At 40.9% G+C, this 121314-nt stretch overlaps 6 protein-coding genes across 7 annotated transcripts; 2 read left to right on the plus strand and 4 right to left on the minus strand.

Annotated features, from left to right (window-relative positions):
• Positions 1 to 27357: 27357 nt before the first annotated feature.
• ddx21 (DEAD (Asp-Glu-Ala-Asp) box helicase 21) lies at positions 27358 to 35890 on the minus strand. The gene is made up of 16 exons (XM_041935045.1): positions 35748 to 35890; positions 34288 to 34512; positions 34022 to 34156; positions 33752 to 33827; positions 33355 to 33533; positions 33123 to 33240; positions 32667 to 32852; positions 31856 to 32001; positions 31358 to 31507; positions 30996 to 31157; positions 30554 to 30673; positions 30240 to 30313; positions 29766 to 29925; positions 29242 to 29376; positions 28635 to 28679; positions 27358 to 28465 (listed from the first exon to the last, which is right to left on the minus strand). The coding sequence occupies exons 1-16, from the start codon at positions 35829 to 35831 to the stop codon at positions 28205 to 28207; spliced, it is 2256 nt and encodes a 751-aa protein (XP_041790979.1). The 5' UTR covers positions 35832 to 35890; the 3' UTR covers positions 27358 to 28204.
• Positions 35891 to 36815: 925 nt separating this feature from the next.
• On the minus strand, positions 36816 to 58279 carry cnsta (consortin, connexin sorting protein a). The gene is made up of 13 exons (XM_041941644.1): positions 58205 to 58279; positions 55101 to 55178; positions 54388 to 54771; positions 52415 to 53142; positions 50102 to 50132; positions 48624 to 48710; positions 46973 to 47054; positions 46160 to 46181; positions 45921 to 45987; positions 44027 to 44577; positions 43189 to 43383; positions 41568 to 41721; positions 36816 to 41344 (listed from the first exon to the last, which is right to left on the minus strand). Exons 2-13 carry the CDS (start codon positions 55111 to 55113, stop codon positions 41136 to 41138), a joined length of 2523 nt encoding a protein of 840 aa, XP_041797578.1. The 5' UTR covers positions 55114 to 55178; positions 58205 to 58279; the 3' UTR covers positions 36816 to 41135.
• A 377-nt stretch (positions 58280 to 58656) lies between these two features.
• On the minus strand, positions 58657 to 64121 carry tfb2m (transcription factor B2, mitochondrial). The gene is made up of 10 exons (XM_041940373.1): positions 63984 to 64121; positions 63065 to 63429; positions 62476 to 62650; positions 62146 to 62237; positions 61828 to 61981; positions 61231 to 61379; positions 60831 to 60920; positions 60616 to 60675; positions 60370 to 60518; positions 58657 to 60011 (listed from the first exon to the last, which is right to left on the minus strand). Exons 2-10 carry the CDS (start codon positions 63350 to 63352, stop codon positions 59822 to 59824), a joined length of 1347 nt encoding a protein of 448 aa, XP_041796307.1. The 5' UTR covers positions 63353 to 63429; positions 63984 to 64121; the 3' UTR covers positions 58657 to 59821.
• Positions 64122 to 64283: 162 nt separating this feature from the next.
• On the plus strand, positions 64284 to 72466 carry LOC121606491 (saccharopine dehydrogenase-like oxidoreductase). Its single transcript, XM_041936833.1, has 12 exons — positions 64284 to 64679; positions 65918 to 66030; positions 66813 to 66893; positions 67478 to 67607; positions 67797 to 67846; positions 68107 to 68237; positions 68968 to 69085; positions 69330 to 69449; positions 69626 to 69682; positions 69801 to 69912; positions 70836 to 70917; positions 71391 to 72466. Exons 1-12 carry the CDS (start codon positions 64481 to 64483, stop codon positions 71479 to 71481), a joined length of 1284 nt encoding a protein of 427 aa, XP_041792767.1. The 5' UTR covers positions 64284 to 64480; the 3' UTR covers positions 71482 to 72466.
• Positions 72467 to 74436: 1970 nt separating this feature from the next.
• gcfc2 (GC-rich sequence DNA-binding factor 2) lies at positions 74437 to 82840 on the minus strand. 2 transcript variants are annotated; one of them, XM_041942365.1, is made up of 18 exons: positions 82061 to 82840; positions 81437 to 81538; positions 80626 to 80817; positions 80150 to 80389; positions 79949 to 80049; positions 79554 to 79714; positions 79176 to 79359; positions 78577 to 78700; positions 78398 to 78449; positions 78078 to 78175; positions 77722 to 77921; positions 77500 to 77644; positions 76800 to 76921; positions 76282 to 76358; positions 75929 to 75995; positions 75652 to 75798; positions 75400 to 75536; positions 74437 to 74968 (listed from the first exon to the last, which is right to left on the minus strand). In XM_041942365.1, the coding sequence occupies exons 1-18, from the start codon at positions 82368 to 82370 to the stop codon at positions 74836 to 74838; spliced, it is 2592 nt and encodes an 863-aa protein (XP_041798299.1). In that variant the 5' UTR covers positions 82371 to 82840; the 3' UTR covers positions 74437 to 74835. The 2 variants fall into 2 exon arrangements, with proteins under 2 accessions (XP_041798299.1, XP_041798291.1); XM_041942357.1 differs by having other exon boundaries at positions 80150 to 80392; positions 82061 to 82839.
• Positions 82841 to 83031: 191 nt separating this feature from the next.
• On the plus strand, positions 83032 to 117552 carry itsn2b (intersectin 2b). Its single transcript, XM_041939946.1, has 41 exons — positions 83032 to 83238; positions 91131 to 91191; positions 92060 to 92152; positions 92302 to 92365; positions 92503 to 92690; positions 92956 to 93216; positions 93802 to 93907; positions 94066 to 94202; positions 96238 to 96301; positions 96946 to 97083; positions 97479 to 97567; positions 97830 to 98092; positions 98205 to 98354; positions 98498 to 98638; positions 98790 to 98877; positions 99113 to 99252; positions 100685 to 100842; positions 101013 to 101286; positions 101368 to 101824; positions 101909 to 102030; positions 102184 to 102456; positions 102596 to 102792; positions 103654 to 103709; positions 103978 to 104144; positions 104316 to 104346; positions 104457 to 104578; positions 106246 to 106342; positions 106429 to 106623; positions 109672 to 109793; positions 109963 to 110069; positions 110196 to 110379; positions 110899 to 110997; positions 111141 to 111224; positions 111353 to 111436; positions 111595 to 111657; positions 112193 to 112342; positions 112505 to 112623; positions 112710 to 112792; positions 112887 to 112970; positions 113454 to 113627; positions 114935 to 117552. The coding sequence occupies exons 2-41, from the start codon at positions 91185 to 91187 to the stop codon at positions 115081 to 115083; spliced, it is 5580 nt and encodes a 1859-aa protein (XP_041795880.1). The 5' UTR covers positions 83032 to 83238; positions 91131 to 91184; the 3' UTR covers positions 115084 to 117552.
• Positions 117553 to 121314: the final 3762 nt, after the last annotated feature.

Here is a 121314-nt window from a genome sequence, read left to right on the forward strand (position 1 = left end):
TTAGTAGTATAGACCACATGTGCACTTTAAGAAACTAGAAAATCAAGCTCTCAAGAAGATTTGAATTTCCCAAAACCAGTTGGCACTCAGTGAATCTAGAGATTTTGGGGTGAGTAGGGGTCTGGTTCCCAGGGGCAGTTGTTGGCTTTGCCAAGTTGGTAACCCACCCTATAAGAGATGCTGCCATGTCTGTCGCTTGTAAGTTACAGTAACACCTACATACACACACTCATCACATCCTCACCCTTTTTCTTCTTTTTATGTGCTCTCACACATACACACACACAAACAGAATATAAATTCTCACAAAATGCTCTGCTCTTGTACTATTTGTGTGTCTGGTTATCCTTTCACAGTTTCAAACATATGTAATGGATGTACATGCTGCAAAAATGACGTCAGGTCAAATGAATGTTGACCACAGGGTACACACAGCAGATCATTATATAGCTTCATAGCAGCATGAAATAAAAAAAACAACCAAAAACTAAAAATATGGATGGGCAAAACACAGCAGTACTTCACAGGAAAAATGCCAGAAAATGTCTGAAGCAAATCAAGCAGTTTTAACGGAGTATACAGACGCCTTGAAGCCATTCTCAGATAGACAACAGCACTGCATGAAAAAAGAAGCCTCCTCACCCACTTCTGTGGGACTACTTTGACCGGGCAGGGGAGGCAGCACAGAGAGCTCCAAGGAAGAACAAGGTGTCCAGTAAAAAAAACTGGCTCAACTTTTGCTGCAACACAATGCAGCAGCATCTGGCAACGTACTATGGTAGCAAATCAAATACATGCAAGCACAGATACTAATTCCATAGTCAACACTACATTACGCAGTTTATCTCACAATCTGTGCAACAGAGAATAATTGGAGTGTCACCTTGATCCAGAGTTTCTAGAGTTAAAGTAAAATCCCACTTGATATAATCATAAGCCACTGCACAAAGTTTTGTTTTTCTAATAAGCTTTCAGAGCTAATGACTTAAACTGGACTTCCTGGATCCTAGGGGTATGCCTTATTATATTGTTCACAATAATACTAGTGTAATAAGATCAGATGATAAGATGATAGATAATAAGATGATGGCAATATTCTGATTTGTTGACATAATGACCTCATACACTTGCACACAGCAACAACAAGCATGGCTGAGAGCGAAAGTAACATTGGCTCCAGCTCCACATTGGAGGACTTAGTTCCAAAGAGGGGATCGACTTTAGTAGTGTGGAAGTGGTTTGGTTACAAAAGATCAAATGGGAGTGTTTTTAGCCGCTGAGAGTATGAGGTTGGGTCCTGGGGTTTGCAAATTTGTGACAGGCACTGAGGTTATGGTGACAGATACGCCGAGATCCAAAGATGCGTTTGGTGCATTTATTGTGAGAAAAAAAAACAGCACAAAGCTATCAGAGCACATCAAGGATGATTAAATGAAAATGAAAACCAGCGGATTAAACAGATTACAACAAATGATGAATGAATGAGTGAATGATGAATGAGTAGCCCGGTCAACAAAAATTACGGCTACTACCCAACCGTGACGCTCTCATCTGTGTCACCAGTGAGTGCACACCTTTACACACACACACACACACACTTCCGTCCAATCACACGCCTGCTCCCATGTGAATCACCACCCCCGCAGCACACACACATCCAGGCGAACCGTGAACCTCATCTCCAACCTGTATGTCTCCTACAGGGAGAAAGCAGAGAGAGAGCGAGAGGTGCACAGCTGCAAAAATCATAATTAATCAACAAATCAATATGCAGGAAATCTTGAAGAAGTAACAACAAAAGGGGGTAATACAACAAACTAATTTCACCACCTAAAGCAGAAGCACCCGGCTGAGTACGAGGAGAGTTCAACAGTTAGATATTTGAAGACATGTAAAAACACAATTGTATGTTCTTGAAATTAATAAGAAAATATCTTTCAGCATTTGTCTTATCGTCAAGAATATCATTATCACAGAAATACTCTGAAATATCATGAAATTATTTTAGAGCTGTATTGCCCACCACACGTCCACATCTCACCAGTACCTTAAACAACACGCCTTCACCTGCACAACCCCTTATTGTCCTTGTTGTCCGTTGTTGTTTTAATATATAGCGTTTTTCAGTGTGAACACCCACTAATCCACCAGGACACCACAGAAAGACTGTTTGAAGAAGCAGAAATGGAAAAGGTAGGTACACCGTAATCATTCCTTACTATGGGATGTCCAATTATCGGCAGTTTTGAAAATGAACCTTTCCTTCAATTTTGAATCCACCAGCCGAAGTGGCTGATTCTAAATTCAAGCCAAACCAAAACCGTTTTCATTACTGCTCATCTTTAGAAAACCCTGATTAACCTGAACTGGTGTCACTAGGCTCCATGGGCTGCTCCCTCTGCTCTCTCCTCTCTCTGTTGCCGGTGAGTTCAGGCTCACTAGAGATCACTCAGATGATTGACTGTTAACAGCGGTAAAGGTGTTGTCAAACCGGCCCAAAGAGAGACGGACCCACCGGGATTCATCCCAGTGCTCCTGAAGGCCAGTCCGTCTACACACCTGTTGATTGAGATGACTTTTTGACGGAAGGATTCAGTTGTTTGTCAAATGCCCCCTCAGAGTGCTAATTTCCAACCCTGATTATCGGCCAGGCCAATGATCACAAGTCATATGGTTCATTGGTCTGATTGGTTCAAGTTACCCTATAATTGACTGTGATACACAAATGGTGCATCCAATCACCTGCCAAGTATTTTTTTTTATAATGCCTACCCTTTTATAAACAGTTTCCATTAACAATTTCCCAGATGGCTCTGTGTGAAAACCCATCTGGCATATCAGGTTAATTCCTGACTGGACATATAGTAAATGCCCTTGCCGTCTTAATGTAGCTGGTCTGGGTCTCTAAAATTATTGAAATTGCAGCAAAATTATCTTATTATCAAATCTATCATTGAGAAACCCTCCTATTGTGCAATCATTTCTGAGCTTTCTCAATGTCCTCTCAAAGCATCACTGTCTCCAATCTGTTCTGAAGGTGCATGCTGTAAGAACAGAATGACCAGGAGATTGTACTACCAGCCTGCTCAGAGTCATGCAACCTAAAGCACAGCTGTGGTTTGTGGCCTGGCTGTGGCAAAAGCACCCACTATCACCTCACAAAAAATCACCTATGTATGATTTATATATGTTACACTTTAACACCGGTTTAAGTTTGATCATGAATTCTTAAGGAAAAGTGAATTCTACTAAAAAAGACATTCTTCCTCATGGTGGGATAGTGCACTGCTTTAAAAGAAGTGAGAGGAGATGTATGAATGGCAGTCTCTACAGTTACACACCAACTGACAAAAGTTATTCTTGAAAAATGCCACCTAGTTTCTAACTGCATCGCAGGGCTCTGGCCTCAGAAATACCAGACACTGACACCATGCCCTGTGTGATCTCTGCGGTTGACTGCACTTAGCACCTGTGCCATTGCCTCCCAAAAATACCACAAAAGACCTTGACCGAACTTTCCCTTAAGCCATGTTTCATCCCTCTGTCATCTGTATCATCTAGTCATCGTCATTGTTCATAGTGTCTTCATCACATCATTCGTCTTCATAAAGACTTCTTATCTTGGACAGCAAGAAAGAAAGAAAAACAGGGATGAAGTCTGTTGTAGAGTGGCTGCTCACTGTTAGCGGTGGAGTACTTTACACATAGGGCTGGGTGTTGGGGCAAAAAGTCAATACTGTTACCAAATCTGATACCATGACTTTGATACCAGTTCCTGAACAACACATTTTTCAAAAGCAATTTTAGAAAATCCATTTTAACAAAAAGAAAATGTATGTTACATATTGAAGTACAGCTACTCTGTTCAAATGAAGAAGCCTGGGAGAAGCATAGAAACTATTGTAACTTAATTTTAACACTTTACTCAACCTGGATAACTGAACTAAAACAAAGAAACAGATGGAGCATTTGTACAGTATTAGACTGTATAAAACATATAAATAACTGATAAAAGTATTAATACTGGTACTGGGAAATCATGGCAGAGTGAGACCTCTTACTTTCTCTGTGCTAAAGAGCAGCTAGACCAGGTCTGACAATCATCCACTGTGTCAAGTTTAGGACAGTTCTCTCCTTTTACCTGTTGGTTTGCCATCAGAACCTCTCGCCAGCTGAGTTCCATATATTTATACAGGAACTCGACAAAAACAGGAAGGTTTTTACATAAGCAGTATTAAAAATATACAGTATTCTCCATATTCTTTAGTATCTGGACTAAACTATAGGGCACAAACTGTCTGTGTAATGTTTGCTGCTTATACAAAGAGTATGGGTCAAATGAATAAACAATTTACCTTATTAGCATCCCAACTTATTGTTTTTGTACATGAATTACTATCTTAATAACCCGAACCCTTAAGAATCCTAAACCCCAGAATAATGCATTAACAAGTGCTTTATAATGACTACTAAATATGCCAATATGCCAATATACTACTTAAATGCATGCTAATAAGCAACAACTTAATGGTGAATATGTGAACCTTAATATCATGTGTTACCCAAATTGGATATATGTTACAATATTACACTGTGAAACACCTATTGTAAATCTGGTTCCCATCACTTCCATCTGGTTTCTTTGTGAGCTCTCATTGCTTAAATAAATTGGATCATAAGTCTAAAAACTATCATCATACATCTAACCTCACAGATGTTTTGCTGTGCTCAAGAAACAATACTCTGGAGTGGTCATCTGTGCCTTTGCACAGTGAATGGTCTCCTGTCTCAGCATCAGCTACAAACCCCTATTGTGTGGTTGCTGTGTCTGGCAGGAAGGCCAGCCTTTGTATAGTGGACCTGTGCCCTATCCTATACATCATTCTCTGACAACTCATTGTGCGTTTCTGTGAGAATCATTATGACAGATGAGATCATTTGCAAATAAAAGTGCCATATCAGGTGACTGCAAGTGGTCATAAATGAATTATGTGATAGAGGTCCTGAAATAATAAAAGCTGCAACAACAGAAGACAAACCTCCCCTACATTCAGTCCTTCCACATACATTTCATCATCTGACTACTGGTGCAGATACTGTGCTCTAACAGCACAAGGACATTTGCAATTGACTTGATTTCTATGCAAATATTCCATCCAAATATACTTGTTTTTTGTCAGTAAAGAATATATAAACATATACTTAAAATTTAGGCCAAGTATTATGTGGATTTGGATGCACTCAGGTCAAGTACAAGGTAGAACGGCATGAACATATGGTATGGAGCCTTTGTTCCCGTATCACTGCCTAATGAAAAACACACACACACATACAAGACATGGTTATCTGAAGCCAGAAGCTTGTAAACTGTGATTCAACTTTCAGCCTGGATGAACAAGAGAGGCCTTTCCATCTGATTTCACTCTTTCATTCTGTCACTCTTTCAGCCTCCCATTCCTTTTTGTCCTCCACTCTTAATTTGTTTTGCTACCCTATCTCCCTCTTGCACAGTCTCTTTGTCTCTCAAACACCTTTTCCACTAACCCAAGTCCATATTTTTCTCCCTCACTTGCTTTCAATTAGTCCTCTTGTCCATTTCTTATCACCTGCCCTTAATTCCTTCATCCTTTCAATTCTTGCTTCCTTTTTAATTTTCCCCATTTGATTTTCCCTGTTTGCTGGTACAACTCCTTTCTCTCATCTCTCTTGCTTTGCCTCATTATTTCTTTCTCTCCTTCTCATCTGTCAGTCTATCTCCCTACCCTCTCCCTCTGTTTTCCATTCCTCTCTTCTTTTGTCCACCTTCCTGTCTTGATTTACTATGTGCACATCATTGCTCTGTCATCCATGCACACATTTCTCCATTCCTTCTTTTGTTAATTCTCTGCTGAGTAAGTTCGGTTTTCTAAAATAAGGCAAACCCCAAGTGGAATTTTAAAAAAATTGAAGACCTTTTTTTAATCTAATATTGCCGCCAGCTAGGACAGTGGTGATGATTATCACTGTCACCTGACTCACCTCAAAGCAGGAGGGTCCAGGGACCTTTTTTTTTTTTTTTTTTTTTTTTGGAGTTTCCACGTTCTCTGCATGAGATTTGATGCAGGTGGTCAACTTTCTTTCAAGAGTCTAAGAACATGGAGCATACTGTGGGTAAACAGCACACTCCACATTGTGTGAATGTGGTTATAATCTAAATATATGTGTGACACAGTAGTGACCAGTCCACTATCACTTACCCAATACACGTTTGCATTGGCGTTGCTTACTTGGCTAATTCACCAAGTGCAGGCTTTGTGGTTACATGCATTACTTCAAATCATTTGATTATACAGGTGTACCTATAAAGAATGTGGTAATTCAGTGTATGCCATGTTGTGTGATGGGATGAACCATCTTGTGTGAAAAGTCTACGAGACCTTTCCTATAATTTGCTATAGAAAAAAACCATCAAGTTGGCACAGAAACCACAGGAGGTCCAGCAGCTGAATGCGACAGGTGGGGGTGAACACAGTAAATCCCATCTGAAATTTGACAGGCGTTTTCCCTGAATATTGCAAGCATTTCCGGCAGTCGTGGATTTCTCCAAGCGGAATAATCTTGTACTTAGTACAAGTCATCAGAGATCAGCTGTGTAATTTGTGCACTGTCTGTAACATTCTAGATCCTGTTATGTTGTTTCCTGTTTTATTTTACCTCTTGTGTCATTTCAGTTTCCTGTGTTTTCCCGCCACTCATCAACCCCACCTGAGGCCACTTACTCACCTGCCCCTGATTACCCTCCTTCCCTTCCCTGTGTGTATATACCCCCACCAGCTCCACATGTCTCTGCCAGATTGTCTTTGTTCCCAGTGATTTCACCTCGTGCTTTTGCTGCGTTTGGCTCCCAGGGTTGGTTGTACTTTCCCTGTTAATGATTTTGAAGAGTTCTGCCTTTTTCCTGTCTGTTTTGTTTGCCTTTGTGGACTCCTTGCATTTGCTTTTTTTTTTTTGGATCATAGTAAAAACAGTGATTTTTGTTTGAACCTCACTCTGCCTCCTGTGTTTTTCTCTGCACCTGAGTCTGAGCTCACCAGGGCCGTTACACTGTCATGTCAATGTCAGCTGACTGGGACAAAAAATATCTTGCGGTGTCAGTGGCACAGCCATTTTGGAATTTGGACAATTTTGAAGTCTGCACTTGGCACTACTGTAGCTGGCTTTATAGGTTAGAATTACTGCTTTCATCTGTCAGTGTCTCTGGTCTCTGTTTTATAGCACAGCGTCATTCAGTTCAAATAAAACCACAAGTAAAAAAGCTAAAGACAGCTAGGAATGCTGAGGCAAAAAAATATTGTTCTGAAAGGACAAGAAATGAAACTCTTTGTCGTTTTGAAGTTAAATTCTGCACGACACTGAACGACAACAATAAAACTACATCCTACAGTCAGCACTTCCAAGTTGTGTTTTTGGGGTTTTTTTTATGTGACTACAGCAGGTAACTGGTGTAGTGATGAAAGTCAGAGTTTGATTGTTTGTTTATGAAAATACATACAAGAACAAAGAGAACTAACTTAAGCAAGCGGTCAAAGACGAGAAAAGGAAAAGGATACGCAAAACGGTGTTCTTGGAGTATTTCTGTCACTTCAATGAAATGACAGCATGTATACAGTAGGCCATGACTGAACCAATGCATTTACAGTTCAATGAAAACTGACGTGACATTTCTTTTCTCTGGTAATCATTCTGTATTGTCACATACTGTGAAATTAAGATCTATTGACCTCTATAACATGACATGCTGACTATCTGCAGTCTCATAATGCATCTAGTGATTGTAACATATAATTCTTCATTTTCTGGAAGTTGGGAGTGTGAAAATTCACAGTCAGGATGAAACAACTAATTTTCTTCCCCCACAGTGTACCTATCTCCTATTATTACTGATAGAGACATAATTTGTTGAAAATGTTTCATTATTTCATGGAATTTCATTTTTCTCTGTGAAAATAAATGTTCTGACTCTAGCCATGACTGATTTGATCTTAATTTGAGTGACATCGAAGTAATGAAATCTTTATGGGAAACAGTTTTGGGTTTTTCTGCAATAAAATGTACCCACCTCCTAAATTTAAATGAAAATGAATTTACCCAAAACCTTGCTGCTGATTTGTCACAAAGACAGGGGAGAGAAAGAGATAAAGAGAAATACAGGAAGATACCAAGAACGTGACTGACAAGATCAGGATGTGCAACATGAATATCCTATTTGTGTACATCACAAGTCTGATGATATCATTCATTCTTCTAAAACAGCAAACATCCATCCATCCATTATCTTCCGCTTATCCGGGGCCGGGTCGCGGGGGCAGCAGTCTAAGCAGGGATGCCCAGACTTCCCTCTCCCCAGACACGTCCTCCAGCTCTTCCGGGAGGACCCTGAGGCGTTCCCAGGCCAGCCGAGTGACATAGTCCCTCCAGCGTGTCCTGGGTCTTCCCCGGGGCCTCTTCCCAGCAAGCCACCCTTTTCCGGTCGAGAACCAAGGCCTCGGACTTGGAGGTGCTGATTCTCATCCCAGCCGCTTCGCACTCGGCTGCAAACCGCCCCAACACATGCTGGAGGTCTTGGTTCGAAGAAGCCAACAGGACAACATCATCCGCAAAAAGCAGAGATGAAATCCTGTGGTCCCCAAACCAGACTCCCTCCGGCCCTTGGCTGCGCCTAGAAATTCTGTCCATAAAAGTAATGAACAGAACCGGTGACAAAGGGCAGCCCTGCCGGAGTCCAACATGCACTGGGAACAGGTCTGACTTACTGCCGGCAATGCGAACCAAGCTCCTGCTCCGGTCATACAGAGACCGGACTGCCCGTAGTAGAGGGCCCCGGACTCCATACTCCCGAAGCACCCCCCACAGAATGCCACGAGGGACAAGGTCGAATGCCTTCTCCAAATCCACAAAACACATGTGGACTGGTTGGGCAAACTCCCATGAACCCACGAGCACCCAGCGGAGGGTGTAGAGCTGGTCCAGTGTTCCACAACCAGGACGAAAACCGCATTGTTCCTCCTGAATCCGAGGTTCGACTATCGGCCGAATTCTCCTCTCCAGTACCCTGGAATAGACCAGGGAGGCTGAGGAGTGTGATCCCCCTATAGTTGGAGCACACCCTCCGGTCCCCCTTCTTAAATAGAGGGACCACCACCCCGGCAGACCAGCAAACAACTTCATTTCAATATATACTGGAAACAGAAACCTGATTTCAACCTCAAAGTCATGAAAAGAGAAGGAAAGACGGACAGACAGAGAGTTGAAAGAACAAGAAAACAAAGCAGAACAAAGAAGCTGATGCCATCTGGCATGTTGTTCTTCATTACAGCTGTTACAAACACAAGCACAACCTCTGAGCACACCCTCACCTCCAGCATCTCTCACTGCAGGACACCAACAATATTAATGTGATTCTGCCCTGAGGTGAACAGAAAGTGGAATGTGTCACTTTGGGATTTGATAGAATTGCAAATGAAAGTCAGAATAGACAGAAAAAGGCCAGAGCTTGTTCAGGACTTGATCAGTCGAGTTCACCAACTGTACACACAGCGCCATATTGCAGGGCCTTTGTATGTAGAGCACATGTCCTCTGTTCGAACTGGCCAAGCCACACTTTAAACTGTTATACCTAACAAACAAGCACCTCCCATATTGATTTAAGAAATATCACTGGCACTTCACAGTCACCCCTGGTTGCAGTTCTGGGTTAAGAAATGTTGAGGAAGAAGAACATGTGACTCCAGCCAGGCAAAACATTTGCCTTTATCATTTTCGTTTATCATTTAAAAAGTTACTTGAAGAGCGATATTGTTTGGCGGAAGAGTTGCAATGGAATAATATATAACTATTTGTTGACTAAAATTGTGAAATAAACATTTACATAGTTTCAAATGGTATGTTGAGTCCGTTTACAATACATTTAGTGGAACCTCTTCTGATGCTAAAAGAAAAGAAAAGAAAAGAAAAGAAAAGAAAAGAAAAGAAAAGAAGCTATAGTTCCCTGTGTGCTCCTTTAATATCATTATTTCTTTTAGAGGCTCAATCGCAATATAACAACTAACATAACCGACACACACACAACTACTGTTCTACTTTTAGAAACCATGGGGTGCATAACTGTTTTATCGTACCTCAGTATAAAAAGTAAAGAACAAAGTAAATCTCAGTGTTATGCAATACTACTGCCGTCCATCCTTCGACGAAGGACGCACATAGTTTCCATCTTTCTATCAGTTTATCCTTATTTCAGTACATCTCCTCCCATCTTTTCCATCTGCAGTCCTTCATTTAATGTGAAATATTTTTTTTCCTGTGCAAGCTCCCCGGCCGCTTTGGTGACTCTAGATAACCTCGAGCCGATCGCTGGCCCTCCGTGGCGGCGACGTCTCATTCGAATGTCTGCCCTATCAACTTTCGAAGCTTAATGAATAACATGCTCTTAAGTAGGCTTTTGACTGTATGTTCCTCTTTTAGTTTTTATAGAAGGTTGTAACAAAATGTTTTTCAGTCACACGGGGGGGAAACTGTTGTCCGGTCATGTGAAAAGCATATTTCATTGCTTTGATCTTATCATTTATCTTACAAACATTTCCTACTTCTTGTACACTACATCTTAGTCTGCTCGACATAACCGCTGTGCTCGCTGGCTAGTTTCTACACAAACATCTCCGCCCTCTCCCTCCGGACACGTTACCCACTACACAAAGTTGCATACTCGCTCCCAAAAGCATCATTCGCTCCTCGCAGCAGTTCCTCAGTCCTTTCACCGTCGCTGTTCGATCAGCAAGAAAAAATCTGTTACATAGTATATGATGGCAATCCCACAATTTACCTGCAGCAGGTCTGCCCTTAATCCATGCCATTACATTACATTACATTTTAGTGGCAAAAAAGAGGTGCAAATGTATAGAAACGCAACATACAGTAGAAGACTAACATGCTGATTTGAGCTGAAACCAACCAGATCCTTCCTTATTATAATCTTGTTACATTATGTCTTGGTTGCTTACAGTGCCGATGGTTAAACCACTAATATCATCGGTATTGGTAGGGAACAGACTTCAGAAAAAAAAGTTGACCACTGTGGTCATAACATTCCAGGTTTCACAGGTGCAAAGCTATCCTGTTCTATAACCTATGACACAATTTCAAACAAATACCATCCGTTAAAGAAACAGAATTGCACTGAACATACATACGGTGACTTGACAGTGAAATATTTTGGACTTATTTAAATGTCTGAGTCTGTGTGTGAGTTGCACATTAAACCTACAGCATGTGTGGGACTTTCATACCAGTCACCACCTCAAGAGTGCATTTCTCTTGTAAAAAAAAGCTAATACTGTACCATTGATCTGCTCATTTGGAGCAGATTCAGGTACAGTGTCTTCAAGCTCAAGGATACCCTGACACGTAGTCAGGAGTCAGAGATTAAAGCAACTAACTTGCAATTATTGAATAACCCACTGCACCACCTGACCTTGTCGTCTGTACAATATAGTGGGAAGTGAGGGGAAGTGAGACTAGAATGGTGTTACCCAGGATGGGAAAAATCCCATAAATCCAATTAACTTTTTGCAATAGCACAGTACGTTCAACCAATGTTTCCCCACAATTCAGTACACAGATGGATCTAATCCATATTGCAAACTATTATGAAATTCTTTAGATTAATATAGAAGATCAACATGTCTCTGCTTATCTCTACTCAATAGTCAGATGGTATTTTATTATAATTTTAGTCTGCCTTGTAGAATGATAACAGTGTCTAGTATTTGTGAGGGGAATAAACTGGACAGTTTCCTGCTTTGGTTAAGAGACTACTTTGTGATTAATGCCTTATTTATGGCCTAATCCGTCCACAGAAATATAAACACCTGGCAAAGTACTCAAAACCACTTCTGTGGTAGTTCCCACTACAGTAGATGTTACCAGGATCAAATTTTGCCATGATGACACACACACGCATGCACACACATACACACACAGAGACTCACAAGGTGAAAACCATTTCAGCCATGCTGTCACGAACTTGGTAGGATGTATTGCAGAGCTCTTTGTAAAATATATTGCATTATATTGTACAGGGTATTTCATCACTGAGTGTAACACGTGGTTCCCATTTGGCCGACTGAACTTTTTGCTTTTTCTTTATTCTTATTATGTCACAGGAATTCTTTTGTGGTAACATTTTCAACACACACGTACATCATGTGCATACCAGAAATTTCTCTCATCAGACTCATCTTGTGGACTAGGTTAAGAAGTGTTGTGCCGATCCTTGTATGAAAATCATTCTTCATTTGTGGTGATCTCTTTGCATGAAATTTTACTCCCAAGCCTCCAACCTATATCAAATACACTGCACAGAAAATATTCTGCATTCTGTAATCAAGATTTCACAGCACCTTTTCATCGCTATCTATTATTAGGATTGTGCCAATTATATTCTGTCAATCTGTCAACCAATTTCTCTCCTATATTTTGGATTTTATTTGCTTTGAGTAACAAGTGTCATGTTAGGTCAAGTAAAGCCACGCCAGATCAAAGGCATTTCTTTTTTTAAAGCAGACTTCCCTGATCCCTTATTTTGTTTCAGACAACATACGGCCACATCTGCAGAATGCAGTCCTAAAACACTTTGATGAATTTAATGAACATTTACCCTGATAGCACTCTTCCTTTTTCAGGTTCTGTTAAGCACAACTTTTTGTCCTATAATAATGTGTCTCTATATAGTTGCTCTGCAATTCTTTTGGGAGGCTTCAGACATCAAATTGTATATTGTTCCACTTTCAGTGGGAGATGGTTGTTGTTTATATCAATTGAAAGGTCAGAAAAAATGCTTCATCTATTTTTGATTAAACCAGTAGAGGGACACAAAATTTGACCTTGCAATTAGTGGCACAGTTTGTAAGAGTCAGCATCATAGTTCTACTAAACGTGACTTCCCTTTAAATTAGTCACAGGGGTGGCCAATGGATGCATCAAAATTGTGTGTACGTGTGTGTGTATGTGTATTGGACTGGAGGGGGCCTTACATTAATTGATTCTGCCCTAAATATTTTCTTCCTGCACAATCAGAGCAGATCTCTGCCCTCAGGCCTGTATAGAGCTCTTGCTGGGCATACTTTTCAAAATCTCTGTTTCTTTATTTTCCTTAATGTACCGATCAGGAAAATTCCCTTTCACATTCATCCTTCTCAGTGGCATTACTTCTTTAGCATCTATATGCATTTGCTGGATTTTTTGGAAGCTAAATGTTTTTCTCAAGTACACATCAATGGTCGTTTCAAAGGTATAATTTTTGACTGCTAAAGGAAGGAAAGTAGAGTTCAAAACACTCACAGCAACAAGCCCTGGTATGTCCATTGATAAAGTTCTTACTAATGGACCAGAGTTATTGCCTGATATTAGTTACACATCAGTAACAGAAACAGAACAACATGGACATTCAGCTGGGGTCCTCTGTCTGGCTTCCTTTCAAATGTACAAGTCCTAAATAAAAAAGAATTTTAGCTTTGTTTGGTCTACTGACTGCTGAGAAAAATATCTAGGTGCCCTCAGCTTGTTGGAGAGCTGCAGTAAATGAGGAGATGTTCAAAAAAAAAGAAAGAAAAAAGTTACACGTCTACAATTTCACTCTGGACAGGTATTGTGCAACCAGCTAGTGAGAGCTTGAGAGCTGCACACAGTCTTATATAAAGGGGACTCAACCATACACACCAGAAACAATGAGCTGAAAGTGGCTTACTGCTATATATAGCTTCAGAATAGCCAGTGACAGCAGCTGAGTGGCAGTACCAGAAACCCTTTCACATTAAACAGAGCCACTTGATTCTCAGTCAAAATTAAAATTCAAAGTTAATTAAACAATAGTATCTTCAAGGGAATTAATATCACAGTGGTTCTCACCAGATATTTCAAGCCAATCTAGGGAGTTTAGTTTCATTTCAACATTTCATTCATGACTCTCCTCCTCCCTTGCCGTTGTACAGGCACTGAACAGCCAATTGTGAGGGCCACGATAACCTCTCCATGTGTGTCTACAGCGGGTAGTTATTCTCAACACACAGTCCATATGGCTACTAATTATAGTTTGGCATTGAACATTTCAGTGTCTAAATCAGAGCCAGGATGGGTACCTTGCTGCTGACCTTTCTGTAGATCTGAGAGGCATCAGCTGTGAATAGCAGTAACAATGCCCTCTGTGACATTACCATTGTGATGTGAAAAACATTTCACAGATCATGGAGCAAGACTGTCGAGCTGGGATCACTGCTACTGAGAAATGACAGACATCAAGTCTTGTCTGGATACCTTCTTGTGGTCTACAAAGCCAAACCCACCTCCTTTTACGAACAATGAGATATTTTCAGGAATGTTTTAGCTTGCAAATTTCTTGCTTCTCCAAATTAAACCCATACAATCTGCTCTCTCTCTTGCCTTACTCTCTGCTGTGTGTTATTATTGCGGGACTGTTCTAAAACTCAACCACCTGAAGGTGGGGGGAGATACCACCACCATGCTGACCATATGGCCAGCTTATTATGCACTGGGAGAGCATCTTAATGAGAGTACACAACCTGACAGAGACATTCTTTTGAATGCACGCACACACACACACACACACACACACACATACACTAACATGCAGGCACATGGCTTCATAGGTGCAAACACACACAGACTTGTGCACACACCACTTAAGACACACCTGACGTGTGTACACACAAAAAAACACTTGGGCATAGGCTAAAATAACAGCCCTGTACTGACACCCAGTGGTAACAGTCACACATTGAACCAGTTCTGGCCAACAAGATCAGCAAATGACACAAACTGATTTAGGCTTTGTGCTGTTTTTGTGTTGGAACAATTGTTAATGCTTTTGACACAGAGCCAAAATTATGTATTACATGTAAGAATGGTGCATACCCAGAGGAAAACTAGAAAACCTGACCATGTTTACAAACAGTGATATAACGCTATGGCAAAAAAGCACAAGTATGAAACCACAAAATTGCATTTACAGAGTTCTGGTTCCCGTGGTGCTGGATGAGCTTTAGATGGAACATAAGCTTTACAGTCAGAGTGAGATTAAAGAATAGATAAAACCTGGCATTTCATGCTTCTGTGGAGCCTTTATAAAAAAATTTAAGATATTTCTTATAAACTCAAGTATACAAAACTCAATCCAAAACACTCAGCTGGACATCTTGGAGTCATATATAGAGATGGCATTATGTCAAAAGACATTTCTTGTATATAAGTCAATTTTATTTATATAACCCAACATCACAACTCAAGAAGTTGCTTCAAAAGGTTTTATAATCTGTGCAGCATATGACACCCTCTATCCTTAGACCCTCTGATGTACTTGGTGGCAGCAAGTGTATGCGATCCCCCAAAACAACACCAGTGCATCTTTCCTACAGTATTTTCATTGTTCAAGGTTATCTTCAGTTCAGAACACAAAGCTCTAAGAGTTGACCTAAATTAATTAGAAAAAGAGAAAGAGAGTGAGAGAGAGAGAGAGAACGTATGCATGTGTGTGTGTGTGCATGCGTGTAGAGGTTTGTATGCGTCTCAGCTTAAATTCACTTTGTACCTTTTATACCTTCTATAAAAACTTGATAGCCAACCATATTTGTGCCCTCCCTTTCTCCTTTTCATCTCTCTGTCTCTGTCTCTCTCTCTGTCTGTCTCTCTCTCTCTCTCTCACTCACTAATTCTTTGTCATGTTCATGTGTCACTTTAAAATATATAAATTATACGAGCAAGCAGGCAAGCAGGAGGAAATGAGCTACACGGGAAAGAAAAGAGATGGAAGAAGCAGGTAAAAACTAAAGTACAGTACATGTGGCCTGTGGACAGAGGATAATATGTGACCTGAGATTACTTTAAATACATATCACATTTATGTGGATTGCAGCCCGCTGAGCAAAGTTACCACTTTTTGTTCAAACATATACAATGGGGGGGGGCTACTTCTCTGGGGGCTACTTTTATTCTTGTGACACATGCTGTCGCTGTGAGGCTGTTTGGTAGACTAGGTTCTGTGACGTGGAGGCATGATAGCTCTCTGTAGAAACAACCTGTGAAAATATTCATAAAAAAAATGTAACTTCCATTAGGGGTGTAATGCAAAGCTGCTATCTATATATGTTTATGTCACAATACAATCAGTATTTTACATCCTATTGTATTTGGATTAATACTGACAGTACGCAGGACAAGCACTGAACATTGTTCATCATTGTGTGATAGCTTCATTTTCTGTCGAATTGTTTTCTACAGACACTTAGACCTCTCATATATATATAAGTTCAGCAACCAATAGCATAGTAAAAATAACAAAATATTTCAACCATGTACCTAAATTTGTCAGATAATAAAAATGTTTTGTATTTGAACCCAACTTTTAAAAAAAGACTAAAGTAAGTCTACACTCTGTAAAACTATTAATGATCCAGGTGGAAATGAAAAGTCATAGAAATAGAATTAGAATTAGATAGAATGAAAAATACAATTTTTCAAGTCACAACTGCATTACACCATACTGCAGGGTGTGCAGGGAGGAGGAGGAAAAAGTTGTAGGGTAGAGTTGAAGGTAACAATTTACAATTTGGCTTCAATTTGTGCTCAACCGCATCCATTTGCTGGAAGTCAAAGAATTACACAGTGAATTTTAATTATTTAAGAACAGTGCAGGTTATCATTGAACCAACAAAGTTACAGAGGCTAAAATTACCATGCCATCAAATTTTGCCACAATCTGATTGGCTGTTTTATGCTGGGTTAAGACTACACAAAACCAGCCAGAGTTTGAGACCATTTTGTTATGGCTGACCAATTACCAGGGTCGTGAACGACAATCAGGCATCTTTCCCTGTGTAGTCTGACAACGACCTGTCGTGCAGCATCTGGGACGCCCCACAACACCTCGACGAAAGGACTAGCATGTCAGATTATTTTGTCTTGACACGTTTAGTGTGACAACTACCACGACATGTTCCTGAGCATTTACGAATCAGGTGCTCTCTCCAGACTGCAGTCAGGTAACCATGGCGAGGAGTAGGGATGCTGAGGTGGCTGCTGTCAGGTGGGACAACGAAAGAAAGGAAAAGTTCGTTGAGTGGTGGCAACAGTACCCCTCCCTTTCAAAGGGTGGTGTATATTTAATGCATGTTAAATTCTGTCATCTAATATTTCCAACAGGTGAAAGTGAGTGTCAACCCCTGTGAGGGATTAATTCTTTGTAAGACTTTTTATGATCCTTTGTACCACAGTTGTTAAATTTTTTAGGTGAGGGTCACTAAAGACCAACTGACAGATAACACCTATAAAAACAATAGCGCCATTTGGTTAACACTGAACAATGGTTGATTGAGGAAGTCTTGTCATTCGCATTCTATGAGTCTAGCAACTTGCCTTCCTTTGATCTATCACTATATAAGGTGAATGCTCTGAAAGTCTGCCAGAGAACGCTGTGGACTAGTCTTCTCTCCATGCTGCATGAAGTTAAGAGATCTGATTCATCACACCATGTTTGTAATTCTTCAGAGAATTAGCACTCCCAAATCTACAAGAAGAATTTCTTCAACACCCCCTATATTCTTTTAACAATATAATTTCTATAATAATCTAATATGCTTCAAGGTAAAGTAAGATACATCTGCTATCCTCTACAGATTAGGAGAAGGGTTTCTAGGAAAACAACAACAAATTACTATTTTGAAACTCTGAAAAGAAAATACTATGTCTCAAGTTGTGTCTGAAAATACTAGCCAATGGCTTAATATTTACTATCTGCGCCTGGCATGAGCCAAGCGGGATCATACATATGTGCATGCATCCATGTGTGTTTCTGTCCGCAAATAATCTCGCATACTGCACCAATCAGCATATTTATGACTGTATGCTCAAGGACCTCTCGTGATTGCGGTGAGTCACAATTTTTGAAAACCTATTTTACTGACTGCATGCCAATGAGTGCTGACTCCTTACTCCTTGTAATGGCTGGTTAGGGCTGCAAGTAATTAACAACTGCTTCAGTTTGAAATCTTGTTTCCACTCAGGACTTACAGCAAAAAAAAAGAAAAAGAAAATAAGGGAATACTTTGTACCCTGATTTCTCTGAAGAAATGTACTGTCTGTGTTAAGAGTTATTTTTTATTGATAGACTATTATGAACAAATCATAATTATCTATTGAACCTTCTGAGGATGTAACCAGCATCCAATTCCACTGACTGAGTATGCAGTGCAGCAGCCAATAATCAGAATTTGCATTATCATACGACATATTTATTTGGCTTCCTTGTGACATCCTCTTGTGTATGACTTTTCCTGAATATCAAAAACTTCCTCACTGCCACATCTTTGTAGTCATTCCACACAGCTCCTGTCCCTTCGACACTGCCACCTCGCTTTAGGGCAGTAAACTAGCACATTCAGCAAACTAACTAAACTAAGTTTCACATCGATGCAAACTAACTCCTGTAATCAAAAAATGTTGTATGTATCAGTGATAGATGAGATCCACTGGAGCTCAAAAAAAATAGGAGCTGAGAAGGAAAGTAAGACACAATGTTTCCAGCTGTCCAAGACCTGATGGCTGTTGCTATGAGGTTATCTATTTATACAGCTATTCATCTATCATTGGTGTTGAGGCACAGGGGACGAAGCATCACCACAGGGTCCAGCACTAAATGTGAAGCCTCAAGTTAAATATCTCATTTTGATTCAGATTTGTTTTTTGATGCTCATATTGAAAACACCACCAAAAGTGACTTTAATCATCTCTAATAAAAGTCAGGGTACATTTGCCTTTTCTCCCACAAACAGACTCTGTAAAACTTTACAATTAGGTTCAATTGCTGTTGCTTCTTCTTTTTTGTTCTACACATGAAAGCTTTTCAAAAACATTATTCTATTTTTATTTGTGATGTCTCTGTCTGTAATTTGATATAGTATATATTATATCAAAGGAGTATAACAGGATCTTATTCAAACTGTGCATGTCTCTTACTGGCATCAGTGTTTGAAGTTATTCCATAATGAAACATGACACATATTGTGACGGACTTATGAGAGAAACAGGACAGGCAGACAGGACGTAACGTTGGGAGGAATTTGATTTAAACCAGGGCTGCACGGTGGCTCGGTGGTTAGCAGCGTCGCCTCACAGCTAGAAGGTCCCTGGTTCGATCCCGCCTGGGATCTTTCTGTGTGGAGTTTGCATGTTCTCTCTGTGCAGCGTGGGTTTTCACCGGGTTCTCCGGCTTCCTCCCACAGTCCAAAAACATGCTCAGGTTAATGTAGATGTAAATAGGTCAATGAAGTTGATGAGGTAAAATATTAATGGGATTGTCTTTGTTCTGTTTCGAATTGAGTATATGTCAAAAAGTATTAGCAAATTCTCATTCGTTTTATTTAGATTTACACAGCATCCCGACTGTTTTGGAAGAGGGTTGTCGATCTTTTCTCTTTTTCTTTCTGAGTCATAAACCGCAAAAACACATTACTTATATGAAAACGTTGTAGATCAGTATTTAGTAAATATTTCAAAATTTGTTTTTGGTGCAGTGTTTGTAATTATTTATTTTTTACCATCAGAACTTTAACAATTTACACAAAAATGTGTGTCTTATTCGTCTCTGCCTTCCTGTCCACAAAGTAGCATAAACAACATTAGAGCTATGTATTTTAGGGCAGGGTTAGAATACTTGATTCCTCTGTGCCAAACTCACTCTTTGCAGATATTATTTTCATCTTCTCTCTATCAGTCTTCAACTCTGCAGTGTGTACATGCATTTGCATTGCCTTCCCATCTGCTTCTGCCTCTATTCCCTTTCAATTTCTCATCTTCCTCCTTTCAATACTTCATTGGCTTCATCTTTCTTTCTTTCTTGATGATGAATCACAGGACTATGCCCTGATATAAAACAACGTATACCCTAAATATCACTGTCATGCTTTCTCTATGTAATCAAAGAAAATTGATTTTTGTTCAACTTGATGAACTGTGAGGGTAAAAGAGGACAATGAGATGTCCTAGGTAGTCAGTCATCTACGTTAGAACGTGGAAGCAGGGAGGAGTTGCCTTTAAACCTCAGTCTTCTGTATATTTACAGAATACAGATGTACTGCGACACACAGGACTGAACTGTAACTGCACTCACTCAACACAAATGACAGTGACAAAGTAAATGGAATGGTAAATGGACTGTATTTCAGCTGTTTTTTTTATTCTATGGCAGGTGCTTTTCAAAAAAAAGTTTGATATTTGTCAATTTGTACACTTTGAGATTCATGCTTCTTGCTGTTTTCCAAATTACTGCACACTGGAAATATCTACGTTCAGCAAATCCACATACATCGGAAAAACAACAAGAAGTTTGACTTCCTGACTGTTAAACCAATCCTGGACAGAAGTTCATTTATAAAACCACAGCAGTGTCAGTATGGTTTAAGAAAAGTTGATGTTTGTCAGTCCGAATCTTAACTGTGATGCTTAGATTTCATGCTTTCACCCACCTGTAGCCCATAGAAATATTGTCTGCAGATGTAATGGTGTGCATCATTTCCAGATTTGCTATTGAGTGTTTGGTGTCTCTTAGCACTTCAACCTTGGTGTTCACAGTTATACCTCATTTTGATGTATTGACTGATCTCTTCATCAACGAAGGAGCCTGTACTGTCTGCCATTCTGCAGATAGATAGTGTACAGACAACAGAGAGAATCATGGAAAATCCTTTTCCCAATCTACTCTCTCATTCTCACAGGTACCAGTAACTCAAATTAACTGTCAGTCTGCAACACTGTCTGTCGGCCTGTCTCTTTTATTACTAATATCACCCTAAACAAGAATGCATTGTTTGTATAATAATTCTGCTTTTCTTTTGTCTTTCGTATCTTGTATTTCCCTAATTCTATTGCTATTTTTTGCAACTGCCATTACCTGCTGCTTGTAACAACCGAATTTCCCCAGCTGGGGATTCATAAAGTATCTTATCTTATCTTATCTTATTCAAAGAGTAGATCTCCGGCATCAATTCTAAATTCGCAGACTCAAGATTAGAGGTGGGGCTTTTTAGTTTAATTATGGATCATTAGAAATACAGTTTGTTTTAAAAGTAGCAAATAGTCACACAGTGATAAAGAAAAATAAAGGCAGATGATATTAGCACCCAGGTGTCCATAGCCAACAATGCTATTTGCAGCCAAACAACTTTCTAAACCCAACCAAGCAGTTTTGATGCCTTAACCTACTCCACTGATTTGACAAAACAGTGTTTCACTGATTAACAAAAACATAGAAAATTTACCTTTCTGCCAGCTCAAAGGAGCTCATTGGTTTAATATCCATGCCAAAATGTCTTTGCGAATTAGAAATAGAAATGCTCTTCCTCCTACAGAATATGCTCAATAATAATAGATGTCATACTGATTGTTATGCTCAGTTTCCCCCACTTGTTTTGAACATATTTCAGTTTGTGTCTTCAGGTTGTGACTAAACAGAGGCGTCTCCAATTATCTGCCATGTCAGCTCTTTCACTTTCCTCCCATTGTTCAGTTGTGTCTTTCCATGCAATTTCTGGTTCTGTAAATCTGCCACCCTAATTATGACAACTGTCTCAGATGAATGATTTACGATTTACTACCTGGCATGACAACACTGACAAGTTCTGATATGAGTAGTCAATTACAAGCTGTATGTAGGTTGCAAGCTCCCGGTGGAGAAAAACACCCAACAGCTCACATTTTTTGAAAAACATGTTTGAATACTGACAAACTTTTAGCTGCAACATGAAGGTAGCCTAATGGGATGGAAGAACAGTATGTCAACTTAAAGTGCAATTTTCCACATTTTGTTATGTTTCAGTCTCATCTTAAAATGGATTCAGCTATTTTCTCATCAAAATGTGTGTGTGCCTTTGTGAAGTGATGACACAGCTGCAAAAATGAGCACATCACAGAACTCATCCAACGAGAAGGCTGAGGATGAGGATGACTTCCAGACTGGTGATCTTGAGGAAACAAAGGAGCTTTCTGTCAGTGGTGAAAAGCACTTTAATTGTGTGTTTCTCCTAAATACTACATAGTGTAATTCATTAAGTTAATTATGTAGAAAAGAACCAATGATGTATAGCATACTATAATGACATTACTGGTGTGTGTGTGTGTGTGTGTTTGTATGTATACAAGACTGGGTGACGTCGGTGAAAGAATAGTTTTTGAAGAATGAAGCTGACATGTCAACATTAAGAGAAATATACAAGAGCAAATGCAGTAAGTAATTAGAATTTTAAATAGAAATGTATGTTTGCTCTTAATCACCAGGCTTTTGTCACAATATCGCCAATAACTGTGGTGTGCATCACTGAAAATGATTAATTAAACTATTTTATGTTTATACACACGTGTCTACTCTCCACATGTTGTGACTAATGTTTCCACGTGGGCTTTAGACGAGCTCATGGAAAAATTTAAACCTTGTGTGCAATGTTTTAACAGTTACCTGGGGAAAAAATATTGCATATTATTCCCTGTGTATGTGTGTGTTGTTAACTTGAAGGTATGTGTACAGATAAGAATTGTAAGAACCTTTATGTGCATTTGTGTTGTTCACTATGTGTATTTGTTGTGCCCAAGAAGGTCTCAAAACACAGTTACACTGTTGTATGAGCAAAAACTGTACAATTGCAATTGTTATTTGCTTTTTTGCTTTTCAGGTCCTCTTATACACAACTACACATTTGGTCTTAAAGTTATCATATACTCTTAATAGAGAACTAAGTGGCGTGGGGTCTGAGCATGTTTTGTCAGAAAGGCAGCTGGAGGAGCAATAGTCGATGCCATAAAAATAATAGCAATAGCAGTACATAAGCAGTTGATTTGGTTAGGAGTAATAATGTGCTGTTCTTGAATGTGATACATTTGCAGCAATAGCTTAGCTATTCCGGTTTTCTTTCCTTAACATTGCTTTTCTAAACCAACATATCCATTAAATAAAATATATAATTGTATCATATCACATTCAAATGCTTTTAATTGAGAGGCTCTTGATTATATGAAAGCTCCAGAAGAGGAATGATTGAATCAATGAGTAATTGACTTCCTCCATCTACCAGGCTCAGCATATGCTTAAGACCAGTCAAAGGGAGAAATTTATGTAGAGAGTAAAGAGAGCATCGATAAAACACTGACCGCCCTACAAGCACAAAAACTAGATTAGGTAAGATGCGGATTCAACTGCTGGGTCTGTGAGAATAATTGCTATGCAACACCTAGCAGAGACAAGCCTGTCAGCTGGCTATCTGAAAACGTTTTTCTGTCCGGATAAACAAACAGTAACTTAAATAGGTAATCAAGAAAATGTGTTGCTACAACAGTACTTTACACCTGACAAGTCTGAGAGAGAAAGGTGACAAAGCCAGGTCTTACACAGGGTAGATGTCAATGTTTTGGCATTCTTAGCTTTACTCGTCAATGATAACGTTAATGAAGGCATTTCATATATATTACGATTAGAGCTGTATACTAGATATGTAAAGAACAAAAATCACAAACAATTGTGTCCAAGACATATAGTGAATGGGATATTTTACATTTGAAAAATAGTTTGTAAGTCCAGTCTGGTGGAGCAACTACAGTATTCTGACATGTCACTTTGTAAGCACACTCATACTTTTCACCACTTTTTCTCCACCAACATTAGAGGTACTAACATTGACATGTTATTAGTATTTAGTATGAAAATTTCAGAAAAAGACAGAAAAAAGACGGAGATAGTTAAAGACTGTGACATATTTTTTGAATGTCTGTGAGTACTGCTGTGACTCCTGCAATAAGTAATCACTATTACTGTCATTTTGTGTTGACAGGTGGAGCTTCTCAGTTCGATGTTCCTGCTGTCTTTTGCTCTTCTTCTCATTATCCAGTTTCTGGCAATGTTATATCAGGTACACACACAGACACATGCACACACGCACGCACACACACGCAAACACACACACAAAAAAAACACATAAAAACACGCACACACACAAACAACATTCTCTTCACTTCCCATTTTGACTTGTATTTGACAGCTTTGCAGCTAACTCACACTGACCTTGGAAACTAACAGAAATCCTAACTTTCAGATACTGAAGGTTTAACTCTGTGACAAAGAATTCATTCCAAAGATTTTAAAATACTGAATATTTTCCTCCCACCATGAGCAGGGAAATGCTGCATTAATACATCCCTGCTTTTACGGAGAATTATAATGACATCTCCTGCTGTTCTTGGAATTATTGTTCTTCTATTTGTTCATTTTCATTTTCCCATATTTTTTCTACTTGTGTTTCATCTTGGCGTCTCTCTGTTTTCAGGCTCTACTCTCTGATCCATGTGTCGCCCTGTCACTGCACAGAGAAACACAACAAACAGAGAGACAACGTAAGTAACAACAGTCGCACATATACACATAAAACTGCTCAGAATTCATTGGAATCCTTGTCACTTGCTGAGATTTGGTTATTTTAAGTCACTATGCCACTTGAGCCCCCCAACATAACATTGTGAAAGAAAAAGAATCAAATTGCCAACAGACAAAAGATTTTCAATAACGCTTAATCATTACAAAAAATGTAGAAAGTGCAACAGTGTGTTCCAAAACGAAAACACATAGTACTAGTATATAGTATGAGATATCAATATGACAGAAAAAACACAAGAGAGCCAAGAGGCACATGCCCTCTTTAAAAAAAAAAAAAAAAAGCATGAAGTGTGACCTGTCTACATTTCTGGTTTGAAGGTGATGTTGAGGTTTGTTTGTTTTTTTCAACAATACCATGCCATTCAGACAAGCACAATGAATAATTAAATTAAAATAGAATCATACACGTATGATATAGATACATGACTGACACATTTATTCATACCTATTAATTTAAAATAAACACTTAGGCTGAAATGCTTATCTAGCTGCACACAGATCAGTCCTGACTAGCATCCGAATAATGACAGAGCAGCTCTGGCAGTGTGCCACCTTTAAAATTAAATCAGCAGCAGGGGACCCCACACAAGCACAGGACAGCTTGCTCCATATACATGCACTATTCCTCAGCAAGACAGTTATCAAAGCTAATTACTCATTATACAGCACAATTTAAAAGACAAGAGAGGGCAATAACAATCCAACAAGCAGCTCCCACACTCAAATCCCACACAGCCAAATGGGTGACTTGATAAGGTGAAATTAGAGGGCTCTTCATTTGTGAGCAGCCTGAGGCTGGTCAGGCTGGTGTTGGGTGTCCGGGTGTGGACAAACAGTGTGGACACTGACTACGGCATCACACAAAAAGCTAAATTCAAGCAAACGCCTTACAGGCAGTGCAAAGTGGTCAGAGTCCATCATTTACCACAAGGAAAGCGACAGAGAGTGGAGGGGCTGTTTGACTCACCTAGGCTGGAGACCACCATTTTCCTCCTTGGGTGTTCAGGTAACCAAGTCCCATACTTACAACCTACTTCTTGCCCGATGTATTTTCAGTGTCCAAGTCTTACCTGTCTTGTTCTCCAACGCCGTCCTCTGTATTTAGCCAGGCGAAGGTCCAGAGGAGCAACAGTATGTTCCTCCAGTTTCCCTTCTTGGCCATTTTGAGCGGTTTGATTTTAACTGACGCTGGCTAACGTTAGCTAGCTAAATAAGTTAGCCTCGAAAAAAAACAAAACGCGTAGCCTTGGCTCTGCTGGAAAACTTGCTTGCTACCCAGTTTGTGTCACTTGAATGAGCTCGCTAACTTTCTGGGGTTTAATTGAAATGAAAGAGGCCACAGTGGTTTCCCTTCCCGTTTTTTTCACGGACTCTTGACAGCTTACTTTCCAGGTTGAGCGAAGTAACCAAGCAACGTGAACTTGACCTGTGTTGGCAACGGTTCAATACCACCTGTCACCATAAGGCTGACTCTGGCTGCTTCGCTAATGTGAGAAACTCAATGGAAATTGGGAAAACAGTACATTGATTTATGGGAAGAATATTTAATGAAGCCCTGACAATCGTGAATGATACTAAAAATGTTAAATTAGAAAAAAGGTTGATTGATACATTGCTTAATTAACCTAAATGAGAAATCCTATTGTTACAGCAGCTAATTCACATCAATCACCAAAACATAATAAAGCTAGGACCATAAATATTAACAATAATAATGTTGGTTATATGCTGCACTGTGGAGAATCCCAATGCCAACAGACTATGAATAAAATTATTCTGTAATTATTAATGTAGTTAAAAACAGCCCAACTCATGGTAAACCAGAACAAATCACCCAGTCTGGCTACACTGCCTGTGAACCTGCAAAGGATAAGCAGTTATAGATGGATAGATGTGTTCTCATCAGAGATTTTTAAATGCATTATTTGCATGTGAAATAATGTGAGGAATACTTTTAACACCTTATTGTTCAACCTATGCTTTAGTTTCTGTAATTTACACCACAGTGTTGCCTTTTTAATACTCTGTAAAGATGGTATCAGTGTAATTATCTTTACCAATTAAGTGTAGCACTTATAACAATACTTTGATTTCAGTAAACTGCCTGGAAAACCAATGATTTGATTATAAATGTCAGTGTATAGATGCATTCAAACTATATTAAGTTTACAAGGTCTGACTCTTTACCAGCAGCTCAAATCCATAAGAGTATTTTCTGTCCTTAAACTGGATAGTTTTCTTTTATTTTTCTGTTGCTGATTCTTTGACCGAAGTGTGTTCATTTCACTCTGATCAAAAGGTGGTTGAAAACATGTCAGAACAGGGAACAGACAACTCTAACATAGTTTCACTCACTTTTTATCAATGAAACTTTTTATACTTAACTATAGCATATATTTGTGTCATCTTTCTCTTTAATGCAGGGATATGTAGGGCTAACTCTACACTCTTTTCCCTGGTTTTGCATGTGTCAGTCATAGAAGGCGAGCAAGGTTTGACTGCTGTGCACCATAACCAGCACCCCTGTACTGAAGGGGATCTAGTGAGGAAGGTAAATGACGAGTGGGTAGTGTGACCTCTGTGACCTTATTATAATTTGTTTTCTGTGCAGTCCGGTGTACCCTCCTGGCTGTCCCAGCTTTACAATATCCAGTGTTGTACATTAAGTTAACTACGTTATTAGTGATCCCTTCATGGTCTTATGACTGCATCTTCTTTAAGGCTCTCTGAAGTAGAAAGTGTTGGGTTCCCGAAAGCAGTTCACTTTGAAAATTATACTTTAAAACATTTGTACTTACATACTTCACACCCCTTTAAAAAGACAAAACACAACCTGAATTGGCCTTTTTTTAATGAACAAGTCATTTCATTCAAATGAATGGAAGCAGTAGACACAGTTATTAAATAGAGGCAATTGCAAAGCAATCATCCAATATATATTTGGGGAGAGCTGAGGGTAAGGCAGCAACCCCGCACTGAGCACAACTGTAAAGGTTAACACCCATTTCATCGCTGTTCTCTGCAGTACAGTACGTTGTACCACAATGCAGTCATACCAAAAGTAGCATGTTTACAAGTTGTTAGGTCAGAACTGTGGACAAAGGCTCAGGGTTTGACTGCTCTCACCGTTCCCCAAACACCCAGTATAAAAAAAAGAGTAACACCTGACCTCAGTGGATGGTGAAACTTTCATTTCATATCATCACATAATGCTTGACTTTCACTGTAAGGATCATTAGTCTGTCTTTTCGATCCTATGCCATTCAAGACATAGTAACTATAATAATGTAATTCGGCTGGTAAGAACACATCATTTCTTGAGATTCAACAAAGGTGTCTCACCCAAAAGATATACATATTGGGCATCAAAATAATGGCTGCCAGCGATACCGTGTTAATATACTGTATACAGAAAATGTGATCTGGCTACTTGGAAATAAATCTGATTTCTCAGATAACATGGGATGGTCAATTTATTTTCAGAAAGGGGAAATTGGTAATTTTAATATACTGTATATACGTAAAATTTGAGTATTGGAAGTTTTAAATGGAGATTGTTGGAGAATTCCACCAGCCATATATGGATCACTCTCACTGACAGCCAGTAAAAATCAGTGGCAGCCCAAACAAGTGTCAGTCAGTCTCACTGGTCAATAGGTCTGCACCAGGTCTCCACAGGTTGGTGCCTCAGTAATCGAAAGCTTGGCTGAAGCTGCGTTTGTGTCCTCCTCTGTTGTTGCCATGGCCACCGCCACTCCGGAAGCTGTTACCACGGCCACCGTTTCCCCCAAAATTACGCCCCCTCCCACCTCTGAACCCTCCTCCTCTGTCACCACGGTTACCACTGCCAAAGCCTCGGTCGCCACGGTTACTGAACTGCTTCTCCTCCAGCTCTGGGAGCTCTGTGGCTATAGTCAGCTGCCAACGGCGACCATCCTTCCAGTTCTCCTGTTGAAGGGTCAAGTGGGGTGAAAAGGGCGTTAGCAGGACAACTACAGTCTGTCAACTTCAACAAGAAACGCTGTCAAAATATTTATTATTCATTTTCACTCAATTAATCTCGAAGAGAACATGAACAGTCTTGAACAGATTGGGGAGTTTACACTGTTGTTCTCACCTGAATCTCCTTGACTTTGTCAGCTGGGACATCAAAACAAACTCCCTGTAATAAACAAACAGGTGAGATAGTGAGTGTTTCTGTCTCACGCTGTCAGTCTATGTACCTGCTGTGCTATGAGAATAAGAGCCACAACAGGCATGGTCACACCTGCTGAAATGTTTCACACGTTTACTTTGTGCTAACTGAAGTTTTGCTGTTTATTTGCTGTTAATTTCAGCATCTTTACTGATTTTTCTGATTTCTCATCTTATTGTTATGTTCTGGTTCTGCACTTGCAGCTGTATTTGATGTTTAACTTGTACTACATAGATAAAGTGTGATTGATTGATACTTGATGTAGATAATTAAGAGCACTCATTAGTTATGATCTGGACCCAATTATTGGTAGCCTACATCCATGCTCAACTTTATACCTGTATACATCAAATCAAATATACTGTTAACAGTGCAGAGATCACAACCATTTCACAGTGGCTCTAATAGTAGATTAGAATACAATTTAAAATGGAAAAATAAACAGGAAATGTAACAAATGTGTCTTAAAAGCATACAGTATATAAACAGAAACAGCACCTTACGTATGCATGTTTGTATGTGTACATACTGTTCTGCCTTTAAGGAAGGTCATTCTGTGAATGTGGCTCTCGATCTGATCTCCAAGCTGTTCTTTGATGGTTCTCCAGGCGTAACCCAGATTATGCATCTCCTGAGAACACACCAACTGCACAGTGGTGTAACCCTGCAGAAACAAAACAGAAACAATAAATGAAGTAGAACTCGGGGTATGCAGCATACAAAGGCACAACAAATTCATGACGGAATCTAAATGGAGGCGTAACAGAGGTAACGGTCAGGTGGCCACGTGTTGGTCCAAGGGCTGTCACTGTTTGAATCATGCTGCAGTTGTTGTCCACCTGCGGTCGGGTGCAGGGTAGAGCTGCTACTGTTATAGTAACAGTACTGTTATACAGTAGTGTGACCAGACTTATTACTATACTGCATGTATCTGTGTGTAAAGAACTTTTTTGTATTTTATGTTTTGGGTTTTTTTCTTTTCTGTGTGAATATATTTGTGTGTATAAGTGTGTTATGTGTCTGTTGTTTATGATGACAATAAAACAAACTTACAGCGTCAGAGTTGAGCAGTGACCTCTGCTCTAGACTTGTGGCTCCAGAAATATGGGCCAGGGCAGCAGCTAGGGCGTCAACTGCTCCTCTTTCCTCAATCAGCTTCTCAGCTGACGCTCTGAAGTAGTCGATAGCTGTGACTGGAACGGAGTCCAGAAACCTGGACACAATAAAAAAAATAAAGTCAAGACAATCTGACACCTGCTGTCTGACAGGAAATTAGTTTCACATTACACAGCATCGTTATCAAGCAGATTCCAGCAGGGCCGAGGCTTCTTGGGGCCACTGTTATGTAATGCCTGTGTACCCTCTAGGCCAATAAGTTCCCCAAGTAATGATCGTAGTCCTCATTATTAAGCACATGATGTGGCTGACAGAGTCCAAGGTTTCAAATAGTAATTAATTACAGTAGTTTCACACTTCCAAAACACAATATATATGGTTTGACTTGGCTCTCACTCCAGTATTACCAACCTGACAGCATCTTTGCTTGATGACTTGATGATATCATTGGCAGTGGGAACACCAACTCGTCTGAATGTGATGCCCTAAAATAATACCACAGAAAATGTATTTAGTTTGATACTCTCATCTGAACTTAGCAAAAACACAATTTTTAACACTATTTCCAACAAAAGGGAATTGTCCATTTCCATCCAATGTGTAACACAGAAGTGACTGAAAGCACTGTTTTATATTTCCACACAGTTGCTCAAACAACTGAACTTGTCGCTCTTCTTTGCTCCTCTGTCTTTTTCTTCTTTGACTGAATTTGAAAGGAGACGTACTGCTTTGTTTTCTACGTAGCGCAGCTGGTCCTCTTCTTTCCGCTGGTAGAAACAGATACAGACTCCAGTCCTGCCTGCGCGGCCCGTACGTCCTGAACGGTGGATGTATGACTCCACATCCTGACGCCAACCACAGAGACAGAAGCATTTTCAGAGATAGTAAAGGTGACAGGCCGTTATGAAACATAATTTATGCTACATTGTCAGTAGTTATTATTTATCTGCTAAGAGTTTTTTACCGACCTGTAATTCAACTACTCAATCTGCAAATACTAATTTTCAAATATATTTTCTTATGTGAATGGAACCTGCACCTTAACATCAGAGCATACTTATGAATGCAAAATATAAAATCTACAAAGCAAAGAAATGGCACATCCGATAAATGCAACAACACACTTGTGTTCTAAATTTCTTGCTGATTAATGGCAACACATCACACCTTGGGTGGAGAACACTGGACCACCAGGTCGACTTCAGGAATGTCTAACCCACGGGCTGCAACGTTGGTGGCAACCAGAACCTCAAAAGCCCCGTTCCTGAAGCCCTTCAGTGTCAGCTCTCTCTGTTTCTGAGGAATATCCCCATGGAGGGACTGGGCACTCTGAAGACATACAAAAATAAAATATAATGAGACACTAGAGAATTTGCTTGCTTTTTCGTTGTTGTTTCTTTCCATTTCTATTGCTATCGTAATGGGGGAACTGGCAACAGCCCTGGCTAACAAATGAATCTGTCCCAACTGCCCAATCTTACAAAACTCCAAAATAGTGTGTGTATGCATCTGTAAGAGTGTGTGTCTACCTGCTTGATGGACGCATTCATGGAAAGTTCGTTGGCCTCTTTCTTTGTCTCACAGAACACGATGGTTCTGCCATGGCTGCCACTGTAAACCTGGATCACATCGCCGAGCACGGCTGCACGCTGTGACCAGTGACATGCGATGGCCAGATGCTACAAAGGGAAAGAGAGACAAAGACAGAGACAGGAGGAGAGAGAGAGAGACATTTTCATTAATCCAGCTGGCAGCCTTAAACTTGTACTTCATTACAATTCCACTGGTGTTGACGATGATAAATACAGCATTTTTTACTGCAAATGAACTTGCTGGGCTGTCTTGATGGAGATATATGTGGGTGTACTTTACAGTCTCAGTTACTTTAACGGTCTGCGCTTACAGGCAACTTTGAGAAACCTAGGCCTTAGAACTAAGACTGCAGTCACGCTTGTTAAATTGCACACATCAGACCTCTTTCACCTCTGCTAACATGCACACACACACGCACACACACACACACTTACTTCTACAGTTGTTGCAGCTTTCTGTGTTTTCTTGCCAATCAGGTCAATGTGTTTGCAGTCTGGCCTCATGTATTTCTTGGCCACCTCGTAGACCCAAGGGGGGCAGGTAGCCGAAAACAGAAGAGTCTGTGGGTTGGAGTCGTTTTCTGGAGAGGAGTACACACGTTTTGTTTTACATACATTACTAAACTATACTGATCATTTAATCTACTTTAACACACAACCCTGATTACCAGAAACATGCTGTATAAAACATAAATAAAACAGAATGTGACGACTGACCAATCCTTTTCCACATATAGTCAATTGAAAACAGAACAAAGACAATATATTTAATGTTTTATCTCATCAGCTTCATTGATTTTTGTAAATATCTGCTTATTCTGAATTTGATGCAGCAACACATTTCAAACAAGTGGGGACAGGAGCAACAAAAGACTGGGAAAGTTAAACGGGTAAACAGGTTGATTGGTAACAGGTGATAGTATAATGTTTGGGTATGAAAGGCTCAGTCGTTCACAAGCGAGGATGGAGCGAGGTTCACTACTTTGTGAACACATGATTGTATAAAAGATGTTACTACATGGACTCAGGAACACTTCATAAACTGCTGTCTGTCAACACAGATCGTGTTTCTGTTTATGTCCCAGTGACCCAGCTATTTTGGAATCAGGGTTATTTAGAATACACAAAGTAAAATTCTAACACTCTATCCTACACACATAAAAAACAACACACATGCACACACACAAATGAACGCACACACACACCAATATACTCTATGTATAAGACAAACACAGGTTTACTTTACCTCTTCCATATGATGATGCCAAAATCTCTTCAACCTGTTCTGCAAAGCCCATGTCCAGCATTTGGTCTACTTCATCCAGAACAACGTGTTTCAGTTTAGTCAGGTCAAGTTTATGGTTCTGGATGTGGTCTTTGATGCGACCAGGGGTTCCGACCAAAATATCAATGCCATTACGAATAGCATCGACTAAACAGGAGGAGAAGAGTGTGGAGAGTTAGTGTTAATATTAACGTGGAAAGTATATCGTTAAAACAGCAGACAGAAACCACATAAATAAACGAAGGAAAACAAATAATGAGCTGAAACCTAAATAGACATTTAAACCTGCCAAGTACTTTATAATAACATTAAGTATAAAGAAGGCATCACTGTAAATAAATGGACTCTTTTAATGATTTGAACAACTTCAGAATTACTTCTATTAAGGAGACATTTGTGATTTTGCAAAAGACTTACTCTGTGGGTTGTATGAGCTTCCACCATAGAAACAGGTGATAGAGAGTCGCTTGATAATATCTTTGAAGTCCTTAGCAACCTGGATAGCTAACTCTCTGGTTGGAGTTAACACCAGGACCTACAGACAGAGAAGAGACTCAGTCACACACAAACATACTCAGAGAGCAACGGATACTGGGACCCTGACTGATGCTGGTTTCCAGCCATTGGGGCGTCTGTGCATGTTGCGCACCTTGGGAGCCCGGCCTCTGGTGAACTCCCCTGAATCCTTCTGGAGCTTCTCCACCAAAGGGATGGCAAAAGAGAAAGTCTTTCCTGTTCCTGTTCGGGCTTGGGCAATTACGTCCTCTCCATCGTATACAGGATTAAATGTCTTAACCTGAATGTCGAACAGGTAAGAGACACCCCGAGCTGAGAAAGTGACAGAGAGAGAGAGAGAGAGGTGACAGGGGGCGAGGAGAGGGTAGAAGGGGGGAGTTCATTAAATGTGTTAAAGCACAAAGTTTGAGCAGCTTTTTTGTTTTTTTGCAGAAGAGCGAACATGTCAGGTTTTGGACATGCATCGGTGCACCCCTGCTCGAGTCACAGTGGTAAAAGACGAAGTATAAATCTGTAAATGCGATGTTTACCTTTTAGTTTATTGATGGTGACTGGGGAGATCCTGAAGTTGGAGAAGGCCCCTTCCCTCTGCTCTGGTGTCTCCTCCTAAACAAATAAACAGCATCGATTTTCCTTCAATTATCCAACGCACTTCAAAAAGCAACAAATATTGGACAACAACTCCAATACAAACAGCAAAAGGGCTAAATTATTTATTCCAATAACCGCAAAGTGCAGTGTATCAACATAAACTTTCTCCTGGGAGGAAAAACTGTACACAATCAGCCTACAAGTCGTACCGTTTCTTTGTCGCTGTCGCTCGCTGATTCTTCACTGGACTGGGAAGGTGTCTGGATGGGCGTCTGAACAGGGGTGTTCGGGGTGGAATGTCCGTTCACTGCTCCCTCTGCTTTGTTTTGCTTCTTCTTTTTTTTCTACATCGCGAAATAAAAGTGCAGAGAGTGTTACACAAAGTGTCAGAGGTGAATTCTGTTCCTAGACTCAGCTTTTGTGGTAAGGAAATCTACTGCTAACTACATATTCAAACTAACAACACAGCACTCACCTCTGTGTCTCCTTCCTTGTTCTTCTTCATCTTCTGCTTCGGTGTCTCAACTCCATTACTGTTACCATTCATGTCTGTGGCCTCAGGTATGTGGTCGTTCACTTGGTCCACTGCCAGCTTGTCTTTTTTCTTTTTCTTCTTTGGTGCTGGAGGTTCACAGTCAGGGTCCTCCTGCTCCTCCAACTGCTTCTTCTTCTTCAGCTTCTTGCCCTCCTTGGTCTTATTCTTTGTTCATTTAAAAAAAAAAGAAGAAGAAACAATATAGACAAAGAGGTTTGTGCAGAAATTTTCTTTCTAATTTACGCTGATTTCATCATACTACAATTTAACATATAAACATCTTTTAATTATACGGAATTATGTCAGGTATGACATACAAAAGTGGTTGAAGACACAATATGCTTATTTTGCATTTTATCTGCTACATTACTGAATCTGAATGAATACCTGTAGCACATTTTTAAAGTAAATCTATATGATTTTTTTCTTATGAATAAAGAACTTGTCAGTTCAACGCCACATAATAACTTTAGTCATATTTCTTCTTAATACTGATATTAATAACTACAATAATAATTGAATGATTGTGTGTTCAATGTGTTCATCAGTGAACCACTAACAGAACTGGGTATGCTTTGGTGTAAATGTTGGTTATCATGATCGTATATTATTTTGTATGAACTAACAGATTAGTTTTTCACATTTTATTTATAAAAACAAGTATCTATGGAACTCAGAGGGGTCTTACTTTCTATCAGATCATGATTATATTTTCTGAAATCCCTTTGGTTATTTTAGACTGTTGCTCCAATGTATTTGGGCTTTTAAGTTGAAAGTTTGGCAAAACAATTCCAACTAAGTTCCTCTGACTGAAAGTGGAACTTCAGTTGGCTTTGTTTTATGAAAAAATATCAAAAAATATCATCAACAAATCTAACATTGGAAGCAGCAATAATTAAGTTGGATTGTTTTACTGTTGAGCAGGTTGTCTCGTGTACTTTAACAGCTGAGTCCAGCTGTATACACGTCATCAGGTCGCGCCCACAGTGCACATAACACATATGTGAGCAGTTTCCTAACAGGCTTCCACACCGTCAGCCCGTAAGTCCATGTGATGTACACATCGGCTAGCTAACACATGGCCATGCCACGTGATCTTTCGGCGAAGCCAAGTGGCTACGTTGACAATGTTGCTAACATTACCTTAGCACTGATCACAATCGCTTTCTTAATTAATATCGCTGTTAATTACACAGTGTTAATACTATGTCACTACTTGTGTCGCTACATAAACATCTTAGTCTAGTTTCCAAACAGCTAGCTAGCCTGTTAGCTAGTCGAGGTTTCAGGTTAGCACGTCCAGCCACATGTTGTCAAACATGGAGCAGCCAGGGCAGGACGGCACACTAGCTACACGGTTTATTTGGTCTGTTCACGGCGACACGACACATTCTGCCCACCTTTAGGGTTTTAGCCTCCGCGACAGTGTCCACAACTTCCTCCATGTCTTGATCTTCGGTTTCAAAGATGATTTTTGACGGCATTTCTCCTCCCGGTTGGAACCCCTCAGCGTAGACACACAGGCTAACCTACGGGCACGCGGATGGAAAGGAACGCGCAAGGCTGAGCGAGGAGGGGTGTTCGCGAGCCAGACATAGAAATAGACGTGATAGATCGACAAGGCAGAACAAGCAAGAATTAATTATCAAGAGGAGACCGTCCACCATAGATTACTACGAACTTTATCCTCTATAGAAAAACTAAAAGACAAGATGTGAATTTTATAATGATTTTTTTCACCTAGAATGAATTCTACTATAACTGTCACGAGAATAATTACTGTAAAATTTAGAGTGGTGTGCAATAGAGAGTGTGTGACAGACGTACTGAGAAAAGCACAACCAGACGACGTTGTCTAAGTTAATAAACTCTTCATTGAATCACAGCAGGAATCACACTGGCCTGAAAACACAATGGTGTTCATAACACAACGGGTAATAATAGTAGCTTGCCAGCAGATGGCGCAGTGTGTCTTAGACTGTGAGGCGTTCTTCACACTTTGAGAACTCTCACCAGTTTACATAAGAGAGGCCTTTTGTTGATCTATTTCTACAAAGTGCAATCACACACTTGTCTTTACGCTTGAAGTCCAACTGAAATTTAATTGCATGTTTTTCTGATCAGCATACACGTCCTTATGTAAATTGAGGTTACCTGGTAACTTAACTTAATGTTTTTACACAAACTTTTTAACGCAATATCAATTTCTTCTTTCTTCTTCCAAAACCATGTTCACTGAAACTTTTAAAGGTTTACCCAAATGATTATTCCAAATTACAAAAACATTTATTTTTTTACAAAAACATTTTTATTATCAGCAATGCTTGTAGCTCTGCCAGGTTACTAAAGAGACACAATTAAAGATTAATTCTTGTGAGTTTTTCAATTAAATTAATTATCTAAATAATTAACAGTACACAATGTGCTTATTTTGCAGTCTTTTGGACTGATGAAAAACTGTTTCCCATCTGCACATACATGTAACTTGTGTCTCACTTATATGGCCTTTATCTGGAAAGAAAAGGAAAACCTTAGAAAATACACTACTTTGAGAATTGCAGCTACAAGTACACTAGTGCTGGAAATCACAGGGTAACTCATGATGTGGTTCTATGACATCACTATTACATTTTGCTCAACATAACAATGGCATCACAATCCAGGATATTCTGCATATGCAACGTACAACATATATGTAGATCAAATATGATACAAGACGCCACAGTATCATTCATGCCAGTGAAGCAGAAAATATAACTCAAGAATCAAGGTCTTGTGTTCGTCTCTGAATCAGTGGTTTCAGTTTGCCAGCTAGCAACTAGTGTTTTTGTCATTCAAATATGTTTAAATGCTTAGGTCTAACATTAGCTAATACCAGCATCTTTGTTAGTTCTCCAACTAAAGCAGGTAAAGTCACATAACCTTATTTAAATTTACCCAGTGTGACAGCTCCCAGATTTGAGATCAAAACTGTTGTTCCTTCCTGTTACTGCAAAACTATCTGATGTCAGGCTCACAATCCTCCTGAAACTCCTCCATTTTCCTGCAGCTTAAGTAAAAGCAAGAAAGATACATAAACACCATTAGCTAGTGTTTAAATACTTGACTTGGTATCCATATGTCTATCCATCTACATCACTGAGGCTACTAAGGTGTCTAAGTGTCTCTGTGATAATATCCTGTCATTTTAAATCAAATTTGGTCTTAAACCTTAGTACTGAATTAGTCGTGATTTCAAACATTCTCTCCTTCTCGATGTGCTGAGCTGGGAATGAGCCACAAGCTTTGTGATTCAAACATTTGCTATGGTCAATCACATTATGCATGCTGCTTTCCAGGAGAGAACAAATCTACAAAAATGTGACTGTAAAAGCAATTTTTATGCTTGGTCCAAAGACATCTTTGCTTCCACAGAGGACGAGTCTGTTCCTTCTGATCAGAACAAAGATTTGACTCATGAGGCAGGTTTATTTTCCAGCAAGTTTAAACATACATCCTGTCATAGAAGCCAGACTGACAAGAAATAAAGAGGCAAGGAAAGAGACTGCAGGACTTTTGTGACCATAGCCCTTTTAAGTTTTAGTCTATTCATTATGTCCTCAACATGCTGTTGAGAGTAACATTGCTGTACACAAGGGGCTACATGTATTGCTACATGACTGAGACAGTCACATCCACAGTAAGCCTTATAGAGAGCCTACTTTAACTCTTTGTGCACCAGTACACTTTTAAGCTCTGCGCACTGAAACTGGGAACGTTTTTACATCAGTTTCAAAATCTGAAAACATCAAGTTTGGCCCATTACCTTCTGCGTGAACAAGAATACCGGTCAGCATTGTTGCAGAAGAGACAGAATGGAGGCTCACAAACAACTTTTTTCAAAGGCTTTAACATGAGACATAACAGGGAAGAGGTGTTTTAACAAGAAAAAATAAAAACCTCTTCTCATTACAATCTGTAAGAACAAAGTGGAAGAGTTCATCAAACAAGTCATAAAACGGCTTTCATCAGGTACCGATCCACACACACACACACACACACAAAAAAACATGACTTTTCATTCATTCATTCATTTCTAATGCTCTATTAAAAACCAGTTGGTTAAAACACATGAAAATATATCCTATGCTTAAAGATGGGAGAAACATGAAGCTTTTAACAATCTTGTGTGTGAGGGCGAAAGATGAAAATGAATGAAAATAAACCACATATAATGATGACCCAGATGGAATTCAGAGTTAGAGCATGAAATCTTCCTTAAGAACAAACGGTGATTTAAGAGGTGAAAAACATGTCTGATGCATGACAATAATCAAGTTAAGAAAACAAACAAAAAGAAGATGCATCTCCTTTTCCTGAACCGCCTAGACTTGACATCCCTTCTATTATAAATAATTAAAATCATCCAGAAGATTAAATAAGAGGTTTTCTGAGTGATAGTCATCTGAACCAGCCAGACGACATGTGCAAATAAACACAAGAATTAAATCTACTATTACTAATAACTTATGTCCTGGGAAAACCTCATATCTCAAACAAATGTTCAGGGTTTTGTGAGTGACACACCATGCGAAAGATAATATGGTTATAAATGCATAGATGAGACTCTTAAATGTCTCCTCTTTGATACTGTTTTTTTCTTCTTCTTTACATCATGACAATTCAGACCGTTGTGAGATATGTGGTTTTTCTAGGGCATTTTTTTATGGCATCATCCACTCCTACAGCAAATGAAAGGACATAAAATTAACAGGACAGCAAACATTGCAATATGTTGAAATGAAATCTAAAAACTAAAGGTCTGACGAAGGAACAGTGAGATTAAGCAGTAAAATGACCCCATAAGACTGACATTTGCTTTAAAATGATTAGAAATAAGAGTTAAAGCACTGGTGTGAGAGTGAAGGCTTGGTTTCACGGACAAAGTGTAAGCCTTTTTCCAAAACAAATTAAGACGCGTTTCACAAAAATGGCAAATGTTAAGTACACGAGTCTTAAAGAAGGCCAAAATCATTCTGAGTTGCACTAAAGTAGTTTGGGAAAAACTGAAAACATTGACAATCGCACTCTGATGGCCAGAATCTCTGAGAACAGCAAACACACACGGTAGGCGGGCAGAGCTGGATCAAAACAGTGCTTCAAATGAGTCCATCAATAACAATCCTGTGCTGCTAAAGTACACTCAGTAATTGCTTTTAGCATTAATAGCACAATTCTTATTTAGCAGTTTTGATTTTACTGAAATATTCCAAACCTAGCCAGACCTGTGTGGAGTACATTCTGTTCAACGTATTTGTGCATAACTACTGTATACTGGCATGTACTTTTCACACTGACCCTGAAAACAAGTTTGTGGATATGGATATTGTTTGTTTCTTCTTTAAATCATGTAAAGCCTGCATTAAGTCTAGAACCAACACAAAAATACCTGTAGAAATATTGCAGTGTACTAAAAAAAATGTACCAGTCTTATGTGCAACATGTTAAACATTCTTATAACAATACATACAGAGGTGCACTGTGTTGCTGTACATGTTGCATATGCTACACAAAGCTAAATCTAGCTCATTAAAACCCAGAAACGCAGAGTTTGGACTAAAGTTTCCAGTGGCGACCATGTCACCTCACTCCAAATCTCAATGTTGGTAATTATACAGGCAAGGGCAGCGTCAGGACACTTATGTCAAATGTGTGTGGGGGGAAAAGTACATTGAGTATAACTGAGCAGCGGATGTAGATTTCTTCAGCAACTGCTCATTGCAAATGCAATGTTAAGATCACAGTTGTTACATGCAATTGAACTGTGTAATTTTCCCCATGGGACATATCTGATGTGCCTGTTGTCCATTAGCAGCTCAGTGTTACAATACCAAAATAACCCTTTCAATCTTTTCTTTCTGACCATATATAAATGCCCCACAGATGACACAAAGCAAACATTAAACTCCAAAAATTCATTCAAAGGTTGATTAAGACACGATTAAGACAATGATTTCATTCCAATTAACCACATAACAGTTTGCTCATTTTAAAATTTCATTTGCGATTTAAAAAAGTCAACAGTAAAAGCAACACTAGTGGTTGCAGCAGACCATAAAATGCCCACTGGAGCACTTCCCATTTGTGCAGTGTGTGGGGAGAGCACCTCTGTGCCCCCCGGCTAACAAACTATACATATTTATTTTTTACATCTCAGTGGGTTGCAGATGACTTTGTTCTTTTTCTTAACTGAGGGAACTCAGTCTTGATGTCCAGTGTGAGTTAGTGAAAGTTTGTATCCAGCCATGATTGATTTATCTACCAGTGACTTTAAAACTTGAGCATCACTGGCTGACAGGTTAAATAAGACACATGATTCACATGAACCTAGTTTGAGAATTTATAACATATTTAATCTGGTAGGGTTGAGAGGTGTAGGTCAGTTCTTCCTCTTCTGTTATGCAGTCTCCATTCTCCAGTTATCCCCTTCTCTCTTTCCTCTGCTTTCCCTTTCAAATGTGTGTTGTGAAGGGACATCTGACCTACGACTTTTAGTCTCAGTCAACCCTGGGATTGTATTCAAACAGCATTAAAAATGCAGTAGAGCAGGCTTTCAAATGCCAACCGCATCTGATATAATCATTCAGCCAATTAGGCAGCATAATAGCCACTTGCTCCACATAGGGACAGAGACTGTAGCAGCTGCCAGGCACCATTACCTCAGAAAACAGGAAGCAGTCAGAACTGCTGGAACCGACAGTGATAAACAGTAAGGCCAGTGGTTCCACAATGTTCCAAACTGTTTGCTGCTATGACCCGTGGCTGAACCAATGTTGCATGTAAGATATCCCGCGCTGTATCTGGCCAATGTAGAAGTCTGCATTTCTGGAGAAGTCCTGACAGACTGATGAGTGGGAATCGCCCAGAGCACAGTACAGGGCAGTGCCACCCACGCTGATCACTACTGTAACCAGACAAAGCAGGAAGAGAAGGAGGCAGGAGTCCCCACCGCCAACATCTACAGAGAAAGGGAGGTACAGGGAGAGACACGGGGTGTTGGATGGAAGTTACAGAGCAATAGATTAATAATATTGACTTGAAGTTACCAGAATTCATTAACTATTTTTGACATTGTTGTCATGGTGGATTCGCCAGTGTTACAAATGAGCTCACATGTGGTGAGGCAATTCACTGTTTACGGACAGATACGAGTCTCATAGTCAATAAACACACAAACTAACCATGTTCATAGCCATCATCAGGGACTCTGAAGCGGACGCGCCTTTTGGCAGAGGGTTTGTCGGGTTGCGGCTCTGAGCCGGCAGACACACTCTCGCTGTCCACGGAAACACTCCGCTTCTTCAATATGGAGACCAGGCCTGAGGCAGGAGACATCTAACAAGTGGAAAAAACAAAAGAAAACAAAGAGATGCTAGAAAGCACAGACGCATATATTAACATAAACGCTATCTCTATTGCCACTAAATATATCACACATAATATCTTCATACCATCATAACATTGGGTATGAGGAAGAACTTGTCTTCCAAAGGTTGTTCTTTCTCACTAGTCATGTCCACTAGATGTCAGTACATCACACAATCAGCAGTAATGAACTTATGAATGAAATGTAAAATCTGAATAACAATGCTCTCTCCAGCAGATTCACAGTCATACAGTACAGATACTGCTTTCCTATGAGAGAATGTATGTGCATCATGGCTTGAACGTTTTCCCAGGCTCAATGCAAAAGTGTTCAATATATATAATATGACTGTAAATGAACTTTGGTCAAGTGGTGGTAGACTATCAAGGATAGGCAGAGGAGCAGCCATATGTAGCAATACTTCTGCTTATTGTTACATCATACAGTCATAATGTCCCCTCTAAACCGATTTGTCCAAAATGAAGTCATTGATTTACAGTCAAACTGCTTACAAGCAATTAATAAATAATAAATATATTATAATAATAAACACTACAAAGACAATATTGAGTTTATAATCAGTTTCTTCATAGTTATAAATATGTAATATTAGATGATTTTTTTGAAAGAGTACAGGACCAACAAGACAGTGGCATTGGGCATGGTGTCCATATTGTTAAAAAAAACCCTTCCAATATGATAAGTTTCAGTGCTGCCTCTTGAGTGGACCCGTCACAGGAATCCAAAACGGAACCAAAAATTACCATTAATTTCAAGTATCACTGCTATCACTGCTTAAACACTATCTTCCTGGCTGTTCTACATCCTGTAGTATCTGATAAAAGGAGGTCACTCCTCTTGTTACCATTGTGCCTCAGTTTCTTCTGTCTGCTCCATCTACTAGGTATCTTTCTGCTGCTCCCTGTTCTTTTAAAAACAAGTCAGTAACCAGCACTTGAGCCTAAAGCCAAGTAATGACATAATCACTGTTGAATAAATCTAATAAAAAAGCTTTTTTCTCAACAGGCAGGACATCAGATAAGATGCCAGCAGCTAACAAGTGTATGGCACACTACATGATATTTTCAGTTCTCCTACTTTTCTCTCAAAGTCTAACACAGTGTAAAAGAGTTAAATGTGAAATAGGCTTCCATATCTGCAAAACAAATCCATTTCCTGGGTATCACGGTAATGGCTAGGTAATACCATTAGGGCTCAACATGGCTCTGTTCCATCCATTATAAAAGGGCCTATAGGGGCAGATACAGAAATCTTCTAAAAGCTGTCAACTCGCTAATCATCAACAAATAGCTATGAATACTAAAGAATAATCAAATCAATGTATTATAACTTGCACATAACATATGAAAAATCTGTAGAGGTCACTTTCCCTTTCTCATCCACAGAAAAGCACAATGACATGATGATTTACACACCTCCTCAACAGTGATGAGTTTAGCCATGTCATCGAGTGAGGCCGCTTCTCTGATGATGTCAGCCTGTTCTACTTCATAGTCATATTCCTCCTCTTCCTCCTCCTCCACCTCCTCCTCCTCAACCTGCTCCTGCTGCTTCAGATGAACCTCGTGAGGAAGGTGGCCCTCCTGGTGCCGGCTGGTTTTCGTGCTCTCCTGCAGTGATAATGGAATGCAGTTATAACTATCTTACATATCAACAGCTCTGTTCCCCGGACTGCTGTAACTCAATTCTGGTTAAAGTAATTCAAACTTTAATTTCATTAAAACAAAGTTTGGCTAGGTTGTCCCCATGAAAAAATAATCTGGAATAGAGGAAGTGGTCTGTTTTATATTTCCAGCAATAGCAACAATGGTTTGTTAAGATAAATAGAGGAACTGAGTAATTACCATGAGCTGCTATCTTGACTTATAAAAACAAAAGCAACTCAAACCTCATCAACAGAAATAAACAACCATGATGGCCCTGGTACTAGTGACACAGTTTAACTGATAAGTCGTTTCAGGGACATACAGTGGAAAATTACTGCAAAAACAAACAAACTAGGAATTAACAGATGCATAGCGTAAATGACAGACTTTGATGTAATGCGCATCACTACCAGAGCGTCAACATGGGATCGTCCCCACAGATGCCCGATTTTAAAACTCTGGTAAACTGTGAAATACACAGAGATTTACCTAGCAGTGATAGACTTAATCAGCATTGTGTGAACTCTTTTGACAAGCGGTTTGAATGTAACAGATGTATATGTAAAGGTCCCGCACTCACACAAAAACACAAAATTCTGATGTATACCTGGGTGTCCTCATGTAGCTTCTCCTCAGCTAGGGCTTCTTGGTGCAGCTGCTGTACCTCCACCTCTGCCCCACTGACCAGAGTCTCCACTGGGAGAGCTTTCTGAAAAAAAGGAGAATCTCCTTCCTTCTGCTTCTCCTCCTCTTCATCCTCTCCCTCTTCTTCCATCTCCAAAGCCTCAGCTGCCTCCTCCACGTCCCTCTCCTCTTCCTCCCTTTTTGCCTCCTTTTCCGGTGCTAGACCTAAATCTCCTCCCTGCAGCTCTGCGGGCTTGGACTGATCCATTTCTTCAGCTGTAGAGGGGTGCAGTTCATTTCCTACGACTGGAGTGGTGTATCCTACCCCACCGTCCGCCTCTCTTCCCTCTCTGTCACTGCCCTGCCTGTCAGTCAGCTGAGATCCATGGAAACCTTCCCTCCCCTCTAATGGCCTGTCTGGGGCTTCCCTGTCCTTTGCTGAGATCTCAGGGGAATTGAGCCCATCAGCTAAAATAATGGAGGGTATGACTGGATAGCTGCCCTGTGAACAAGAGGAGTCTTCAGGGTGATGGGCTGCATGAAAAAGAGAAGGAGAGTGGGGTTTATATCAATAAAATCAGAATAAATGCTCTACAAAAACAGTGATGTTTGCTATATGCTATATGTAGCTATATGCTACTCTAAAATACAAACCCAAGGTCCTCGACAGACAGACAGACATAAAACCTCCATCTTTTCAACACAGTGTACAATGCAATAGGAGCTACCTGCAACTGAGAAAAACGCACCAATCTCTCCTGTGTATAAAAGTTCTTGCAAGCTAATATAATCACAGAGTATACAGAAACAGGTGTAAGCAGTTTGAGTGCTACTGTATTGACAGAGCATGTCAGTCTTTTACCGTGAGACAGCCGATTGCGTGACCCTTTATCAGCACCACCAATGAGCCAATACCAACAGGTACATTGAACAAGCTTTCTTGATTTGAGAACAAAATCCTTAACCTTGCAGTCCATCACATTTCTAATCATCACCATGTCCTGTCTCTCTCCTCAACAGTAACCTACACCAAACCTACTGAGTGCATGCATTTCACACCTTTTACCAAGTCGACTCCGCTGTGGCTCAACAATTACCAAAGGACCAAATTGGGGGCCGTTTGCAACATGCACATGAACACAGTATGAAATGAAAATATCTCATAAACTTTGCAGTGATGTCTGATCAATGAAACATTTCACTAAGGACATGCAAAATATCAGAACATTCAAATTCTCATGACTTCAACAAGAGCTTTCGGCAACCTACCAATGGTTTTGTATGTCTGAACAAAACTAACTCATATTCATGTTCTGAAATAATTTAACAAAGCATTTCAAAACATGAGTGTGAAAATTCATTGTTGACTTACGGCTGTGTGATATCCACAATCCAAAATAAAAAAATCTCATATCCAGATATAGATCATTTCATATCCAGACAACAATTCACTTCACGATAAAGCAATTTGTTTGTAAATGAATAGTGTTGTCTTCATACAAATTTCCTGCTTTCATCCATGCTGTGCAGAAGAACGCAAAGTGTTGAGCACTTGTGTTTTGTAGTGAATGGTCTAAAGCAGCCATGTCAAACTCATTCCATAAAGGGCCGTGTGGCTGCAGGTTTTCATTCCAACCAAGGAGGAGCACACCTGGCTGGAATCAATTAATCAGCTGATCTCAGTCTTCAGCTGATAACTAAGTGATCCCTTGATGTTGATTGGTTGGCCTGGTGTGCTCCTCCTTGGTTGGAACAAAAACCTGCAGCCACACTGCCCTTTATGGAATGAGTTTGACATGCCTGGTCTAAAGCGTGCAAAACCAACAAACTCACACGCACTGACATAAATACACCCACTCTGCCACCCATTCACTCACCTGAGGTACATGGAGGCAGCGCACCACCGTCTTCTAATGGAGGCCTCAAAATGTCCAGAGACGCACACTGTACACACACAAATAAATAAATATATGTGGTGATAACTATTACATTGACATACACAGCACAGTTTAGTAATGTGCAAGTTACATGATTTAAAATCTAACCCATTAATGCATGCACACTACACTATATTTTACATGTGAACATGAGTTACTTGAAATGCAAAATGTCTTACCACAGCATCTTTAGCTCTTGGTCTATAGACAGAAGAGAGAAAGGGAGACAGAGTGAGGTGGTGAGAGTATTGCAGGTCTGTTCTCGGCTTTTGAAATGAAGACGTGAAAGATGGTTGACCCTCCTCTACTCTCCTGATCTAATATTAGCCCAAACACATTTCCCTGGCTATTACAACTTGTGTGTGAGTGAGACTGTGAGTGAGTGTGTGTGTGTGTGTGCGAGAGTTAAGCGAAGTGAAACCCAAGTAGTGTGATGGCTCAAATGTCTGAAAGTGCAGCAGCAGCAGCAAAGGGCCATATGTTTTAACTATCGCCGCAGTGCTTACCACACACAAAAATATACATACAGACACACAAACAGACACACATGCTTCACCTGTCTAGGAGCATACAGAAAGTGCAGGTGTGTATGGTGTGAATGGGTGTTTGTCTGGCAGGTATAGTATACTGAGGACTTCCTATTAAATATTGAAAAATGCCAAGGTGGGCTTCACCTGACTAATTTGTTACACTTGCATGAGCACACACCACAACAGACACACGTCACACACTCCCTCTGAACAACTCAACCACACACACAACACACAGACACTAACAGATCACAACAGAAGATAATAACATGTAACTGGAGTAACTGTGTGCAGCATCTCTTAGTGGAATTGTCAACTTTGTACATTATCATAGATTTGTATAAACCCAATGAACTCTTGTACTTAGTGACAAGTTTGCTTATTAACAAGACACAACGCTGAACTACTTCCAAAGATGAGACACACACACACGCAAGCACGCCCACATGCATGCAGACTGACCGACTGTGCGTCTGGCAGATGTGTTTAAGAGTGTCCAGATGCTGCGTTGCCAGGTTGGGGGAAGTCCTTCTACACTGACTCTCTGAGAGAAGTGGGGGGACACAGAGAGATAAAAATAGTTAAAACACAGTTAAAAGCAGAGTAAGAGTTGAGCAACACAAATATAGATCTGGGTATAATCTGGGTCAAAAATTTTCTGATTTTCTGATGGAATTTGTATTATCTGATCACTGAAACTACATTAAATATATATTGCTGGACACAGTGGCTGCCGTCATACTGTTCAGTCGTCTTATACTCAAAAGCTGTGCATATGGGCACATACTATGACGGGGATGATATTTAGTAATATGTAAAGAACCCTTAAGACTCAATTCGAAGTGCAGCTGTTATATAGTACAATACTTATTTCTTTTGACGGTGTGTTGGGGCTTCCTTGCTATTATACATCTTAGGCACAGTGCTAAGTGTTTTTGCACATGTCAGTTCATTTGTAATGTTTTACACAGCGACCCAGCTGTTTCAGAATCAGAGTTATACTTGAGGGTTACCAGCACTTCACAGGATGGTTGGTATAGATTCAATGAGGGTCACAAAAGCTCTCTGGCGGGGGCCGTTTGATACCTGTGCAACAGTGCAATGAAATTGCTAAATACATTTTGGTGACTAGCCAAACATGGCCTTCTAAGGTATCTTCCTCACCATTTCCCATCCAAGGTAAAACATCTAAGAAAACAACGGGCATATTTATCCATCCCTTTAAAGATGGCAACCATTGAGCTATTGAGCTAGCTAGCTAGCATTATTCCCCACAGTAAAGTAGCTGAGACCTTTCAATAAGTGAACTTTTGTCAACTAGCCACTCAAAAGTTGGCTATAAGTACTGGTAAATATCACCAAATGGGAAATATATTATTTGAATAAAATGCCAAGTCAGAACTGGTTGCTTACTAATAAAAGTGGGCAGAAAATTGGCAGGTAGGGGCGCCAGGAGATCTGGAGTTGGTAACCCAGGGTCTAGGCTATTATTATTATTATTATTATTATTACTATTATTATTATGCCCCTTTTTGTACAAATAATTGGTGAGCTGTTTGCCATATTTTTTTCATTTGTGAATAAATACATGATTTTATAGGGCAAACATTTCCAGAAGAATTAAATGTTCGGACTATAACAGTTTTGTCTTAATAATAATAATATTATTATTATTAATAATAATTAATAATAATGGTTCCAAAAGATGTGAAATTGCACAGTTTTGAGTCAAAACATTTTCTAATCCCCCAAAAACCCAAAAGCTGCACAACACCCAGGCCCTCTAAAAACCTAGAGAAAACCCAGGTGTGTGGTCTGTCTAAAATTCTTATAGGAATTGCATTGTCACATTTTTTTCTTTGCATATGATTATCACTGATTCCTTGATATGTGACTCCTACTTCTGTATCTTCTATTGTTAGATGCTCAAAACCTGATTCAAAGTTTAAACCCTGCTGCTTAAGAGAGTATACAGAGAAAGAAAGACTCTAAACGGTCAACATATTAAATCTACAATATTACAATAAGTATTTTCTTACATAGAAAAAAATATGCACTACGTTTGTGTATGCGGAAACCTGACGTGCAGTGTGTGTGTGTGCGCATGTGTTACCCCACTGTTCTTGTAGTGCATTCAGGTTGTCCAATACTCTCTGGTGATAGAGCCTCTCTAGCTGGATGCACCATAATGCCCGCTCGTCTGAACATTACAGGTTAAGAAAAACACACACACACTTTAAGACTACAGCACCTCTAAAACTCTGTTGGTGTACTGTTCACGAACCAGTATAGCTGGCAGAGGCAAAGAAAGGAAAGTGAGACTGAAGAAAATAGGCACACAAACAGAGACAGAGAGAAAGGAAACACAGTCAGGCCAGAAGAGATTGAGGATTCAGTCTCTCATGTTTATGGATACAAACAGCCAAAAGACAATCCTTCTTTGAAATGGTTCAATGCTCGCTCGCTCTCTCTAACTAACCCTCAATACATGCTTGACATAGCTAAGCTCGTTTTCCCTACTCTTTAGCCCGTTCATTTCTTCCCTCCCACTGCGTCCTTCCTCAGATTGAAGCTCTGTCAAAATTTCCATTTCTGTCTCAAGCTCAGTGTCCTGTCTTCCATGTATCCCCATCCCTTCCTCCTACTCTGCTTTATACTTGGTCTTCATTGACTGGAAGTGTTTAAGTGCATTTGTATGAGTGTGTCTGAAAAGTATCCAGGTTGTGTGTATGTGCTGTGCAGTGACAACCAACACTTCAATTTTAAAACAGAGGCTTCTTTGAGTAAGGTCTCATGGTTTACACCATAAACCATCAGTAATCGTAACAATACTAAGAACCTTTTGATTTGTAAAAAGCGAAAAGGTTCAGCTGATTAGTATGATTTTATCTCACTAAATGGGATCCTTGTATCAGCAAGTGTTGATAATCATTATTTACTAATAAATTATGTGGAAAGGACATTTCCTCATCTCAAAAGCGTATTCTTCTGAAAACATACAATAGTTTGGTTTCTTGTCATGTCACAAAGCTTTGAGTTTAATCTCTCTGAGTATCTATACTCCCTCTGTTTACGTGCCTTCTCTCTCTCTGCCTCTTTTCCTTGTGAGCCTCTGGACGTTCTGCATAAGCCAACACAGCTACTGCTGCTTTTCCTCTCTCTGATTAACCCTCTATAATTACCCCTCTTCATGTCTACCTTATCTTGCTTCCTTTTCTCTTTCTGTTCAGTGTTTGTTCTTATCCCCTTCTCTTTTCACAAGTGCTTTTCCAGTCTGTCTACTCTTTCTCTTGCTGTCATCTTAATCTCACTGTCTATAAAGTAAGTGAGGCACCAAGTAACCCACTGTAACTTTACGCCAACAAGTCCATCCAAAGCCTGAAGATTTAAGTTCAGCATGTCAAATAATACAGATTAAAAACACAGTAATGGTTAGCCAAGGAGGAAATCGAGACATGAATAAAAACACATGTATGGACAAGCAGCAAGGTAAGCGCACAGGAGATAAGTGTATGACACGCTTTGCATAAATTATAATAAAAGCTGTGCCCCACCACCAAACCCCTATAGACACAGACATGATAAGGATACAGTCTTTGTGAAGGACAAAGGTCTCAGCAATCTGCAGAGAGAGAGAGAGAGAGAGAGAGAGAGAGAGAGAGAGAGAGAGAGAGAGAGAGAGAGAGAGAGAGAGAGAGAGAGAGAGAGAGATAGAGAGAGAGATTATAACTTTTAATAAAGTGCATGCTTCTATCTCATCAGTTATGTGCAGAATCTATCAGGGAAACTGTTTTAATAGGGATTTGAAACCAGAATGAAACTAATCCTCATGTTGGTTCCTGAACATGACACACAATCCAAAATGAGATCTGACAAAGTACAACAGGTACAAAATACGCCAATGTAGAACAAAGATACAGCACACCATACAGAACTGTGACTACTCCTGACTTCTATAATCATTAACTGTGACAGAGAAAAACAGAACCTGATCTTAGAAACAAATGAAATTGTTAAGCGGGTCAGCAAGAGTGAAAATGAGAGTGAGAGTGAAAAGCAAGACAGAAAAACAAGTGACCATGGTAGACACTCTACCTTTCTTCAGCAAGTGTCGCTTTCAAACTGCTCAGCTGATCACAGAACAAGAGAAGTATGTGTCTGACAGAGGCAGAGAGAGAGAGCGAGAGAGAGAGACAGAGAGAGAAAGAGAAGAGGGGGAGGAGGAGGAAAAGAGGGCACAAAAGGTTCTCGCATTTCTAATGAAGAGAGGGGCGGTGACCTCTACAGGTAACTGTACTGAAACCGAATGTAATGAAAATTTTGCTGTAATTTTTCTAGACATTTTCAATGAAGTCAGAACAATTTGCCCATTCTCTGTTGGTTCTCCAACAATTCATATTTATGCTAATTGGGCTGGCTGGTTTCCAAAACTCTCTTCTCTCTCTCTCTCTTAAAACCAGTTTGCAGTTTATTTTTATAACTTAATCAGTGTATCGTACTATTTTATCTTACTTTCATTCGTATATATAGAATTCTTAAATTCATCCATCCATCTAAAATTTTCACAGAATTCTAAATTTAAAAACAGTAACACTCACATTCAATTCCATTTTTTAACCTGGTTGTTATTGTTATATTTTAAGATTTACCTAAAGTTGAGCAGAGAATTAGGATACCATATTCACCACTGTGAACATAGTGATTGTGGGCATGCCCATGAGTGCCCTGCAGGAACCTTCACCTAACCTAGTAGGGCTGCCATGGTATACCATGGTATGAAGACTGACTGACGGTTATCATATCATGCACATTCTACTGTATGAGAATTATTTTATAAAAAAAAAGCTTTATGTCTCACATGAAATATTTTGTGAAATCATAAAAAAGCCTTTATTCAACCAGAAAAACCCTTCTGTTGTCAGCCCTGTAAGGGTCATCTTAACTAATAATTACTAATAATTGTGTAGCACTATATGATACTGTGACATGATATATTCTGAGAAATTAAATCTCATACTGTGGCAACTCTACAATGCAATCCAAAAGAACCAAACAATTAGAGCTTCAAATGTGTGTTTCAGCAACAAAAAAACCTTGCAACATTTATAGTGTCTACATGACCTTTCACTTTATGACTTTTCAGTCAAGTTAGTTAGTCATGTTATGTCCCACTGTCACGCTTTGGACTTATAACAAGGGATAGGGTTGGGGTTTGCATGTTGCTTAAAGCTATGTTTACTGCTGTAATGCCATTTAAATTAAGGTAAAAACTTTTTTTCCACATACTACCAATGCTTTGATCCAGTAAACTGAAAAAGATACCATTTTTGACTTATGAGTTCTCCACAACACATCTTTTTATGAAATCAGCTACAGCATTTTACCAAAATGTTTGTGAAAAAGAGGCAGAAGCATACGTGTATTTATGTGCCCCCTGCATCAGCTCAAACATACACACCTGTTTGCCTGGCAGTGAGCATAGCTCAGGTGTGCCTGGTGACATTTGTAAATCAAACTGAACAGGCAGAAGCATTCACACACCCCATAACATACTTGTCCAGTCATGCAGATCACACTGTGAGAGCGTAATGAGCAGAGACAGACAGCTGTGTGCTTTCTGTGTAGTGTGGTTTATGTGCATACTTGTGTGCACGTCTGCAGTTGTGTTTGTGTGTATAAACGCTGAAGACACCCATGCCCCAGGGTACAAAGTGCCATTCCGATTATGGCTTTGAGTGGATAACAGTGATTTAATAACTAGTGTGAGAGCAAGTAAAATACCCTTAAATGACATACAGCAGGAGTTTTTTGAACAAATCATTGAAGAGTTTCTTTCAAATCAGTGACTGACGACACACAGCTCTCAATATCTGACATATTCCAGAAATAAGACAAACAGGTTACCTGGTGAAGGTAATGTGGAAGGTGAGTGTCATCTCCTCTTTGTGCCAACTGCTCAAGAGACTCCAGCAGAACAGGGCTTGGAATAGGTTTTGTGGTGCAGGTGGAGAAAGAGAAACAAGTGGGCACTGGAGTGGAGGTAATTTGTTCCCAATTTGGGATTAGAGGTCCTGTGGAGGAAGTGGGTTCTGTACCAGTAGTTGTAGGCCCTGTGGTAAAGGTAAGGGGTCCTGTTGTTGCACTCATAGGAGTGGAGGCAATGGAAGTGTTGAGCCTTGTGGTGCAAGCTGTAACTGTAAATGTAGTTGAGGCGTTGGGTGCTGTATATGAAGTGGCAAACCCTCTGGCACATGAGAGCCCATGGTCGAAGAAGGGCTCTGTGGATGAGGTAAGATCTTCTGTAGTGAAGCTAGTATTTTTTGCTATCCAGTCTGTAGCTTCTGTGATACATGTCTGCTCAGGCGGGCTGGCAGGCCTGGCGTCTGAGGTCATAGGTAGTGCAGTAGAATCTATAGGCCCCGTGGTGAAGGTGGGTCCCAATGTAATGGACCCTGAGTTGGTGGCAACTGATTCAGTGTTGGAGGTATGAGACTCCACTTCGACATCACTCTGGCTCAGCGCCACTTGACAGATGGGATGTGCAGTTTCTGGACTGACCACAGGAATGACAGGAGATGTGGGCTCTGGACTGGTCCCAGGACTGAAAGGATATGGACCCTCCAACAGACTGCCTACAGAGGGAAAGAAAGACATTGACAAACACAAAGAGAAATGAGAGAAAGAAAGAATAACCAGGGCACAATGAAAGCACTGAAACAAGATGAAGAACAAGATGAGAACACATGATTCACCAGCACCTGTCTAAAACTCCTGAGAACACAGGCGCAAAACAACCATCAGAGTTAAGCACTGTCTCAATACAACACTAACAATTAGATTTGGGACAAAATTCAGAAGATCTGACCAGTTGAACAGAATCAACCACCATGGTTTATTGTTACTAGTATAGGACTCGTTTAAGTACAGGAATGTAAATTAATGAATCCATAAACCATAAACAAGCGGTTTGATGGATGGATTGCGTTAGATTTTAGACTTAAGATATAAGATCATACCTGTCTTTTGGAGGGATAGAGCTCTAGAAACCACAGAGAACTGAGCAAAGAAAAGGTTCACGCAGTTTCCCTACAATTCAGTTGCACTTTGTTGAACCACAAAAACATACGCATACCAATACAGCAGTGTTTCTTTACACTAGGAGTTTACCGATCTACTCTCTACTCCTTTTGTTCTCTTCTCGTCATTTCATCTTTCTCTTTATCCTCTTCACACAATTTCCTTTTATCGCTCTCACTCTGCATATAGCCTCCTTACAATTTATTTGTCCTGTTTCAGTCCCATGATTCACTCTGTCAGTCATGTGTTCATTATGACATGATCACCCTGAGTCAGGCTGAACTCAGACCCTGACCCTCACTACACTGTTGCTTCTTGAACACAGTTAAGGTGTGAAAGCTAATACTCAATGACTCACAGCAAGAGTCTAGCTTAAAGAAAATACGCTAGATTAATATTCAATCATATTTCTCTGATTACCGGTCAATCATAGTTAAAAGCACCTTATCTTGCACTGTCATACATAATATTTCCACACTACATTTGTTGGAGGACCATTTTTTTTGTGTTCAACCTTGGCTCCCTAATAAGATGCTTTGATCATATTAAAAAATACAGTGTTGTGTGTTGTTTGTAGCTTAATTTACACAAATGTGGGAAAACACAATTCTGTCCCCACACACAGAACTCCATTTGGTAATATGTGCTTTGCTATGCTTTGTTCTACTGCCCCCAAATGGCCAGAAAAAGTATTACTTAGACCGAAAAAAAACCTGAAAAGATTTAAAACAGTACTAGTGTGTGAAGCTGTATGTCCATATGTGTATATAATTTGATTTTCATATGTGTATGTTCCCTACCAGTTTCTGAATAGGAGGAATCAGTCATGGGAGTGTCTGGAGACTGACAGCGAATTAGAGAACTTGATCCCTCTGACACTTCCTCCTCTTCTTCCTTCATCACCTCATCAATGTCCTCTTCCTCATCCTCCTCTCTCCCTCCTCTTGTGTATCCCTCCTCCATGTCCTTCCCATTGTTTCTGAGAGATGTTTTTTGGATGAGCCCACGCCCCCTTGTGTCTTCTTTTTGTGAAGGAGAGAGACTTGGAGTCTGTGCGAGCGTGTTTGTCTCATTGAGATTTCGAGTTTGGGCAGTGAGAGGCTCGGGGCTGCATAGGTTATCACAGAGGTCAACCCCGCCCACCTGAACTTGAGACATTCCTATGTCCTCCCTCTCAAACTGACCTGGAGATAAAATAAAGGATCAGTTGTAAGTAAAATAATATCAGTGAAGTAAGAAACCTAAACAACATCTGGAGTTCCTCTACAGTATCAATGTCATTCAGTTGATTTTTACTCCATAATTACATGTCAGTTGCAACTTAAGGCAAAGCAGCCACAGCACAGAAAAAGAAACCACACCCAGTTGTCCATATTCTGTGCAGCATTTGGATTATGTTATTTTGACTATGGAACACACCCAATTAAATATCTATATTGTGGTTTTGTGGTTGTTGTACATAAGTATGTTGATATATTTCTTCGATATGCTTTAGTAAAATTTAAACACTTACCACCATGATCCATCTGGTACCACCCTCACAACGTTTGACCTTTCTGCCTGAAGGTCAGTGACAAACCTTTCTTTAAGCCTGTAGAGATTAGGAGAATGAGACAAAACACAGGCTGATGGGAATGAGAGAAATATGAGAAACATGGATAAAATCAGACTCCACTCAGAGGCGACAGTGAGAGTGAGAAAGGGAGAGATACCAAACAAGTTTAGCATCATTCCTGAGTTTTCAAACAAACCCTAGGGCTTAAAGAGATTGTAAAAACGCTTCGTAGTTCAACGGTCCTGCCAACACCTTGTGCTGCAGCAGAATATGTAGACATTATGTGAATTTCAAAACACTTCACTAAGTCTTAAGATATGAACTGGACGAGGTGTAATATAGAAAAAGAACAAAACAAACAACTATTTAAAAAAAAAAAAACTCTGTTCAAGTCCTAAACCTGTAAGAAACCGCTCACTAGCCTAACACTGTGCAGTGTGGCTGCAGAGGATTAGATTTGTTAATGTTTGCTTTACTCCCTATCTAAAGCACAATAGCATCCTGCAAGTTGTCTGTCAACATCTATTTGTCCACAAGAAGAAAGGGAATTTAAATGTCAAATTAGAATTAGAATTTATTTAGGATTACAGAGAGAGAGAGAGAGAGAGAGAGAGAGAGAGAGAGAGAGAGAGAGAGAGAGAGAGAGAGAGAGAGAGAGAGAGAGAGCAACACTATGATATTTACAAGTTGGCTTTGTTAATTTATTGTGGAAGGATTTATGACATGGAAGGCGGTAAGCATGACAATTTACAACGTGAGCCTAGAGTAGAATAGAAAAAAGTAAAATAAGGGAGGTAAGTGGCTAAGTGATGTATGATAAAATACATTGAGATACAATAAATCTTATATTGTCTGCCTCCATTTACATACATTAGGAAGACGTAATAAAATAGTAACAAAATGCAAAGTAATCCAAAATAACAACACAACAAAATACATTCTCAAAAACGAATATAGAGTTAAAAGTATAAGCTTTTCAGACATGATTTATTGCAGGGCAGCTGCACTGGATTGCAGTAGGTTGTGCAACTATACAAACTGGTAAATCAGTGTAGAGTGCAAATCAGTATTTTGCAATAGCATGCTTTTTAATCTTAATGCCTTACTTATGTTCAAAGTTGACTCAGCAACAAACTTAACACAAATAAGTACAAAAACTAGGTTAGGGTAGGTTCCAACAAATCTCTAGGCGGCACTCGTTGTAAACACATGCACTCCAGTGTGTGACACAACAATTACTAAGGGCACATACTGTAAAGCTAGTGAGGCACTGAAACATAATTTTGAGTATTCCAGACTGCAGTCAAAGTCACTTTCAACATATACACATGGAATAGACATGCCATTGTTATCAAATTAAAAATCTAAAAATGTATAGTACCTTAAAGTGCCGACAGTCAGTTAAACATACAAAAATGTTTCACTGATTCTCGAAATATCTTTACCTCATAACCACAAATACTCACATCCAGGCTAATGAAAGTCTATCTCAGAGGAATAAGGCTGTCCTGGTTTCCTGCAGCACCAAGCTAATTGTTCGTCCCGTAACCTTGTTTGTCCCCTTATACTGTAAGACTACACCAACATTTAGAAAGAAAGTCAGGAAAACTTTGGTTCTCTGTGTCCATATTCTTATTAAGTTAAGTCTAATGGACGGTTTTTACACAAAAGTACAAGTGTCACAAAGAAATACCTTGGAAGATGAGCCCATAAACAAATCACCACTGAGGACAGCTGTCTGCAAAGGGAGGTAGGAACCTATAGGATAACATAACCATCTTGCCTCCGGGTGGCATGCGCTTTTATCTGTTAATAAGAGACAACCCAATCTGGGATAGGTGTATATCTCAATGTATGACATTTAACATGGCTTTGAGCAACAAATAAAGCTGAGTACAAGATGAGAGACTGGTTTGGAGTTACTACAAGCTCTAAATGTCCCTCTTGAAGAAAACACAGACCATGACAAACAACTGGGACATTAAGGCTTAAGTGCCAACACCCTCCAGATTACACATTGGTGTTTCTGTACCTGTCATGTAATTCTTATGCTTTCTGAATTTTGTGTTAGTTTTTTGTTTTGCATCTATCTACAGTATCCTTCAGCATCCCTCTCCCAAAGAGCCATCTGTCCATACAACCATCCATCCTCTCCTCTTTTTGTCTGTGTCCTACTCCACAGGGGACCATAAATAATGAAAGACAGGAAGGGACAAACAGCGGACAAGAACAGTCAGCAGGGCTAACGTTACAGACGGGAAAATGACTGAAAAAAACGTTAAATAAACTGACACTGAATATCAGGTTTTACATATAGATGCTGTATAAATTAGCTAAACTCACTAAAAATGTAGGAAGTTAGCAATTTGCAGTAGCTGCCCTGGTCATTTAAAGAGGTGGGGCATTACTGTTGCGAGTTAGTAACTTAGGCTAGCGACCAAAGATGTTCCACCTAGCTAGTTAGAAGGTTGACTAAAGGTAGTGTCCATGGCGTCATATTTTAACGTTAGCTAATGTAGGATAAGTTGATGAACCGTAGTACAGCACATGCAAGTGACAGGCAGTGACATAAAACACACATACAATGACAGCAAACAGTGACTGTCATAGCTCAAGCTGGTTCGGTTAATAACACGTCGAAGAATTAACCTAGATATTGTAGCTTAGCTAAAAATCGGTAGCTAGCATATGTTGACAGTTAAAATATTTAACTGGCGATCAGCTTGGTCGCTATCGTTACGATTCTTGACAGGCTTCTACCTTTTCATCGAGTTGGTGAAAAACGTCTGAGTAAAGCCTGCCTATTGACAAAGCTAGCTTTGCTAAATAGCACTGCCTAATATTTCAGCGACAAATGCGTTAGCGTTAACGTATGTAACGTTAAAGTAATGTATGCTGCTGTTGCTAGCTAAGGTGAGCTAGCCGATTATAGACACATCTGGGCACCACGCCGCGGACAAAACCTCTGAAACATACACCGTACCCTTAACACTAAAGCTATGGCTTTCAACTTACTACACCTTTACAGCTTCTGCGACACAAAACAGTCACATAGTACTTACGGCTGGCAAGGTTGACTGAATGGTAAGAGCTCGGGCATCAGACACTTAGCAGGGGAAGTCGTTGTACTGATTCTAGGTGTCACTGACAAACAGTCGGGGTCGTTGCTACCGCTGTCATCATGCCTGTGCAGACAAGTCGCAGGCGCATGATGCACTATCGCCATCTTCTGTTTCTTTACTGTCAGTACGCGTATCTTTTTCAGCTGGGGCATTTAGCATACTGCAAATAATTCAATGCAATGCCCCTTATCTAATATTACCCATTTCACTTTATGGCGTTGGCAAAGCCAGCTGTTGCTTTGGTGGACTCCTCCAAGTCACCCTTTAAATCCAGAACCTATTCTTAAGAGGGAAACTATATCAGATCTGATCATCTCAAATGCTCTCCAAGACCATTTGATTGAAGACCCAAATGGTCTTCACAGTAAAATAATTTATTTCAGAGTTCAATTTTTCTGCGGATGTATTGTTGTTTTGCATGTACGGAATGACATACAGATAACGTAATGACAGATAACTGAAGCTTTCATGACACATGGACACACCTCTCTAAAAAACAGGAACATTCATAAAGTATATGACTCACTTAAAGAATTGCCATGTTTTTTGCTGTGTGAACCCAGTACAGAAAAACAATGGATTCAGTCTGGCCAAAACACCCAGACCCATCAAAATAAGAGCACTGATGGAACAGGCACTCACTAAACCATGGTGGAAATCAATTTCTCCCCCACACCACATACCAAAATTCTAATTTTATCATTTGTTTAAAAAATATATTAGCCATACAACTTACACATTACATAAACAAGACAATTCAGACATTCAGACCAGTTTATGCACTCGCAGTGAATATACAAAAATTTACAAGGCATGACACTATACAGTAAAAAACCATCCTCCTTCTTTCATCACTGTTACTGCCCAGAAGTTGTGGTTTGGAAAATTCTATAAGATACATGCAGGGCTGTGTTCTGTGAAACTGCTGCCACAGTGTACTGCATCTGCAAAACTGCAGGCACAGTATCAATCCATTATTCCAGTAGACGCACATTTCTGAATTATGACATAATTTCTATGACCTGGTGCATCAATGACACCTCTCATCATCTCCATTCAGGGATTTTTCCATTCTTTTTTCTTTGATGTAGCTAATCACAAGACCTTTATTATGCAACAATTTTTCACTGCAGAAACACCTTTTTTTTTCGCCACCTGGCAATCCAACAAATCTTGAATGAGTGCCAAAAGAGAACCATTTCCACCACTGAGTATTCATCCTAAATTTCAACTCTTGGGAATCCCAGTTCAGCACAACACAGAGGGTCATTTGGCATTCCTCCAGTGTCCAAAAGTACAGTTGCAAACATTTTCATCATTTCAGTCACTCCCTACAGAAGTGTGATGTCCAGTAACATATATGTCAAATTATTCTGCTTTTACTTATTACCCTTTTTTATCTGTATGTATGCATGTATGCATGTATCTGTGTGTCCCAAATTCATTAGATCACACGTTATTATTTCTTAAATTATCATTATATTATACATCTTCGCTTTTGTGTATTTTTGTGTTTCATTTAAAAAAATCTATACATGTGACCTGCATGTCTACATTTTAGGCCCAACCCTCCCTCTGTGTGTTCTCCAAAATCTCCTCATAAAGCCAGCTCTGTGTGAACTCCTGACTCTTGTCCATCAGCTGGAACAGTCGAAGATATTCCTCTGGATATACATGGCCTGTTAGTATGTCCTCCTGCATGCCCATCTCCGATAACAGCTTACTCCCACTGTCTGGAGACCAGAGACTATAAAAAAAAAAAAAAAATCACAGAGGGGACATAATAAACAAGATGAAACTAGGGAGATGTATCAGCTAGAACAACCTATAATACAATCTATATATAATAATATTATAATCTAAGCCAGGCATGTACAAACTATTCCATAAAGGGCCATGTGGCTGCAGGTTTTCTTTCCAACCAATCAAGTCCAACCTGGTGTGCTCCTCCTTGGTTGGAATGAGAACCTGCAGCCACATGGCCCTTTGTGGAATAGTTGACAGATAGATAGTTGACATAGACATGCCTGGTCAAAGCCTTATACCAAGAGCACTTCTTTGATGCTACATGGCAGCCTCAATAGCTTTGTGTGTGCAGTGCTTACTTTAGTCTGTCAATGAGCTTGACCTTCCTCTTTGCCAGACACTGTTTGACCATCATCAGTAGCGTTGAAGCATTAGAAGGAGTGAGGCCTGCAGAGAACAGATCAGCCCGTGGGCGCAGGCGCACCAGGCACAGGTTGTCATTGGGGAGCTGAGAGGAGAAAGAGGCAGAGGATGAGGGGATATGTTATATTAAATCAATACTGCCAACTTCATATTGCTATTATTGAGTCTGCTCTCTTCCTTACGCTGCTCTTAGAGCTGTGTACACTCTGTCTTGACGACACCACAAACGACCCCCGGGGCTCCTGCGCAGACAGAGATGAGGAAGTTGACAACTAGGAGACTCTTTCCATAAGTCTTTGGAAGTTTTATTGGTATGATGTTAGGCATGGGCTTCAGTGGCCAAGTATCAAAGCGAAACAATGTAACATTTGCATGATCACCCGCCCTCCTTCTGTACCTTGTGCAGTAGTTTGATATCACAGGCCATCTGCCAGAGGACGCTGAAGGCTCTGTAGTGCATCATTTCACCTGGACATGACATCAGTTTCTGATGGGAGAAATAGATCATCAATTCATTTAAGGTACCAGACACAAGTCTCCCTTAGCATCAACTTATGACTGTGTTGCCAGCATGCATATGGCAATTTTCAGGGCAAGGTTTATTGACAGGTGCAGCAGTAACTAAGAATAGATCTGAGCTTGTTTAAAGCTGTGTGAGAATGGGTGTAACCTACTCAATTCTCATGAAGACAGACACACAGACACAGACAGACACACACACACGACCATCTCTGATCAATGGATTAACTAATTTTCACAGATCAAGTACAGAGGTTAAAATGCTGTTGCTCTTTTACCAGGTATTCCCTCTCGCTCATGAAGAAGTTGAGCTCTATTCTTCCATATTTGAAGACAGACAGCCGTTCGAACAAAGCATAAACCATCTTCAGCAGCGATCCACGCTCATTACGGTGGGGCAGGATACCCACCACCTTCACCACAATGTCTAGACAGACAGACAGAGACACGCATGCACACACGCACAATTACCAAACATACACTTTAAGGGATGGTACACTATGCAATGCACAATACAATGCAATATGTTCCTTCAGTCATCAAAGGTACATACCAAGTAAGTACGAAGATAAAATTATAAGATTTTAATTTTTCAAAGCATTATTGGCTCTAAAAACTTGTATCTAAATGTGCGTGCTTTTAAAAAAGTTCCACCAATCAATTTTTTTTTAAGGTAAACATGTTCAAGGTTAGGACTGATGGCTTTGTTAAGTGTTAGGATAATACTAATTGTATGAAGGAGGTGGGATTTGTTTGTTGCCAAAGAGGCTCATCTGAAGGAACAAAAAAACCCTTTGTTTGTATGTATGTGTGAGAGAGAGAATTTGCAACACAGCTGTGTCTTAAGTTTGTGTGTGTGCATGTGTTTTTCTCACCATCAGTCCAGCTAGCTTCTGATATTCCCAAGTCTGTGAACAGGTTGTCAGTAAACATGACAGGAGGTTTAAGGCTTCCACTGCCAATGGGGTCTAGTTTAAAATAGTCGCAGTGAACCACTTCCAGTTGACCATCAAGACGACCTTCCAACTCCTACAACATGAAAAACAATATATTTAACTGTTACACAAGGGGAAAAAAGATTTATTGAAATAACCACTGATAATGAAAATGAGTTAGGTTAAAACAAAGAATTGGTTTATCTCTGTGTACGGAGATACAGAAAGTCATTTGATGCTTAGAGATGTCTGTGTTACCTGTAGCCTCTGTAGGTAGAACCTGTCCCGTTCAAGAGCTACAACTCTCTGAGCTCCAGCATTTAGCAGTGTCCTAGTCAACGCTCCAGGACCTATGACCGACAGCCAATCAATTTATTGTTGTTCCACTTACAAGAATATACAAACTTATAAATTATAAAAACACACATTTGTCATTATGGAACCTCAGTCAAAAACACAATGGTTCAGTTTGCCAATGTTTGTGCCAAATCAGATGAAAGTTACACACCAAAACAACTCAGGAGAAAAAAAAAAAAATCATACATTAAGTCCACCTCTGCGTTCCTCTTTGATTGCACAAATACATACCTGGGTTACATTCGAAGATAACAGTTTTAGAATCCTCCGGTCCTAGATGCTCTGTCACCAGTTTCGCCAGGTCTGGATCCACTATGAAGTGTCTTATCTTTTTACAGGCCTGAGCACGACGTATATTCTCCTCTACTTCCAGGACGTCATACCAGCACAAAGGGCGACGCTGGCCCTGGAGAAGGACACAAGCACACATGGAGAGTGAAAACAATCAACAACATACGTGAAAAAGCTCAGTCTTGAGAACCAATCTTTTATGACAATCTTTTTCTCTATTCATTTTTCTACCTCAAGATCCTATCATGCATTTTGTCTTCACACAATGTCACCACACTGGCCAGAAAAACCTCAAGAATTATGCAGTATGTTCAGACAAAAATCATATAAATTGAAACTTTAATGGTTAACATTAGAGCATTGCAGCAGCAGACAGTAATAGCAAGCTAAAATACAGCATGGATAAAAAATACAGCAAAAAAGGGTCAACTTGTGGGCTAACCACAGTATTTAATTAGAAATTCACATATGCTGAGCTGCAATGGAAGACTCTTCTCTAGATTCAAGCAAAGCCAGAGATAACTGTTACCTGTACAGCTACAGCAGACAGGTTCCTATGTGTGAGAGCTGATGAGGGGGTTGTCTTCTCTGCACAAGGCTGTTGGGAACTTGGAGCAAGCGTGAGCCGACCACGACCCGAAGCCAGGGAGTCTAAGCTGTAGGCTCTTCTATGAAGCACAGGAGCTCCAGGAACACAAAGGCCAGAGGAAGCCACGGGGTCCAACAATGCCTTGCGCAAGCAGGATCTACTTCTGATGGTCCGGCAGCAAGCAGACCTCATCACCAGCTCCACCACTCTATACATCTGGGTGGACATGGTGAGACCAGCGGACCTGCAACTACACAGAAAGAAGATGGGAGGGGGGCTGGTGGACCTTTTCAAGAGGCCACTGCCTAGAGGGAATGGGAAGGAAAAGGGACAAGGGATGTTTAGACGAATAACAGACATTTAGGTTAGATTAACTTACATTTGAAAATGTGCTACAATTCTCAAATGACACTTGGATAACTTGCTGGAGTCAAAGAATTATCGCTCATACACTGCTGTAGTAGCTAACTTCGTGTTTAACTAACGCGTCTAAAGGGTCGAAAACGTTGATAACATTATCAATGCCAACCTTTAAAAGATCTATGCGATAAAGCTAACATCGTAAAACAAAATCTTTTTGAGAAGTGTGTGCCAAAGTGCGTGCAAAAGGTACGCCGGTAACTTCTAATGGCTTAACCTGATCGGCTTCACCAGAGAAGTTATCACTGTCCTTCACCTTGCAAATTCACGCACTTTGGTCATCAGCTCGATAACCACGCAAGAAATAGCCTTACAGGTCATCTGTTAACAAGGAGGCGTTGAACAGTTTGATTATGCTGAAAATATCACAGTTGTTCGCGAGCTAGCCACACGCTAAGGTGTTTTTACAATTAACATGCACTTAACGTTGGGGGAATACCTTATTGCAGATTATCCTAACGTTATGTATCCAAATCTGACTGCATCAGTAAGTAAACGTGTCTCTTTTCCGTTGCTTAAACTCTGTGACATTGAGCCCTCCGCATCCCGACGCCGACATGTTTTGCAACTCGTGGGGTCGCAGGCGCATCTGAATGTCGTAATTGACTGGCGACTACTGCGAGGACCAATCAGAAGCTCGGGAAAGTTGTCACGCTGTCATGGGAATGCTCAAAATACGGAATTTGTTATAGATCATACATTACTAGAAATTTATAAGTTAAACTGAACAACAATACATACGTAACGCAACACACTTGTATTGTAGTTGTTTAGGTAGCTCAAAACTGCAACTGCTCTTAATATATTAGCATAATGTTGCTACGGAAGTAGACAAAGCAGCGTTGACAAAACTGCACGCAGTCCTTCCCTCCCCTGTCAGTCGGTCTGAGAAGAGAAGGTGTGTCAGTCAGCTCCTCCAGTCTGTTCTCTGTCACCATGGCGCATGTTGAAACAACCTCCAGCAGGCCTTACCACCTGGTTATCTTCGGAGCCTCTGGGTTCACGGGACAGTTTGTGGTGGAGGAGGTGGCCCGGACCGTATCCGAGGGTCCGAAAGGGAACCTGAAGTGGGCCGTGGCGGGCAGGAGCAAGCAGAAGCTGGAAAAAGTTCTGGAGCAGGCAGCCGGAGTCCTCAGTATGTATCTGATCGATCCCATTAGTTATGCGCGCTGAAGCAGATTGTTTCTAGAGGTGACAGTCTTGCAACAGGGCTTCTCTAATAATGAATTCAGCTGAGGTAATATCAACTGCAAGTATGTTGTAGCTGGAGAGCTGCGCTTTTCCAAGAATTAAACTTTGTGTTTCTTAGGCAAAGTGAAATTGCAACATTGCTCAACATTATCACTGATTCAGGATGACTTGCTGAAACTGAGCAAGGAAGGGTTGATATTTCTACTTGATAAGGTACTGTTAATGATTAATCAGTCGAAGTTTTAGTCATGATCACCTGTGTTTTGACAGTGGTAATTACACTAATCAACTAATGATTACTTTCCTTATCCATAATATTTTTTTGATCAGTTTATTGATTTAAGTTTTCCCTTTTGGGAGGCTGTATCCAGCAAACGTTTTGCCTTTTGCTTTATAAACGACTTAAATAATTAATACATTATGAAAATACTTAGCAATTAATTTTCTGCTGATTGACCAATAGATTGACTAATCATTTCAGCTCTAAGTTAAATAGAAATATAATTTACCTTAATGACTGAGACAAATATTTGCTGAATATATTATGCATGTTTATAATTTTATAGATTAGATAACATTTGTATCTGTGCAACACTCTCAACATGGAACATTAAGTCCATCACTAGATCAAGATCAAGGAGCTATTCTGCTGTCATGACAGTAATGTGAGTATCCAGAGGATTAGATAGTTATTCTGGTATTATTAGTTATTCTGTTGGCCCCTCCTCTTTGGCTTTCTCTTCAGGGAGTGTACAACAGCTGATGGAACATACCTGCTCACTGTGTAATCCCCGTCCATGACAGCACACATACAGCCTGTTAGCTGCTCCAGTCATTCAGTGAACACTGAAAGCTGGAGTTTGTCTGTTTAAACAAATATATGTCTTTTCTCCCATGGGCCCCAGACAGTTACAGTGGCACATTTGAAATCAGCTTGTATAGTTTTTTGCAAGTTTCGGGTCACGTATGCCTGCCTTGTGTTCCTCCTCCTTCATTTACAATATATGCATTTTCACACAGGTGTACAGTAGTTATATATTATATATGTACACCTGCAAAAACATTAATATTTTTAATGTGAACTATGAAGACAGATCTCTGAAAAACTGTATAGAAAACATTTGGTTTGAAATATACTATAACACCTATGCTTTCTGTATGTGTGTGTGTGTGCGTGCACAGGTAAGCCTGAGCTGAGGACAGAGGTGGACATGATCGTGGCAGATGTAGGAGCACCAGACTCCCTGGCAGCCATGTGCAAACAGGCTGTGATTGTTCTCAACTGTGTGGGGCCTGTAAGTAGACGATTGCACTGAAATGTGTGCCCCTCTGTTTGTTTTTCTGTAACATACAGAACTTTCTCTGTCACATGACACAAACTAATTTTTCCTCACACGACTTACAGCATTGGTATTTTGGCACCTCCCTTTGGCATCAGTGTAGCCCGACGTATCTCTCTCTATTTGCTTTCCCGCTACACACATACAAACACACAGAGCAGCCTTCATTTACACAATGAAGGCCACTGACTCACAGCACACAATAAGTCGTATTGTGTTTTAAGTCCAGATGGAAAGCTAGGTTTCCACCACTGCTTTGCACCCTTTGCATCATTCAGGTTCTTTTTTTCAAATTTAGTTATTGCACTTCAATAACCACGACTGTTGCAAACAGGAACACTTTGCCAGCTTGGTTAAAACTGAGGCACTGAGGCAAATGTAGTGAATCTGGTGTTACGAGGGTAAGAAAGACCACAAAGTATTCTATTCTGTTAAACCACCAATTTTACACAATATTCTAGGGACTAGGAGCAAGGATCATACTTTGCTTTGAAAGTTGCTCTTTGCAGTATAACTTGAGTGCACTGACAATCAACCAAATGAGGATTCCTTGTAAAGACCACAAACTGAAAGCCAACCGCAAGCAATCATGTGACTTACATGTAATACTGAATATGTAGGGATTCAGCAGTGATGAGATCTATAGTTGTTTGGGAATTAGGAGAGAAAGGAGGATAAGCTAAAACGGTGCATTAATTCATTTGTGTGTGTGTGTGTGTGTGTATGTGTGTTTATAGTACAGGTTTTTTGGCGAGCCAGTGGTCAAAGCCTGTGTGGAAAATGGAGCCCACCATATTGACATCAGTGGAGAGCCTCAGGTGTGTATGTCCCGAGTGCTGCCTTTCTTTACTGTAGTGTGTGCAAACTGCTACTCACTCCATCAACATTAGTCATTATGTACATTGTGTAAGAGCATTAAAGGACAGTAGCTTTTAGTAGTTAGACGTGATTTTTTTTATCCTTCCTTATCCTTTGGTGGGACCTAAATCTTACAATTAATATAGTTAATAACTGAATTTAACAAACATTCACTACAATTTTGCATAATATTTCTGACTTTAATGAATTTGCTAAATAAGAATTTTATCCTTCTTTCTCCTCCTGCATGTTGTCAGGGGATATTGCATGGATGTTGTCCTGCAGACGTCCGAACATTTGGCTTTGCTGTTGTTTGTATTGGATTAAATAGGAGACGTGCTGACTTTCATGATGTAGCCTGTTAGACAAAATTATCTCTCGCTTGGCCTCTTGACAGCAGTTTTCCCTCGCTGTCAGATGCCGATGTGTGTGATGTAGCATGACTCAGTGAAACCACCCTGATAGCCTGACAATAGGTTTATGTGTGTTTTAGTGTGTATGCTCATTGTTGATCAAGTGTGTGTTTCTGTTTGGCTGTATAAAGTTTCTTGAGGGCATTCAATTAAACTACAACAGCCGGGCAGCTGACAAAGGTGTGTACATCATCGGGAGCTGTGGATTTGACTCCATACCTGCGGACCTGGGAGTCCTCTACACCAGGGACCAGTTCAAGGGTACGCACATATTGACATGCACACACACATATACACACAAACACACAAAGCATTCAGAATAAACCCCTCCTCTGATGCTAATATGCACTGGTACATTCACTCTCCATCTGTTGCTGTTAATGAATTTCACAGTGTCATATTAGCCTCTGTGAAATCATGGTGTGTGTGTGTGTGTGTTTTCATCCACAGGTACACTCACAGCCGTGGAGAGCTTCTTGACACTCGGTGCAGGATCTGAGGTAACTAGACTACCCATAAGTCCATGCAGGGGACCAGCATGTTGTTGATCCTTGATCACCCACTTTTCTCCCCATCTTTTCTGGACTCTCATTTCTTATATTTATGTGGTATCTCATAATATCTCTCCTTATTTAAAATGTGTCTCGTTTTTCCATTCTCCTTGTTTATGTTCTCATTCATTCATTTCATGTTTTCTGTCCCTTTTTCATCCATATTTTCTCCCTTTGTATGTGTGTGTCTCTCTGCCTTCCTCCATCAGGGTGGATGTCTCCATGATGGCACCTGGCAGTCGGCCGTCTACGGTTTAGCTGACCACCAGAAGCTCCAGAGTCTCAGGAGGAAGTTTAATTACAAACCTCTCCCAACTGCTGGTCCCAAGCTTAAACGCAGGTACATAGAGTAGTAATCCCTTTTAGCTTTTTTATCAAAATGAATCGCATCCTTTACTTCTCCTCGATGGCACTGACAGAGCCAGTTTATCAGACTTAGGATTTTTAAAGAATAGGCTCACAGTTGTTCAAGTCTTTCTTAAAACCAAAACCGCACAGAAACACTGTCTGGAGGGAAAACAAATCCCAATAGCAATATATCAATTATATTAAATTAACTAAATCAGCCAGTGTTTTTAATAAATAAATAGTATAAAGAGAATGCTTATACTTATTAAGATACGCCTAGATACGCATCAAGCAGGAGATTTTATAGTTGAAAAACAAACTTGTCGGTGCTCTATGATAGAGGACGGAGCTTCTGGGTCTAAAAAGTGAGGCCAAGGCGGAAGTGCCTAAAACCTGCATTCTTTATAATGACCAACAGGAGGTGACTTTGCTGGTTGCAAAAAGAAATCTGACTGTATGTAAGTGTTCTCAGTCAGATCCAATCAGGATAGAGGCGTAGCTTCAGACTTATTGACTCACTTACTCAAGGCTTCAAAGGCTTTATAATGGTAGTACACAACCCAAAGGTGACATCATCGTGGGTATACTCTTGTTTAAAAATCCCACAATCCTTCAGTACACACAAAAGCACACACTACAGTTTGCCACACATGTTTTCACATGATTGAAAGTGTGTTTTGTCAGCGTTGTTTCTTTGTGTGTGTGTGTGTGTGCATTTATAGGGGAGCAATATTCTTCAGTAATGAGATCCAGCAGTATACTGTGCCCTTCATGGGCTCTGATGCCGCCGTGGTGAAGAGAAGTCAGCGCTTCCTCATGGAGGAGCAGCAGGCCACACCGGTCAGTCTTTAATTTAGTTTGCTATTTTCGTACTTTTCCTTGCGTTCATTTTCCTCTTATTCACTCGCTCGAAAATGCATTACTAGTCGAGTTCCCTTGTAGAGAATCATCACAGTGTCACTGATGTGATAAGCTATGATTGAAGGTTTTTTTTTTAAGATGGCACCAACATGAACACAGGGTGTATATTGCTGCCTCTGCTATGTTTGCAGAGCATTAGATAATCTGTTCTTCTTCACTTTAGGTTCAGTACGGAGCGTATGCAGGAATAGGTGGTCTCGGGAATGTTATCAAGCTGATGATTGCTGGCATGATGTTCTGGTTCTTAGCCAAGTTCAGTTTTGGACGCAACCTGCTCATCAAGGTAAACACGGCATGCATAAAAACAACACACATGACATCATACAATTTACGTGTCACAACTGACTATAACTGAATATTCTACCTATTATTGAAACAAAGAAGTCAGAGTACACATACTGTGTGCTGGGAAATGTTTTGGTGCTTATAGCCGTCTGTCATTTGTGCCCACCCTCTCAGTACCCAGAGTTCTTCTCCTTCGGACTCTTCTCTAAGGCTGGACCGAGTAGAGAGCAGGTAAAGTGCTGACAGAACAGAAAATATATCTGTGTTTTCTTCTCATAAATAAGAAAAGAAATGAGAACATGCTCCACTTTTTGATATTTGTTATGTGTTTGCCCTCCGTGTGAATTAGATGGAGACTTCATCCTTCCAGTTTGCCTTCTTTGGAGAGGGCTACACTGAGGGACAGGACCCCTCCCAAGGAAAACCTAACGCCAAGATCCGCACACTGGTTCGGGGACCAGGTAACTGGAAATAAAAACTCCTAGTATAATATTCAGTTTTGTCTTTGATTTAACAAAAAGTGAAAACAGAGATTCCTTCCTTTCTCGTGAACGCAATATCTCAAGAACGCCTTAATAGAATTTCTTCAACTGTATTAGAGATGTTCACTTGGACTCGAGGGTGAACTGATTAGATTTTGGTGGTCAAAGGTCACTGTGACCTCACAAAACACATTTCTGGCCTTTATTCAACACCATAACTCAGCAACAGAAGGGGAGATTGTGGCAACATTTCACATTTGGTGAGATGAAGTGGTGATCCTAATCTAGGGTGTCCACCTTGAAACTGTGCTGCCAGGTTGAAGATGTGTGTGAAGCACGCACGTTGCAGAATTTGTCGCTTCTTTGCAGCAGCATCCATGTTTGAAGCGCTGTAGTCCACCACAAGCTCATTGGTCTTGCTGATATTGAGCTTCAGGTGATTGTTGTTGCACCATGTGATGAAGCAGTCCTCTGTACTCCTCTGTATAAATAGTCTCTAAGTGAGGACAGCATGTTTCTCACTGGAAATTTTTCGCTGGACTCATACATGTCATAGCGATAACTTCCATTTTGCCACTGAATACCTTTTATCAGTTTCCTTCAAAGTCTGGACAGACATTGATGCAAACTGGAACTCGACTGGTTGGTTGAAGCATTCAACCCAAGGATGGTAGTTCTAGTTTAGCAGTGTTGCAAATGCAACCTGTTGGCATCTAGTTAAGGTGAGGTGGATTGCAATAAATTACTCAAACACAATATCTGTCATTGTCTTTTATTCCAAAGGATCATTTTTACTTGCAAATGAACCTCCATGTATGTCCGAGGAAGGCACACATGAGGCTGAAGAGAACTAGGTTACGTTGTTTCTCACAACACTCTTCTGTGTCTCTGTTATTTTTCAGAGTGTGCATATGTGGCCACGCCCATCGCCATGGTACAGGTTGCTCTAACAATCCTCACCGAGTCCGCAGCCTTGCCCAAGACGTAAGTTGTCACACCCCAGATCTCTTGTCACTTTGCACTATTTCCTTGCTCTTTGCAAGTTAATCTCAACTTCTCCATGCAATTCTCCCAGATGGTCATTATGGGCCTTGATACATGGTGCACACATGTAAAATGAGCACTTACCATTAGTCCCAGTGGAAGTGGGTGATTGATGATCTATGATAAATCAGGTGGCAATTTAATGTTGTAGGAAGTGAGAGTGAGCTCACCTGGGAATGTTTTTAATCACCACAGACAAGAGTTAACATATATAACAAATATGGATACAGCATTGTGACTGTGCTGTGTTTTTTTTTATTTATATAGAATATACTATATTTAATGTTTTATGTCCGTGAATACACAAGCCAGAAGAATGATTTCATATTTGTACAGCAAAGTGGTTTAACATCCACAAGTATCACTTGACCCTGAGACTTGTGTATGAAATAGTTTTTGTCCTTCTTTTCCAGGGGAGGAGTATATACTCCGGCAGGCGCTTTTGCAAAAACCACACTGATTGACCGCCTCAACAAACACGGTGTCCAGTTCTCTGTCATCTGAAGTTTGTCCCCCTGTCTGATGTCATTTCTCCAGGTTTTTCTCGGCACTTACTAATACGCATAATAACAACTGAGAAGTTTCCAAAATCAGAAGGCAACTTCATTGCAAGAGCCTTGACTAAATATGGAGTCCACTTTCAGATTTAGCTCTAACACCACTATTGATTGCACTTTTGGTGTTTATCCTTTTCATTTGATCAGAAATTTACTCCAACGTACTGTTTACCCTCTGCTTGTAAGACAAAAATCTTGTCTGCGGCAGCGTTTTCAAGCCAAGGACAGGAAAAGTGCATAAATGGTTTAACATGGCCCTCCACTAACCTGGTTATTGCTATTGAAGGAAGAATTTTGGCCAGAATTGGGTTCAGTTCATATTTTTCAACACAGGCATTAAAGAAAAATATGTTATTCGCATTTGGATTGGACAGAAACTTGCTGACTGTTCTTCTTCCGTTAGAGGAAGAAAAAAGGACACACTGTCAGCTGTAACAATGTAGGAAAAGCCAACTTTTACAATCTTTATAAGTGTTGTCCTTGTAACATACAGAAGCCTTAAATGCACAAGGACATTTCACATTAAGTAGCACTAACAAGGTAGCTGTATGTGTGTTGTTCTGGTTCGGTGGTGTAAGCCTGTCAACAGAGAATAGAAACCTGCTGCATGTGTGTGCACGTACATGCTTGCCTTTCCTGGCCTGGCCTGTTACCTAAAACTCCTGATTTCTCTATTTTTGACAGTTTAGTGATCGGACTATCACTAAATCATCCTAATTTGTTGAATCTTTGCTTTTTGTCGCTGAACGTTGCAACAATTCACCAATCCAAATGTTTGCTTTTGAGCCTTGTCAAAAAACGCATAAAAAGGCATGAGCTCCCATATGATTCTTGTTTGAGCATTATGTGCTTGTGATGATCCATACTTTGGGGTTTTGTTTTGGGGATGTTTTGCTTTGTATGGGCTTCATAAATAAATCAAACTCAGCTAATAGAAATACGTCTCTTGTCTCTCACATAGCTTTATGGAAATGTGTCAAAAATGCAACTAATGTGTTTCCTGTTGAGTGTAAAAGGTTTTCAAGATGTGCGTTTTGCAGTTACAAAGGCTTATTTGAAAATTAACCACTTATTTCATTCCACAAGGTTAGTTAGTAACCAGTGCCTTTATTTTGAAAGTATAAATGAAATTATTTATAGTATAAATAATGCAGGTTAGTTATAAAGTTCTAAAAATGATAAATGAGTCATTAATGGCTCATAGCTCAAATTGATCTGTTTACATGCCAACCAAATGCCTTGCACTGAGGACAGTTCCTACGAGTGTTCAGCTATAAAGAGAGGGGGAACAGGTGCTGTTGAGACACTTCAGACATTTTCACACCCAAGATTCACAAGATGACGTTCTTCCAGCTGCTTACAAACTCTGTGACCACTGTGGACACTGGACGTTCTACACCAACCTGAGGAACCACGACTCAACTGAACGATTCTCTTTTCAGGAAAATGTACATTCATCATGCAAGATGACCCTGGTGCTGGTCTTTCTCTTACCTCCATCATCCTGCTTAGTAACTTTGTGGTGGGTCTTCCATCAAATGTGTGGTGGTTTTGCTGATTCGTCACGGAACCACAGAGCTGCTGGCTTCAGAAATCTATCTCCTAAGCCTGGCTCTTGGTGAGATACTTTACTCTTTGGGACCACCTGCACAGCTGTACTGTATGCAGTTTAAAACATGCCAGTCATGGCTTTGCTACTCTGTTGTTGCTACACTGCTTACTGGTGTGGATCAGCCGGCCCGTGTTCCACCCTTTGATCTTTATCAGGTAAATGTTTCATATGAATTTCTGCAGTGCTAAATCAGACCTGTGACAATAAGTAATATTTACTGAACAACGGCTTCAGATCAAGGCCCTGAAGTACAGGGTGGCACAGTGTACTCTGGCTTTGTGTGCCTTCTCTTTGGCTGTTTTCCATCTGTCGACATTGCCAGAAGAAACAACTGATCTGGCTTGTTCCCACGCTGTGCACGCTTTCGTTCTGTTATGTCTCAGTTCTGTGTTCTCTGAAGTGGCACGGACCAGGAGATAGGGAGAAGAAGAGGAGACAAGATGATGGGAAAAGCTTTGAACATCATTTTGGTTCACCTAGTATGTTTTTTGATTAATTATCTACCGGCACTGGTGGTTCAAAGTTTGCGCACACAAATTCATATTTTGGATGAAGTTTTTGTTATCATTGCAAGTCTGGGAGTAGTATGTGGACACATCCAACCCTGACTTTACCTGCACGGGGCTGGGAAGCGATCCTGTCTCAAGAGAGCATTGACCTGAAGGTTAAATTAAGGGAGAAAAAACTTCTGACCACACACTTCTACAGGAAATCCTGTAAGACTTAATGCCAGACTTTGTATTTGTTGATGGAAGTATCTATTTAGGGACAAATGCTGTTGAACACAAGCCTCAATCCATGTAACTGGAAATGTTTGTGGTGGTGTGGTGGAAGCAAGCAACCAGCACAGGTGGCCCCAGTGGTAATTTACCTAATGTGTAATGGATAGTAAAATGATTTAGTTGTCATTTGTCACTGTGTGGTTATAGATTGTGGACATGGAAAATAATCCTATAATCAAAATGATGATTCATGATAAGCCAAGCTGAGTTTAAGACCCTTTGGTACAAATTGTGTACATAAATGAATATTAACTTGATGTAGTTAGTCAAAGCAGAATCTTTACATCTGCTGACATTATGGATTTCATGCTACAGTGAAGGACTGTTTTAACTGGATGGGGTATATGTATACTGTATATAAAAGGTGTCTGATATCTTAGTGGCTGTGCCATGCCCTCACATTTGCCTAACTTCAGTGAGATTATCAATAGAGTAAGTGCATGCTTGAATCAATAAATAACCGTAATTTACAAACCAGGAAATAGAACATAAAAACTCTAGATATATTAACAAAGCTGAAATATTTATTATTGAAAATACAGTTATCTCCTGTACAAAACAGACAGTAAAGTGTTCAACTAAAAGTAGCCAGAACACTAGTTCTTTTCCCCATAATATTTCAGTTTCCTGAAGGTATCTTGGACCGTTCATTTTCCATATATTGCCACCTCATTTTTTCAATCTGTATTTTGGTCAGAGTGCTGGTCTGACTAGCAGTGGCTATCCACCAGAAAAAGGCATCATTAACCTTGTGGCTCTTGGAACATACACGATCCAGCTCAGCTATTTTTTTTTACACCAGACAGAGCCCACTCAGTTCCTCTCCCGCTGTACAATATCCTCAACAACTGCTTTCAAAATGACAGTGTATTATTTTGGCTGTTTGATTCCAGTCCACATTTGTTGTTCATAGTGTTTCTTGGTTCAGCAGCTGGTGAGAGTAGATGACATCTTCATAGTGGTATTGATCTGCTATTGCCATGATTGAGTCATTGCACCTGATTCTGCTCAAAATCTGGAGCACCTCAACCACAGCAGACCTACAGCAGACAGGAACACACGAGACTGGATTAGAAAATTAGTTATGCTGTTGTTATAAATGTATGAAGAAAAGTCATATCTGCATGAATCTATGAAGACAATCACGAAATAAACTAAGCACAAAATCAAGTCGCATTTTGCCACTTGGAAAGTTCTGAAGCTGCAGACGTCAAAAGATGGAATAGGGAGGAAATGTTTATGTCCAACTGCTTGTGTATCTTAAAGTAGCCACTAACATGCAGCCTTTTCAATAAATAAAAGTGTCAATTTCAAATGAAAATAAAAATAAATGGATTTATTTGGCAGTTTCTTGTCTATTCAAATGTGAAAATCTTAGACATTGTCTTTTTATCCCATTTCACTGTAACTAATTTGACTGCACGGCAATTCCAAAATCTTTTTCTCTCTTACGGAATCACACTTTTATTACCTAGTGTTTGGGTCTTCAGGATGCTGCTGTTTGCAGATGGTATGAACTTTCTGAACTAGGTGGCTTCCGAAGTTCTGGAGCTGAGGCAAACAGACAGTTTCTCCTTTGAGCCAAGAGAGCGGCAGACTTTCTGCTATCTGGAGAAAGAGAGAGAGACAGCAGTGTGAAGTTAACCAAGAGATACAACCAGACCATTATCAAGGCCGAGCGCATAGACACACATTCCACATTAAAAATGATTAATGCAAACACCTTTCTGCAGGCATGGACAGCGTTGTTGTGCAGTGTCTGACTGCACAGGGTGATCATCAGGTATCGGTTCAGCAGTTTGTCCAACATCAGTTCCTTCAACACAGACTCTGGAAGTAGCGAATCCCATTTCCCCATGTTACCTAGTAGCTGATAAAAAGACAAAACAACTCTGATTAACAAACAGAAACCTGGAAAATGCACCTCCTCACTTGCAAAGACTGAGATCAGATAAAGGCACAAAAGTGTTTTTAAAAAAGCCTTTGTTAGACAGCAGTACCTTTATGGCCGCCCAGAACTGTTGATCCCTGAAGCGGCACTGAGGGGACGACCGGTCTTCTAGGAACCTGGATATAAAAACAAGCACTTTTTTGATTAGCTTGCTCGTTGAACAATACAAGTCAAAGGTCATTCATTGACAATTTTATCTCATAATTAAGCAGAGACATATTTGAGTCTATACTGTATGCTGGGCAAAGAAAGACGACACTTCTTTGAGTTTGTATAAGAGCATGTGTTACACTGCCCTTCACAAGGACGACGCTGAAGTGACATCATACCTGATTTCTCCTTGTAAGTCATTCAAATAATCACTTAATGTTTAAATTGAAAGAGGCAAGAAAAGAAACTGACTTTTTGGGGTACAGAGGGATGAAGACATCTTCATCTACACAACTCCTCAGTCGGCCGATCACAGCCTCCACCAATATCTGCATGGGACATAAATAGGCATCGCTAACACAAACATGTTCATATACTTTATACCAGGCATCTCAAACCGGTTCCATAAAGGGCCGCGTGGCTGCAGGTTTTCATTCCAACCCAGGAGGAGCACATCAGGCCAACCAATCAACATCAAGGGATCACTTAGTTATCAGCTGAAGACTGAGATCAGCTGATTAATTGATTCCAGCCTGGTGTGTTCCTCCTTGGTTGGAATGAAAACTTGCAGCCACGCGGCCCTTTATGGAACCGGTTTGAGATGCCTGCTTTATACTGTATATTCATATATATTGTATGTTAATGTGGTCTTTCATATCATGTCTTATTGTGAGATAGCGTTAGTGCAACTTTTAAAAGGTTAAAAATTTGAAACGCAGAATGATTTCTGTGTTTACAGCTTTATAAGCTTAACATATGAGTGGCTTTACCTTGACCGGTTTACTCTGCTCTCCTTCAAAGATGGAATAGTCCTCCTTCAGTGTGTGGCAGACATCAGATAGACAAACTGACTGATGGCAGGACATGGGATCCCACACCAGCTCCACATAGGCTAAACAAACACAGAGCAAAACAGACGGGGAGAACGTGAGTTTCTGCAGTTTCACAGAGACTGATATGGTGAAAGAAAGTATGTTGAGGGATTGTTATAAGGTGGATGATATCAAACACATCAAACAAATCAGAACTTGCTATGCTAGCCTGCTTTCCATTTGTGGAGAAGCACCCCGCCAGTAGGCAGTTAAAGATCAGGAAGCAGAGAGGATGAGACAGACAAGGAACATTTTGAGAGAGAAATAAGAAACTGGCACAGCAGCAGAAAACCATGTACAGTCCTGCTGTTAAGCCATGTCAGACTACAGTGAGAAAAGAAAAACAAATTTCTTGTTTTCCTATATATAGCCAACAAAATGAACAAGTAAGTTTTCTGTCTAGAAAAATACAGCTCCATTGCACCTTCAAACAGCCTTTACTAATGTCTACATGCTCTTTCTCCTGCATTTTCACATGTTAAACCTATTGAAAATATGGCTCATTTTGTGTGTTTGTGCTCATTGAGTGGTGTAGTGGAGTAGGTAAAATGTTGGAAAAGTCATAGAGCATGGATAAGTGTGTGTGTGTGTGCGTTACCTGTTATTTTGGGTAGGACAGTCTTTTCTATGACATTAGACAGTGTCTGTCTATCTGTGCGCTCTAGCTCCTCGTGGCCATGACCGTGGCAAAAGGTTTCCACTGCTGTGAACCATGGGAGGTTTTCAAAGTCCCCACTATCATTCTGAAACACACAAATTCCGTTGGACTCAAAATGTAATTTATGCACAAGGTAGTTTCTGGGTTTGTGTCCACATGTACCTTTAGTGGGTTCCACCCCAACAGCTGATGTCTTATGATGGGGTTCATCAATTTGGGCAGACACAGAGAGATGTAGGCACTGTAGTAAGAGTCTGAGTAAGATCCTCTCCATTCTTCAAAGCGGGACAGAATCTTCTTAACGTTGCAGAACTCGTCCTGGACGTCAGAAAACACTGCCTGGGACCTCAAGAGGATATCAGCTGGAGAGGGCAGCGGAGAGGGAAGCAAAAAAAGCAACCAAGGCATCAGAGTACTGACAAATATTTACAGTTTGTAGTGTTAACGCTGCGATGTCAAAATCAAGTCCTGGTCTACAGGATGAAGCTGTTAGTTGAACAGATTTAATTCCACCTCACCTGTCTTCTTCTGCAGCTGCTCCTCCTCCTCTGCTGAAAGCTGTGTGTCTTCAGGTATATCAGAGTCATCCTCAGTTTTAACAACAGTGTCTGCCTCACTGCAACATGTCAAACAAACATCATATAACTATCTCGATAAGAGTAGAATGATATACCTTTTCACAGACCTTGTACATTGCATTGAATTTGAAATTCATTTTGTGAGCACTTCTAACTTGCTACTACGGCAAGTTGTTTATTGGATAGAATATATTTAATACATGAAAAAGGCAATACAACAAAGAAGAAAATGAAAAAAGTTTATCTTGACAGACACTCACCTTTGAGTTTCTGTTCCATTGCCTGAGTTTCCACTCTGTTCATCTGTGCAATCTACAAAAGTGAGATGAAAAAATACAGTTAATGTAAATATTCTTTTCAGAGTATTTTGAGACTTATTGTACATAAACATAAACAGTTTGATCACAAATGTACCTAGAGACACAAGGATGTTACTCACAGCTGAGCTGCTGCAGGCTGTCAGCCTGCTCCTTGGTCCTCTGTCTTCTCTGCACCAACAGCGCCTCCATCTGGTCAGACAGCAGAGTGTGCAACTCCAATTCCAGTGAGTTGATCTCAACAACCTGTCAACATTTAACAATTCAGGCTCAGTCAGCAAATTATCAAAATGTATTTCTGCAGCTCTTGGTTTCGATTATTTTGCCCAGTAGGGCCAAAACTGTTCAAGCTGTTGTTGTTCAAACTGTCTGATTATGACAGAGAGCATTGTGATCAAACACAACTACATGTCTATTTAATGTCAGTTGTGTTTAACCATTCACAATCATTTTATCATTACACATGAGATAAATACACTCCATGATCACACCAATAAAAATTATTTGACAACAATCTCATCAAATTTGGCTGCCAAAACTTAAAGCCTACCCACCAGGTCTAAAAACTAAACCTCAATCCAATACAAAGGATTCTTTTTTCAGGGGATTCTACGTTAATGACAACATACTTAGGAATAGTATATTATTATTGCTAACTTATATTACTGTTTATATGATAGTTAACAGGGATATTAACTGAACAGATTTACTCATTCCTGACCTTCTCCCTTAGACACTCCACTAGGTTGTGGACATAGAGGGTCATGGCCCTGTAAAACTTCAGCTGGCTTTCTGAGGAACTTTCCCCCAGGGTCTCCACTGAGGTTTTAGCACTCTCAACATCGTACTCCATCCTCCTCAGCTCTGCCTGCCGTGCTCTGTGCACCTCCTTCAGAGAGTCTAGTCTAGAGAGAAAAATATCAGAAAGAGTTGTGAAGTGAAGAACACACAAGAATACCGCAAAAATGCATTCGGAAATATTGTTTATTACAATATTAAGGCATATCAGGCCAATATTTGATTAATCAATGCTTTCACTATAATGTCGAATTGATTATGCGATGCAACATTAAGACTACTAAAGCAAGAAGACACTTACTTTCCGGTTATCCTCTTCTTGACCATTGAGAGACTGATGGGAGGAAGAGTCTTTGGGATTCTGACCCCTGCTGATGTCTTCTTTTGTCTTCGCCTGTCTGGCCTGCTGCGACTGCTGTTGCTGTAACTGCTGTAGCAGCTGGAGTCACTGCCAGATGGGCTCTGAGGAGAAGAAAAGAGAAGGATAAAAGATGTCAAAGCTGCAGTACAGAGAGGAGTAGTTATACTGATGGAAGGCTTGAGTCTTTAGAAAAGTAGACTATTCTGCCATTTGAGAGTGGCTAGTTTTGCGCTAAATTGGACAAGAGACCCAGACAGAAAGAATGAGACACAGAAAAGTCATAGGAGAAAGAAAGAGGAAAACAGAGTAAGAAGGCTGCCTCAATCTCTTCCTACCTCTTCTCCTGGACGTCTCTTGACTCCCTTCCCAATTTGTGTCTCCTCCCAAAGTTCTTGCTCTTCTCCATCGGTTCCTGAGAGACTGCCATCACTTCCTCCTAGATTACACACAAACATCCAAAAGAGTAAACCTCATATTCAGACAATTTGGTGCAAAACCTCTTCACCCCATCTTCCCTTTCTGCCTCCCTCCCCTACCAAGTTTCTCCGCAATCCTTTCCCTGATGCTCTTCAATCGTGGGGCGAACTCGATTCTTCTCTCATGATCATCTGGCTCATCATCATCATCTCTATCTTCGTTATCGTCTCTGCTGTAGTGGTCCGGGGTGCTACCAGCGGAACTCTGGCCATCTCTACCCAAAGGAATGAACTCTTTTTGGGTTCGGATGGCGTGACGCCTCCTTCTGGCTGCCTGGATCTCTTCAGCATTAGGGATAACTGCTGTAAACACAAATCAACTGACACATTAATGCAGGTATACATAAGGATGCATCTCTCTCTCTCCCCCTCTCTCTCTCCCTCTCCAATGTCTTATATTGCCTCCTTTATCACAATGATAGAGCCAGGTTGTACATACATTGTACGTTCGTAGGAACCTATAGCCTCCATAATGAATGTTGATTTTGTCTGTTGACACACACACACATAGAGCAAACACCAACAGAAACACATACCTGGTTTAGTAGCTGAGTGGCTGGAGTCTGAAGTCGAGCTAACTGAGGGAGACCTGACACCAACTTCATCACTACCACTGTCGCTGTCATCGTCATCATCGTCATCATTGTGGTGCTGAGCATGTGGTGAAGCCTGACTGTCATAATCTTGCCTAAAAGAACTAGATGGTGGGACACCTCCACCTGCCGGGGCTGGGAGAGAGCAGAGGGCCGATACCAAAAATAATGATGCTAATTATTATTGACATAATTACTGAAATAAAAAAAAATAGAAAATGAAATGAAATGTTTAGACAGTTCTTCAATGACTAACACATGTTGAGTTTGTAGGATGACAATCCTTAGACATTTTCAACAGGTTGGAGTTTCGTACAAGCGCTTTCTTGAGATCAAAGTAACACTACACCAAATCTTTATCTTTGCTGACATACTAATGCTTTACCCCTTCTCCCTGATCCATGAATATTTTTAAAATCATACTACAACCAACTCTTATCAGAATGTACATCAGTTACCAGTTTATTAGATGCTGATGTTGTTGGCACCACAAATTATAGCCTCATTAAGACTGAATCAACACCTCAAACCTTAGTATACCCTTCATTAAGTCAAGATTCCCTGCAGAGATGCTGTATCAGACTGCATTAGAGCTAGCTCTGTGTACTTAACAAGCTGTCACCTGACATGTTTTTAGTGTACATAGACAGAGCGTGATCAGAAGAGTTGTGCATGCAACGTGACAACTATCATTGTGACCTGCTGGCGTGAAAGGGTCATGAGTGTTTCTAATATGAACCAGTCAGGTACCTACCTGTGCTGTGGGTGGTCTTGGCAGGTGAAGGCTCCTTTCTCCTTACTTGGAACAGCACAGCTTTATCAGTGGACTTCTTCACTTTAAACACTGGCCCATCAGCTAAGACCGTAAAAAGAAAAACAGATCCATGAGCAAAATCTTAACCTTGACAAAGACCCTCCCCCTTACAAAATTGTCACTAACATAGCATACAGGACCCATATACGTTGATAGCGTACTTAAGCTGTACACATTGCATAACACATTTGCAATTAATAAAAGATACTTTAAAAAAACTGGCATGCAGTGAACCTGAAGTGGACGTGAAGTGACTTTTGGTGCTGGGCACTTGACAGTTCGATTAAATGTGTGCACACAAGCAGAGGTAATGGGAGATTGTAAGTGGCGACCAAATCCCACTAACAATTCTGATCAAATATATTCTGTCAAGATATCTACATTATTTTAAGAATAATATAAAATACAACAAATCCACGTCCCTGCTAGCAATTTCAAATGAATTTCATATTTGCCTAACGTTCGTGACTAACTGTCGTCGAGTACGTTAACCTAACGTTAGCTAACCTGGGTTTGACTGGGTCCACCTTTGAAAACATTGACGACAAAACACCATAATAATACCTTTGTCGTCAGAGAAACTGAGGACGGAGTTGGTTTTCTTTTTAATCCCATCCCCGTCGTTCTTTCTCTCTTCTGGCACTCCCAACGTCTCCCCGTCTTCTCCGTCACTGCTGTCCGGCTTGGGAGGCGTCGCTTCCCGCTTGGAACTGCAAGAGATGCCGCGGCCCTGGGCCAGACTGAACGGCTTATTTACCACAACTGGAGCTTTCTCATTTTCCTCTCCATCACCGTTGTTCTTCTCCTCGTCCTCCTCCTCACTGGAGTTCGCTTTTCTCTGCCGAAAGTTCCTCCGGGGCTTTTTATTGAACATTTTGTCCCACTTGCATTGAAGTCGCTGGTACCTGAGTTGTATACTGGAAGCAAGTCGCGGTTACTTACGTTACGCCAAAAATCGTTTGAGGAAGTCGCAAATGTAACGTGAAGCAGTCGCAATGCACTACTGATTATGTAGTCAGCAGTGGCATTTATAGGGGCTAGCCCAAAAAAGTAAACAACTTTCAATTAATTTTACATTCTTCAGCATTTTAAACTGCATTTTAGTTGAAAACTTTTCACACATGGAAGTAAACTGTAACATAGACCCGACTATTTACCAGTCTGGTCACCTGTTCCACTAATTAGGCATAATACACTGAATAAATGAATAATGGCTTTTGGCTCAGGATATTAGATGTGGCAAAATGTCAGGCAAAATTGGCGGAATTGATGAATATTTGCGTTTATCTCGAGATAACGTTACATCATTCGGTAGATAACTTTGTCAGCGTAGAACTTCAAACGAAAGAAAAATGACTGCAGTTCTTGTTCTACCGTCTTCCTTATCTTTCTCCCACCACCTCTCCCATCAATTGTCCCCCTGCTCCATCTGCTCAGCTCGTATTCCTCCCTGTCTCCCTCCTCCCACTCAGCGGACGGTCGGACGTTAACAGCGCCCCGCAGCCACACATCCACCGCTCACTTGTTGTCAGCCATGTTGTTGGTGTGACACACCGAGCTGTCAGCAACAGGTTCTCTGAGTTAACAGCGCTGTTAAACTTGAACATTTCTCCAACAAAGAGTGCTCTCTGCGGACATTAAACCTCCGCGGTGTGTCTGGGAAACCCTCCCGGAGTGGTGGCTGATAAGTTCGGGCCCCTCAGAAGCTCGGAAGTTGATGTTTTTTGGCCGCAGTGAGAGAGGTACGCAAGCGAAACTGCTTATCTAAGCATGGGTGTAAGTTTGATATTGCTATGGTAATGGTTTTATGGATGGCTTTTAGGTTCCACATAAGCTTCACGACTATGTATACTTTCGCCTGTCAATGTTTGTACATGTGTTGGATTCAGGAACATAAAAGAGAAGTATTTTTGAAGGGACGGTGATGCTTCTCTGCGGATCTAGCCTCAAAACAACCCGGGATGGGTGTTAGGTTAGCTAGCTAAGTTATGAGTTCATTAGGTGTTAGTCGTGATCCATACGTACATGATGATCCATGTATCGGTAACGTTGCTCCTGGTAGGCGAGCATATAGGTGGAAAGTTGAGTTGTAAAGGCAGATTTGCAGGAAAGTCTCCTAAATTCCTCTCGGTTCAAACTAGTTATGCAGGTTGCAGGCAGGTCTCAGACTGGCTGGTGACAAGTTATCAGAGAATGTTACTCTATCGGTTTATCTTACAGACACACGGAGGGAAGTTGGTCTTAAGTTTGAGTTTGTGAATCAAGAAAATCTTTGCTCCTCGATAAGAGTCGCAGTGCTCAGTTATGTCTGTATTTGGAAGTTTGGGCCTATGCTGGGTTGTCCCAAAGTGGATCTCTTGGTCGAACAGCAGTCCTAAGTGACATATAAAGCCACCAGTAAAAAAAAAAAAAGCATCACTTCCAACATCATTGATGGCTTATGCTCAATATTTATTTGTTTTGCCAATATTTGAGAACCAATAGTTCAGCTGGTACTAGTTTTTCATTTGTGGAGTTAACCAGATGCAAACTTATTTGTCTTTGCCTGCTTTTATTGAGATGCGCACAAATCACTTCATTTTAAAATAAGAAAAAAAGTTTCAATCTATTTTTGCATAGTGTTTTACTACACAGCAGGCCGATGCTGAGAAATGTTTCTGAGGGTGATCACTCGTTTTGAAGGCTGGGATGTGAGCTGGATGTTGAAGAGTCTAGAGGAGATGATGCCACCAGTATTCAAGCCAGCAAAATGTCATGAGTTGCCTCAGTGGTGTTAATGTGCTTATATTCGCATGTGTGTTCGGTTGATAAGTAAGTGTGGTTATGTACCGTTTCTCTGACACACTTTCATACATTCACAGTAATACACATAGCTTAGTACAGTGACTGAAGGCCAGGTAAGCTGCTTTTTATGAAGTGTCTCTGTCACTGCCGGTAATGTAACAGACTCTTTTGTTTTGTCTTGCCAGCTGTCTTTACCTCTTCATAACTTTCATGGGCATCTTTGTTGTCTTCCACATACTGTAATAACGTTACTAAATGGAGAGTTGCCCTTCAACTGATCAATCTGGTTTGACCTCCATGTTCACAAACTTCCGCCAGGCTTAAGCATCCTCAAAGCAAAACAATTAATGCCTGCCAGCTGCAGGAGTACTGCGAATTTGAGCCACACTTCAGACCTTTCTGTAGAGGGAAAAGTGAGGGTTACTGCTTACATTATTGATTAAACAGTATATGAATCACTGTCATGCTACTTGAGATTATCACTACTGTTGCAAGTGTGACCATATGACTTGGAAAAGCAGGACAGGCCCAGTATTGGTTTAGTAGAGAACTTATTGAGCAGATGTTCGAAGGTTTAACCTTTGACATCCTCCACCTTAATATCTTCTTCAATAAACGACAGTGAAAATGACAAAAGGCAACACATGTACATATACACACAGTGCTAGAAATATCCTGCTTTAACTCAGTTCATACTGTAAAATGTCAATGTATCAAAGTACTTTCTCCAGTCCTGACATATCTTCCTGATATATGGACAAATCAGGGTGGGCCAAAGCAGACTAAAGGAGTGAGAGGCGTGCCTTGCCTCTTAAGAAAACAAAACCCAGCACTGCAAACAGCATTAATCAAACCCAATCTGAAACACCCCAAAAGGCCTTTGCGACACTGTGAACACCAGTGGTGGGTGGTGAGTTGTTGCTGAAATATCAAGGCCAGCCAAAGTGCTAGCTCTATGATGGGAACAAGCCGGGAAAAAAGAAAAAATATCATCAGAAGTGAGGAGAATGCGTGATGAAGGAGACGGATGGCCAAAGGAGTGTGGGTAGTTTTATTGTATACAGAAACAAACACAGACCGAGAGGGAGCAGTAGAGTCATCGGGGAGAAAGAGGGTCGTGTATGGAGTGGATGTCATTGGTGTGAGGTCAGCAAGCGAGGCGGCTGAAAATCAATCTTTTCGTAGAAACACAAGCAGCACTTGTTTCAGAGTAGGGATGAGGACAGGTCACGGGCACACAAGTGGTAGAGTACAGATTTAGGGGCAGACATAGATATATAATGACACATGGAGATACAGACAGAGACAGAGAGAGAGGAAAAAATGCACTGTCCAAAAGACAGTCATGGAATGAGGAAGTGGAGGGATAAAGAGAGGAGGAAAGGTTCATCAATCAGTGACTTCTTCCTCAGTCTCAGTACACACTAACATAAGGGACAAACAGACACAGATGCAGTCAGAATGAGAGAAGAGTGATTCAAAGCTACTCCTGAAACAGCTCAGGTCAGGGACAGCCAGGCTATTTATCCAACAGTCTCTGTGTGTTGTATATACTAAGGGAGAGACAGAAATGTCCCAGTCTCTCAGCAAGTACCAAAGCAGAACTGAAGCAGGTGAGATCTGACAGACATAGCGAAGCCAAGCCAAAATCACACTCTGCTTAAGTGTGGTGTTTCTATTGCTGCCACACTCCAGTCTGGCATTAATTCACTATTAACTGGTTCATTTTGACCTTGAAAAATATTTAAATGTAATCATTTTTTAGTCCAAAGAAAATGTGCAAGCTGAAAAAGTTTCCACTGGTTTTAACCAAATGCCTGCTGGGACTGCCCAGACCAACAAGCCTCTTTCACAGAAGGCATTTGACTTGCCAAAGCAGGAAGACTACAGGTGTAATCAATTATATAACAAGGGCCACAATCTGTTTGGTATTGATAGCCTCAGAGCCATGCCACTGTGTATGCTGGCTCACTGATGAGACGTCATGTGCACTTAAAGGGGACAGAGTCCTCATTAACAGTCTTAATTACTGCATTGGCCAATATAGGCCTTGATTTGCCTTGTCAGGCAAGCATGTCTAAGGTGTGCAGTCAAATTATGCTGCTGAGCTCTGCAGCGACTCAGTCTGCTTGACAACTTTTTCATTTTAAGAATGAATTCATACAGGCTGTTGCCTGTACACACAAACTGAAGTACAATAAATGCAACCTCTCTTTGTGAATAGTTAGTAGACTGTTGGCTACCTGCCAGTCACTTCTCTGTACAATATCTCCTGCACCTGGTCTAACAGTGTTTTTACCTGTTCTATGCACCTTGACAGTAAGGTCCCATTTACACCTGGTATTTTGGACTGTCATCATCGTCCACAGCATCCATAATGTTGCACTGCATCCGATTCACTACCCTTTGCATTTACATCTGTAATTAATAATCATTCTTATTATGTAAATTCTGCCCATGTGTGATAGTACACTAAACTGATGTACTGGCAGTCTCATCAACAAACATGATGCGTCTCAGGTGAAGGAAGCAACGCCATAGTGCTCATTCATTGTTAAATCACTTTTTACAAGGAAAGACTCACTACCCAATACTACTATTGTAGCGTTTCACTGGGCTTGCTTAAGCTTGAAGGAAGAGGCAGAGTTTGGTGACCTTTCAACTTGCTAGGTGAATTTTTTCTTTCTTAAGAATGAGGTCACACTGTACAGATTGCATTTTCTCCTTGTGATCCAATGTGATCACAATGCTGTTTGCTTGCATTTACACTGTGCAGTAACAGATTTCCAGATACACATAGCATGTTAATGTCATGTAAAAATGGAGTGTGAGGTTCGAGTTTCTTTAGGTAAACCCAGAGGCCTTTTCTAATGTTCTGTCATTATTACGTAGTTTTGCCCGGCAAATAAGTCAGACAATAGCACAGTGGCTTCCAATCGCAATCAATGAACAACATTTAGTAGATCAACAAGATCTTTGTGAGGCATTGTTAAGCAAACAACGCAGAACAAACAAGTAATTTATACAGATGCAAACACAGTCATCACTCAGTTGGTTGCATTCTGCATCAATAAGAATCAATATACTGACAGAGAAAGAGACTGATAAGAGAAATAGCTATTATTGATGAATCTGGTGATTATTTTCACGATTAATTGATTAGTTGTTCAGTCTATAAAATGTCAGCGTTCATTGAAATTTCAGTTTCCCAGAGCTCAAAGTGATGTCATCAAATTACTTCCTTTGTCCAAACAATAGTATAAACCCCCCCAAAAAAGTAGCAAAACAGTTAAAGTTAAAATTATGAAAATTGACCTGTTTGACGATCATGCAAACCTGAATGTAAAAGAATGAAAACGTTGTGTTGTCTGTCGATGTATCATTTACACCTTCCTCTCCATGGTGATGACTGTAATGCTATCAAAACAGTGTTTGAATTTCACTCACAGTTGCTTTCTTGTAGCGTGTATACGTTTTCAAACCTCCTTTTCAGTGGTTCTCCATCACACGTGAAAATGTACAAAATGCAGTTGTTGGTTTGTTGCAGTTTGTTTTTAGGATATGTGTGGCCTTCAAAGGGGATTTGCATGAGGTTTGCAAAGCTGAGTCTACACTGAAGTCAGTCACTTGTGCCAGCCAAGTCAGTCGTTCGACTCCTCCTCTGTCAGCAGTAAACCTTAAAGAATACAGCCCACTGCTATCTTTCTTTCATTCAATGTAATTTCTACAGTGTTACATCACCAGAGGTTACACTTCTTGACTAGAGCCTGACCAATACAGAATAGCTGATGCTGCAGGCAGATGATAGTTTATAGCTCTTATGTACTGTTGGCAAATAGGTATGTTTGGACAATATGCAAAAAAGTGCTCAAAACGCTATTAGAGCTAGATACAGTGGATTGTCTAGCAAACTGCAATGTATTTGATAATGTGCAATATGCAAAACATACTGTGCATGCTGTAGCTTGTAAAAAATTACACAACTGTATTACACAATATCTGATTTGTCAGATTTCTGGTAAGATTAACAGATTTATTATTATTAATTATACTCTTGTTCATCTACTGCAAACACTGCAGTCTTGCTGTGTCTGTGTAAGGACTGCTGCAAACATGACTTCTCACTGAACACATTCTTTAATGGGAGAAGTCTCCGCATGCACACACTCACACTCCAATATGTAATAAAAACTGCACATGAAGGACAAGGGCAGAATGAAGGAGAATAAGGCAGAAAATGGGGAGAGTCTCTGGGAGAGCGACAGATGGCAGGCAGATTAGCCCTCCCTCACTGTTCTTTGCCTTTGTAAAATAATTGACAAGGCCTCTTTATCTCATTCATGTTCTCCTTCACAAAGCTAATATCAACAGACAAGACAGCGATCAGTCATTTCGCTTCCTAAAAATCACTCAGTAAACTGTAATTCTTGTACCGCTCCAGTTCTGACTCTAGTTCTAACTTTCGATTCGTACTTTCTGGGGCATCAAAGCTGTCCCTCTGCCAAAATCCACGATCACCTCCCGTCAACTGACGGACGACGAGGAAATGCTTGTGTCTGTGGGTTACTGGGCAGGAAGTGTTGAGCAGAAAGATTGGAATTTCTCTCCTCCTTTTCCTCCTCCTCCGACTACATCATGTGAGTCTGACTGGCTGATGGGAGAGAGATAGCCATGGAGGAAGCAGGTGTTCAGCACGTCAATAATGAAGTGAACATGAAAGCTGTAGAACAAACATTATGGTCTGATTCAGTGTCCCAAACTAAGATGCACGAAGGGGAATTATATATAAATTTAGCTTTGTATTTGATGTTAGATTGCACATGTTCATGTTAGTTGTTCAAATGAATTTCTTAGAATTTAGACCTCATAGAACACGTGGCCTGTTGATCTGACCTGCGCTAAGGCCCCCTGAAGCAAAAGATCACACTGTTCATCCCACAGCAATAAACTGTTTTATATTTAAACAAAGCAGTTTTGTGGTGGCTGTGTTTCAAGTAGACCTATAAATATGCTGGCAAGCACAGCATTATGCAAGTTACTGGTCTTTTGTCATCAAGGAGCCCATGTATGGTACATTTAGCCACAGATTTCCTTCCCACCACCCCAAGCAACATTAACACGGTTACAGAAAATGTTGTCCAATTCTTTGATGGAGAGTGTAAAAATGTATAAGATAATAAATCGGCAAAGTTCTCATGCTGACTAGCTAGCTGGCACCTTGCCACACTGCCACACACCACATTCTGAGAAATCTTGATTGTAGTCAGCTGATAAAATTTATCAAAGAACATTGAGAAACATGGAGACACACACACCTCCACCCACGCACTAAATGTGATCACTTTAACTCACAAACCTTGGCCTTTCAGAAGAAGTGGGCCCTCCTGATACATAAAACAGGTTTATGCAACTGCAGCTCTGTTACTGCTCTGGCTTTGCATGAGCATGACTCGACAAGCTTAAAGCATGATGAAACAGACTTTGAGAAAGACATTGTCATTGGTGACAGGAAGACTGGCAGGAAGTCATTGAGGCTGTAGAATAGCTTGGATGGTCTGTTGGCCCTTTCGGTTTGTCCACTGCTTTGGTCCAGACTGAAATATTTGGGACATATTAAGACAAAATTTTATCCAGATCTTCATGGTCCCCAGCGGATGGATTCTAATCACTTTACTGATCCCCTGAATTTTCCTATACCGGTTCTGATTTGTATTGGATTCGTTGCTATGGCATTTGTTAGATATGGTCCAGTCCCCTTCAGCATGATTGTTATCACTTTGGTGATCGTTTTGGTAAGTTTTCCGTCTAGCGCCATCATCTGGACAAAATGTTCAATTGTCCAATATTTTGGTTATGACCATATACCTGCAAAACTAATGAACTACTTGATGAACTAACTCAGCCTCAGTTGTACTTTGTGTTTACGGCTAATTAGCAAACGTTAGCATATTAGCATACTGAAATAATATGGTGAACATGATAAACATTCTAACTGCTTAGCGTCATCATGTTAGCATTGTCATTGAGAGCATGTTAGCCTGCTGACGTTAACATTTATCTGAAAGTGCTGCTGTAGTACGTTACAGTCTCACAGAGGTTGCCATAGTACATTTTAAATCAAAATACTGTTATGAAGTAAAACCACCCGTTTCAGAAGACACTGTGTTACAGTGTACCAAACAGTTTAACAGCAGATGGTCACTCAGTGTCTCTCCTGTCCATGCTAACCCATTGACAGTGTTTGCAGTGGGCTAAAGGGTGAACATGAAAGCAGCATCTGTAGAGATGACCATCTGCCCATTAAACTTGGGCAGCTGCATGAAGAACTGATGTCTGCTTAACACCAGGACAGTACAGGTCTTTTGTCCAGTCAGTGACACAACCTTTGTAAACTGCCGTCAGAGCCTAAATCTGGTCCAACATAGCACTTCACAGTGGGTTGACAATATATGGACAGAGAGTGTTAATGTGCTTTTATAAAGGCTTATCAGTGTGGCTTGTGTGCTATTGGTGTCTGGCCACTACAGAGTCAGTGTGGATAGTATTGGAATGCGTCCGAGTAGTTTAAAAGCTTTGGAACGTGGCCACACTGAAGAGAACAGGAGGAGCCCTGTTTGACTCTGCTGACTGACCAGAATATCCTCTCTCTCTCTCTCTGTCTCTCTCTTTCTCTCTCACTCCCTCTCTCTCTCTCTCCCTTCATCCCCCTGTCTTTCTTCATCCCTCTGTCTCTCTCTCTCCATCTCCCTCTCTTTCTGCTGTTACTCTCTCCCTCCTGTCACTGACACTACTGTCCTGTCTTAGCTGCAGTATTGACTGATGACTGGACTGTGACTGTGTGTTTTTGCAGATGGCTGCAAGCAGTAGCTGAGGACGCCACCAGGAGTTCCCCCTCTCTGCAAATATGAATGGTAAGCCTGCTGCAGTTTGTGTGTGAGTGGGTGTGTAAAGGAGGGGAGAGGAGAACCAGAAGTGGGTGTATGTGTGTGTAGGGTGGTGTGTCTGTTTTTTTTTCCTTGCAGATCTGCTGAGGCCAACACGTGTGTGGCTGCACATATATTTGTATGTCCGAACACACGCTGCTGTAATCATTTGCCTCTTGTTGTTTCTTATTATTTGTGTGAGCGATGTCCGTCTCTGGACCATCTTGCTTTCAGTCCTATTAAGTTCCCTTTTTTCATCCTTGCTTATAGTGTCAGTCACAGCACTAAAGTTACAGAAACTGTGTATGTTCTGTTATGATGAATTCAACTGTCCATTCACTGTGTCTGCTGACGGACTGTGGAGCAAACACTAATGGGTAGTATGCCCTGGCTGGGTAAATACCAGTGCTGTTCTGCCTTCCTGTCTGAACAAAGTGACTTAGCATCACTGGCAACACTGCGCTTTATTATCATTTTGTCAATATCAGTGCATTCCCATCTCCTGACTGCTACAGAGGCTGGCCTCAGGTTCCCTCTCATCTCATCTCCATGTGTGTGTGTGTGCATGTGCCTGTCTTCCTTCCTGTTTGTTTGCAACTTGTAAAATGTTTTCTAACTTTAAGTTAGTATGCAAAGTGTGTGTTTACTTTGCTTAAGATTTAGTTTAAATTAGATAAGAGCAGGTTTGCTGAGTCAAGCCCAGAAATCATATGTAGTGGACGAATTTACGGAAATAGAAAAGGATCTCTATTTATTAAGGAAAGTGCTTCCGCCACGATAATGGATATGTCCTATGTCTGTTGCTTTACACTGTCTTTTATATTAGTGTGTCCCTGTGACCTCTTTTTCTCTCCAGGTGGTCCAAGCGTATGGGCTATCTCTCCAGAGGAGAGGAGCAAACATGACCAGAAGTTTGACACCCTCTCCCCATCATTGGGCTATGTCTCAGGTACACACACAAACATGCACTTCATCGCACAAACTGTTGGTGCATCATGCTCATAGTGATTTCCCTGCACACTCATAATGCAACCATGATGCGCCCTTCAACTGCTGAATTTTCTTTTTTTCTTATTTTTATTTCTTCCCTTTCTGTAGGGGAGCAGGCGAGAAAGTTTTTCCTTCAATCGGGGCTGCCTGCCTCAGTGTTGGCTGAGATATGGTGAGAAACACACACACACACACACACACATATACACCCACACAGTTTTGAGCAGTGGACATATTCACTGAAATCTACGCTTAATGAAGAATATTGTAACATCCTTCACTAACTATTTGTCTCCTTCTGTCTCTCAGGACTCTGGCTGATATGAATAAAGATGGGAAGATGGACAGGTTGGAGTTTTCCATTGCAATGAAGCTCATAAAGCTAAAACTCCAGGGTACATCGCTTCCCTTAGCACTGCCAATCATCATGAAGCAGCCTCCTGTGCCTGCTCCCACCCTCAATAACCCCACCTCATCAATGGCCAAGCCAGCCTATGGTATGTGTTTATTATTACATATTGTTTGTGTGTGTTTGTTTAGTTAGGAACTTAGCTGGCTGTAATGTGAAAATATGTCATAGCCTTAAACACAATAGCAACACAAAAGAGATATGTGTATTAAAAGATGTAAATGGGATACAAAACACCTCATTTTTTATTATTGACAAGCTTATCTATCTAAAGCGTGTCTGACTCTATATGTGCATTTTGACTGCTGTGTCATCTAAAATGTGCACCTGTTGTGTGTGTTTGTGTGTTCCAGGTATGGGTGCTGTGCCTAACATGTCCATGATGCCTGGGACAAACCTTGCCATGTTGACCCCTATCTCTATGGCAACCCCTGGACTCTCACCTCTGACACCAATGACAGGCCTCACCCCTTTGGTTACTACAACAACAGGTCTGAGCCCTCTAATAGCCTCAACCCCCAACAGGCCCCTGATGCCCACCGTGGGAAACGCCACCATGCCAAACGGCACCATGGGAATTCTCCAACCAATCCCAGCTGCAGCTCTGGCCACTGGTACAGACAACTTTCATTTCTGACTTTTATTTATCTGTTTCCTCTCCTCTTTTTTTGCTTTGCTGTACTATTATGTATCTGTTGCTGCTTTGGAAAGAAAGAGTCATCATGTCTAAATACATTCATTTGTCCTTTGATTACTGCTACTTGCTAGAGGATTATTTTCTGTTTCTTAAAGCATGAACACTATTAAGAGGCAATGTCTTCCTCTGAGAGTAATTATTGTATATGTTTGCAGCAGAGTGCAGATGATGAAATATTTCTATTTCTTTTGGGGGGAAAGGAAGGAAAAGGATGAATCCTTGCCTGGTTTTGCAGAGTCAGGTCTTATCTCCATACAAATAGCCTGCTTGTCCTTGACAAGGTTACAGCAGTGGCTGAATGACAGTATATTACTGAACCACTACAAGACTCCCCTCCCCTTTCTGACAACTGTAAAAAAGAAAAAAAGTCTATATGTTTCGGGGTGGAGGGATGGCATCTAGTTTTTATGGTTAGTAGCAACAGTAAAATGCCATCACAATGTTGCAGATAACTACACTAGAGTATATATAATGGATTTGTATGTATGCTTTATGTTGTCAGGCCTACCTTTCTCTGCGTCCTCCTACCCCTCTCCGCTAGGACTCTCCTCCGGTGCTCCTTCTGGTATGAACAAGGCCTCATCACTGCTGGACCTGGGATCTATCAGGTAACAAACACAGAAAAACACATACAGACATTTGGAAGCACAAAACAATTTCCCCTTTTGCACAACCAGTTGCCTCATTTATCTTGTCAGTCTCTTTTGAAGTGCACACACTGGTGTTCCTGAAGTTTAGTGCGTTCATCCTGCCGTTTGTCTTTCAGCTCCACTTCCTCATCACCCTCTGTGATGTCCCCAATGGTTACTGGTCCCAGTGACTGGGCTGTACCACATGCCTCCAGGCTCAAATACAGACAGCAGTTCAACAGCCTGGATAAACAGATGACTGGATACCTCACTGGTATGATATGTGTGTCTGTGTGTATGTATGTGATTAGTGTATGGGTCGTACACGTCCATACCAGACTATGCGTGAAATGCAGCCACTGATGATTTCATAACGTTGCCTCCCTCTTTCTTTCTGTGTTTGTCAGTCCTTTGCTAACTCTAAGGAAGTGGTGGCTCTGGGTGTGTTCAGACACTGGGGCAGTTCCTCTACACACACACACACACACACACACACACACACACACACACACACACACACACACTCAGCCAAGTATTCTTTTGCCTTTTCGTTCTGTTACTGTTAGCCTTGTTGGACCTGTTCTCTTGAAATAGCCATGATACAATCAAACAACAATGCATGCGCGCGCACACACACACACACACACACACACACACACATACACACACATGCACTTCAGCCAGAGTTAAAGATGATTTTCTCACAGTGACTTTGCACATTATGTGTGGTCCTGATCTTTAAATACATTACAACCTGATCCCAAAAGAGTTGGGACACTGTAAAAACATAAACGAAACAGAATGTGATAACTTGTAATCCTTTTTGAGTCAATTGAAAACAGCACAAAGACAATATATTTAACGTTTTACTTCATCAACTTCTTTGATTTTTGTAAAAATCTGCTTATTCTGGATTTGATGCAGCAACACCTTTCTAACAAGTTGGCACAGGAGCAACAAAAGACTGGGAAATACACCAGTTTGGAACATTCCATAAGTAAACAGGTTGATTGGTAACAAGTGAGTATCATGATTGGGAATGAAAGGGGCATCCTGGAAAGGCTCAGTCGTTCACAAGCAAGGTGAAGCGAGGTTCATCACTCCATCTCCTTTATAATAAGGAGATTACTACATGGGCTCAGGCACTTTGTGAAACTGTTGTTGGGAAACACAGTTTGTTTGAAAATAATTGCATTCATTTGTGTTTTACACAGCGTCCCAGCTCTTTTTTTTTTGGAATCTGGCTTGTAAATGAATGGCTCTTTCCATTTTTTTGAGCTCTTGGACTCTTCTCTTACATTATAGTATACAGCTCCACACACCTTACACAGTGTAGACAGTAGAGTGGGAACCTGACACATTGGGGTCGGGCTCAGACAGTAATTTGAAAATGATGCATGGGTTCGCTCACATCAACTGGGCTGGCCTACACGCTGCTTTCAAGGTCTTTTAGTGATAATGTAGTGTAAAAAAATGAAAATGAAGGACCTACTATCTGTGTTTGGCTATGTCCTATCAAGTGCAGGCTTTGTTATTGTGAATGCAACATTGGCAATTTCAGGCAGTAAAAAGCGTATTCATGTAGCCTAGTTAAGGATGCAGCACAGCAAACAAAATGTATCAACAGGGAAGCTTAAAAATACCAAAAACCATGCAGGGAGTCCAATGTATGGAGGTATGTCGATTTTTTTCATCAATGCAGATGTCATAATGAAGCAGTTAGATATGTAAAATGTAAATCATGTGGGGCTCTGATGAGATATGGCAGCAAGAAGACTGGGAATAGATCGTGGACAGTGGGTGCAGGATGCGACTGACTAACAACCACTGTGTGACAGAGTGACAGAAACTCACTGCTTCAGCTTACATTAACTGCGTCGGGTTCAGGTTGGGCTCGGTTACCACTCTCTTGGACTCAGGTTGGGTTCACACAGAAAAATGCTGCCTGAGCCGCACTCTAGGAGTCAAGAGCTGTCTGCTAAATAAATATGAACCTGTTGTTCATGCTGTCACAGTATTTTGATCATCATCTCTTTGATCTCAGTGAATGAATGAGTGTTAAAGACAGTGTATCATTTCCTATTTCAACATTTTTTACACAGTTGTGAAAAACATCAAGGAAACCTGATATCAGTATTGGTAACCAGCTGTCGAGATGATGCACGAGACTGCCATCTTTGTTCACCTGGCACATTTTAATGAGTACATTAATGCATACTGTATCATATATTTCTCACATACTTCCTCTACACCACACCCACATTTCTGTGCTATACATGTATTTTGACATCTGTTGCTCTGGTTGCCAGGTCTGCAGGTGAGAGGTGCAATGGCAACCACAATGCTGACTCAGACACAGCTGGCTTCCATCTGGTGAGAAAATCTGTGTGTTTGTACTGTATGCGTGTGTGTCTGTACATGTCCCATGCCGCAGTGTTGTGTTCAAGAGCCAGAGTCAGGTTAGAAACTTCATTCCACTACACCTGGTACGGCAATAGGCCAATAGTTTGTCATAGGATTCGTTTTTTATTAAACAAGGCTGCTCTTACTGTAGTATCTATTACTGGTAAATACAAGGAAATCAAAATTCTTATTGTACATTTTCTTCTGCTGTGATTGGTTTGTTTTAACTCTGAAGATACTTATGTAAGTGAACCTGAACAGCTGGATCTTAAGGACTACTTCAATATGTTTATATATGATAGTCTATTGTACATAGATAACTCCTTGTGTGTATCCATGTGCCTTCACATGGTATGGTCCATAATACAGGCTCCATGTTAGGCTGCCACTAATGATTGTTTTCATTAAATAAAGGTGTAGTAATCATACAGTCCCTATAACAGGACATGTAGTCACTAACCTAAACTAGCACATTCAGTAGTTAAACATAGCTTTGACAGAAACAGCTGATCAGCAGACAGTTATAATCAAATTGGAAACTTTGGTTCTCTAAAGTTGCCAAATTTTTACATAGTTGTCTTCGGGTGCCTCCTTATCCTGTATCCCTCCTGCAGGAATTTAGCTGATGTGGATAAGGATGGCAAGCTAAAAGCTGAAGAGTTTGTTCTGGCGATGCATCTTGTGGACATGGCAAAGACTGGACAACCACTGCCGCTAACACTGCCAACTGAGCTGGTACCACCCTCACAAAGGTGGGTGGACACATATTCTTAATTTACCCTATAGAATTGATATATAGTATCAGTCATGCCAATGGTGTGCAAAGCTGTCATCAAAGAAAGATGTGGCTACTTTGAAGAATCTAAAACATGTTTTGCTTTGGTTTTCACCTTTTTTTTTTGCTTACTATATAATTCCATGTATGTTCATAGTTTTAATGTCTTCAGTATTAATCTCCAATGTACAAAATAATGAAGAAAAACCTTTAAGTGAGAAGGTGTGTCCAACCTTTTGACTGGTACTGTAAGTGTTTAGATTTAAGTGCATACATTAAACATGGACTACATGGACTAATCTCAGTGTTTATTTAGTAGTATAATCATGTGAATTGTGTATCCAAACCAGTTATTTTAAATCTGCTCTCCAGGGCTGCAGTGAATGGATCCAGCCCTTCTCCATATGCAGCTCTGACTGAGGACTTGGACATTGAACCACCACAGAAAGCTAAAGCCAACTGTCAGTACTCACACTACCTGCCCTCAACACAGAGTGTAGTCTTGTTTAGCTGCTTCATTATCTTCAGCCTTGTTCTCTGTATACTGATTGACAGAGATTGACTGAAACTACAAATTAGTTTTAAATTTATGCACTTTTTATTTATACACTGTTCATTATCATCCTTTTCAAGCACAAAAGCAGGATTGGACAGCACACTCCCAATCAACATAAAAATTTACACCAACACTGACTTCAAGACTTTTTGTTTGTCTGTGTTTAGATTCCTTTGAGGATAAATTCAAAGCTAACCTGGAGCGAGGGAATGCAGAGCTGGAGAAAAGACGACTGGCTCTGCAGGAGGCGGAGAGGAGGGAGCAGGAGCGGCGCGCTCAGAAGCAGAGAGAGGAGCAAGAGAGGAGAGAGAAGGAGGCTCGGGAGGCCGAGGAGAGGAGGAAGAAAGAGGAGGAGAGGAGGCTGGAGAGACAGAGGGAGCTGGAGAGGCAGAGAGAAGAAGAGCGACAGAAAGAGATTGAGAGAAAAGAGGTGAGGGTGGATCCTGTGTCCGCAAGTCTGAAGTTTTGTCTGTTTCCTCATTTATAGTCGCAGCAGAGAGTCATTTCTTTACACATCAGTGTCTTGTGTGGGTTAATTCCAGGCTGCACAGCGAGAGCTTGAGCGCCAGAGGAAGGAGGAGTGGGAGAGGAGGCGGCGAGGAGAGCTCCAGATTAAGAGGGAGCAGGAGCAGGATGATATCATCAGATTAAAGGCTAAGAAAAGGAGCCTGGAGATGGAGCTGGAGGCTGTGGTGAGTGGCAAAGAGACAAATGCAGCATACACGTAGACTTACTGTTGTCATGCACTGATGGCCTCTGTTTGTGCAGCTGTGTCAGGTCAGTTTGTAAAGTTTATGCCATTCTCTCTCTGTCTCTCTCTGTCTCTCTGCCTCAGGGTAACAAACACCGCCAGATCTCAGACCGGCTGCGTGACTTTGACAACAAGAAGAAGCTTCAGAAGACAGAGCTGGATCTGACCAATCAAAGGATAGAGACACGCCAGCAGGACATTAACAACCTGCAGAAACAGCTAGAGGTGTGTGTGCGTGCGCGTGTGTGAGTGTGAGTGTCTTTGTGTGTTTCTTTTTCTAACGCTATTTTGTTGTGACAGTTATCCATCGTAATAACAGTTTTGTGTTATTTGCGATTAATGTCTTGTTGCGTCTGTTGCATTTCTCTTTGGTCAGGAGTTCCAAAGGAAGTTGTCGCAGCTGACTCCAGAGCAGAAGAGACTGACTGAGAAACTGAAAAACATGGCTCTGAATAACCTGCCTGGTTAGTCTTGATGGATGAATTGATGGAGACATAGCCTGTTGGATGGGTGCTTGATAAAAGAACACAACACATTGTTGGACAAATTGAGTAGTTTAATCACAGTATATTCGGAATCTGTACTGTACAGCAGTGTGTGCAAGAAAGCTTTGTAAACTTACTTCTATGTTCTGTCATAGTGCTTTTATTTTTTTCACCGGGAAGATTTTAGCTTGTTAACTGTATTTCATGTTTGTAGCGTCGACCATGTCCACCCTGAAGGTGGGCGTCACAGAGAAAAAAGGGACATGTATGAAACTGCAAGAGCAGCTGAAAACTCTGGAGAAAGAGACTGCTGCCAAACTGGCTCAGATGGACCAGTACAACAAGGATATGCAGGTAAGAACTGAATACATCAATATTATCAATAGTACAATGAGAGAGACCTGTAGTCTGACCGCTTGTTAATTTTCATATTCATGTGGGAGAATGGTTATATGTCATTCTGTCCTGGATTAAAACCTGCTGTCTCTCTTTCAACAGCACTATGCTTTACATTCTCACAATTTAAGACAGACTGCCCAGTAAATCCACTATCTCACATCAGTCTTGACTTGAGTGGTTCGCAGAGGCGTACTGTCAGTAGTTGGAGGAGAAGGTGGACTATTAGTTGTTTACTTTATTAAACCTGAGATTCACAAATCCAGCTCTCCGCCGCGTATTAGCAGCTGGTCATTCAGCCTTTAGCTTGTTTGTGAAATCAGTGCCATCTCTAGCAGCCCGACTCATTCTTTGATAATCTCAAGTATCAGTGCCTACAAATGGGATAAATTACTTCATTAAAAATATCATGCAGGACATAAACTGTGCATTGCCATGTTAGTACACTCTGTGAACACAGGTGGGATTTTTAAGTGACATAAAATGAGCAAGGGGTGGTGGCAAAGTGAAGCTTTAGTCCAGAGCTTGATGTACAGTATGTTTGATTCTTTACAGTAATTGTATCTAACAGTTTGTGTTTAAAATGTTTTTTAATTTTACAGAGCAGGAAAAACATTAAAAAACTAACATGTTTTTTGAGTGTACAGTGCCGGTTTTTATGTTTTACTTTGACTGCAGCTTGGCCCTTCATGTCTGTTTTCTCTCCTCTGATCATTCCGGTCCATTAACACCTTCTTTCTTGCCTTCTGATATTGATTTCATTCCTTTGTCATCTTTAACTTTTATTCCTCTCTTCTGCATGTCTCGTCCCTTCTTCTCTTATGGAAATGATCTTTTCTTTTTTTCCCCTTGCTGGATTTCCTTCCTCTTTTCTCTCCTCTGTTCATCTTTCCTCTCACCCATCTCTGATCCCTTGTCCCCAACTTTGCAGTATGTGGATGCTGAGGACTCTATGCTTCAGGCTGTGTTCAGTCTGCTGGCCTGCCTCCGTAACCTCTTCTACCTACTAAAGGTTTTTGCTTTAGGTCTCTTTGTTGTTCTCATCTTTTTATCTTTCATCTCCTCTGCTCTTTTCTGTTGGTCATTACTCTGCTTATATTTCTCCATCACATCTTCTGGCTCTGCTTTAGCTTTAGTTTTAGCTTCTCTGGATTTTACTCTTATCTTTAGACATATCTCTCTTTCTTCTGTCTTCTCTGTCTCTCACACCAAGTTGTTCAATGTTTAGGCACTGATGTCCATGCTCGGTGTTTGTGCATGATGCATGTGTTTTCGGAGCTTTATCAGCCCATTATGTCTACCCAGTCAACTCATTCTTTAATTTAGTCACGTATCTTCATTCTGCTATTAAAGGTGTGGTTTTGTGTGTGTGTGTCTGTGCACGCGTCAGGAACTGAGGGAGAGCCAGAGAAAGCAGCAGGCAGCGCTAGAGAAACTACGGAGCATCAAAGAGGACAAACGGCGTGAGCTGATTCGAAGGAAGGAGCAAGAAGAGGAGAAGAGGAGGGAGGAGGAGAGGAGACGGAGGGAGGAAGAGGAAGCTCAGAGGTACTTAGCTTTCATGCAAATTTATTTTCAGATTTGAGTGTCATGTAAAAGCAAAATCTCATTTCTCAACCTGCTTTTAAATTTGCATTTGAACTTTAATATAAAAAAGCTCTTTTTTCATCTTGAAATCCAAACTTTTAAAATAACAACATTTGCTTCCCACTCACAAGACGTATTAAGATGGAAAAAGAGCGTCAGTGGCAGGAAAAACTGAAGAGGGATGAAGAGGAGCGTCAGAGGAAGCTTCAGGAGGAGAGAGAGGCCAAAAAGAGGGAGGAGGAGGAGAAAGAGAGACAAGCTCTCATCCAGGCTGCCAAGGAGCAAGCTGAACGAGAGCTCAGAGCAAAGGAGGAGGCAGAGCGGAAGAAAAGAGAGGCAGAGGAGAGAAAGAGAAGAGAAGAGGAGGAGCGGCAGAAGCAAGCAGAGAGACGGAGGCAGGAGGAGGAGAGGAGGCAGCTGGAGGAGGAGAGGAGGCAGCTAGAGGAAGAGAGACGGAAACTGGAGGAAGAGAGGAGGAAAGAGGAGAAAAGACGGAAAGAAGAGGAGGATCGACGCAGGAGGGAGGAAGAGAGGAAGAGGCTAGAGGAGGAGCGGAGAGAGGAGGAGCGTAGAAGAGAGAGGGAGGAGGAGGAGAGGAGGAGACAAAGGGCGGCCGAGGCTGCTGTCAGAGATGCAGAGGACAGGAGAAAGCGAGAGGAGGAGGAGAGAAGGAAGAGAGAGGAGGAGGAGAGGCGAAAGAGGGAAGAAGACAGGAGGAAGCTTCAGCAGCAGCAGGAGGAGGAGAGGAGAAAGCGTGAGGTGGAAAGGAAGAGGGCGGAGGAGGAGAAGAAGAGAAAGGAGGAGACAGAGGAGAGAAGGAAAGCCGAGGAGGAGAGAAAGAGGAAGGAGGAGGCATCTCGTCAGCAGCAGCAGCCAAGTGGAGGCAAGGTGGATATTCAGGAGAAACTGACGGCTCTGCTGAGAGGACTGGAGGAGAGGAAAGGTGAGGCGCACGCACACACACTTTCTGTCTTCAGTGTTAATTAAAACATAACCATCACATAATGACCCTGATATGCTGCTTTAGGCGGACAACCCAGGGCCACACATCACAGGAAGTCAGCGGCTCTCACATCCTTCAAAGCGCTCTACCCGTTCACTGCACGCAACAATGAAGAACTCAGCTTCAATGCAGATGATATCATCGAGGTAAGACTGAAAGCTGTGTCTCATAAGGCCTTGACAAAAGATACACTTGCAACAGAAATTACACACCAGTTGTTCCTGTTCAAATGTCTGTTTCTTCTTTTCTTCTCACGCTTTACTTACTCCTTCTCAAACTTTGCTATCTCCTCCTGTCAGGTTGATGAGACGACAGAGCGGGAGGAGGGTTGGCTGTATGGCAGCAAACAGGGAAAGATGGGCTGGTTCCCAGAGAGCTATGTCGAGAGAGTGGCCCCATCAGACACAGCTAATAATGCTGCTGCTGCTGCTGCTGCTGCTGCTGCTGCTCCTAAAATGCAACTTCAGTCACAGCTTTCCAGTGCCCTTGAGGCTGCCATGGCAGCAGGAACAAAGTCTGCCTTCACACCAACACACTCTCCAAACCCTGCACCCTCTGAGACACAAGGACAGGTGAGAGGTGTAAGACTGTTTACAACAGGTTCTGTACCAGCTACTACCCTTTGATTACCACAGTAAGATCATTACCTGGATATATACAAACGCTCAAATACTCAGTGCACTTCTCTCTGTCTCTCTGTGCCCTTGTCAGCAGGTAGTGGGCAACCTGTTGGCCCAGGCCCTGTGTTCTTGGACAGCAAAGACAGACAACCATCTGAACTTCAATAAGGATGACGTCATTCAGGTGTTGGAGCAGCAGGAGAACTGGTGGCTAGGAGAGCTGAATGGTGAACAGGGTTGGTTCCCCAAGACATATGTGACACTGCTGGGAGAAGAAGAAAGTTCGGAGTAAGTCTGCCCACATATTTGTTATTTTTATATTCGGTGTGCTCTTGCCGGAGCTCACAGCTAACTCACTGACTCCATGGCAACATTACACTTCCTTTTGAGAAGGAGCGGAGCAGGGGGATTGGGGGACTGCCTCATACATAAAGTCAACCCCAACACACACTAGCCTTATGCCACAATCTCATAGCCATCATATTCCATGTGTGAACATGAATTCAGTAGCCTGAAGCACATAGCTGTCCACTTCCCATACCAACATTTTTTGTGGTCGTTGGGTTGCTTTTTAATCTCAGGGTAAATCAGTGAAAACACGCATCAGTCATATGATAATGTCTATCTGTCAGTGAGAGTAAAGGTGCGGTAACTGTTCCAGTATTCAAAGTATTTAGGCTCCAGAAATGTCCTCTTCCTCTCTCTGTGTTGAGGAATCTGCTGTGTTGTTGGTGTCACACAGTTACAAATCAGGCTGCAGCAAAGCTTTGTATGTACAGTGTGATTCCAGCTGATGTTACACCGAGCTGTTGTGGTGAAGAGGAAGGTGAAACCTGGTGTAACAATCAGTCAAGTGCATGCTCCAGACTTTACCTTTGATAATTAGGTTTGGCTCATGACCAGACAAATGGGACCGCAGGAGCCCAGAGTGAAACCCCCTTTGTTTTCAAAGGAGCCCATTAAAGTGTTTCGGGCCTTTCAGTATTACAACTCTGGTTATTCCTACCTAGATCGCCTTGCTCCCCCCAGGATGAGCTGGAGGGCATGGCTGGGGAAAAACGTTGTGGTTCTTCTGTGCTTGGATGATGAATGAATGGATGGCTGGAATGCATGAATAGGTATGATAATGTGGTCTTTCTGTTTGTACAGCATGAAGAGCTCCCCTCCTGATGCTTCAGAGTCTACCGATGGCCTGCAGCTTGAAGGTACAATAATACTTCCTCTGAAATGTATTTTATTTTTGATATTTGATCTTCATACATTACATAAACCACACATTCATATGTTGCTGTTGTCAAGCTCTTATTTTTAACATTTTATGATTATTTTCAGGTTGGTTAAGGGGCCTGCTCATCTATATGTACCTGTCTAATTTAAGTCTCCCTGACTGCAGTGTTGTGGAGTTAAACTTAATTTAGTATCAAGCCCTGCATAGGCTACTGTTCCTTTACGTTCATATATCTTTTTCCTTAGAATACGTGGCATTGTATACCTATGAGTCTCCGGAGCCTGGTGACCTGACGTTTAGAGAGGGAGATGTGATCTTGGTGAGCAAGAAAGAGGGCGAGTGGTGGAACGGCTCTATAGGTGACTGCACAGGCCTCTTCCCCAGCAACTACGTCAAACCGAAAGAGACAGATGTAAGGAATAGACAACATCTACTGACATACAGGGCAAAGAGACTTAATCTAGTGATGCAGTTGGATTGCATTTTGTTGCAAGGCATTCCTGTTATTTTCTTCTCTCTCTGTATTTTGGTGTACTGCTTCTACAGTTATAGTTTGTAATGATGATGTCATTGCATTTTTCAGACATCAAGCATATCTGGAAAGAAGAAACCAGGTAAGTTCATCGTCTTACCTCTCAATCTCCGACTCTCATGTAAGAGAACAATATGTACTTTTGCATTTTGCTGCAATGTAAAGTTGCATTTGTGTCTTTTGTGTGCACAGAAATAGCCCAAGTGCTTCGGGCCCACTCCTCTACCGGCCCTGAACAGCTAAATCTGGAAAATGGCCAGCTCATCCTTATCCTCAGCAAGAACGCTTCTGGCTGGTGGCTTGGAGAACTACAGGTCAGTGTTCAGATGCTGTTCACAATGGTTTTTTCACTGGTTCCTTAGTCCACAGATGGCCTGTGCTTTAGCATATCTCCACGCAGCCAACTTAGTTGCCCTTCAATAACTGTGTCAATACGTCACTGTAGTCTCAGCAGTTCTTTATGTGATTCACTGAAATAGTGGTTCCCAACCTTTTTGGCTTGCGATCCCCTAAAACAGAGGTGCCAAATGTTTTTTCACTTCAGATCTACTTTAACGTGTTTTAACATCAGAAAATCTACCAGTCCCAAATCACAGTCTCTGTACCTCCATAGCATAAAGCTACTGTTATGCAGCATACACATGTTTTCCATTTCAGAGAATAAAGTTTTACCTTAATTAAATCTACTGAAGTCATTCTGAAGCGTGAGAATTTCCTTCTCTGCTGCAGCGTCCAGGAGGAATAGTGTTCCCACTTAGGAGGCAATTTCATCCACATCAATATCATTGCCAAACGGCAAACACATGTATGAAGCGACTGGCTCCAGTAATGTAAAGCCTGTTAAACATCTTTCAAACTGCAATGTTTTTTGCCCTGACACTCACATTCTGTATGCATGCTCAGAAAGTAGGGCAGGGCCTGACACTGCAGCTTGGTTGAAAGTAGTTGTGGTTTGCCCTGCACAGCGCTAATCATGTCAACTAGTTTTTTTTTTCCCCTGCAACTCTAAATTCAGTTCTTTCAGATTTCTAGGTGAGCTTCAGCTCATCATCAAGATGGGCATACACTGCAACGTAAGAATGCCTGAGAAATAGTTTCACTTCAGGCAAAATCTCTGCAGAAATGTGCCTTTGCTCAGCCACCACACGTCTGTATGCAACAGCAACTCAGTATTTCCACCTGAGCGCAGAATAGCCTCCTCTGAATGCTTTTTGGGCTGATGGAATTCACAATCTTCATGGCAGCATCCGTCACGTCTTTCATGTTCAACACCTTCCCACACAATGCTTGTTATTGAATGATGCAGTTATAATGGATGAAGTCTGGGAAAGAATTGTGTCGTTTACACAAGGCAACAAAACCATTTGCACGACTCACAAGGACCCCACATTAGCGTTAATGGAGACTAGTGGAGAAATAGGCAGGTAGATTTTGTCCACTGACTGCATTGAGGCTTGGAAAATATCCTTTCACAATGTTATTTCAGTAGCAAAATGGAGAGTCTCTCCTCTTGAGCCACATCTGTGATGTCTGTGGACTCATCAAACTGAAGAGAGAAGGACAACAGTCAGTGTCATTTTGTAGTTGATTCTTTTCCGCTATGTCCACACATCACTGTGTTACTGTGTTAAAATTCATGAACAGCAGCCTCCAAAAATGCCTCCTCCACCATCCCTCCGTCTTTGATGGCTTTTAATGTTTCACAAGAATGGGACTTACTTCATATGATGCTATGGTGGCTGGTTTTTACCCTGTGGGCTTCATGAAAGTGGGCTGTTTTGCTGCTAGTTGAGATTTCAGTTTGATGTTATATCTTAAATAGCCATCCAGTAGATGGCAGTATGTGACAAGAAAATAAACATGCTCACTGGTTGAATGGGAGAACTGCATGTTCAAGGATTTGGAGATAATTGATGGCCCACGTCCCTGATGGCTGATTAAAACCTCATCATCCACCTTTGTTTGTGTTTTTTGACTCTAGGCACGTGGTAAAAAGCGTCAGAAGGGCTGGTTCCCTGCCTCTCATGTCAAAATATTGGGCTCCAACAGCGGCAAGTCCACACCAGCGCCCCAACCAGGTAACACACACGCTCCTCTGAAGTGAAGAGATGAGATAATAGAGTAAGTAAAAGTACCTCACACACTCCATCCTCTTCTCTCTCAGTCTGTCAGGTGATAGCCATATACGACTACACAGCCGCCAACGGGGACGAGATGAGCTTCTCCAAAGGTCAGCTGATCAACGTTTTAGACAAGAATGACCCTGATTGGTGGAAAGGAGAGATCAACGGGGCCACTGGTCTCTTCCCCACCAATTACGTCAAGTTGACCACAGCAGATTGTGACCCCAGCACGCAGTGTAAGTAAATCCTTTAACCATCATATCATGACTATTCATGAGATGAAATATGCATGTTAAAAAACAGAGAGACGCTCATTCCTCCATGTCGCTTCAAGCCACTGTGACTAACTCATACTTATCCTTTGTTCATCTGTGCAACCCCCATCTGCCAGCACTGATGTTTTTCCATCCACCCATCTCTTTATCTGTATATCCTCTCTTCTCACTGACTATTTCACCTTTTCCTGTTTTTTCCACTTCCTCCCTTCCCAACCTGAACTCCTCCTTCCCACTCCCTCTCCATCTCTTCCCGTCGGCTTCTGTCTCTTTCTCCTTCTAGGGTGGTAGAAAGTCCTCTTCCTCCTCCTTCACCTCCTCTTCCTCTCCTACTCCTGACTTCAGAGAGACCCACTATTGCACACTGCTCTGAAGGGGCACAGTGTCCGGACTTTCTACTAACTTCACCCACTGAAATAAAGTGTGTGTGTGTGTGTGTGTGTGTGTGTGTGTGTGTGCGTGCGCGTGCGCGTGCGCGTGTGTGTGCGTGTGTGCGCATGAAAGAGAGGGAGAGCTACAGAGCACCACAGAGAGTGAACAGCTGTATGTGTGAAAATTGAAGGTCCTGTGTTGCCTGTTAATGGAACTACGTTCTTGTGACTCTCAATGCTGATTCTGTGAATTGTTAAAGCCTTGGTGCCTTTTGTGATTTTCCCGGTCCTCGTTTTGATTGTGAACTGATGCAGAATCATCATGTCATTGATGGGGAAATGCATTAGTAGCAGAGCGAAAGTGGGTCTCTCTGTGACTTGTCCCGCTTCTTTCCTTATTTTCCCCTTTTGTACATGCTGCATCAACCATTTTCCTTCACCTTTTTTCCTTTTCTTTCTTTTTCCCCTCTTTTTTTGCTTTCCTTTCTCATTTTCTCACTCTCCAATTTTGAGAGTTTAGCTCACACAGAGCCCACTATTTGTCTCTGTCTCTCCTCAGAGATGTGTCTATATTCAGACATGATGTACAAGTTTAATGTCACTTTCTAACGTTTTTAATCCGCAAAACTGTGGATATTTTGAGAAATAATGGGCCCAGCACTCCTGCACTTGTCTTAAAAATGCTTGAAACAAGGCACAAAGTGGCAATATGACTTCATCAAAGAAATATGTTCCGAAGGAAGGTAATAGATATGTTGAGGACTGAGTTAGAAACCCGAGTGGAGAGCTTGTTAAAAATAAACTCAGTCTCTACTAAATAGATGTTTAGTAGATGTAGCATTAATATTCTTACAATGTGCTTTCATCTTGTGAACTTTATGAAATATAACCATTTGCAGTGCATTTTATGCCTTTGAAAAGCTTCTATGTCGCCCAATTTGGGCGACATAGATGAATCACGCTTGTACCCTTTTGAATCACAAAAGGGTACAAGCAGAAACGCACAGTTTTTCCTCTACATTTAAAAGCCATAACTGGGTCAGCTGCCATCACTGACATAAGGAACATAAGAAAGTGATATGAAGCGACTCTTCAGCACATGGCTAACTGTTTCAAAGCCACTGACAGACGTAAACTTTGCCTCCGGGGGCGATGTTACAAACTGCTGCTGCACCTTATAGCAACTGAGTGCTGTTTTACTGCTGCTCTGGATGTTTTTATTTGTGCAGAAAGTGAATGCACGTCTGCTCATGGTGTTTAAGAAAAAACATAGTAACCATTGTCAGGATTGTGGATTCATTTCTTTAGCGCACCACCGTCAACTTCACTGAAATGCAACAAAAAAGCAAGTTGCTGCAAAAGCGCTAGGCACTTTATTTTAATTTAATTTAATCAGCTGGCTCAGTTTACCTTGAACCTCCATCATATCTGTGAAAGGCTACAGTAACATTGCGTGAACCACACTGACAGAAAGCCAGTTTATAGCAGCTAGAGCTGTTAGCACAAGTGATTTGACAACATATATTGAGAACATTTGTGGTACAAGATGATGCAACTATTTTTGAAGATGTGTCTCAGTATTTTTTCTGATCCTGAAGTAAAACGTAAAAAAATAAAGATTGGTTTGGTTTGAGATGTTGAGTGTTTTGTGATTGTTAAATGAAATATTAGTCGACATCAGAAAAGGGTGTGTGTGTGGGTGTGTGTGTGCATGTGTTGTCTGCAGTGTTTTTGTTGTCAACACGATACACCTGATTAAGATGGACAGATATACGGTATGTGAACAACCTTTTCAACTGTCACCTGCACTCCTCTTGATGCAGAGTCAAACATCGAAATTAGTGTGTTGGTGTGGTTTTTTTGTGTGTTCTTTTTAGACACAACTGTAGCTTATTTCAGTGACAAAAGTCACTGAAAACTGGGGAAAAACCAAAGCTTTTTCCTCTCTGGACATGCGTCAAGGGGTGAGAAAGCCTGAAAGAATCCCCTTCCTGTTTTGATACAAACAGATTTAGTCAAGGAGAAGTTTTAGTCTGATACCCGCAACGAGAAGATAACAGCACAGAGGGAGAAAGAGACCATCAGACTTTGAGCAAACGCAGAAGAAGACAGACATCTAACTAAACTACTTCGAGAGACAGAATTGGAATCATAGAGATGACTTTACAGAGCAGTTTTCACTTTCTAAACCTGTGGGATGAGACAGATGATCAGGGAGAAGGAAGAAGGGCAGAAGAAAGTCAAGGGTCAATGAGGGAGCAGCAGTTTGCGAATATGAGACCCTCACAATGGCCTAATGCACATCCTGTATCAGGTAAGTGTGTGTGTGTATTTGTGTGTGCTGCTCTAGACCATAGTCTCTCCTGTTTCCCTCACCATCTCCCATCTTCTTCACCTTTGTCGCCTGCTTTTCTGAAACCTTCAATAACGTGCGCATAGATTTGAGAAAGTGTCTGCAGCAGCACCATGTTGTTGTTTTTTTCATCTAAACATCCAGCAGGAGGCAGTACCTTCAGTGTTTAAGTGTTGCTGTGGTTCAAGTAGTGGTTTGGTATTTGTTGAAGCGGTTGCACTGGTTGAATTTCTCCGGGAAAAAAAAATACAAACCTTCCACTTGTGTGTTCCTCCTCTCGTACAGGGTGTGCAGACCTGAACAGCCTGGACTCACTGAGCCCCCAGGAGAAGAAGAGACAGGGTTACATCCATGAGCTGATCCAGACTGAGGACAGATACGTGGAGGACCTGCAGATAGTGCTGGAGGTAAGGACACATCCTGCTGAATAGCTCATGTATAAATATATACCGTATGCAGTAAGTCAACCAAGCCAGATCATATGCTGTAGGAAAACAGTCATTATTGTATGAGAATGAGATGCGTCTTTCTGTCTAACATCATTATTCCTGTGTGTTTGTGTGTGTGTGTGTGTAGGTTTTCTATAAGCCTATGTCAGAGTCGGGCCGGGTGAAGGATTCAGAGATGACCATGATCTTTGTCAACTGGAAAGAACTTCTGGCCTGCAACACAAAACTTCTCAAGTAAATATCACAGATTGACTTAGATCAGGAGGGGACAGCCTGTGCAAGGAGGCTTTTCTAATGCTGTGTCTTTGTGGAAACAACAGAGCTGCCTGTGTTTACATATGTGCATTTATGTGCGTGCAGGGCGCTACGCGTTCGTAAGAAGATGGGCGGGGAGAACATGCCGGTGCAGATGGTCGGAGATATCCTGTCCACGGAGCTGTCCCACATGCAGCCCTACATCCGCTTCTGCTCGTGCCAGATCAACGGAGCCGCGCTGCTCCAGACGCGCATCGACAACGAGCCGGACTTCAAGAACTTCCTCAAGGTAGGAAGGAGAGGAGAGTGAGGAGGGAGCGAACAATGAAAGGAAGTTAAGGTGGAGGTAACACACAGAGTGACAGAAAAACAATGGAAATGTGGTGAAGGACAGAAAGAGGTGGAGCTAGAAAGGAAGTGACTGTGTCTTGGTGTGATTATTATTAATTTTTTTTGTATGTGAATATGTCTGTAGGTCTTTGCAAAGATAAAAAAAAGATGTAAATCCTCTTCTTTTAAGGCCTTTGAGATTAAAATCCTGCATTGCATCAAAAGCCACATTTAGATGTATGTAAACCAAGGTTTGATGTGCAAAAACCATTTCTTGCTAATCCTAGTTTTACAGCATGTTCTCTCCATCAGTTGTTTTCTGTGGTCCTTCTCCTTAAATATCTCATTTACCGAACATGGATAGCCCAAACTCATTCTCACGCAGAGTTTCAGAAACCAGATGCTCTGCAGACACTTGCATGACAGTGAAAACAAGATTCTTAATGTGTTTATTAACATCGTCTGTTATTCCCATCAGAAAATTGCCACAGACTACAGGTGTAAAGGCATGCCGCTGTCCAGCTTCCTGCTAAAGCCCATGCAGAGGATCACACGCTACCCGCTTCACATCAAAAATGTACGTCATTGTGTTCATGTGTTTAAACTGCTCATTCAGTGGTTCAAATACTTACCATGTGTAAGTTGAAAAAAGGAAGTATCTTTTGCCTGCTTGGGTGTAATCACCTTGTGTGTGTATTTATCTTTTGTGCGTGTGTTTAGATTCTGGAGTGCACCGCAGAGGGCCATGCTGACCGGGGTCCTCTGAAAGAGGCTCTGGAGACAGCAGAAGAACTTTGTCAACAGGTTTGTTTCTTCACTGATTCTCTCATTCATGACCTCACTCATTACTTTCATTCAGTTTTAAAGTTATTTTATACTCTGTTCTGTGGGAAGGAGGCTCGTCGTTAAGTCCAGATCATTGTGTTGACTAGGTAAACGAGGGCGTGAGAGAAAAGGAGAACTCTGACAGACTGGAATGGATTCAGAACCACGTTCAGTGTGATGGCGTTGCAGAGGTATTAAGCTTATTAATTCTTGAATAAATTAAGTTCATTGTTTATAGACTCGGTATTAGCTTGATTGCCTTATCAGTTAGTATCAAAGGAGAATTTTCCATGATAATATGTAAAGAACATATGAAGGATCCTTTTTAAGTTACTCTTTACTTCAACAGAACATGGTCTTTAACTCTCTCACCAACTGTTTGGGCCCCAGGAAGCTGCTCCACAGCGGCAAGGTGAGTAAAACTGTAACATGTCTGAAACTGTGGAAACCAGAGTCAGAGAACCGCTCTGGCGGGTCTTTGTGTCGCAGAAAAATTAACATTTTTTTTTTTCATTTCACTGAATGAATTTTTTAAAATCTTAACTGTTAAGAAGAGCAGACAGTCTGGGGAGTGCAGGGAGATGAAATTTGAAACACGTCGCGTTACAAGCCTCAGACCACAGAGTAAAACTTTTACAGCAGCGGTCAGTGAGCTGGTTCATCCGAGCAGAAAGCCAGCAGAAGCATCTCAGGCCGTGATGATACATCACCACGAATAATTCTTTTATATAAACCTAGACGTTTGTATTTTGGCTCGAGAATTAAATTATTACTGTTGCTGAACAGTCGACTATAGCAGCACCGACATCTCTGAGCAATAAAAACGGAGGGGAAATGATTTCCGGATTTACGTAAGTGGAAATGTCAAATAAATATGTTTTTTTAAGTTGCAAATGCTGTTTATTTATTGTTGATTAGAAATGTGATTATCACTTGTTTCTTTTCAGATGTACAAGGCAAAGAGCAACAAGGAACTCTGGGCTTTCCTCTTCAACGACTTTCTGCTTTTGACTCACGCGGCAAAACAGTTCACATCGTCTGGGCCTGATAAACTGTTCAGCAACAAGAACAATGCACAGCTCAAGATGTACAAGCCAGTAAGACACACACACACACACGCTTGATTTAAGCTTTAATGTGTTATTTAGAGGCAGCTTGACACTTTTCTGTCTTGAAATTCTTGTAAAATGTGCCTTTTTCTTGTCATTAGTCACTTTTAATGTTGGGTTTGACAGTGTGTAAACTTTTACTTCCTGTAGCCTGTACTGCTAAATGAAGTTCTGGTGAAGCTGCCGGATCCTTCCAGCGACGAGCCCGTCTTCCACATCTCACACATCGATAGAGTCTATATACTCAGGACAGACAACATCAATGAACGGTAGCTGTGTGCGCACACACACACACACACACCGATTTGGTGTGTTAGATGGCCTTTATAATTACTGTGTGCCTCTGTGTTTTCAGGACAGCGTGGGTTCAGAAGATCAAAGCTGCGTCTGAAGAATTTATTGAAACAGAAAAGAAAAAAAGGGAAAAGGCCTATCAAGGTTGGCCTATGCACTCACACAGCCACACTGATCAACCAATGTGATGACCTCTGTATTAATCAACCTGTGTTTCTGTGCATGTGTCTGTTTGCAGCACGGTCTGTGAAGGGTAATGGAATCGGCAGACTCCTGGTCACCATCTTGGAGGCCACTGAGCTCAAGGCGAGCAAACCCAATGGTGAGCGTGGATACACTAATGTTACAGGATGTCCGTACAGTTCAGTGGTCTACGAAACACACCACGAACCAGCTTTGAATCCCTGCTGTATGCTACATGCACTGCAGCATAGATACCTAATGAGGCCAAGATAAAGCCACATTTCATTATGATGCTCTGTCATCCCTTTTTTCATCAGATTACTTTGAGTCAGAGGCCTGTGTCTATGTCCTCTGTTACAGTTCCACTTGTTTTCATGATGCAGAATTTTCATGCTGTTCCATGTTTGTCTCATTTTACACTGCTTAATTTTGCCTGCTTAATCTTTCTTTGTTTTCTTCTTTTTCTCTACTCTCCTCCCTTCCCCTTCCCCCTCTTTTGTGTTGCCCTGCTGTCATCTACTGCCCCCCCCATCTCTTCCCTTCCATCTCGTCTCCTTTCCTCCACCTGCTCTTCCATCCTCCACCCGTCGGCCTGCTCACCTGCCTTCATGTCATCCTTCAGGTAAAAGTAACCCCTACTGTGAAGTGACCATGGGAGCTCAGATCTTCACGTCCAGAACGCTCAACGACACTCTCAACCCCAAGTGGAACTTCAACTGTCAGTTTCATATCAAAGACCTTTACCAGGACGTCCTCTGCATCACCATCTTTGAAAGAGACCAGTTTTCTCCTGATGGTCAGTCACATTTCTTCCTTTGTCTTGTCTGACCTCACTCCTTCATTAACACCATTGATTTCTCTGTAAAGCTGTGAATGAAGTGACAGAAATCTAACTTTTTTAAATAACCTAATCAGATTTCCACATTACAATTATTTTGTGTGTCTGCCTAAGTTAACTTCCAAATATGATATTCTGGTGCTTAAAGTGGGTAAGATGTGGCCAGTATTATATTTCAAAATGTTAAAGAAATGAACTACACTTATCAACCAAATGTGAAGAAATAAACTTCTGACACTGTCTCCTGAAGTTAGCATGCTAACCAGCTAGCTGCAGCCCATTGTTTATTGTAATACCACTTTCTACCTCAAGAAGCAATAGTCCGATACTATAGGCCCCTGTAATTTCAGCTGAGAGATGTATGCCAGTTTGCTGCATTTAAATGAACAAAATAAAATCACAAAATGTCAAGAAAAGAAACATTCTTACACCTTATGTCCTAAAAAATGCAACCCTACCTTCTGAATTCAAGTTTTTCTCTTTTATTGAACTAAGATGACCTTTAACTCCTCGTATAACACACTTAACTCAAACTCAACAGCAACAAAATAAAACTCAATAAAACCAGTTTGTCTTTCCAACGTTACAACAACCACCAATCACTGGTTTGGTTCTCCTGGATGGTGAAATATTCTTGCTCTTCTCTCTGCTGATGGCAGACCATCCTCTCACTGCTCTCCCGGTCACAGCTCCTCTGTCCTCGCCTGCTGTGTCTTTATCATCCTCAGAGTCCTGGTCAGAGCCGCTGTAAATCATCTGGCCACTGTATCCCCTGTCGTCAAACTGGCCTCCGTCAGTCTCGGACGCTGTGTTTAGTCCTGATCTGGCCGTGTTCACTGGGAGGCTGCTGATCCTGGTTCCACTTTCTGCCATGTAAACACTAACAATCCCCCTGTGCTCCGAGCTCTCGGTCAGGGACGACTCCAGTTAACTAGGAGGACCACTAGCTGCACAGCTGACTGAGCTAAATAAATTGAAGAAAAAAAATCTTAATATGGAAATACCTTCATTCTGTGGGGTGGATTTTATCATTATTACACCATAGAATGTCTAAATTAATTTTAATTCTCATCTCATTTCTCTCATTCTAATCTTTGTGTCACTGGAGCCCCACACATACCCAACTACCACACAGAGGCTGGGATCAGTTCATCTGTACTCTCTCTGATATGCATTTGTTCTCAGTGTTTGCCCATTCTGTTATCATTCTGAGCGCTTTTAAAACCCATTTAAAATGTTTCTCTCTATTTCTGCTCTTAAATCAGAGTTTCTGGGTCGGACCGAGGTTCCTGTGGCCACCATAAAGAAAGAGTTTGAAAACAAGGGAGCGGTTACACGTCGTCTACTGCTGCATGAGGTTCCTACAGGGGAAGTGTGGGTCCGCCTCGACCTGCAGCTCTATGGCAACAAATAGCCATAAAGGGTGAACTGAAACGATAATGGAGTCTTCTACTGAGACATTCAACTAAGGATATTTTCTTCCCGCAGAGAAACCAAATATGAAAAGCTGCTTTTTGTCACCTAAAGAAACTCTGACCCCCCCCGAACTGTATTTCAAACATCATGCCTTAATATTTGAATATCAACCAGCATAAATAATACCTCTTCTGATGTCATCTGAATCTTCTAGTAGGGATTAGGGCCTTCTTGACATCATCTGTACCCACCAACAGGAGTCAGATCTCGCCTTTTTTCTGGTTCATGACCAGCGATGGAGAAATAGAAAGGGTTTCATGACTGGTGCAATGGTTTGCACCTGCACATTATGTACTGCACGCTCTGTAGGAGTTAAGAGGAAGGACCACAGCCACAGTAGAGACACAGTGTGTCACTGAATCTGTGTCCTCTGCTGTAACAATAACCTTCACAGGAAGGTAGAGCTGGACAAAGACTGTTGAGAAGCAACAAACCGCAATACTATTAATAAAGCAACACAGCTGTAATTATAAAGGTTCTTATCTACTCTACTAGACTGTCACGGCTCTGTATCTTTTACAACAGTTAGTTTTTAAATATTTAGTGATTGAGACACACTTTGCCAAGTCTGGTCACCCAAGGCCATTTAACGTGTAGTTAGGTAAGTTGAACTACGCGATATGTACTGTATATGTTGAAGATATTTTTTTCAGAAGAAGTCATGACGGATGGTTGTCGAGGGACTGTCTGATCTGTAACATGTCATCTTCTCACAGTGACATTAAGCGCATCATAAGCAGCAGATGATGGACAGTGGCACAGACACTGTCGAGATGAGTTTTTTGTCAGGCGCTCTGGCCTGGAGTCAGTTTACTACTGTAGATCTCAGGATACCTTGTTCTGGGTTGAGTCTGTGTTCATCTGTGTGTGCCTGTGTGTGTGTGTGTGTGCGCGTGTGCATGCATGTCTTTGGAGTGTAGAAGTAGAGTAACGTATAAATATCTTCAGCCGAGGGCTCTTGATGCTGCAACTTTTGGAGTTAACTCGTAACTTCTGGCCTTAATGCAAGTCATCTTTTTAGTCTTTTAAAGTCGATCAGTTCATTGGGATGATTCTGGTCTTGATGGTGGTCTCGGGATTTATTAGCTTTTTTCTTTTGTGTGCAAAATCAGCCAAGGCCAAGTAGTTTGAGTGCAAGATAGTGTAGGTGAAAAAATGACGCAGGTATGAAAAGTTGAATTGATGAGCGTTTCCCCCTGCTCCAGCTGGGTCAGCTGTTCCCGCCTTCCTCTTAAGTGTGGAGGATTTTGAGAATGTCAATATTTTGAGGCAGCACAGATTGGCAGCTTGTCAGCAATAATAAACAGTATTTGCTCTCTTGTATGTTTGTTCTTTACACTTTTACCCTGCCAGTGAGATTTTTAAGTGTCATGCTCCAGTCCCCACCTCACTGACAGCAATGTTGTCCTTCTCTGTTGCCTCAAAAAGTTGCCCTTTCTAAACATCCGCATGAAAACGTTGCAAGCATATTAATGTGTAAAAGCTTTTTATTTATGTTGTTGGTTGATTTTTTGGTGTCTTCTTCTGCCTTATTCTTACTTTTGTCGTTTGCATCTGTTTTTTTTTTTTTTCTAACTCTGAGCGGATATTAACTAAAAAGTGTTGTATTTATTTCTTAATTTATGCGTGTTTGACTATCCAAAGGTTTGGAGCGGCTTTGCTTGCTGTGTCATCTTGGATAATCAGTTGGTATCCACTGGGTTTATTTTGTGTGTGACATCAAATATTAAAGATGTGTTCATCGGACACATGTTGATACTGTTTTGAAAGGCAATTAAACATCTTAGATGATTGAGTTTTACTGTAAGTAGACTAGGTCACTAGTCATTTTGTTAGGCCTGCTGTTTTGTGCTCTTGTATTTGATTAATTTGTCTTCTTCAATCAACAGAACTCTCTTTTTAAGTCCTGTGTTTTGATTGTTTTTGAATTTGTGGAAAATGTACAAATAGACTGGACTACCTTCCTCATCTGTGTAGGGGTGTTTAAAGTTTGTCTTTTATTTACTTTGTGTTTTCCACAGCCTTCTGCATTTGACTGCTGCTGTGCTAACTGAGTTTATGGCCTCTTCAACCCAGATTGTCTGATCAGACTGGAGTCTCTAACCTGCTGTTTGTACTCACTTTGGCCTCCATGTGGCGCTCAATCAGGGTTTCTTAAGTCAAATTAAAGACATTAAAAATGAACAAACTGTCAAATTATTGGCTGGCTGAAGAAAAGTGACAAAAGTGGTTGTCCAGTGCATCGCATAGTGGACAATACTGTTATTATTTGATAAACTGTAGTCACTATATTGTGATGCCTCGGTGCCGCCCACAACTGTGGCTGGAGGTATCATGTTTTTAGGTTGCCCATCCGTCTGCACATACGTACGTACGTCCCTTTCTCATGAATGCAACATCTCAGGAACTGTTCACTTGGACTCAAGGATGAACTGATTAGATTTTGGTGGTCAAAGGTTGCTGTGACCACACAAAACACATATTTAGCCATAACTCAAGAATTTGTACACTATGACAAAATTTCTCACAAATGTCTCCAGGGTCTCAACATTTGATGGAGTAAACCTTTTAAAGAAAAACATTCTATGAAGATTTTATTTTGGTTTTCTCTGGTTTTGGTTCGTGTCCAGGCAGTCAGTGAAGTTCAGTGTGGACTTGTCAGTGCGCACCAATAGACCTCATTAAGTCCTTCTTCACCCTCCACTGGCTCTGGGTCCACAGGAGCAACAGTCGTTATGTAACCACACCGAGCGGCTCTGCGAGAGGCTGCAGCAACACACAGCTGCGTAACTGAGTCGACCAAGTCAGCTGAGCTCAACCTGCTGAAACAGAGTGCCTTAGTGGTAGTAATGGATTTAATGCCACGGGACTGTGGTGATATAAAGGTGGTAAGCAATGGTGACTAATTCTTTTACACTTGATTGAAAACTAATGTGTCCCAGATGTACATGAACCACTTGACCAAAAAAATGACTCCAAGTTTTTAATTTCACACATTTGAAATTATCGCTTCAAATTATAATCTTCAATGATACTTTACTGTTCACTGATAACAGTTATGTAACATACACTTTTTCTTTTCCATTCCACATACAAACAAATTACAAAAAATAAATAATGTTATATTGCTTTGCAAGAATAAACTATAAAGAGTGCAATTTTGAACAATACCATCTCACATGGCACCAAGAGGATGCATGTGACCTGGATGTAATAATATATAATAATATAATTTCATTTTGTCTAGTACAAGGAAAGCTTAAATAGGACATGAGTATAGAGATGGAAACAGACAGCTCAAAAAAATCTCCTGCTGTGTTGTCTGTGTGGAGGTCATGTGAGTATTTACTGTATGAACGTGTGCAGACAGTCTTATGGACTGCAATTCAGAAATTGCTGTCCATAAATTAGAGAACAAAAAAATGCCTTTTCAAATGACAAATTGACTGATTTGAGAAGAAGCTGCTGGATCCACTCCTTATTTTGATCATGATCAGGGTATATAGAGTAAATCGTGTCGAGGTATTTGAACTGAACCTGTGAGGCTAGTGTTTTCAGCTGAAACTGTAAAACAGACCTTACATCCAGAATTTACCCCAGCAGCAGAATGGAAGTGTTGATTGGTGATCTTAAAGCTGCTATGATCAATACTTTTGGATCACATGACCGCTAACCCACAGTTCTCCTCAGCTCCGTGGAATTTTTTAGCATCTTTCAGCTCATTGATTGATTGTTTGTTTGTTTTTCCCACGACTTTTGGTTTCATATCACTGCTCTCATGAGGGACACACAGCAAGCAGCTGTTTTGAGTAATAAAGCTATGTACACTACTTGCTCATCACTGAACTGCAGACAGATACAGGAAGCAGCTGGAGGGTAAAGAAAGTGGAGCATTTAACAATGAAAAAGCCAGGTAGTTGCCTTACCTGGTCAATAGCTGGCTTTGTCACAACTACCAACTAAAAGGTACCTAACTGCCATTTGAGTTTAAGTTTTAATATTTATGTCTCTTTTTATAACTTCCATGTAAAAATAAACCACGACTCTTAAGTCATGGCCCTATAGGATTTTTTCTTCTAAATAAATGTACAGTAAGCACAGGGCCAGACAGAAGATGGAAATAGTGAAATGGTAAAGCGGCAAAGGGGTGGAATATGTCAAGAGAGTTGGTGAGTGAGATAAAGCATAAAAGAAAAGTGCAGTAAAGCAGAAGAGTGCGTAGTTTAGAGGCAGAAGGAGAGAAAACAGAGGCAGAGGGGAATAAACACATATGGAGACAGAGAGAGAGGCATGTGCATGGAGGATGAGTCTGAGAGGCCCTCAGTTCCACTTGGCTCAGTCATGGGAATGATTTGATTATCGCCACATGAACAGCTGTCTTATGTAACACACACACACACACACACACATACACAAAGGAAGAACTCAAAAATAATGAGGGGTCTGTGTTCTGGCCAAAAAACTACGCTGAGCAAAGGTGGCCTGTAGCAAGAGAGAGACGGGGAGTAAAAGAGAGAGCCCATATCAAAGAAAACTCAGACAGGGGCAGTCAGGTCTCTTCCTATTGTCACACAAAAACAACAAATGCTCTTAGGTTTCTTCATCTAGCAGCTGAAACAGGTGATTTTCAGGGTATAAACCAAATAGTTCTCATGAGCACTGTTTCTATTTTGAGCAGTGGTTGAAGAGGTATTCACATCCTTCACTTAAAGGTGCACTGTGGAAACAAACATGTTTACATTACGTATTTCTCACCCGCACGTGTTGTTTGTATCCTTGAGATCTAAAAATCGTGTTTATGCCTTGTCAGAGCCAATTTGTTGAACATATCAAGTTCTGGATTGCTTACATCCATGTTTGCGAACTTGCAGTCTTCTTCTTCACTGCCTTTGTTGGCACCCTCTGGGGCCTTGCAGGGAGCAGTCCTGGCTCCCTTCCTCTTTACCCTCTACACTGCAGACTTCACACACATTTCAGCTAACTGCCAGCTTTTTGCCAGCTGCAAAAGTTCTCTGACGGCTCTGCAGTCATTAGAGACACAGGGATTTGTGGATTGTATCAGTGTGAGTAGACTGTATCTGCTGAGGATGCTCAGGTCTTTCGGAGTACGGGGATGCCCCTCGACCAGGTGGAGGTGGTTGCTGTGCCATCATCCTGTCCCATGCTGCACACTCTGACAGCTCTGAGCCGCTCCTTCAGTAACAGGCTGCTTAACCTGCGGTGTGCGAAGCAGAGATACTGCAGGTCTGTCCTTCCTGCAGCTGTCACACTTCACAACACTGCACCCAAAAGACCACACACACCAAAACTGACTGCTTCTTACTATAACATGATCCCCTTCATCACTGTTACACTGCAAACTTTAGGATTACCTCATCTTATCTCAAATATGAATCTATAACAAAGCTGACCCTGTTTTATTTGCTGGTGGACTTGAACTAAGACAAGACTGCCCACACTCAAGGTTCAGGTGATGAATAATGAAAAGAAGTGCGAGGGGAGTGACAACTGGGCTGTTATGCAGGCCCAGCCTTGCCACCCAGCTTCTGAAACTCACAACTCAAGTCCCTTGCTGTTTCGGAGATGACTGACAACAATTCCCCTCTACTGCGCAGAGTTGACAGAGTTAATATTTCATCATGCTGTGCAGGAGGTGCAGAAATGGTTGTGTTATGGATGGTAAGTGATGTACGTGTTGTGCATTCTGAATGTAGAGCAAGACTTAGATCTGTGTTTGCTTTATTTATCAGTGAAGATGATAATGGGGAAGTCCGAAAAAACTAGTGACATTCCCAGCACTCGGCTTCGCTTTGTGTCGAGTGCTAATATGCAAATGTGAACATTAGCATGATGAATGTCATTGCGAGGATGTGAACATGATGATGTTAGCATTTATCACAAAGTATCACTGTCTGCCTAAAAAAAAAACCTCCTTCCTTCCAGTTTGAGTTCCACCGACCCGCTGACTGAGCTCCACCTCCGCCATGGCCAGGTGCATATTTCCAGGATACTCAGCTAACAATTTATCGGTTATAACAGTGCAGTCCAATTCAACAAAATACATCCCATGATGTTCAGTTTTGGTTGCATTTAGGGCAGTGGTGGCCTCATATTGGGTTTTTATCATATGAGAAATGCATTCTGAGCCTTCATGGACAAAAAAATATCA

This window comes from Chelmon rostratus, chromosome 1 (assembly GCF_017976325.1).
Source record: "Chelmon rostratus isolate fCheRos1 chromosome 1, fCheRos1.pri, whole genome shotgun sequence".
NCBI classification, from domain to species: domain Eukaryota; kingdom Metazoa; phylum Chordata; class Actinopteri; order Chaetodontiformes; family Chaetodontidae; genus Chelmon; species Chelmon rostratus.

What these genes read in the sequence shown, in the direction of transcription:
- LOC121606491 (XM_041936833.1), top strand. Translation starts at nt 64,481, where the DNA reads ATGGCGCATGTTGAAACAACCTCCAGCAGGCCTTACCACCTGGTTATC. An exon ending in GGTCCCAAGCTTAAACGCAG is followed by an intron (nt 68,238 to 68,967) that starts GTACATAGAGTA and finishes GTGCATTTATAG; the next exon opens with GGGAGCAATATTCTTCAGTA. An exon ending in GACGCAACCTGCTCATCAAG is followed by an intron (nt 69,450 to 69,625) that starts GTAAACACGGCA and finishes CCACCCTCTCAG; the next exon opens with TACCCAGAGTTCTTCTCCTT.
- tfb2m (XM_041940373.1), bottom strand. Translation starts at nt 63,352, where the DNA reads ATGTCCACCCAGATGTATAGAGTGGTGGAGCTGGTGATGAGGTCTGCT. An exon ending in TGAGCGAGAGGGAATACCTG is followed by an intron (nt 60,921 to 61,230) that starts GTAAAAGAGCAA and finishes TTCTCCCATCAG; the next exon opens with AAACTGATGTCATGTCCAGG. An exon ending in TACACAGCTCTAAGAGCAGC is followed by an intron (nt 60,519 to 60,615) that starts GTAAGGAAGAGA and finishes TTCTCCTCTCAG; the next exon opens with CTCCCCAATGACAACCTGTG.
- gcfc2 (XM_041942357.1), bottom strand. Translation starts at nt 82,370, where the DNA reads ATGTTCAATAAAAAGCCCCGGAGGAACTTTCGGCAGAGAAAAGCGAAC. An exon ending in TGGGGTGGAACCCACTAAAG is followed by an intron (nt 77,645 to 77,721) that starts GTACATGTGGAC and finishes TGTGTGTTTCAG; the next exon opens with AATGATAGTGGGGACTTTGA. An exon ending in TGTCCTACCCAAAATAACAG is followed by an intron (nt 76,922 to 77,499) that starts GTAACGCACACA and finishes GTGTTTGTTTAG; the next exon opens with CCTATGTGGAGCTGGTGTGG.
- cnsta (XM_041941644.1), bottom strand. An exon ending in CTTTGTCCTTCACAAAGACT is followed by an intron (nt 48,711 to 50,101) that starts GTATCCTTATCA and finishes TGTAATGTTCAG; the next exon opens with ACGAGCGGGCATTATGGTGC. An exon ending in AACTCATCACTGTTGAGGAG is followed by an intron (nt 41,722 to 43,188) that starts GTGTGTAAATCA and finishes TCCACTTGTTAG; the next exon opens with ATGTCTCCTGCCTCAGGCCT.
- ddx21 (XM_041935045.1), bottom strand. Translation starts at nt 35,831, where the DNA reads ATGCCGTCAAAAATCATCTTTGAAACCGAAGATCAAGACATGGAGGAA. An exon ending in GCTACGTAGAAAACAAAGCA is followed by an intron (nt 30,314 to 30,553) that starts GTACGTCTCCTT and finishes GTATTATTTTAG; the next exon opens with GGCATCACATTCAGACGAGT. An exon ending in CACTGCTCAACTCTGACGCT is followed by an intron (nt 29,377 to 29,765) that starts GTAAGTTTGTTT and finishes TTGTTTCTGCAG; the next exon opens with GGTTACACCACTGTGCAGTT.
- itsn2b (XM_041939946.1), top strand. An exon ending in ATCATTGGGCTATGTCTCAG is followed by an intron (nt 92,153 to 92,301) that starts GTACACACACAA and finishes CCCTTTCTGTAG; the next exon opens with GGGAGCAGGCGAGAAAGTTT. An exon ending in AGGACTGGAGGAGAGGAAAG is followed by an intron (nt 101,825 to 101,908) that starts GTGAGGCGCACG and finishes ATGCTGCTTTAG; the next exon opens with GCGGACAACCCAGGGCCACA.